Genomic DNA, 144,179 nt, shown 5'->3' with positions numbered 1-144,179 from the left:
ATACAGAAGTCTGAGATCACGTACCAACCGACTCAAGAACAGCTTCTTCCCTGCTGCTGTCAGACTTTTCAATGGACTCACCTTGCATTAAGTTGATCTTTCTCTACACCCTAGCTATGACTGTAACACTACATTCTGCATTCTCTCCTTTCCTCCTCCCCAGTGTGCTCTATGAACGGTATGCTTTGTCTGTATAGCGCGCAAGAAACAATACTTTTCACTGTATACTAATACATGTGACAATAATAAATCAAATCAAATCAATACATGCGGAATATTTAATAAGGGGTTATAGAAAAGGGTCATTCATTTGGCCTCTCAAGCCTGCTCTGCTGTTCAATAAGATCATGGCTGACCCTATCCCCAGTGCCATTTTCCCACATTTCCTGCATCCTTCTGCGGGGTAGAGAAGTCCAAACATTCACCATCCTCTGAGTGAAGAAATTCCTCCTTGTTGTTATTTAAAGGGTTAACAGAGGCAAACGTGACGTAGATGATGATGCACCACTGACATCACCAGTCAGTCGTGTTTTAGCCCAGTGGGTGGGTAACTTGCGGTGTGCGGTGGGAGGGGAGGGGGGAGGGGGGGGCACATGCGGTCCATTTGGGTTCTGAGTGTGGCCCCCATGAGACATTCATGGGGCATGAGCAGGGTTAGCCACATTCCGCTGGTTTCCGTCCACGTAGTTATTTTTCTGCCGGCGTGACTGAAGTGATTCGCACGTAAAGCGAGAGCCAGTGAGGTGAGATGTGTGCTGATTACTCACAACATTGACTGTGAGAGCCGTGCTCTGTCTAATCAAAGCATGAATATTCTGGTTTCCACTGTTAACATATGAATGATTAAGCATTTTCTATAGCTTGATCTGAAATATTCAGCGGGTACTAACTGTATTTAATCTCATTCACGGATCATAGTTAGGGAACAAGCCCGATTTCAACCTTGCGGCCCACTGAGGTGAAGGAGGGCCACTTATGTAGCCCACTCACCAGCCCAGGTTGCCCATCATAGTGTTAGATTCTTGAGCGAGAGAGCTTGGAGTGCTCTGCCTCGGAGTAATCATAGACTCCCACAGTGCAGATGGAGGCCATTCGGCCCATCGAGTCTGCACCGACCACAATCCCACCCAGGCCCTATCCCCGTAACCCCATGCATTTAGCCTGCTGGTCCCCCTGACACTAAGGGACAATTTAGCATGGCCAATCCGCCTAACCCGCACATCTTTGGGCTGTGGGAGGAAACCGGAGCACCCAGAGGAACCCCACACAGACACTGGGAGATCGTGCAAACTCCACACAGACAGTGACCCAAGCCAAGAATCGAACCCAGATCCCTGGTGCTGTGAGGCAACAGTGCTAACCACTGTGCCACCGTGCCACCCTACTCTAACTAGTTCAGGAGTGATACTAGTAAATAAGTGTTTAGCAGATAGAAGAGTATGATTACAGCTTGTCTACTTACTAAGTACCATGCTGAGAGTCTACAGACAAGAAGGAACATCTCAGAACAACTTATCTCAGTCCTAAATGACTTGCCCCCTATTCTGAGACTGTATGCCCTGGATCCAAACACCCCCTCCCCCGCAAGCCAGGGGAAATATCCTTCCCAGATCTACTCTGCCGAACCCTGTAAGAATTTTGTAAGTTTCAATGCGATCACCTCTCATTCTTCGAAACGTTTATTGACAGATGTTGTGCTCTTCCCTACAAGAGGAGGCATTGGGTGGGATTTTATGGCCTCGATCATTCCGAAACCATAAAATCCAGCCCAAGGTCAACGGACCTTCCCATTGTCCGCCCATCGCCCCCGTCTGATTCCCGTGGTGGGTGGGACGGTAAAATTCCAGCCATTATCTCTGTATCCACATCTTTATAAAGACCTCTATTAGGTCACCCACCCCGCCTCCCTCTTCCACTCATTCAATACTCCTCACTGCGCCCATATGAGCATCAGCCGAGGTACTTTAGATTTTGACTCTTCTCCTCCACTTAACCCCCACCCCCCTTTTAATAATCCATTCACGTATTGTCTCAATGCTAAACCCCTACCTCCTCTCACACCAGGTCACCTGGCTGTTCTTAAAATTGTTGCAGTCCCTTGTCTCCAACACATTCCCCGCCTTTCAGTTCTGACAAAACATAGAAACTAGAAGCAGGAGGAGGCCATTCAGCCCTTCGAGCCTGCTCCACCATTCATTTTGATCATGGCTGATCATCAAATGCAATATCCTGATCCCCCTTCCTCCCATATCCCTTGATCCCTTTAGCCCCAGGAAATCACACAACGAAGGGTCTATGACTCAAACGTTTAACTCTGTTTCCCTCCCGATAGGTGCTGAGTTTTCCCAGCATTCTCCGTTCCTGTTTCAGATTCCAGCATCCGCAGTATTTTGCTTATTTTAGCCACAGTTCTGTTGTGTTGTGTCTGTCAACTGGGCTCCAAGAGGAAGATCAAAGTTCCAGGTTCCAGAAACACTGCGAGGCTTTTAATTTCACAGAAGTCTTACTCCGGCTCCTGGCTCAGTTCATTTTTATCACTGACTCCACATATTTGATACCTGTCTCCGAGGTGGAAGCTTTAACAGAGAGCAGAATAATAGTGTGGAGCTATGTTCCACGGTGTAACACACCGCGAGAGAAACCTGTATTTATATAGCACCTTTAGTCCTCTGAAATGTCCCACGGTGCTTTACAGGACTAAAAGCAAAATACTGCGGATGCTGGAAATCTGAAACAAAAGCAGAAAATGCTGGAAAATCTCAGCAGGTCTGACAGCATCTGTGGAGAGAGAATAGAGCCAACGTTTCGAGTCTGGATGACCCTAGTTTATTTATTAGTGTCACAAGTAGGCTTACATTAACACTGCAATGAAGTTACTGTGAAAATCTCCGGCGCCTGTTCGGGTACACTGAGGGAGAATTTAGCATGGCCAATGCACCTAACCAGCACGTCTATCGGGCTGTAGGAGGAAACCGGAGCACCCGGAGGAAACCCACGCAGAGAAGGGGAGGAGGTGCAGACTCCACACAGACAGTGACCCAAACTGGGAATCGAACCTGGGTCCCTGGCGCTGTGAGGCAGCAGTGCTAACCACTGTGCCACCGTGCTGCCCACCTATCTAATAAAAGGCAAAATACTGTGGATGCTAGAATCTGAAACAAAATCAGAAAATGCTGGAAAATTCTCAACTAATTGGGGGCAGCACAGTGGTTAGCACTGCTGCCTCACAACACCAGGGACCTGGGTTCAATTCCAGCCTCGGGTCACTGTCTGTGTGAAGTCTGCACGTTCTCCCCGTGTCTGTGTGGGTTTCCTCTGGGTGAATCATAGAAATCATAGAAACCCTACAGTGCAGAAAGAGGCCATTCGGCCCATCGAGTCTGCACCGACCACAATCCCACCCAGGCCCTACCCCCATATCCCTACATATTTACCCGCTAATCCCTCTAACCTACGCATCTCAGGACACTAAGGGGCAATTTTAGCATGGCCAATCAACCTAACGTGCACATCTTTGGACTGTGGGAGGAAACCGGAGCACCCGGAGGAAACCCATGCAGACACGAGGAGAACGTGCAAACTCCACACAGACAGTGACCCAAGCCGGGAATCGAACCCAGGTCCCTGGTGCTGTGAGGGAGCAGTGCTAACCACTGTGCTTCCGTGCCGCTGCTCTGGTTTCCTCCCACAGTCTGAAAGACATGCTGGTTAGGTGGATTGTCCATACTAAATTCTCCCTCAGTGAGCTGGAACAGGCGCCAGAGTGTGGCAACTAGGGGGATTTTCACAGCAACTTCATCGCAGTGTTAATGTAAGCCGACTTGTGACTAATGAATAAACTTTACTTAATCTCACCTATTTAATAAAGTTTGGCTAATTGGTTAAGTACTTCACTGTGTGGCATCCTTTTATCTTGCTCTGTCAGTGAAAGGTGAGCTGCCCACCTTAATATATAACATTTTCATTCCAGTTGCCATACTCATTGAGCCAGAGGGCCTGGCAGTTTTGTACCGTGATATCCAGGTGAATTATCTGCCATGTAGTTCTTCACTGGACAATGTGGATCTGTAGAGGTTGGAACTTGTCATGTCTACAAGGCGCTGCGTACAACCATTGATATAACACACAAGGCAGCCACATACGGTGCAAGCTTCATTTATTTTTGATGCGAATAAAACTGCCACGTGTACGTTAGCTTTGACGAAAATTGCTGCTCTAAGGGACAAAGCGGCAAAGACTAATCAAGTTGAAGAAATAGATCAGTTTAATGAAGGCACGGGGACAATGACTGAATTTGGCACTAATCAATACGGGGTCATAACAGGGTCACTCTCAGGGTTGAGTAGAGGAGAGTTGCATTATGTAGAACTCTAAGGCGAGAGTATTTAGTTCTCTGGAGGCAATAAGCCCATTACAGCACCTGAAAGCACTGTAGATCAAATGGCGAGTCAGCTGGTATGTGAGAAGTCATTCCGCTGCAAATCGCAGAGCTATAGTTTCAAGTGTTACCTGGAGATGTTCAATAATCAATATCTAATCAAGGCTGATTCTTAAAGGATGCAAGAGAACCTTGGCCAATAATTGAGTGGCCCGAGCCTCTCAAATTGCTCTCTGCTACTCTGCGTTGAATGGGTTGACATTTGAGTGACATCTTCCTTAGCACCAGGAAGACAATTGATTGGGCCCATTGCTATGGCGATGATGGGACAACTCCAAATATCATTATGTTTGGGATATAGGCGCGATCTTGTCGGCCGTTCACAGCGAGGTTGGAGAATTTGGCGCCCAGCCCAATCTCGTGACAGGATGGGAAAATTCCACCAGCGTGAACAGTGGTAAGATTCCGGCCATAGAGTTCTATGTAACTGGAAAGGTTTACACCATAGAGGGCGGCACGTGGCACAGTGGTTAGCACTGCTGCCTCACAGCGCCGGGGACCCGGGTTCAATTCCAGCCTCAGGTCACTGTCTGTGCGGAGTCTGCACGTTCTCCCCGTGTCTGCGTGGGTTTCCTCCGGGTGCTCCGGTTTCCTCCCACAGTCCAAAGATGTGCAGGTTAGGTGGATTAGCCATGCTAAATTGCCGTTTAGTGTCCAAAGATGTGTAGGTTATGGGGATTAACCATGGTAAATGCACGGGAATATGGAAATGTTGGCGAGTTGGTGCAGACGTGATGGGCTGAATGGCCTCCTTCTGCACTGAGGGATTCTATGATTCAGAGGAGTCTAACTTTGCTGGAAGGTGTGGTAACATCAGACAAGAGTTTTAACAACACCAGGTTAAAGTCCAACAGGTTTATTTGGTAGCAAATACCATAAGCTTTCGGAGCGCTGCTCCTTCGTGAGATGGAGTGGAAATGTGCTCTCAAACAGGGCACAGAGACACAAAATCAAGTTACAGAATACTGATTAGAATGCGAATCTCTCCAACCAACCAGGTCCTAAAGATACAGACAATGTGGGTGGAGGGAGCATGAAGCACAGGTTAAAGAGATGTGTATTGTCTCCAGACAGGACAGCCAGTGAGATTCTGCAAGTCCAGGAGGCAAGCTGTGGGGGTTACTGATAGTGTGACATAAATCCAACATCCCGGTTTAGACCGTCCTCATGTGTGCGGAACTTGCATTTCCACTCCATCTGACGAAGGAGCAGCGCTCCGAAAGCTGATGGTATTTGCTACCAAATAAACCTGTTGGACTTTAACCTGGTGTTGTTAAAACTCTTACTGTGTTTACCCCAGTCCAACGCCGGCATCTCCACATCATAACATCAGACAAGGACAGGATTGGACTTGGTGTTGGATCTTCGATAGTTGTTCACGTTTATTGTGTAGACACACACACACGAGGAACAATCTCTTAGACTCAACTGCGCACACGATAAAGCAGCAAGATTCTCACCGTCAGGAGAACAGGGGCTTGTCAGAGGCTGCAAGGGCATTGTCCCTGCACAATAAAGCAGAAACCAGCGCAGTGCTAACATCCAGGGAGCAATTTGAAATAAAGATTTAGGATTTACCAAGAAACTGGAGTGTGAAATGATAACGAGAGGAAATGGTGATAAATGGGGGAACTCGCTGAACTTGCCTTTCATACAGATGTGCTTTTAAAAATATTCTCGATCAATCAGAGACAGGGGTGCGGGAGGGGGATGGGGAGGGGGAGGGGGGTGCAGGAGGGGGATGGAGAGGGGGGTGCAGGAGGGGGATGGGGAGGGGGAGGGGGAGGGGTGTGCGGGAGGGGGGTGCAGGAGGGGTGTGCGGAAGGGGGAGGGGGGTGCGGGAGGGGGATGGGAAGGGGGAGGGGGGTGCGGGAGGGGGATGGGGAGGGGGGTGCGGGAGGGGGATGGGGAGGGGGATGGGGAGGGGGGTGCGGGAGGGGTGTGCGGAAGGGGGAGGGGGGTGCGGGAGGGGGATGGGAAGGGGGAGGGGGGTGCGGGAGGGGGATGGGGAGGGGGAGGGGGGTGCGGGAGGGGGATGGGGAGGGGGGTGCGGGAGGGGGAGGGGGTGTGGGAGGGGGATGGGGAGGGGGATGCGGGAGGGGGAGGGGGGTGCGGGAGGGGGATGAGGAGGAGGGTGCGGGAGGGGGAGGGGGATGGGGAGGGGGAGGGGGGTGCGGGAGGGGGATGGGGAGGGGGATGAGGAGGAGGGTGCGGGAGGGGGATGGGGAGGGGGATGGGGATGGGGAGGGGGAGGGGGGTGCGGGAGGGGGATGGGGAGGGGGATGAGGAGGAGGGTGCGGGAGGGGGATGGGGAGGGGGATGGGGATGGGGAGGGGGGTGCGGGATGGGGATGGGGAGGGGGGTGCGGGAGGGGGATGGGGAGGAGAATCAATGTGCTTTGGCCACTCTGGAATAAGTCCTTTAAAACAATTCTATTAACCCTTTCAGGGACTGAGCAAAGCCATGTCCAGGAATTCCTGTTGCCTGGTGGTTTGGTTTGTATAGGTCAGTTTGTACGAGCAACGGTGTTTCTCTCTTTGTATCTCTCTCCATTTGTCTCCTGTTCTCTCTCTCCCTCTCTATGTCTGTCTCACTCTTGCTCTCTCTCTTTCCCTCTCTATGCCTGTCTCACTCTGTCTTTCTCTCTCTCTCTGTGTCTGTCTCACTCTGTCTTTCTCTCTCTCTCTGTGTCTGTCTCACTCTGTCTTTCTCTCTGTGTGTCTGTCTCACTCTGTGCCTTTCTCTTTCTCTCTCCATTTGCCCCCCTTTTTCCTCACTGTCTTTCTCTCTTTCTCTCTCAATGCCTTTGTCATTCTGTCTTTCTCTATATATCTCTCTCTCCCTGTTTACCTCCTATTCTCTCTCCTCTACACCTGTCTCACCCTTTCTCTCTCTCCCTCTGTGTCTGTCTCTCTCACTCTCTTTCACTCTGTCTTGCTCTCTCTGTCTGCCTCACTTTGTCTTTCTCTCTCTCCCTCCCTCTGTTTCTCTTTCTCTCTCTCTCTCTGTCACTCTCTCTCTGTCACTCTCTGTGACTGTCACTCTCTGTCACTCTCTGTCTCTGTCACTCTCTGTCACTCTCTGTCTCTCTCTGTCTCTCTCTGTCTCTGTCACTCTCTGTCACTCTCTGTCTCTGTCACTCTCTGTCACTCTCTGTCTCTCTCTGTCTCTCTCTGTCTCTGTCACTCTCTGTCACTCTCTGTCTCTGTCACTCTCTGTCACTCTCTGTCTCTCTCTGTCTCTCTCTCTATGCCTGTCTCATTCTCTGGGCGAATCTTTGGTCAGTGATGGAAATCCTAGTAGTCATGGGAAGTAAGATTTGTTGGTTAGCACGGTGGCTCAGTGGTTAGCACTGCTGCCTCACAGCGCCAGGGACCCGCGTTCAATTCCCAGCTTGGGTCACTGTCTGTGTGTCTCTGTCTGTGTGGGTTTCCTCCGGGTGCTCCGATTCCCTCCCACAGTCCGAAGATGTCCTGGTTAGGTTGATTGGCCGTGCTAAATTGCCCCTTAGTGTCAGGGAGATTAGCTGGGGTGAATGAATGGGGTTATGGGAATAGGCCCTGGGTGGGATTGTGGTCAGTGCAGACTCGATGGCCGCCTCCTCCACTGTAGGGATTCTATGGTTCAATGATTTTAAACACCTTATCAATCCCCCTTTTGACCTCCTCTGCTCTAAGGAGAACAAGCCCATCTTCTCTAACCTACCCACGTTAACCAAAAGCTTCTCATTCCTGGAATCATTTGGGTGAATATTTGCCGTGCCCCTTCCAAAGCCTTCACAACCTTCCTTAAAACACAGCCGCCCAGAATTGGGAACACGGTACTCCAGCTTGGACCGGACTAGTGTTTCTGAAAGATTATCACCACAAACCTCCTTCCTCGATCATGGCTGGGATCCTGCGGTGCCAATGAAAGCAAGTGGAGTTTTAGCTGGAATGCCACATTCTCTATTCTCACTTGCAGCGGGGTGGGGGGGGGGGGGGGGGGGGGGGGGCGGCGGGGTGGGGCAGGGGGCGGGGGGCGGGGGGGGTGGAGAGCAGAGAATCCTACCCTTTATATAATCATAGAATCCCTACAGTGCCGAAAGAGGCCATTCGGCCCATCAAGCCTGAACCGACTACAGTCCCACCCAGGCCCTATCCCCATCCTGCGTGATTGAATGTGGACTGAATGTGGACCAGTCCACAAAAAAAAGAAATGGGTTTAAGTGGAAGGCGATTCATTGAGAGCTGCTTAGATCTTCAAGTTTCTGGGTGTTCAGATCACCAACAACCTGTCCTGGTCCCCCCTATGCCGACACTATGGGAAAAGCCCACCAACGCCTCTACTTTCTCAGGAAGCTAAGGAAATTTGCCATGTCAGCTTCAATTCTCTTACAGATGCACCATAGAAAGCATTCTTTCTGGTTGTATCACAGCTTGGTATGGCTCCTGTTCTGACCAAGACCGTAAGAAACTACAAAAAGTCATGAATGTACCCAATCCATCATGCAAACCAGCCTCCCATCCATTGACTCTGTCTATACTTCCCGCCGCGTCAGCAAAGCAGCCAGCCTAATCAAGAACCCCACGCACCCCGGACATTCTCTCTTCCACCTTCCTCTGTTGGGACAAACATACAAAAGTCTGAGGTCACGTACCAACCGACTCAAGAACAGTTTCGTCCCTGCTGCCATCAGACTTTTGAATGGACCTACTGCGCACTAAGTTGATCTTTCTCTACACCCTAGCTGTGACTGTAACACTACATTCCGCACTCTATCCTTTCCTTTTCTATGAACGGTATGCTTTGTCTGTATAGCGCGCAAGAAACAATACTTTATACTGTATACTAATACAGGTGACAATAATAAATCAGATTAAATCAAATCTTGGTGCTGTTGTTCATCAAGGTCTGTTGATCTCCTGCTCACGGCCTGGCAGAAGCAGTAAGGGGAGATAATCGGGCCTACCTCAGCAGGCTTCCCATTAAACACAATTAAGCCAGGCAACTAGCAGGGTATGGAAACCAGAGAAGCGTGCAGGATTACACACACTCTTTAGTCACAAGAAAAACTCTAACCCCAGGTCACTGCTCCCTGGTGTGGGGCCCGCCCCCTTGGTTTTAGTTCTCCGCTCAGGTGAAAGGGTAAAAGGATGAATCAATTATTTGTGTCTCTTCCCCAAGGGTCTATAGATTGCTGATCAATTCCCAAAAGATGCTTCCCTTCCCTCGTTACCATGGCGATGGAAAGTCAGAATAAAGGAGCCCATCTTGTTGTCAAGAACGGTGAGTCTCTCCTTTTTTTTAACCCTAATTGGACCATTAAACTCATCAGCACTCTCTCCAGGGAAGCCATTACTTCTCCTTTAGTGATTCCGAACATTTCTCTCTCATTCTAAAGTCCGCAGCCTCTTTAACATAAGGAAATTTACCTTTGATTCCTGTGTCAGGAGGAGGCTCCCATTTCTTGGTCTAACTGTAGCTCCCGGACACACTGCGGTTCACGGTGTCATCGACCCTGGCCAGTTTTAGTGCCCGGTTAGTGCCCAGTGTCTCACGCCCGTGCTGCGCAGTCACGTACAAGCCCACCCCTGCTAGCTTCCCGATCAATCCTCCCAGATCCATCCCTGCCTTCCCACTGCTGCGTGCTGCTATTCTGTCCCGGCTCCATTGCCATCCCAATGGCCGAACACTCCTGATCCTATCCTCTGCACCACAACAGTGCGCAATCCCTCAACTCTCTCAGCATTTCCCTCCGCAATCACCTCTTGTTTTAAGACATTGAAAATCAATTGCTCGATTCCGCCTCTTCCCTCCTATTTTAATAAAGCTCATTGCTGTCCTGAATTCATCCCTCGCCCCCTCCCTCCAGATCACCCCCACCTCTCAGACCACACCACTGCCTAACCCCCTCCCCCACCCCCTCTCCCCTCAGACCACACCACCCCCTAACCCCATCCCACCACCCCCACCCCTCAGACCACACCACCCTCTAACCCCTTCCCCCCACCCCCGCTCCCCTCAGACCACACCACCCCCTAACCCCATCCCCCCACCCCCTAACTCCACCCCCCACCCCCCCTCCCCTCAGACCACACCACCTCCTAACCCCCTCCTCCCATCCCCTCGACCACACCACCCCCTAACCCCCTCCCCCCACCCCCGCTCCCCTCAGACCAATGAGATAATTGGTCAAACTCTCTATCTCTCACTGTCTCTCACCTGCTCTCTCTCTCTCTCTCTGTCTCTCCCACTCTCTGGATCTCTCCCTCTATATATCTTTGTTTCTCCATTTCTCTCTCTCCTTGTTGCATTTTACTTCTATCATTCCCCCCTCCGCCCCCTCCCCCCCATCCCAGGCTCCCCCCCTTCCCCCCCCGCCCCCCCTCCCCCACCTTCCTGGTTTTTTCACTTTCTTTCGCAGTCTATCTCTCATCCTGTCTCTCACACCCTCGCTTTCGCTCTCCCTCTCTCTCTACCCCATTTCTCAACCCTTCTCTCACTCCCTCCCTCTCACTCTGCTTCTCTGAGTGTGTGTGTGTGTGTGGGGGGGCTATGTGAGTGTCTAAGCATGAGTAAGTGTTTGTGTGAGGGTGTGAGAGTCCGACTATGAGTGAGCATGTGTTCGAATGTCTGAGCATGAGAGTGTGTGTGTGTGTGTGTGCCTATGTGTGTGTGTGTGCGTCTGTGTGTGTCTATGTGTGTGTGTGTGCGTCTGTGTGTGTCTATGTGTGTGTGTGGGTGTCTATGTGGGTCTGTGTGTGAGTGTCCATGTGTATGTGTGTGTGGGTGGGTGAACGTGTTTGGCGACTAAGTGTGAGTCTGTGAGTGTGTTGTCTCAGTGTGTGAGTGTGTTGTCTCAGTGTGTGAGTGTGTGTTGTCTCAGTGTGAGTCTGTGAGTGTGTGTTGTCTCTGTGTTGTCTCAGTCTGTGTTGTCTCTGTGTTGTCTCAGTCTGTGTCTGTGAGTGTTGTCTCAGTGTGTGTTGTCTCAGTGTGTGTTGCCTCAGTGTGTGTTGTCTCTGTGTTGTCTCAGTGTGAGTCTGTGAGTGTTGTCTCAGTGTGAGTCTGTGAGTGTGTGTTGTCTCAGTGTGTGTTGTCTCTGTGTTGTCTCAGTGTGAGTCTGAGAACATAGAACATAGAACAGTACAGCACAGAACAGGCCCTTCGGCCCACGATGTTGTGCCGAGCTTTATCTGAAACCAAGATCAAGCTACCCACTCCCTATCATCCTGGTGTGCTCCATGTGCCTATCCAATAACCGCTTAAATGTTCCTAAAGTGTCTGACTCCACTATCACTGCAGGCAGTCCATTCCACACCCCAACCACTCTCTGCGTAAAGAACCTACCTCTGATATCCTTCCTGTATCTCCCACCATGAACCCTATAGTTATGCCCCCTTGTAATAGCTCCATCCACCCGAGGAAATAGTCTTTGAACATTCACTCTATCTATCCCCTTCATAATTTTATAAACCTCTATTAAGTCTCCCCTCAGCCTCCTCCGCTCCAGAGAGAACAGCCCTAGCTCCCTCAACCTTTCCTCATATGACCTACCCTCCAAACCAGGCAGCATCCTGGTAAATCTCCTCTGCACTCTTTCCAGCGCTTCCACATCCTTCTTATAGTGAGGTAACCAGAACTGCACACAATATTCCAAATGTGGTCTCACCAAGGTCCTGTACAGTTGCAGCATAACCCCACGGCTCTTAAACTCCAACCCCCTGTTGATAAAAGCTAACACACTATAGGCCTTCTTCACAGCTCTATCCACTTGAGTGGCAACCTTTAGAGATCTGTGGATATGGACCCCAAGATCTCTCTGTTCCTCCACAGTCTTCAGAACCCTACCTTTGACCCTGTAATCCACATTTAAATTAGTCCTACCAAAATGAATCACCTCACATTTATCAGGGTTAAACTCCATTTGCCATTTTTCAGCCCAGCTTTGCATCCTATCTATGTCTCTTTGCAGCCTACAACAGCCCTCCACCTCATCCACTACTCCACCAATCTTGGTGTCATCAGCAAATTTACTGATCCACCCTTCAGCCCCCTCCTCTAAGTCATTAATAAAAATCACAAAGAGCAGAGGACCAAGCACTGATCCCTGTGGCACTCCGCTAGCAACCTGCCTCCAATCCGAACATTTTCCATCCACCACCGCCCTCTGTCTTCGATCAGACAGCCAGTTACCTATCCAATCTGCCAACTTTCCCTCTATCCCACACCTCCTCACTTTCATCATAAGCCGACCATGGGGGACCTTATCAAATGCCTTACTAAAATCCATGTATATGACATCAACTGCCCTACCTTCATCAACACACTTAGTTACCTCCTCAAAAAATTCAATCAAATTTGTGAGGCACGACTTGCCCTTCACGAATCCGTGCTGACTATCCCGGATTAATCCGCATCTTTCTAAATGGTCGTAAATCCCATCTCTAAGGACCTTTTCCATCAATTTACCAACCACCGAAGTAAGACTAACCGGTCTATAATTACCAGGGTCATTTCTATTCCCTTTCTAAAACAGAGGAACAACATTCGCCATTCTCCAGTCCTCTGGCACCATCCCCGTGGACAGTGAGGACCCAAAGATCAAAGCCAAAGGCTCTGCAATCTCATCCCTTGCCTCCCAAAGAATCCTAGGATATATTTCATCAGGCCCAGGGGACTTATCGACCTTCAGTTTATGTTGAGAGTTTGTGTTGTCTCAGTGTGTGAGTCTGAGTGTGTGTTGTCTCAGTGTGTGAGTCTGTGAGTGTGTGTTGTCTCAGTGTGTGAGTCTGTGAGTGTGTGTTGTCTCAGTGTGAGTCTGTGAGTGTGTGTTGTCTCAGTGTGAGTGTGTGTTGTCTCAGTGTGTGAGTGTGTGTTGTCTCAGTGTGAGTGTGTGTTGTCTCAGTGTGTGAGTGTGTGTTGTCTCAGTGTGTGAGTCTGTGAGTGTGTGTTGTCTCAGTGTGTGAGTCTGTGAGTGTGTGTTGTCTCAGTGTGAGTCAGTGAGTGTGTGTTGTCTCAGTGTGAGTGTGTGTTGTCTCAGTGTGTGAGTCTGTGAGTGTGTGTTGTCTCAGTGTGTGAGTCTGTGAGTGTGTGTTGTCTCAGTGTGTGAGTGTGTGTTGTCTCAGTGTGTGAGTCTGTGAGTGTGTGTTGTCTCAGTGTGAGTCAGTGAGTGTGTGTTGTCTCAGTGTGAGTGTGTGTTGTCTCAGTGTGTGAGTCTGTGAGTGTGTGTTGTCTCAGTGTGAGTCTGAGTGTGTGTTGTCTCAGTGTGTGAGTGTGTGTTGTCTCAGTGTGAGTCTGTGAGTGTGTGTTGTCTCAGTGTGTGAGTGTGTGTTGTCTCAGTGTGTGAGTCTGTGAGTGTGTGTTGTCTCAGTGTGTGAGTCTGTGAGTGTGTGTTGTCTCAGTGTGAGTCTGAGTGTGTGTTGTCTCAGTGTGAGTCTGTGAGTGTGTGTTGTCTCAGTGTGTGAGTGTGTGTTGTCTCAGTGTGTGAGTGTGTGTTGTCTCAGTGTGTGAGTCTGAGTGTGTGTTGTCTCAGTGTGTGAGTCTGTGAGTGTGTGTTGTCTCAGTGTGAGTCTGTGAGTGTGTGTTGTCTCAGTGTGAGTCTGTGAGTGTGTGTTGTCTCAGTGTGAGTCTGTGAGTGTGTGTTGTCTCAGTGTGAGTCTGAGTGTGTGTTGTCTCAGTGTGTGAGTCTGTGAGTGTGTGTTGTCTCAGTGTGAGTCTGTGAGTGTGTGTTGTCTCAGTGTGTGAGTGTGTGTTGTCTCAGTGTGTGAGTCTGTGAGTGTGTGTTGTCTCAGTGTGAGTCTGTGAGTGTGTGTTGTCTCAGTGTGTGAGTGTGTGTTGTCTCAGTGTGTGGGTCTGTGAGTGTGTGTTGTCTCAGTGTGTGAGTCTGTGAGTGTGTGTTGTCTCAGTGTGAGTCTGTGAGTGTGTGTTGTCTCAGTGTGAGTCTGTGAGTGTGTGTTGTCTCAGTGTGAGTCTGTGAGTGTGTGTTGTCTCAGTGTGAGTCTGAGTGTGTGTTGTCTCAGTGTGAGTCTGTGAGTGTGTGTTGTCTCAGTGTGAGTCAGTGAGTGTGTGTTGTCTCAGTGTGAGTCTGAGTGTGTGTTGTCTCAGTGTGAGTCAGTGAGTGTGTGTTGTCTCAGTGTGAGTCTGAGTGTGTGTTGTCTCAGTGTGAGTCTGTGAGTGTGTGTTGTCTCAGTGTGAGTCTGTGAGTGTGTGTTGTCTCAGTGTGAGTCTGAGTGTGTGTTGTCTCAGTGTGAGTCTGTGAGTGTGTGTTGTCTCAGTGTGAGTCTGTGAGTGCGTGTTGTCTCAGTGTGTGAGTCTGTGAGTGTGTGTTGTCTCAGTGTGAGTCTGTGAGTGTGTGTTGTCTCAGTGTGAGTCTGTCAGTGTGTGTTGTCTCAGTGTGTGAGTCTGTGAGTGTGTGTTGTCTCAGTGTGAGTCTGTGAGTGTGTGTTGTCTCAGTGTGAGTCTGTGAGTGTGTGTTGTCTCAGTGTGAGTGTGTGTTGTCTCAGTGTGTGAGTGTGTGTTGTCTCAGTGTGAGTCTGTGAGTGTGTGTTGTCTCAGTGTGAGTCTGTGAGTGTGTGTTGTCTCAGTGTGAGTCTGTGAGTGTGTGTTGTCCAAGTGTGTGAGTGTGTGTTGTCTCAGTGTGTGTGTGTGTTGTCTCAGTGTGAGTCTGTGAGTGTGTGTTGTCTCAGTGTGTGAGTGTGTGTTGTCTCAGTGTGTGAGTCTGTGAGTGTGTGTTGTCTCAGTGTGTGAGTCTGTGAGTGTGCGTTGTCTCAGTGTGTGAGTCTGTGAGTGTGTGTTGTCTCAGTGTGAGTCTGTGAGTGTGTGTTGTCTGAGTGTGTGTGTGTTGTCTCAGTGTGTGTTGTCTCAGTGTGTGAGTCTGTGAGTGTGCGTTGTCTCAGTGTGTGAGTCTGTGAGTGTGCGTTGTCTCAGTGTGTGAGTCTGTGAGTGTGCGTTGTCTCAGTGTGTGAGTCTGTGAGTGTGCGTTGTCTCAGTGTGTGAGTCTGTGAGTGTGCGTTGTCTCAGTGTGTGAGTCTGTGAGTGTGTGTTGTCTCAGTGTGAGTCTGTGAGTGTGTGTTGTCTCAGTGTGTGAGTGTGTGTTGTCTCAGTGTGAGTGTGTGTTGTCTCAGTGTGAGTCTGTGAGTGTGTGTTGTCTCAGTGTGTGAGTGTGTGTTGTCTCAGTGTGTGAGTTTGTGAGTGTGTGTTGTCTCAGTGTGTGAGTCTGTGAGTGTGTGTTGTCTCAGTGTGAGTCTGTGAGTGTGTGTTGTCTGAGTGTGTGTGTGTTGTCTCAGTGTGTGTTGTCTCAGTGTGTGAGTCTGTGAGTGTGCGTTGTCTCAGTGTGTGAGTCTGTGAGTGTGCGTTGTCTCAGTGTGTGAGTCTGTGAGTGTGCGTTGTCTCAGTGTGTGAGTCTGTGAGTGTGTGTTGTCTCAGTGTGTGAGTCTGTGAGTCTGTGTTGTCTCAGTCTGTGAGTCTGTGAGTCTGTGTTGTCTCTGTGTGTGAGTGTGTGTTGTCTCAGTGTGTGAGTCTGTGAGTCTGTGTTGTCTCTGTGTGTGAGTGTGTGTTGTCTCAGTGTGTGAGTCAGTGAGTGTGTGTTGTCTCAGTGTGTGAGTCTGTGAGTGTGCGTTGTCTCAGTGTGAGTCTGTGAGTGTGCGTTGTCTCAGTGTGTGAGTCTGTGAGTGTGCGTTGTCTCAGTGTGAGTCTGAGTGTGCGTTGTCTCAGTGTGAGTCTGAGTGTGTGTTGTCTCAGTGTGAGTCTGTGAGTCTGTGTTGTCTCAGTGTGTGAGTCTGTGAGTCTGTGTTGTCTCAGTGTGTGAGTCTGTGAGTCTGTGTTGTCTCAGTGTGAGTCTGTGAGTGTGTGTTGTCTGAGTGTGTGTGTGTTGTCTCAGTGTGTGTTGTCTCAGTGTGTGAGTCTGTGAGTGTGCGTTGTCTCAGTGTGAGTCTGTGAGTCTGTGTTGTCTCAGTGTGTGAGTCTGTGAGTCTGTGTTGTCTCAGTGTGTGTTGTCTCAGTGTGTGAGTCTGTGTGTGTGTGTTGTCTCAGTGTGTGAGTCTGTGAGTCTGTGTTGTCTCAGTGTGTGTTGTCTCAGTGTGTGTTGTCTCAGTGTGTGAGTCTGTGAGTCTGTGTTGTCTCAGTGTGTGTTGTCTCAGTGTGTGAGTCTGTGAGTCTGTGTTGTCTCAGTGTGTGTTGTCTGAGTGTGAGTCTGTGAGTGTGTGTTGTCTCAGTGTGTGTGTGTTGTCTGGGTGAGTGTGTGTTGTCTGAGTGTGAGTCTGTGAGTGTGTGTTGTCTCAGTGTGTGTGTGTTGTCTGGGTGAGTGTGTGTTGTCTGAGTGTGAGTCTGTGTGTGTGTGTTGTCTCAGTGTGTGTGTGTTGTCTGGGTGAGTGTGTGTTGTCTGAGTGTGAGTCTGTGAGTGTGTGTTGTCTCAGTGTGTGTGTGTTGTCTGGGTGAGTGTGTGTTGTCTGAGTGTGAGTCTGTGAGTGTGTGTTGTCTCAGTGTGTGTGTGTTGTCTGGGTGAGTGTGTGTTGTCTGAGTGTGAGTCTGTGAGTGTGTGTTGTCTCAGTGTGTGTGTGTTGTCTGGGTGAGTGTGTGTTGTCTGAGTGTGAGTCTGTGAGTGTGTGTTGTCTCAGTGTGTGTGTGTTGTCTGGGTGAGTGTGTGTTGTCTGAGTGTGAGTCTGTGAGTGTGTGTGTGTTGTCTGAGTGTGATTGTCGGTGTGGTTAATACGTGTGGGGCGTGTGTTGGTGAAGATATCTGCCTGTATGTTTCTGCCCTCAATGATGCCAATCTGAAGATGTGGACGGGAGTGGGGGGTGTGGTGGTTACCAGTAGGCGGCTGTGGCACCCCAGGGAGATTATTGCCTCAGGTGAAGTGTGGAGGAAACGAGTGAGAAAATGGAAATACCGTGAATCACACACTTGAAACAAAGACAAAGAAAAGGATGGAGGATTTTCTGATGTTAAGGCACAGTGTGACACTTCCCTGTTGGAGCATTGCTCATCACTGCCATCTGCTGGTCCTTGGGAACATTACGCTGGGTTCTTCCCTGCTGAATGAATGGGGTAAGAAGTTTAACAACACCAGGTTAAAGTCCAACAGGTTTATTTGGTAGCAAAAGCCACACAAGCTTTCGGAGCTCCAAGCCCCTTCTTCAGGTGAGTGGGAATTCTGTTCACAAAGAGGGCATATAAAGACACAGACTCAATTTACATGAATAATGGTTGGAATGCGAATACTTACAGCTAATCAAGTCTTTAAGAAACAAAACAACGTGAGTGGAGAGAGCATCAAGACAGGCTAAAAAGATATGTATTGTCTCCAGACAAGACAGCCAGTGAAACTCTGCAGGTCCAGGCAAACTGTGGGGGTTACAGATAGTGTGACATGAACCCAATATCCCGGTTGAGGGCGTCCTCATGTGTGCGGAACTTGGCTATCAGTCTCTGCTCAGCGACTCTGCGCTGTTGTGTGTCGTGAAGGCCGCCTTGGAGAACGCTTGCCTGAATATCAGAGGCCGAATGCCCGTGACCGCTGAAGTGCTCCCCAACAGGAAGAGAACAGTCTTGCCTGGTGATTGTCGAGCGGTGTTCATTGGGGTCAGCAATCAGGGCGGTGTTCATTGAACACCGCTCAACAATCACCAGGCAAGACTGTTCTCTACCTGTTGGGGAGCACTTCAGCGGTCACGGGCATTCGGCCTCTGATATTCGGGTAAGCGTTCTCCAAGGCGGCCTTCCCGACACACGACGGCGCAGAGTCACTGAGCAGAGACTGATAGCCAAGTTCCGCACACATGAGGACGCCCTCAACCGGGATATTGGGTTCATGTCACACTATTTGTAACCCCCACAGTTGCCTGGACCTGCAGAGTTTCACTGGCTGTCTTGTCTGGAGACAATACACATCTTTTTAGCCTGTCTTGATGCTCTCTCCACTCACGTTGTTTTGTTTCTTAAAGACTTGATTAGCTGTAAGTATTCGCATTCCAACCATTATTCTGTAAATTGAGTCTGTGTCTTTATATGCTCTGTTTGTGAACAGAATTCCCACTCACCTGAAGAAGGGGCTTGGAGCTCCGAAAGCTTGTGTGGTATTTGCTACCAAATAAACCTGTTGGACTTTAACCTGGTGTTGTTAAACTTCTTACTGTGTTTACGCCGGCATTTCCACAGAATGAATGGGGTTCAGAGAGGATATGGAAGCCCTGATTGCTGACCCCAACCTGAAGCTGTTGGTTCCCATGTTTAAAGAGGGACTGGCCCCGTTTAAGTTATTTCTTGCTCCTGACCTTCTTTGTTAATACTTAGCTTTTGCATCCTTTTGTTCAAACATTTTTATTCATAGTCAATATGTTTATTTAAACTATCGGGCGGAGCCAATCGTATTAGGAGGAATCACAGTGGCATAAATTTTAAATTCATTCTGGCCGAGCAGTCTTGCTGCCAAGGCCAGAACTTATTGCCCCCAGGCAGGTGGTGGTGAGCTGCCTTCTTCAGCCACTGCAGTCCCTGCGGTGTATATTCACCCACAGTGCTGTTGGGGAGGGAGTTCCAGGATTTTGACCCAGTGATAGTGACAAAACAGCGATATATTTCCAAGTCCACGATGGTGGGTGGCTTGGAGGGGAACCTCTAGGTGCTGGTGTTCCCTGGTACCCCCTGCCGTTGTCCAAAGTGGTGGCAGTTGTGGGGGTTACTGCTGAAGGAGCCTTGGTGAGTTGCTGCAATGAGTTGTTTTGATTTTGATTTGATTTATTATTGTCATATGTATTAGCACACAGTGAAAAGTATTGTTTCTTGCGCGCTATACAGACAAAGCGTACCGTTCATAGAGAAGGAAAGGAGAGAGTGCAGAATGTAGTGTTACACTCATAGCCAGGGTGTAGAGAAAGATCAAATTAATGCGAGGTCGGTCCATTCAAAAGTCTGACAGCAGCAGGGAAGAAGCTATTCTTGAGTTGGTTGGTACGTGACCTCAGACTTTTGTATCTTTTTCCCAACGGAAGAAGGTGGAAGAGAGAATGTCTGGGGTGCGTGGGGCCCTTAATTATGCTGGCTGCTTTTCCGAGGCAGCGGGAAGTGTAGACAGAGTCAATGGATGGGAGGCTGGTTTGAGTGATGGACTGCGCTTCGTTCACGACCCTTTGTAGTTTCTTGCGGTCTTGGGCAGAGCAGGAGCCATACCAAGCTGTGATACAACCAGAAAGAATACTTTCTATGGTGCATCTGTAAAAGTTGGTGAGAGTCGTAGCGGACATGCCAAATTTCCTTAGTCTTCTGAAAAAGTAGGCTTTTGGTAGGCTTAACTATAGCATCGGCATGGACACTATAGTTGTGTAGATGGTACACATGGCTGCCACTGTGCATTGGTGGTGGAGGGAGTGGATGTTTGTGGATGTGGTGCCAATCAAGCGGGGCTGCTTTGTGTTGTTGGAGTTGCACCCATCCAGGCAAGTGGAGATCGTTCTGCGTGGAGAATGGGGAGGGGTTGCTGAGGCCAGCGATGTGAAGGAGTTGGACTGACAGAACCAGTTCATCAGTACTGACTCACAATCCTTCCACGTTGCTGGCTGCAATAGCCCCTCCTGATATGTCCGGGGTGAGTGAGAAAGTTGTCCTTTACCCAGAAAGAAAAATAAAACCATCTCTGTCGCTATCTTACACATCTCGCATCTCACCTCCTTCCGCTCACTAACCTCGCTTCTTGTGTCCAGTGTACAGGTTCCATGTCATTTCATCATGCCAGCCGGGTACTTTGGGTGGCACGGTGGTTAGCACTGCTGCCTCACAGCGCCAGGGTTCGATTCCAGCCTCGGGTCACTGTCTGTGTGGAGTTTGCAGGTTCTCCCCGTGTCTGCTTGTGCTTCCTCTGGGTGCTCCGGTTTCCTCCCAGTCCAAAGATGTGCAGGTTAGGTGGGTTGGCCATGTTAAATTGCCCCTTAGTGTCAGGGTGAATACATGGGGTTAAGAGGAAAGGGCCTGAATGGGATTGTTGTCGGTGCAGGCTCGATGGGCCCAATGGCCTCCTTCTGCACTGTAGGGATTCTATGAAAGTTGGGCTCCATGTCCTCTGGGCTAATGGTGGGTATCAGACCATGGACTCCCATTCCTGATCGCCGTCAAATACCAACCTCCAGGAACTGAGCGCCTGCTGAAGGCAGGATTGAGCTGGGGCACAAAGCGCCCATCATGGTCGGACAGCTCTGTGACAGACGTGTCACCCATGAAGAATGGGGTCCTAACCTAGCAGGCCTATCCAGTGCCTGTCAAAACCGTACCACCCAGAGAGAGAGAGAGACAAAGAATGGGGTCTAAACTATCTGCCAAAATTCACCTTCGCAAGACAGAGGTAGAAGGTGAAGTTGCCATGGAGATGGATTGGGATTGAACAGCAGAGCGGGAGAGAGAACTAAGAGTTTGTCACGTGGTGGGCCTCGGCCTCGGCCTCATTTGCTGCGAGAAACTCTTCCCAAATCTGTTGCCCCCGACTCCCCCCCCCCCCCCCCCCCCCCCCTCAACCAGCCTCCGACAGCGGAGCCAAGGGATCTAGTGATGGGTGGCGTCATGGCAACCGGGCCAGCTGGTTCAGTGCCGGGTTCAATCAGGCCCGTCTCCCACCCTGGCATTGGTTGGCACGGCGATGGCGACCAAGCTGCCTTTAATTGCCGATTAACATTTGTCAGGTTAATTAGCATAGCGCTAAGACAACGCAAATTGTAATTAACACATTAACTTCGCTCACCAGCCGTTTTGGTTATGGCAATAAACACTAGCTGTTCGCAGGAGGCCTGTCGTGTTGAGTGGCGGTGATTCAGTCTAAACATTAATTAACAGCTGATCTTATTATTAATGATTGTTTTCTGTTCATCGCACTGAGGACATTGACGCTGAGAGATGGAACCCTTTCCTGTACCTGTCCGAGGCACAGAAACCCACTAGGCCGATGGCTCAAGATCAAATTAAAACTATAAGCAGAATACTGGCCCCAACTGGTCTTGTATACTTTAAAATGGGACGCCAGAAAAACGGGGAAATGAGAATGCTGGCCTGAACTGTATTTTCCGATTGGATCATGACTTATTTTAATCAGTTAATAAAAACATAGAAAATAGGAAGAGGAGGCCATTCGGCCCTTCGAGCCTGCTCCGCCATTCATTGTGATCACGGCTGATGATCCAACTCAATAGCCTGATCCCGCCTTCCCCTCATATTGTTTGATCTCCTTCGCCCCAATAGCTGTATCAAACTCTGACAAAGGGTCATCCAGACTCAAAACGTTGGCTCTATTCTCTCTCCACAGGTGCGGTCAGACCTGCTGAGATTTTCCAGCATTTTTCTGTTTTTGCCTCAGTGTGTAGTCCTGGGTTTTGTGTGTGCCGTGTCCCCAGGCAGGCACTATGTCTTCCGGGGAGTGGGGGCGGGGAGAAATCACTATAAAAGTGCAAAAACAAGACTGTAATGACTTCAGTGAGACCCATCAGGTTGGACCCTTGGAGTATGAGCTCCCTGATTGAGGTAATGGTTGCCTTCCCAATCGGGGAGTCTCGCCTGCATTTAAATATGGGAGTGTCAGGTCCACTGACACACCCGATTCTGACTGTGTACCTGAAGCACTCTTAGGAGTGGAATTGAGTGTGTAAATAAAGGGAATCTGGCGAAGGGACACCGGCCTCTGGGATGATGTGGAGATGCCGGCGTTGGACTGGGGTAAACACAGTAAGAGTTTTAACAACACCAGGTTAAAGTCCAACAGGTTTATTTCGTAGCAAATGCCATTAGCTTTCGGAGCGCTGCTCCTTCATCAGATGGAGTGGAAATCTGCTCTCAAACAGGCACAGAGCCACAAAATCAAGTTACAGAATACTGATTAGAATGCGAATCTCTACAGCCAACCAGATCTTAAAGATCTTCAAGATCTGGTTGGCTGTAGAGATTTGCATTCTAATCAGTATTCTGTAACTTGATTTTGTGTCTCTGTGTGCCCTGTTTGAGAGCAGATATCCACTCCATCTGACGAAGGAGCAGGGCTCCGAAAGCTAATAGCATTTGCTACCAAATAAACCTGTTGGACTTTAACCTGGTGTTGTTAAAACTCTTACTGAGTTATTTCGTAGACAGAGTTGCACAATGTACCTCCGCTCAAGTTTTCAGCCAAGGTTTTCGATTTGAGTATGAGACCCCTTTGTCCCACCTTAAAGAAGCCTAACAGCTGTTTTAGGTTGAGTCCTGAACCAAGATGCCTTGGCACCATCACTGGTGGAGGTGGTTGCTGTGTGCAGGGCGCAGGATGACGAATGCTTCCTGTGGGACCGCGGGAGAGATGCCTGTGGGGAGGTGAGCCCTCTCTGGATCTGCTCTGGCCTGCTGCCGTTGCGGTGGGAAAATCCTCTCACCAACTGAAGTGTTATGCTGAAATCTGGGAGCTATTTGAATTCAGACCTCCGTTCAGGGAATAGGGTGAAATCGAGGATGCATTGAAGTATGGCTTGATTTGCAGAAGACACCTTTCAATTTCAATTTACGTCAAGGCTGGAACTGCGATGGGCAATAGTGAATTTTAGAATGGTTAATGTGGCCCCATTATCAGCTTTTTTTATTCTACTTAATATTTGTACTTAACTATATTTGCTTCAGAGTTTATTTATTAGTGTCACAAGTAGGCTTACATTAACACTGCAATGAAGTTACTGTGAAAATCCCCTAGTCACCACACTCCAGTGCCTGTTCAGGTACACTGAGGGAGAATTTAGCACGGCCAATCCACCACAGGTAAAGATTCAACAAGGGTGAAACACTATGGTGTATTCAGGGAGACTTCAGCCAACTGACTAAACACTCAGATTCTGGACCCTGATCCCAATCCTGATCTCGATCCTGGATCCTGATCCCGATCGTTCTCGATCCCGGACTCTGATCTGGACCATTGTCTCTTCCCGACTCTGCTGTCCTCCTGTTCTGCGTACTGACAAATTAGCGTTAATCATTACATGATTACATGGGCGGCCCAGTGGTTAGCACTGCTGCCACACAGCACCAGGGACCCGGGTTCAATTCCCGGCTTGGGTCACTGTCTGTGCGGAGTCTGCGTGTTCTCCCCATGTCTGCATGGGTTTCCTCTGGGTGCTCCGATTTCCTCCCACAGTCCGAAAGACGTGCTGGTTAGGTGCATTGGCTGTGCTAAATTCTCCCTCAGTGTAACCCGAACAGGCGCCAGAGTGTGGCGACCAGGGGATTTTCACAGTAACTTCATTGCAATGTTAATGTAAACCTACTTGTGACACTAATAAACTAAACCAAACCTAACCAGCACATCTTTCGGATTGTGGGAAGAAACCCACGCAGACATGGGGAGAACGTGCAGACTCCACACAGACAGTGACCCAAGCCGGGAATCCAACCCGGATCCCTGGCGCTGAGAGGCAGCAGTGCTAACCACTGTGCCACGGTGGTCCAATTATAGATTCTTACCCATCCCCAATTGTCACTCCACTACCAACGGGCATACCTTCAGCTGCCAAGGCCTGAAGCTCTGGAATTTCCGCCCAGGAACCCTCTTTAACTCCCTTGTTTCCTTCCTCTCTTTAAGATACGCCATTGAAGTTTTCTTTGACAAAACTTTTGCTCATCTGCTCTCATATCTCCTGCTGTGGCTGCGAGAAATGTTGTTTGATCATCAAGTTGTGTGAACATTTGGGGTGTTCTGCTACAGTGGAAACATAGTGCGCGTGCAATGGTGCAAATTGTTGAATGCTTCAAGGTTCTAATAAATACTTTCATTGTATTTACGCCGGGACTCTGTATACCTACCCGAGGCAATGGAAATGGGCAGGGTAGAATGAGATGATGTTTCGGGGTAAAGCCATTCAATGTGGAAACAGCTGCCACTCTTTTGCCAGTCAATGGTTCTAATGGAACTCTTAATTTGTCCATTTATTTATTTATTCTTTCATGGGGTGTTGGGGGCTGGGCCAGCATTTGTTGCCCATCATTAATTGCCCTTGAGCTGAGTGGCTGGCTGGGCCACTGCAGGGGGCATTTAATCACATCTGATCTGGAGTCACATACAGGTCAGACCAGGTAAGGACAGCAGATTGCCTTCCCCTAAAGATATATCTTTCTAAATAACAGTTGACAATTGTTTCATGGCTTTTAATTCCAGCTTTTATGGTTTTCTGCCATGGTGCGATTCGAACCATCTCCTCGTGAACCTGCTCCTGGGCCGAACCACAGGTGCTATAAAGGGGTCCAGGCAGTGGGCGACCGAGGTGGGGGTGGGGGTTGTCTGGGCTGTCAGCCCCTATATTTGTAGCCAGGTGCCCCTGGAGAGGGAACACGCAGTGTTCGAGGGCACCATCGAGGCCTTCCGTGCTTGTTGGGCACCGCAGGGGACTGGGGTGTATTATCCAGCCCCTTAATCACATTTTGGTTTCACTGTTTTAGGTTTCCTTTCCGCATTGCTTTTTCTTTCGGGCTATTTCCCCACTGCCCTTCTTGCTTTGCCCCTTATTTTATTTACTTCAATTGTTTTACCAAAAAGAACGGCGGGATTCGAACCCAGGTACAGAGCCTTGGTCTCTAGGTTACTAGACACAACCACCGTGCCCCTGCCTCCCATTTACTTGTGCGCTTTTATTTTTAGTTCACTCTTCCAAGCTCTCAAAGGGCTTGGTAAGCTTATTGAACCCGGGTCCCTGACACTGTGAGGCAGCAGCACTAACCACTGTGCCACCGTGCCGCCCAACTGAAACCTATGCCTTCTAGTCCCCATTTCCCCAACCCTGGGAAAAAGACTGAGTGCATTCATCCTATCCATGCCTCTCTTGATCTTATACACCTCTATATGATCATCCCTCAGTCTCCTACGCTTCAAAGCAAGAACCTAGCCTGTCCAATCTCTCCCTATAAACTCTGTCCCTTGAATGTAAACTTCCAGTGGTCCAAACAGGCAGAATGTTATGGGGGAGGGGCGGCGGGGTTGGAATCAATTATTGAGAACAGCGTTTTATCATCATCTTGTAATAACTGTTATATTAATCAGCAGAACCTCTCTGAGTAGATTAGGATTTAAATCTGACTGCAAGGCAGATGAAACCATAATTAAGTCAGTGTTTATTGGATGGGAGTAATTAATTTTACACATGTACGTGACATTATCGTCAATGGAAGAGGCCATAATTTATAACTGGAGACAAATGCTATTTTTCAAGGATCATTACAGGCTCACCTCTCAATCCACTGTAACCAGATGTCCATCTTACCGCACGAGCTCCTCGCCTCACTCTCATGCGTGTTTTTACATATTTGTGAAATGTAAAAGAATTGTAAAAACTGCTGGAGGGGAAAGAAAACATTGCGTGGTCCATTTAAAAGCTGGTTTTGTGTTCATTGCTTGAATGTTTAAAATACAGGGTACACGGATTGCAACAATTGTAATTCAGACCAAGCATCAGGGTTGCTTTGGTAACAGGCTTTGCAGGCAGTTGCGTTTTGGTAGCCTATGAGTTTAAAGGAAACACTCAGCTAACAGCCTATCAGTTTAAAGATGACACTCAGTGAACAGGACTCTGTCAAATTTGAATTTGCTGTTGTTGACACCATCAGACCAATCACAGTGTAGGAAAATGCATAGGTCATCAGTGTTAGAATGTAACCGGTGACAACTTTGTATTGGATGTAATGTGACCAATGGTAACAAGATGTAAGGGTCAGCTGACCCAGTAAACCATGGAACCAATTACAGAATGATGTGATAGTCAGCTGACTCACTATAAATAGGAACCTGTGTAGAATTGTAGGGAGCTTGGATTGGCCCAGGGTGAGGCCCCAAAGTTTGGAGTAATGATGTTTCTTTATTAAACCCTTTCTTTGATTTATAAGTTGGAGTAAATTTAGTTCTATTTTTACTGTCTGCATTTGAAGAGTTAATTCTGACGAAACAATCAGGAATATAAAAAGAGGAACTCAACTACCTGCCCTGAGTTCAGTTCGCGAGTTCAGTTTAGCTGCCTCGAGTTCAGTTAGCTAGTTCAGTGAAGATGAACCGTAAAGCTGCCACCTCTCAAGACTTGGAGAGGGCAAGAGCGGTTTTCTACCAGACAAAGAAACACCTGTCAGGAGAACTCTATCTACCAGAAGGTACCAAATCAGAAAGAATTTACCAATATCAACTTCGACAAAAGAACTCCGAAAGGGTTAGCACTGCTGCCTCACAGCGCCAGGGACCCAGGTTCGATTCCCAGCTTGGGTCCGTGATTGCGTTGGTTTCCTCCGGGTGCTCCGGTTTCCTCCCACAATTTGAAAGACGTGCTGGTTCGGTGCATTGACGCGAACAGGTGCTGGATGTGGCGACTAGGGGGATTTCACAGTAATTTCATTGCAGTGTTAATGTAAGCCTTACTTGTGACTAATAAATAAACTTTTAAAAAAACTTTAAAGGGTTTTTCAAAGCCACAAAACCTGTGTACATCTTTTTTGAGTGACTAAGTTGGTGTTGGTATTTTTTTGGTAATGAATGATCCTTGTATTTATTTGAACAGCATTCCAATCAAACCTTACTTTAATTGATATGTTCCTTGTTTAGTTGAAGTTCCTGGTTGATTAAATAAATGACTTGTTAATTATTTACTTAAAGTTGAGTGTCAGGTCTTTCTGTTAATGACCCTCTAAATGTTACTGAAGAACAGTTAATACCTTCCCAAACACTTTAACAGATTACGAAGCGAGGTACAGATTAACCTCTGTGTTTTAACAATATACTGTGACCACTGACCATGTTCCCTGAACAACTCTGTTCGAACACTCAGCTGGTGCGTTTGAACTCTGATGCACCAGATTAAGACTTCACGTGGGCACTTACACTTGGAATGTTCTTACTCGTTCAGATTTAACCAGTGCAAGCGATAGAAAAGGACAATAATGGTTGCGTTCTCTGACATCGTTCATTCTCCACTCTTGCCTCAGCCTATCTGCTGCTGAAATCCTCAGCCATGATATTATTCCTTCCAGGCGTGACGATTCCAATGCTCTCCTGGATGACGCCACCACCCCTCTCCCCCTCCTCTCTCCAACCCTACCACCCCTCTCCCCAACTGCCCCTCCCCCCACTCCTCTTCCCCACCATCAACCATCTTTGATTTATTGTCACATGTATTAACATACAGTGAAAAGTAGTTTCTTGCACGCTATACAGGCAAAGCATACCATTCATAGAGAAGGAAGAATGCAGTGTTACAGTCATAGCTAAGGTGTAGAGAAAGCTCAACTTAGTGCGAGGTAGGTCCATTCAAAAGTCTGATGGCAGCAGGGAAGAAGCTGTTCTTGAGTCGGTTGGTACGTGATCTCAGACTTTTGGGGGGCTGGTTTGTTGATAGATTGGGCTACGTTCACGACCTTTTGAAGTTTCTTCCTTCTCCCCTCAGCATTAGCTCATCCAAAACTACTGCCCACATCCCAACTCGGACCGAGCCTTGCCCACCCACCGCCCCGGTGCCCTCTGACCCGTGTTGGCTCCCGCTTCACCAACACCTTTTCTTACAGTTCTTGTCCTCCTGCTCGAATCTCTGTGGACTTTCCCCTCGTACAATATACAGAGACCACTCCATCTGACGAAGGAGCAGCGCTCCGAAAGCTTATGGTATTTGCTACCAAATAAACCTGTTGGACTTTAACCTGGTGTTGTGAGACTTCTTACTGTGCTTACCCCAGTCCAATGCCGGCATCTCCACATCATGACTTTCCCCTCCCCAGTCTTAATCCCCCTCAACCCAACATAGGCTCTGCATTCCTCCAATTAGGCATTTGACATTCCGCCTGCACAAACATTGATGACAAACTGGTCGAGGATTGGATGGTCAATCTCTGGAATTCTCTCCTTGAATTCCTCCACTTTTCTCTCCTTCAAACCTACCTCTTTGAACAAGCCTTCGATCAATCCTAATGGCTCCTCATGGGGTTCAGTTTAAATGACGATCCTCCTCTGAAGCATGGTTTAAGGATGTCAGAGGCACTATGTCAATGCAGGACGCTGTATCCTTTCCTCTCCCGTTCCCTCTTTGATTGCCCACATTGCCCCCATTTCAACATTTATCAGACTGGGGCGTGGAGGTCATGCACCAGATCTCTGATAGAAGTTCGGAAGCCTTAACCTGTCAACACGGTGGCACAGTGGTTAGCACGACTGCCTCGCAGCGCCAGGGACCCGGGTTCGATTCCCGGCTCGGGTCACTGTCTGTGTGGAGTTTGCACATTCTCCCCGTGTCTGCGTGGGTTTCCTCCGGGTGCTCCGGTTTCCTCCCACAGTCCAAAGGTGTGTAGGTTAGGTGGATTGGCCGTGCTAAGCTCTCCCTCAGTGTACCCAGACAGGCGCCGGAGTGTGGCAACCAGGGGATTTTCAGTAACTTCATTGCGGTGTTAATGTAAGCCTACTTGTGACACTAATACTTAAACAACTAAATGTGTTCCAGAATCGGTTCCGCCCTCTTGTCTGAAACAGGGGGCTGGGGGGGAACTCCTGTTTCAACCTGTCCAAAGTCTCCCTCGGCTCTCGTCTCCTGAGGCCGTTTCCTTCCTTTCAGGTTGCTTTCTCCTGACTGTGGCAACACTCTTGTCTCTGAGCCAGAAGGCCACAGGTTCAAGTCTCTAGTCTGAGGCTTGAGCACAGAATGACGGCCCAACGCTCCGATGCAGTATTGAGGAGGTGCTGACTTGAAGAGGAGGAGTTGCAGGGAGATCTTGTCTGCACTGTCAGGTGGATGTTCCTAAAAAAGGAAGAGCAGGAAAGCTGTTCCCACTGTCCTGGACAATATTCATAGAATTATAGAATCCCTACAGTGCAGAAGGAGGCCATTCAGCCCATCGAGTCTGCACTGACCCACACAGGCCCTAACCCCATGTAATTACCCTGATAATCCCCTTAATAAAGAGGCAATTTATCATGGCCAATGTGAGTAGCATGTTCGGTAAATGTTTGCTGTCCCCTTCTCATGCTCCCTCTTGCCAGCTACCCGGGCACTGGGGTGTCCTCACATTGGGGGAGGGTAGGAAAAGGGGATATTCTAACAATCAACAGGCCCACAGACAAAAGCCATTGCACAATACAAATTTAATTACGAGACACAATATAATCTATTCAGGTCACAATCCATTGTCAGTACACCATAAACAGTTTTATGTACACACAGTCCACAGAAACATTGCCGTACTTGCACATTAATCGCCAGTAAAAGCTTTCTCTCTGTGTTTAAAAGCCAGGTTTATTTACTACTTATTGGAAATTTTAAACCATTTGATTGTATATATAACTTGGCAGGTAGATCTTTTCAATGCCCTGTGGCTGCTCTGAAACCCTTCCAGATCTACAGTAAAGTCTGGTTCCAGACCCAATATCAGGAGAGAGCTCTCTGATGCACCATTCAGGCATTTCCCCATGTCAGTCATCCTGTGCCACGCTGGCTTTGTGCCCACTGGCTGGAGGAATGCCCCCGGCCAGAGGAATGTCCCCTGGCCGGAGGAATGCCCGCTGGCCGGAGGAATGCCCGCTGGCCGGAGGAATGCCCGCTGGCCGGAGGAATGCCCTTTACCAGCTAGCGAAGGAGGCTCTAATTTGGCCTGAAAGGGCCACGCGCTAACTCGCCCACTGGGCCACGTGGCCTTGATTGCATGGTCACGAGAGTTCGTCTTACCCCCCCTCTGTAAGGGGGAGTATCACAGAGATTTACCGGTTCAGGTGATTTGCTGGAGTGGTTTACATGATTGTAGAATACTGCTGTAATATTTCAAGGAGCAATGTCATCCTTAGATGAGCGTTGGGCGAGCTTCCATTTCCATGGACATAAATAATGGGGATTTGGTGAGAATGAGAGCTGAGGAACTGTCCTCTGTAAATAGGTTGTCGACACTATTTGAAGAGAGCTCCTTTAACCTTTTTTTCAAAAAACACAAAATCCTTTCAATGTTAAAAGGATCTTGAATAACCATCTGCCATTAAATACAGGCTCACTACTTCCTGTAGGCGAAGGGCCTGGATTGAACTTTTCCAAACTCCAAGGCCTTCGTTGCAGTCAAGGTGACTATCTTGGTTCATTTCTGTGGGACATCATCCCCAAATGTGCAAAGTGCCAACAGTGTTCTCAAAGGGCTTTCTTTCAGCAGCTAATCTAACAGTTAAGGTGTAGTTAAGCACAGCCAAAATGGGTTGAGGTGGTTGACTCGGCTTAGGTGGTCAACATCAGTGCTACAGAACGCAAAGTATGCGAATATATACAGGGAGACACTTGCTGCATTTAGAGGTGGAGAGGTGGCTATCTCAGCGTGAGCCTTTGAATTTTCTATGACAGATTGGGAAGGGGAGGGTGGGGGTGCGTTTCCCAGTTAGTTACTGTTCCTATTAGGGTAAACTTGAAGGGCATCAACTGTGGCATCCATGGATAGAACTTCCCAGTATTTCCTCCTATTAATTCTCAGTCACGTATTTCAAGTTCATTTGTCCAGGTGAGTTGTGACAGATCTTCCCTTCCCACAGAAAGAGAGTACTGCTGTGGGCCCATCCCTCTCTCTTTTGTTTGAGCAGACTCAGGGATGGGTGTGCTGTGTGGGGAGGGGGTGTTTTTGCACCCTGTAGATAAGTCAAGCGACCCAAAATTTAAAAAAAAGCACCGTCTGAAACAATATTGAGGGACTGCGATATCCAAAAATGTAGCACAGGATACCGGGTGTTATCCCGGGTACAAAATTCCTTTTGTTTCTGTAGCAGCGTGGAAAGGTGAGAGCTGGGGGGATGGGGTAAGGTTGGGAAAGAGAGAGAGAGAGAGAGAGAAGCAGCAGGAGAAAGACTGGTTGCAAAAGAGAGGAAAGGGAGGGAGTAAGAGAGGGATTCAGAGTGGAGATAAAGAATCCAGCTTGCAGCCGCAAGTAGCTCTTGGAAGGGATATTTGAAGAGAGAGGGACACAAGGTAGAGGACCCGCGGGGGGGGGGGGGGGGGGGTAGGGAAGGATATATGTGTCGGAGGGGATTGACGATACTTCCTCCTCGGGGATTAGATCTGGCATATGACCCACGTGTATCGAGAATATAGCCACCTTGTGTGTAAAGCTCCTGTACTGTCCAATCGCGCCCTTGTGATGCACCTTGGGATGTTCTACATTACAGGTGCTATACGAATGCAAGCTGTTTTACTCTAATTCACCATCGTTTCATGCTAACGGGGTTAAAACGCAGCGACAGGGAGACAGACCCAAGATGGCTGCCAGCGTCCACTTGGCCTCAGAAGCCAGACTCGACGCTCAGACTCCGCCTGTTGACGTGCTCGATCTTGCCGGTGATGTAGTTGTCAAAGTGAGTCTGGTACTTGGCTAACATCTTCAGCAGGGGCCTTACTCTCAGCCACCACTGCTCCTTGGGCATCCGATGCCTGTCACACACCGAGAGAATTAAAAGCGTTAAACCTCGGCGGTAACATCACACAGGACAAACTCCAGCCCCAATGAGTTGAATGAAATATTTCAAAAGATTCACACCCTGATCTCCACCAATCTCCCTAACTCCCACCTCCATCCATCAGCACCGTTCTACAATAATCCTTTTATCTTTTTAAAATTCATTCGTGGGACATGGGCGTCGCTGGCTGGGTCAGCATTTATTCCCATCCCTAGTTGCTCTTGGAGGGCAGTTGAGAGTCAACCACATTGCTGTGGCTCTGGAGTCTCATGTAGGCCAGACCAGGTAAGGACGGCAGATTTCCTTCCCTGAAGGACATTAGTGAACCAGATGGGTTTTTCCAACAATCAATGATGGTTTCACGGTCATCAGTAGATTCTTAATTCCAGATATTTTTTTATTCCCATACTTACTCAAAGTCGGTTTCTGCCTTCAGATCAGTAACAGGTCGGAAAACCAGTGCCTTCCGGTTCATTCCCAGGACACAGGCCGTCTCAGGAGAGTTGGCAAAGACTTGCCCTGTCCAAGAAAAGGCAACTCGGTTACACAGAAAGGCCGATTACGGTGGGCACCCTGATGAAAGCACTGCAACCCCAGGCTTCTGCCGTAATGAATGTAGCTGGTAATGCCCCCCTCCTCTTTTCTTTATTGGGACCAGAGATCAATGCACTGCTCAGAGAGTCTGAAAGGAACACTTTCCAAATTGAGTGGGCTAGTCAAAGCTAACACTACTCCCAGCGTCAACACGATCAGGGACTTCTCACAACTCCCTCAACGCTTCGGGGGGGGCTTTCCTTGCTTGGTGCCCCCGCTCTCTCAATTCTTCAGTTTGATCCCTCCCTGTTTGCGAAGGCAGTCTTCCTCCTTCCCCACTGGCCCAGTGACTCCCACTCCTCAATGGCATTGCGACAGGTTTGGATTCAGATCCACTCGGGACAACTCTCCCTTGCTTTGCTGACCACCCCGTTTGAGGTTCCCGGTTCCGCTCTCAGCTCCTACAGCGTACCTTTCCTGTAGGATTCCAGAAGCTTCTCCGTCAGCCACTGAACGGCCTTCACGCCCAGCTTGGTCCCAAAGTTCCTGTCGAATGGTGTTGGCGCACCGCCCTGGAGACAGAGTGGGAAGGAAGTGAACGGAGTGGTTTGTGAATGAGGAGATTCGAAAGGGATGAACCGCCAACCTGAGGAGACACCTCGATTGTAACTCCTCCCCAGACCACTCCCACAAGCACTGCAACTCTGAGAATAACCCAAGCCCATCTCTATTCACCCGCTTGTGCAGAATAAGGGGTCCTGGGCAGGGCCACTATTTGATGCCCACCCCTCACTGCCCTTGAACCGAGAGAACTTGCTCAGCCATTTCAATCGCAGTGGATCTAGCCCAGTGGTGGGTAACCTGTGGCCCCTCTGTGGGTTTTGAATGTTGCCCACGAGACATTTTGTTGCCCATGCACAGGGTTAGCCAAATTCTGCTGGTTTCCGTCCCTGTTGTTTCTTTCCTATCAGTGTGACTGAAGTGATTCGCCCGTAAAGCGAGGGGAAGTGAAGTGAGGTGCGTACTGATTGCTCAGAACATTGACTGTGAGAGCCGCGCGCTCCCTCTGTGTCCAAAGCGTCAATATTTCTTTTGTTTTTACCATTTGAAGTTGATCAGAGTTCCATTAATATATCAATGATTAAGCATTGTTTATAACTCATTATTTGGCAAGTATTAGCATTGCTGACTCACAGCGCCAGGAACCCGGGTTCGATTCCCGGCTCGGGTCACTGTCTGTGTGGAGTTTGCACGTTCTCCCCGTGTCTGCGTGGGTTTCCTCCGGGTTCTCCGGTTTCCTCCCACAGTCCGAAGATGTGCATTAGGTGCTCCGGCTATGCTAAATTGTCCCTTAGTGTCCCAAAGAAGTGTAGGTTCGGGGGATAAGCCATGGTAAATGTGCAGGCGTTACAGGGATAGGGTGTGGTTGGTTAAGATGTTGGGAAGTCGGTGCAGATTTGCTAGGCCTCCTTCTGCACTGTCAGGGATTGTATGATTACAGAGACATTAATCACAGATTTTATTAATTGAATTTAAATTCCCCCAGCTGCCGTTGTGGGGTTTGAACCCATGTTCCCCGAGCATTAGCCTGGGCCTCTGGATTACCATTCCAGTGGCATTACCACCACCTTCCCCAACCTGCAGCATTCCCAGCCACCGTAACATTACTGCTTCAGACAGTGGAGGAAGATCCCGATAGAAGCAGGCAGGGGTCTATTGAAGGCAGTGACACTGGCACTGTGACGTGATGTTAACCTGCTGCCCTGCAGAGAGTCACAGTGACCGGAGCGGACCAGGCAGAAGGAACCAGCTCAGTTAAAGAATCTGTCACAATTCCTGGTGCACTGGCATTGCACCGTTCCAGCAGCGTCCAATGCAGTCAGCGGGCTCTCTGGAATTTGCTGGAAAATCCCATAAAGCACCCCCATTGCCCTCAGACACCCTCACCACCCTCTCCCAGGACAGCTGCCTGTCAACAACTTCCTGCTCCCAATGGACAGGTATTGTACCTGGACACCACTCTGGGAATTCTGAAGATCAGCCAGGCCTCTACAACCAGGGGCGGTCCAGTAATGCCGCTCGGTAACAGGCCTGTGAGCTCCCTTCCGGGATCGAGAACAACCAGGATCGGGATCCGGGATCGAGGACAATCGGGATCGGGAACGATCAGGATCAGGAACAAATCGGGAATGATCAGGATCGGGAACAATTGGGATCGGGAACGATCGGGATTGAGATCGATCAGGATCAGGAACAATCGGGAATGATCAGGATCGGGAACACTTGGGATCGGGAACAGGATCGGGAATGATCAGGATCAGGAACAGGAACGATCGGGATCTGAGTGTTTAGTCAGGTGACTGAAGTCTCCCAGAATGCACCTTTGTGTTGCACCCTGGTTGAACCTTTACCTGTGGCCCCCAAGTCTGGGCCCTGAGCGTCTCTCACCTGCTGCATATGGCCTAGCACATTGGTTCGACAGTCAAACACACCCTTCCCCTCAGCAGAGTACAGGTTGTACAGGAACTCAGTGGTGTAATACTGGTGGCATTTCTCATTTCTAGAGGAAAGGGGGGGAAAAAAAGAAATAAACTTTACCTCAAATTTTATGGAAATATGCCGACTAACAGTCTCCCAAATCTCATCTATTCCTCCCAAAGCAGTCCTCTGGTGAGGGAACTCCCTCCTCCTTCTCTCCCCTCTCTGCCTAATTCATCCCCCTCTCCTCACCCCCAAAACTAAGATTGGCAATTCACTGGGAGGCAATTAACTGAGTAATCCCCGGGCCCAGTGCACTGGAGCACTGGCTGGAGAATCCCTGGGCCCAGTGCACTGCAGCACTGGCTGGGGAATCCCCGGGCCCAGAGCACTGGAGCACTGGCTGGGGAAATCCTGGGCCCAGTGCACTGGAGCACTGGCTGGAGAATCCCTGGGCCCAGTGCACTGGAGCACTGACTGGAGAATCCCTGGGCCCAGTGCACTGGAGCACTAGCTGGAGAATCCCTGGGGCCAGTGTGCTGGAGCACTGGCTCTGGAAATCCTGGGCCCAGTGCGCTGGCTGGATAATCCCTGGGCCCAGCTCCCAGTTGACTGTCCAGCCTCCAGTTGACTGTCCAGCCTCTTCATGTTGATGAATGGAACTGTCTTCCATCTCTGCTGCCAGTAAATGTGATGTGGAAATGCCGGCGTTGGACTGGGATAAGCACAGAAAGAAGTCTCACAAGTCTCACAGTGCCAGTAAATGTCCAAGGATCTTGGGTGTGTGAGACTCGAGTTGGGAAGCTGTGCTGAAGCATTTAGACAGGACGCCTGGTCGAATTGCTGGTCGGTGCTGAATTAATTGATCTCAATTTGGGAAGGGGAGGGGTGTGTGGCGGGCCGCAAGCGTGACAAGAAAACTGGGTCCACTTCAGCCAATGGGAGAAGCTTCTGAAGCCCAGGAGAGCTTGTTGACGAAGACAGGAGTGCGGACGGGTGAATGAAGACAGGAGGCTGGACATCTCTTGCCTGAACCGGAATACTGCCGGTGACAAGGTCTCCTGGTGGAAAACAGCTTCGAGAGAAGACCTGTAACTGTGTCTTAGGGAGCAGTCTATGGGAATGACTAGAGCAGCCCAGTCCCTGGGAACTCTGTCCTTCCATCTCAAGGGCTAAAAACAGAAAGCGCCCATCACTAAATAGGAAGAGAGAGATGCAGCACGATCCTATTTAAGAGAAAATAAAAGGCCCACGTTGAAACCCCCCCGTGGTGAGTCACTCCCGAGGTGGAACAGACACTGTGGGCGGGAATTTATGGCCTCGCTTGAGCAAGACCAGAAATTCCTGCCCGAGGTGGTAGAATTCCAGCGAAAGACTTCATTAACCAGAGGGGAGCACCCAACTCCTTGGCAGCTCACAAGCACCTTCTAGTGGCTAGCTGGAGAACGGCGCCACTGGAGCCTGAGGTGCAGCCACACCATTACTGATTCTAATGTGGAAATCAGGCTTAGCAGCAAGACTGGGATCTTTCTCATCCACCTAAGAAGGCAGACAGGACCTCGGTTCAAAATAGGATCATAATCAGAGAATCCCTACAGAAGGAGGCCATTTGACCCCATCGTGCCTGCACCGGCCATAATCCCACCCAGGCCCTATCCCTGTAATGCCACATATTTATCCTGCTAATCCCCCTGACTCTAAAGGGCAATTTAGCATGGCCAATCCACCTAACCTGCACAACTCTGGACTGTGGGAGGAAACCGGAGCACCCGGAGGAAACCCACGCAGACACGGTGAGAACGTGCAAACTCCACACAGACAGTGACCCAAGCTGGGAGTCGAACCCGGGTCCCTGGCGCTGTGAGGCAGAGTGTTAACCACTGCGCCATTTGCTGCTCAAAAGAAATACAAGCTTTCAGCCCACCAAGCTGGTTCCAACATTCGATACGATCACAGCTGATCTGACTGTGGTCTTACCTCCACTCCAGATCCCGCGTGATCAAAAATCTATCTAACTCAGCCCTGAATGTGTTCAACGATCCAGCTTCCACTGCTCCGAGGAAGAGAACTCCTGACACTGACAATCCCGAGAAGGAATTCCTCCCCGTCAACACCTTCAATGGGAGACCTCCAGTTTTTAAACCGTGCCCAATTCTACACCCCCCTCAGAATCTTACATGTTTCAATAAGATCGCCCCTCATGTTTCTAAACTCCAGCGGATACAAGCCCAACCTGCTCAGCCTTTTCTCCTAAGAAAACCCCTTCATCCCAGGATTCAGACTAACGATCCTTTGTCAAACGGTTTCCAATGCAAGTACATCCTTCCTTAAGGAGAACAAGTCTGTACACACAACTCCAGATGTGGTATCACCTGTACAGCTGTTGCAAGACTTCCCTACTTTTTTACTCCACAAAGACCAACATTCCCTTTTTCTCCCAAATTACTCGCTGCATCCGTGCGTTACCCTTTTGTGATTCATGCACGAGGACACCCGGATCTCTCTACTGCAGGGTTCGGCAATCCCGCTCTCCATTTAAGTAATACCCTGCCTTAATATTTTTCCCGCCAAAGTGGACAATCTCATATTTTTCCACATTATACTCCATCTGCCAATTACTTGCCCACTCGCCTGTACCACTTACCTGTATCCTCCTCACAACTTGCTTTCCTACTGATCTTTGTAACATCAGCAAATTTGGTCAGAGTTGTCGGTTCCTACAGGCAAATCGTTATAAATAGCTGAGGCAGCAGCACGGATCCCTGTGAGGCACTCCCACTATTTACAACCTGAAATTTGACCCATTTATCCTGACTCCTGTTAGTTAGCCAATCCTCTCTCCATGCTAATATATCATCATCAGCTTTTATCCTACACAGTAACCTTTTATGCGGCATTTTTCGAATGTTTTTTAGAAATCCAAATACATTACATCTACCGGTTCTCCTTTATCCACCCTGCTTGTTACATCCTCAAAGAACTCTAATAAATTAGACAAACAAAATTCACAAAACCATGTTGACTCTGCTCAATTCTATTATGATCTTCTTGGTACGACTTCCTTAATCATTTTCCCAATGACAGACATCTAAGTGACCTATACTTTCCTGCTTTCTGTCTTCCCTCCCCCGCTTTCTTGAAATAGTTTTGTTACATTTGCGGTTTCCAATTTGTTGAGTCCTCATAGAATCTGGGAAATCTTGGAAGATTATAACCAATGCCTTCACTATCTCTACAGCCACTTCCTTTAAGATCTTAAGATGCAGGCCATCTGGTCCAGGGAACCTGTCAGCCTTTAGCCTCATTAGTTCTCCTAGCATATCTTCTCTTGTGATTGAGATTGTTTCAAGTTCCGCCCCTCCTTTTGCCTCCCCTACTATTCCTGGGACGCTTTATGGGCCTTCTGCTTTGAATACAGATGTAAAATACTTGTTCAGAATTTCTGCCATTTCCTTGGGTCCCATTATTAATTCCCCAGTTCATCCTCTAAGAACCAACATTTACTTTAGCTACTCTCTTCCTTTTTATATACTTGCAAAGCTTTTACTGTCTGCTTTGCTTCTCATACTCCAATTTCTCCCTCATTATTTTTTAGTCGTTGTTCATTGGTTTCTAAAATGTTCCTGAGCTACGACTTATCTTTGCATCATTATACATCACTTTATTCAATTTGATATCATTCTTAACTTCTTTAGTTAGCCACAGATGGTGAATCCTTCTTGTGGTGTCTTTCTTTCTCAATGGAATAGATCTTTGTTGAAAGTTCTGAAATATCTCCTCAAATGTTCCTCACTGGTTTCAGACCCACACTTCTCACCTTGAAACTGAATTGAAATTCTACTAAGGTACGATCGCTCTTATTTAAAGGATGCTTTACTGTGGGGCCATTAATTAATTCTGTCTCATTACTAGGTTTAAAAATAAGCTGTTCCTTGGTTGGTCCCAAAGTGTTTTGTTCCAAGAAACTGTCCCAAAAACAGCTGATGAACTTTCCTTCAAGCTACTTTTACCAATTCGATTCGTCCGATCTATATAAAGATTAAAATCTCCTCTTATCTGAATGACCTCGGAGAGTGCAACACTCTCTCAGCCTAGATATTGTGACCAAGTCGCTGGAGTGGGATTTGAACCCGCGACTCCCTTGACTCAGAGGTGACAGCTACCAACTGAGCGTCAATGGCAGCAGAGAAGCATCATCCCGTATCTTATGGAAATCATAGAATCCCTACAGTGCAGAAGAAGGCCATTCGGCCCATCAAGTCTGTACTGACCACAGTCCCACCCAGGCCCTATTCTCATAACCCCACATATTTACCCTGCTGGTCCCCCTGACACTAAGGTCAATTTATCATGGCCAATCCACTTAACCCGCACATCTTTGGACTGTGGGAGGAAACCGGAGCATCCGGAGGAAACCCACGCGGACACGGGGAGAACGTGCGGACACGGGGAGAACGTGCAGACTCCGCACAGACAGCCACCCAAGGCCGGAATTGAACCCGGGTCCCTGGCGCTGTGAGGCAGCAGTGCTAACCACTGTGCCACCATGTCGCGGTTTTACCAACGAGATCCTACCTCAACACGAGCCCCCTCTGGATTGTCGTCTTCATCTTCCCGGTCAGATGCTCCACGTTGGCCTGCGGTACAAAAGCGTCAGAGAGTGAGGAGGCGGGAATGCGAGCTGTTCCAACAGATCCTCCTCCCTGAAGGCACGGCCCGGAGGGGAGAACAACAGGAGACTGACGGGGTTTTAACAGACTAGCTCGGGACCAACTCTTTCCGCTAGCAGGAGGGTTCGTAACAGAGGGCACGGACTTACAGGCTTAATATCGTTGGTGGATTAGGCAGAGGGCGGAGCAACGAGTTGTTTGGATCTGGAATGTGCTGCCTGAAGGGTTGGATGGAAACAGATTCGACAGCAACTTTCATAAGGAATGGAATGTATAGACAAAAAGGGAACAATTTCCAATGTGATGAGGAAAGACCACGGTGAGTGGGATTAACCGGGTCGCTCTTTCAAAGGGCCACTACAGGCATGACATTGGAAGGTAACTACAATTTGCCACTGGGGCTGGATAGAAGAGGAAACCACCCCGTGGGGTTTTGCCTCATTCGCAATCCACTGACTGCCTGATGAAAAGACCCAAGTGCTGATGTTGGGTGGGATGTGATGCCCCGTGCAGTTGAATAGCATTCCAGTCACACACTGCCACTCGGTTTGTGTCGAGGGCGGGAGAACTGTAGCCCTGGGTCTGTAATCATCCTCAGGAGCGGCGGCACAGTGGTTAGCACTGCTGCCTCACAGCGCCAGGGACCCGGGTTCGATTCCGGCCTCGGGTCACTGTCTGTCTGGAGTCTGCACGTTCTCCCCGTGTCTGCGTGGGTTTCCTCCGGGTGCTCCGGTTTCCTCCCACAGTGCAAAGATGTGTGGGTTAGGTTGATTGGCCATGCTAAAATTGCCCCTTAGTGTCAGGGAATTAGCAGGGTAGATATGAGGGAATACAGGAATAGGGCCCGAGTGGGATTGTAGTCGATGCAGACTCGATGGGCCGAATGGCTTCCTTCTGCACAGTAGAATCTATGATTCTATGTCACAGAGTAATTGTAGCAGGAGGACGAAAGGAATGATTTTACCCCATCACCGACCCACCCCCACCATCCCACCTCCCCACCCATACAAGTCAGGCTTTGCACCTCACTCACATACCGTCAAGTCATGAATGTTAATGGGGTCTTCGTAGATGTAGGCGGCGTCAGCCCCGACAGCCAGTGCTGTGGCAGAGGCCAGGTAGCCACAGTAACCCCCCATGGTCTCCACAATGAAGACTCGCCGCTTGGTTCCTGATGCAGACTGCTTGATGCGGTCACAGGTCTGCAGAGACACAGAGAGACATCGGAAACACTCAGAGAGATCAGCCTGGGGGCCCAGACATCCCGCCCAGCGAGAATGGATTCAGCTCTTACCCCTCCCCGATTAACACTGCGCCAAATCTTCACCTTCTCTTCCATTGAAGGGTACAATGGGATTTCATTGAGTGAAAAGGAAGGAGCACGGTGGCACAGTGGGTTAGCACTGCTGCTTCACAGCGCCAGGGACCTGGGTTCGATTCCCGGCTCGGGTCACTGTCTGTGTGGAGTTTGCACGTTCTCCCCGTGTCTGCGTGGGTTTCCTCCGGGTGCTCCAGTTTCCTCCCACAGTCTAGAGATATGCAGGTTAGGTGGATTGGCCATGCTAAATTGTGCTTTAGCGCCCCAAGATGTGTAGGTTAGGGGGATTAACAGGGGTAAATACATGGGGTTATGAGAATAGGGTTGGAGTAGGATGCTCTGTCGGAGAGTTGGTGCAGACTTGTTGGGCCGAATGGCCTCTTTCTGCATTGTAGGGATCCTATGATAGGTTTTCTAAGACAAGTCAATCCTCCTTAGAGGATATTATTAGGGAATCTGATGGATGGATCTCCCCCTACTGCACAGGGCAGGTAGTTAAATGTGGTGCAGACCGTACCCACTATGTACTTTATCTCATTAATGATCCTCATTCCCCATCAATCTAATCCCGGCCCTCGTTCCCAGTCGCTCTAATCCTGGGAAGGTTCCCCATCACTGCTCCGCATTTCCCCATCACTCTAATCCCAGGCCTCATTCGCCATCACTCTAATCCCAGGCCTCACCCCATCATCACTCTAATCCCAGGCCTCACCCCTACCATCACTCTAATCCCAGGCCTCACCCCACCATCACTCTAATCCCAGGCCTCACCCCACCATCACTCTAATCCCAGGCCTCACCCCGCCATCACTCTAATCCCAGGCCTCACTCCGCCATCACTCTAATCCCAGGCCTCACTCCGCCATCACTCTAATCCCAGGCCTCACTCCGCCATCACTCTAATCCCAGGCCTCACCCCACCATCACTCTAATCCCAGGCCTCACTCCACCATCACTCTAATCCCAGGCCTCATTCGCCATCACTCTAATCCCAGGCCTCACCCCACCATCACTCTAATCCCAGGCCTCACCCCCACCATCACTCCAATCCCAAACCTCATTCGCCATCACTCTAATCCCAGGCCTCACCCCCACCATCACTCCAATCCCAAACCTTATTCGCCATCACTCTAATCCCAGGCCTCACCCCACCATCACTCTAATCCCAGGCCTCATTCACCATCACTCCAATCCCAGGTTATAAATGATGGCAGTACAGGCCTCCTGCTGTTCCCATGCACCGGGCAGGACGGGTTGAATGTCCTCCTCCCGTTCCCACGTTCCATTCCCCACCTCCGCTTACCTCCATGGCAGCGTTGACCGCAGTGTCGCAGCCGAGGCTGAAGTCGGTGCCCGGCACGTTGTTGCTGATGGTTGCCGGGATGACGCACATGGGGATGCAGAGCTCCTCGAATCGTTCTCTCCCCTCCGTCAGCTGCAGGGCTGCCACGAAGGCCTGCCGAGGAAGGAGAAGCACAGGCTGGTGAACGGCGCCTGCCCAGGTCACTGCGGCCCCATTGTCACCTCAGAAACCACCACACGGATCTCCGCCAGAAGACAAACCAAGATGGCGGCGGCGGCGGCTCTGGGCCTTGTGCTGGAGGATGCAGCCGAGGTTCACAAAGGATGGGTGGAGATGACACCAAGGTTTGAATTTGAACGGTCCAGAGATTGTGGACAGGTTGGTAGGTTTGACAGTTCCTTGAGAATGAAGCAGTCAGGTTAGGAAAACCTGATGGTCTTAATTCCAGCGGAATGTCGAGTTGGAGAGGATTTTAAAGAATAAAAAGCCCCTAATCTGCGGGTTAATTGGTTGATGTTATAGACACCAACCTCAGTGCTGCACTGGGCAGCCCAGATTACACACCCTGCTCCCTGGATTGGGGATCCGAGCCATCTCCACCCACACAGCGAGTATCAACAGTGTAAAATCCATGGTCAAACAGGCTGCTCTACCTCAGGGTCCAGGCAGACGCCACCAGCTGCACACGCTGCCAGTTTATCTGGAATTTCTATATACAAAACAAATCTAACATTTCTTGTCTGTGCGGCTGCAGTACCGGTGTGGGTCAGCAGGTGGCAAAGCCGAGCGATGCTCACTGCGAGCTCAGCAGCACCCCCTGTCGGCAGCTCAATGGCTGTGCCAGAGTGAGGGACGGCTAAAACCTATAGTGACGGTGGGTAAATGCCCGCCAAAACGCCGGCAGGGCACGGCCAGAGCCACAAGGCAGAGTGCCGGGGGGGGGGGGGGGTCCTCCCGACTCGGACGAACACATGCAGCATCTCACCTCGAACCCACCGACGATGAGGATGGCGTGAATGCGATGACTGCGGATCTGTCTCACGAGCGGTTCCATGCACTTCTCAGGGAGCGTCCTGCAAACAGAAGAAGGAAGGTAAGTTTGGGCGAAGGACGCGTAAGTGAAGCCGATACAAGAGGCGCTGAGAAATAGCTGCTTCGGACTGTTGGGACCAGGGAAGAGGGACATGAATTGAAACACAGCACACAAGCGTTTATGTTCCACACCAGCCCCCGTTCCCCTCGCACCCACCAGGGCGGCACGGTGGCACGGTGGTTAGCACTGCTGCCTCACAGCGCCAGGGACCCAGGTTCAATTCCCGGCCTGGGTCACTGCCTGAGCGGAGTCTGCACGTTCTCCCCGTGTCTGCGTGGGTTTCCTCCAGGTGCTCTGGTTTCCTCCCACACTCCAAAGACGTGCTGGTTAGGGTGCATTGGCCGTGCTAAATTGTCCCTCAGTGTACCCGAACAGGCGACTAAGGGATTTTCATAGTAACTTCATTGCAGTGTTAACATAAGCCTACTTGTGACACTAATAAATAAACCATCATCCACCACTTTCACCTTACCCGCTATTCCTTAGCTGGACAAGATTCACCGCCCTCTGTGTAAAGAGATCTCTCCTTATCTCGGTCCCAAGTGGTTTCCCTCTTATTCTGAAATTTGTGCCCCCTGGTTCTAGACTGTCTCTTCAATTCATTGCTGGATTTGTTAGTGATTATCTTACATCCCTGGCCTCCAAAATGTGGAAACATCTACCCAATGCATCCCTTCATACTTGTTAAGGAGTGTGTGTGTGTGAGTGTGAGGGTAAGTGTGAATGTGTGTGTGTAGGGTCTGAGACACTGCGTACCGTTTTGTGCCTAGCAGCGAGCCACCTTGACCCGTCCAGCCTCCAACGTCACGCCAGCTCACTTCCTTAATCTGCAGAAAAAAGACAAGGAGGACACGTTGCTAAAATACCTTACAATCCTGCTGGATGCTTCATGCATGTGTCTCATTTACACCCTGTAACAGTCCCCATTACACTGTATTGGTGACACCCTCACTCAGAGCAATGCCACAGGAGAGCTGCACATCGCATCTCCGTTGCTGTGCGCAATGCCATAGGGGAGATGGGCTACCAATGCACTACATCTGGGCTCACTACATCTGGGCTCACTACATCTGCTCCAACTGTGAGCAATGCCACAGGAGGGCTGCACCACCTACGCAGACTGAACAGCGTCTCCTCCATCACGGTGAGCAATGCCACAGGAGGGCTGCACCACCTACGCAGACTGAACAGCGTCTCCTCCATCACGGTGAGCAATGCCACAGGAGGGCTGCACCACCTACGCAGACTGAACAGCGTCTCCTCCATCCCTGTGAGCAATGCCACAGGAGGGCTGCACCATCTACGCAGACTGAACAGCGTCTCCTCCATCACGGTGAGCAATGCCACAGGAGGGCTGCACCACCTACTCAGACTGAACAGCGTCTCCTCCATCACGGTGAGCAATGCCACAGGAGGGCTGCACCATCTACTCAGACTGAACAGCGTCTCCTCCATCACGGTGAGCAATGCCACAGGAGGGCTGCACCACCTACTCAGACTGAACAGCGTCTCCTCCATCACGGTGAGCAATGCCACAGGAGGGCTGCACCATCTACGCAGACTGAACAGCGTCTCCTCCATCACGGTGAGCAATGCCACAGGAGGGCTGCACCACCTACTCAGACTGAACAGCGTCTCCTCCATCACGGTGAGCAATGCCACAGGAGGGCTGCACCACCTACTCAGACTGAACAGCGTCTCCTCCATCACGGTGAGCAATGCCACAGGAGGGCTGCACCATCTACGCAGACTGAACAGCGTCTCCTTCATCACGGTGAGCAATGCCACAGGAGGGCTGCACCACCTACTCAGACTGAACAGCGTCTCCTCCATCACGGTGAGCAATGCCACAGGAGGGCTGCACCATCTACGCAGACTGAACAGCGTCTCCTCCATCACGGTGAGCAATGCCACAGGAGGGCTGCACCACCTACTCAGACTGAACAGCGTCTCCTCCATCACGGTGAGCAATGCCACAGGAGGGCTGCACCATCTACGCAGACTGAACAGCGTCTCCTCCATCACGGTGAGCAATGCCACAGGAGGGCTGCACCATCTACGCAGACTGAACAGCGTCTCCTCCATCCCGGTGAGCAATGCCACAGGAGGGCTGCACCACCTACTCAGACTGAACAGCGTCTCCTCCATCACGGTGAGCAATGCCACAGGAGGGCTGCACCACCTACTCAGACTGAACAGCGTCTCCTCCATCACAGTGAGCAATGCCACAGGAGGGCTGCACCACCTACTCAGACTGAACAGCGTCTCCTCCATCACAGTGAGCAATGCCACGGGGGATCTGCTAACGCCCACCTAGATAGAGTTAGTTAATCCTCTGCCATTTGTTGCTGCCAATCCCTCCCGGCGTTCACACAGACCAGACGGTGGGGGTGGCGTCTCCCGGGAACAACACAGCCACGTACCTGTCCCGCAGCAAACCCCTCCAGCCCATCGCTCACGGTGTAGACGGTGTGACCCGCTGACAGCCCGACTCGGACCGCCGAACGCACGGCGGCGTTCATCCCCGCGGCGGGCGCTCCAATATTCACGATGGCGAGGTTGAAGTTACTCTGTGAGGCGGGCAAAAGGCAGAGGCGTATCAACACGGGCATTGCAGTGCACCTTCTCACTAGCTCACTGCTCGGAGGGAGGATAGCAGGGGGCGCACCTACAATGTGAGATGTCAGTGTGGGTCATTCTCAATTACAGGCCAATCCCCTACCAGCTTCCTGTATCGCAGCTCGGATAACCATCACAGCACCAGCTTGTCGCCTTTAACTGGACAGCTCGATGTGACAGAGCTTGTGTGTCCAATAACCGAGCAGCTAGTCTGATCAGGGCTCTCCGGCTTCACCTCCAGCCCCACATACTCCCAGGTTGGCCACTCAATCCCAGGTGATTGCCAAAAGAATGTTTAAATTAAGTTTATTTATTACTGTCACAAGTAGGCTTACGTTAACACTGCAATGAAGTTAGTGTGAAAATCCCCTAGTCGCCACACTCCGGTGCCTGTTCGGGTACACAGAGGGAGAATTTAGCATGGCCAATGCACCTAACCAGCACGTCTTTCGGACCGTGGGAGGAAACAGGAGCACCCGGAGGAAACCCATGCAGACACGGGGAGAATGTGCAAACTCCACACAGACAGTGACCCAAGCTGGGAATCAAACCCGGGTCCCTGGCGCTGTGAGGCAGCAGTGCTAACCACTGTGCCACCGTGTCGCCCCACAGGCAACTTAAGGGCATAAAACATAGGAGCAGAAGTAGGCCATTCGGCCCATCGAGTCTGCTCCATGAGATCATGACTCCACTTTCCCGCCTTATCCCCATAACCCACAATTCCCTGACTGATTATAAATCTGTCTATCTTGGGCTTTGAACATACTCAACCCAGCCTCTCCAGCCCTCTGCAGGACAGACTCACTACCTTCAGAGAGGGAATTCCTCAACACTCTGTCTTAAATGGGCGACCCCCTTACTCTGAGATAATTCCCTGAGGAAGGTTTTTTGTCAAATGCAGAGTGTGTTTAGGATCTGGGGGTGCAGTGGCTGGAATTTTACCGACATGCCTGCCCAGATTCCGGCAGTGGGCAAGACTCGGGGAACGGCATTCTCCGTTGGCCTCGGGTGGGATTGTACGAACCTCGGGCGGATGTGTCGGTAAAATTCCACCCTGAGTGTGCGGTGGATGCAGAGTCAATGGCGGCTTTAAACTGGATAAAATGGAACCAAAGTGACAGAACTCTGGGGAAAGGGCAGGGTAGTGGGGCTAATTAAATTGCCCTTGCAGAGAGCTGGCATGTATTCGAGGGGCTGAATGGCCTCCTTCTTAACATTAATGGCAGCATGGTGGTACAGTGGTTAGCACTGCTGCCTCACAGCACCTGGGTTCGATTCCTGGTTTAGGTCACTGTCTGTGTGGATTTTGCAAGTTCACCCCGTGTTTGCGTGGGTTTCCTCCGGGTGCTCCGGTTTCCTCCCACAGTCCAAAGATATGCGGGTTAGATGCATTGGACATGCTAAATTGCCCCTTAGTGTCCCAGTTAGAGGGATTACCGGGGTAAATATGTGGGGATTACAGGGATAGGGCCTGGGTGGGATTGTAGTCGGTGCAGACTCGATGGGCTGAATGGCCTCCTTCTGCACTGTAGGGATTCTATAATCCATCTTATGTAACCCACGGCCAATCCACCTAACCCGCACATCTTTCGGATTGTGGGAGAAAACCGGAGCACCCGGAGGAAACCCACGCAGACACGGGGAGAATGTGCAAACTCCACACAGACAGTGACCCAAGCCGGGAATCGAACCCTGGTCCCTGGCGCTGTGAGGCAGCAGTGCTAGCCACTGTGCTACCCATGCACCATGGAAGTGTGCACCCTCAGCTCCGGTTAGCTTCGGATCATCGGAATAAGAAAAAGCTGCTTCGAGCCTGCTGTACCCCAATTTAAATCATGACTGATCTGTATCTTGGCTCCATTTCCCTGTCCTGGTTCCCTTGGCACCATTGCCTAACATAAATCCATCGTTCTTGGTTCTGAAATGTTCAGTGGACCCCTCTCCTCCAGCCTCAATTGCTTTTTGGAGAGAGTTCCAGATTTCCACTACCTTGAGTGTGAAGAAATGCTCCCTGAAATATTGAGGGCAGTCTCGCTCCAATGTTAAGGTTATGTCCCCGTGTTTTCTCACCAGAGAAAATAGTTTCTATCTATCCTATCAAGCTCTTAAATCTTCTTAAACAACTCAATTACAGCACTCCTCCATCTTCTACACTGAAAGCTATACAAGTTCAGTCTATGCAACCTGTTGTCATAATTTAAATGATGTGGAGATGCCGGCGTTGGACTGGGGTGAACGCAGTAAGAAGTTTAACAAAACCAGGTTAAAGTCCAACAGGTTTATTTGGTAGCAAAAGCCACACAAGCTTTCGGAGCTCCAAGCCCCTTCTTCAGGTGAGTGGGAATTCTGTTCACAAACAGGGCATATAAAGACACAGACTCAATTTACATGAATAATGGTTGGAATGCGAATACTTCTGCCCTAAATTGCCCCTTGGTGTTGGGGGATTAGCAGGGTCAATACTTGGGGCTACGGGGATGGGGCCTGGGCGGGATTGTTGTTGGTGCAGGCTTCATAGAATCAAAAGATCCCTACAGTGTTCGCATTCCAACCATTATTCATGTAAATTGAGTCTGTGTCTTTATATGACCTGTTTGTGAACAGAATTCCCACTTACCTGAAGAAGGGGCTTGGAGCTCCGAAAGCTTGTGTGGCTTTTGCTACCGAATAAACCTGTTGGACTTTAACCTGGTGTTGTTAAACTTCTTACTGTCATAATTTAACCCATTAGTCCCAGTATAATTCTGGTGAATATGCTCCACGCGCACTCCAGGGCTGCTTTGTACTAGGCGGTGCCCAGAACTGAATGCGGAACTCCAGATGGGGTCTAACCAGAACTCAATCCAACTGTAAAAAAGCTGCACTCCTTTGCAAAACTCCCAGAAATTCTGGTATGCAGTTTGGTAACCTCTGACACCAGGTGTAGATCACTTAGTGAGGTGTGCTGGAGCAGTGTCCACCTATCCCCCTGTACCCAGCACTTTATACCCTCCCTGCACCTGCCATCGCACCTCACATGGGGGATTCCCTCAATGTAGAACGCAAATAGCAACCGAGAGTGGGGAGCGCCAGGGGTTTCCGTAGTCGGGAGGCCCAATGTGGCAGCAGCATTAACGCTTTGAGCTTACCTTGGTCAGAGCAGGTTTCTGGTGGGCCAACAGCTTGTAGATGTTCCAGTTATTCTCAAAGCTCCTGTAGCAAAGGGAACAATAGAGTCCTCCATTAGGATCTCATGTCTACTCGGTTGGCGTCACAAAGCATCCGGGGTGACCGCAGTGCTGCAAATTTATGTTGTTAAATTCACTGGGTAAAAATCAGATACAGTAATGGAGAACTCCATATACATCACCCCAGCAAGCAGTCTCCAGGTCAGGAACAGTCAGGGGAAAACTCCTTACACACAAAGATGTGCGAGTGAGGTTGATTGGCCATGCTAAATTAACCCTAGTGTCAGGAGGATTAGCAGGGTAAATATGTGGGGTTACGGGAATAGGGCGTGGGTGGGATTGTGGTCGGTGTAGACTCGATGGGACAGTCCTTCTGCACTGTAGGGATTCTATAATACATGTCCCCTTGTATGGGAGAGTGGATGTTGTTCTTTAAGTGTGTTGGGTTTGGTTACCAGCATGCATGAAGCCAATGGCTACACTATTGATCCAAAAACTGAGCTAATGTTCTGGGGACCGGGGGTTCGAATCCCACCACGGCAGATGGGATTAATGGAATTAATGATCTACTGATGACCGTGAAACTATTGTCGGAGAAGCCCATCTAGTTCACCAATGTTCTTTAGCGAAGGAAATCTGCTGTCCTTACCTGGTCTGGCCTACATGTGACTCGAGAGCCGCAGCAATGTGGTTGACTCCCAACTACCCTCCAAGGGCAACTCGGGATGGACAATAAATGCTGGCCAGCCAGCGACGCCCATGTCCCACAAATAAATATTTAAAAAAAACAGTGCGTCAGAGTTTTCACTTCTATCAACAAGCTCCTGTTGGTTTTGTTGATGGGTTATTGTAATTTGTGTGTGTGTGTTTTCTGGGTAATCATTAGGTTCACTCGCAGGAGGTTCTTGTCTTTAGCCCAGCAATATGGAGGGAGATGTATCCCGTGTCTGGGGATAAAGAGTGCATCTCCCCCTCCGCCATATTGTTGCATTAGCAGAGCTGTAATGTGGAAAATACGGTGGCCAGTTTGTGCACAAACCCCCATACATTGCAACGTGATAACGTCCAGATAATGTTTTTGTGGTTCGGTGATAAATATTGGCACAGCACAGACCTCCTGTTCAAACAATCCCATGTAATATTTTGTGCCCACCTCGGAGAAGTGGAGAAACTGCCTCAGTCTTGCAGTTTCCTTTATGTGAAAGGTAGCACCTCTGATAGGACAGCACTCCCTCAGCACTGGGAGTTATGGCTTGGGCTTTTGCTCAAACGCTCCAAAGATGTGTAGGTTAGGTTGGCCATGCTAAATTGCCCCTTGGTGTTGGGGGATTAGCAGGGTAAATACTTGGGGCTACGGGGATGGGGCCTGGGTGGGATTGTTGTTGGTGCAGGCTTCATAGAATCAAAAGATCCCTACAGTGCAGAAAGAGGCCATTCGGACCATCAAGTCCGCACCGACCACACAATCCCACCCAGGCCCTATCCCCTTGACCCCACTAGTTCTCCTGACACTATGGGGCATTTACCTGGCCAATCAACCTAACCCGCACATCTTTGGACTGTGGGAGGAAACTGGAGCACCCGGAGGAAACCCACGCAGACACGGGGAGAACGTGCAAACTCCACACAGACAGTAACCGGAGGCCGGAATTGAACCTGGGTCCCTGGCGCTGTGAGGCAGCAGTGCTAACCACTGTGCCACCATGTCGCTCATGGCACAGTGGTTAGCACTTCTGCCTCATAGAACCCTTACAGCACAGAAGGAGGCCATTCAGCTTGATGGGCCGAATGCTCTCCTTCTGCGCTGTAGGGATTCTATGATTCTTTTGGACTGGGATTTGAACCCCCAACTTTGAGTTGCAAGGAAAGGTGCTGTCCATGGAACCATGTTGAGATATGGAGTAAAGCTCTCTAATACTGCCTCAGTGAGTCGTGTTCGCCATCTACCGGTCCCTGAGGTGTTCATTACACAGCATGTGTTGGTGACAATTGCTTAAAAAGGTATCACAATCTTCATTAATCACTGGCTCTGTAAATATCCTGTCACTGGGGAAGGAATTATTGAGCTCAATGCGTTGAAAGAATGTTGTGTCAATTCAACTTGTTCACAGAAGTCAACTCAGAATCTCTCCTGGCAAACCATAGAATCCCTACAGTGCAGGAGGCCATTTGGCCCATCAAGCCTGCACCGACCACAATCCCACCCAGCCCCTATACCCGCAGCCCCACACACTTACCCTGCTAGTCCCCCTGACTCTTAAGTGGTGATTTAGCATAACGAATCAACCTAACCCGCACATCTTTGGACTGTGGGAGGAAACCGGAGCACCCGGAGGAAACCCACACAGACACGGGGAGAAGGTGCCGACTCCGCACAGACGGTGACCCGAGCCGGGAATCGAACCCAGGCCCCTGGCGCTTTGAGGCAGCAGTGCCGACCACTGTGCCAGAGTGCCGCCTCAAGCAAGCTCTGTTTCCTCACCCAGGATACAAAATATTTAAACTTGAAAACGATAAAAGCTGCTCAATATTGTTTCAAACCATGTAAAAGATGCCGGATAGAATTCTCCGGCCGCGCTGGTCTAAAACCCGGAAATTCCTGCCTGACCATCAACGGTGTTTCACATTCTCCGCACCCCGCCCGCTAAAATTCCAGTGGCGGACAGGATAGGAGAATTCCCACCGCCATTTCTGAAGGTCACAAAAGAAGTTGCAAACCAAGCGACAGTGAAGACTTCGCTGACTGAACTCCAGGGACTTCAGACTGAGGGAGAAGGGAACTTCTGTGTTCCCGATGAGAAAATAACTTGAGCCTTCACCTTGTCCTCCCACGTGGATGCACAAGATGCTCTGACACTATTTTGAAGTACTGTCGAGGACTTCGCCAAGGGCACAGGGCCAACATTTATCCTTCGATCCACATTATCACAAAGGATTATCACATCGCTATTTGTGGGATCTTGCTGTGAACAAACTGACCGGCACATCTCCTATGTCACGAATAGGCTTTTAATGTGTTTCACCGGTCGTGAAGGACATTGGGAGGTGCGGAGTAACGCTACAGAACTGCAAATCCTTTCCTCTTCTGTTGGTTTGACGATATCCGGGACATGGATTAAAAAAAAGGAACAGGAACTCTTACCGGCCACGCAGAGTGATGGCTTCATCAAACCTCTTCTCGTTCATCGCTTTCTGAACGTCCTTGGTCTTCAAACAAAACAAAAAATGTAGAAATTAAGAAATCACCATTTTTTTAGCCAAAGCGTCAAAAATTAAACCCTCTGCCTCAGTTCTCCCCTCCTTCCACCTTCTCTGCTGAAGGTGGCTCTTAGAAATCCACAGATCCCTGTCGTCCTTCAATAGGTATTTGAGAAAAGAGCCGGGGGATCATGTCATCCCTCTGATTGCGCAGCGACACAGGGAACACTTCCTCAGTGAACTGGATAGAACAAAATCAAACCATATCTATAAAGAATAGGTTCACCATTTTGCTCCCTGGTGTGTCCATTGGCTGTCTTCATCACAGTGCAGAGGTCAGTGATGCACGGACAAGAACAAGACTATATTCCACTCTCCCTCACTGATTTCCCCCCTCACTCACTCAGGAGAGGCAAGGTTGCCAGAAATCGGCCAGGAATCGAGCAGGAATCTAGCCTGGGGCCTCGGCCTGTGGCTTATTACTACGCCATGAAGTGTTTTAATCGCCTCCATTTTGATATTGTGCTCTGTGGTTCCACTTGCCCCTCTCCATTCTCTGCAATCACCAGCCCTCTGGATTCTTGGCGCTCCTCCACTTCTGGTCTTTTGCACAATCCCGATTTATTTTCAATTCCCTGTCAGCCGCCAGCTCCCTAGAGGCTCAGCTGCTGGAATTCCCTATCTCAACTTTCCTGTCTCTCCGCCTCTCTCCTCCTACAAGACACTGCTTCAAGCCTACCTGCTTGACTAGGTTTTTGGCCACTCGTCCTCCTATCTTCTTATGTGGCTCCATGTCCAAACTTTACCTGGCAATTCTCCTCTGAAGCACCTTGGGAGATGTTTTACTGTGCTGAAGGTGCTATACAAATGCAAGTTGTTAATTGATGGGATATAATGGGAGCTCTGCTTAGTTTGTTTGTATATGACTAACATCATCTTAAAAATAACTTTTTTAAAGCAGTAATTCAATCACTTGGGGATTAGGGTTAAATTCCTCTTATTTAAGTAATGCTAAAAGTCAGCTTTTGACCTTGGGGACAGCATGGTTTGGCACAGGAGGCTAAACTGCCTTCTCATAAGAGACACTCATCATGTAACTTAATATGCAGAAAGCATTTTATACAGCAGCACTGTGAGGATACAGAGGAAGTGTGTGGAATGGAGATATACAGAATCAGCACTGCAGGCCCCAGTGTCTATGAAGAAAATACATTAAACGTTAGGCCATTCAGCCTCTTGCAACTGCTCTGCCATTGAGTTACATCATTATGGGCGGCACGGTAGCACAGTGGTTAGCACTGCTGCCTCATAGCGCCAGGGATCTGGGTTCAATTCCCGGCTTGGGTCACTGTCTGTGCGGAGTCTGCATGTTCTCCCCGTGCCTGCGTGGGTTTCCTCCGGGTGCTCCGGTTTCCCCTCAGTCCAAAGATGTGCAGTTTAAGTGAATTGGCCATTCTAAATTCTCCCTCAGTGTACCCGAACAGGCACCGCGGTGTGGCGACTGGGGGATTTTCACAGTAACTTCATTACAGTGTGAATGTAAACCTACATGTGACTAATAAATAAATTTTATTTTTACTTTACTTTATCATGACTGATCTGTACATCAACTCCAATTATCTGCCTTAAAGTTCATTTATTAGTGTCACAAGTAGGTTTACATTAACACTGCGATGAAGATACTGTGAAAATCCCCCAGTCGTCACACTCCGGCGCCTGTTCGGGTTACACTGAGGGAGAATTTAGCATGGCCAATGCACCTGACTAGCATGTCTTTCGGATTGTGGGAGGAAACCGGAGCACCCGGAGGAAACCCGCGCAGACACGGGGAGAATGTGCAATCTCCGCACAGACAGTGACCCGAGGCTGGAATCGAACCTGGCTCCCTGGCGCTGTGAGGCAGCGGTGCTAACCACCGTGCCACCCCATATTCCTTCCTATCCCTACCCAATAAGAAAACTAACAATTTCAGTTTTATTACTGAAAAGAGAGAGGTATTGCTAAAGCTTTTCAACCAGGACAAACAGAAGAATGCCAAATTTCGAAGGACCACAACAATTACTGTCCTGGTTGTTTGAAATTTGGCATTCCTGCCTTTGTCCTAATGAATGCTAGAAGAAAATCCTCAGCAACATGTTTTCAGCAATATTCAAGTTTTGTACCACCAAGTGACAATGTTTAGTTCAGGAATCTACAATCACCGCAGCCTCGATGGCAATTTGGACAGGAGAGTTTCCCAGATTTCCACTATTCTTTGTTTGGAGAAGTGCTTCCTGACATCACCACCTAGAATCATAGAATCCCTACAGTGCAGAAGGAGGCCATTCAGCCCATCAAGTCTGCACTGACCATAACCCCACTCAGGCCCTATACCGTCACGTTTACCTCGCTAATCCCTCTAAGCTATGCATCCTGGGACACCTAGGGGCAATTTAGCATGGCCAATGTACCTAACCCACACATATTTGGACTGTGGGAGGAAAGCGGAGCATCCGGAGGAAACCCACGCTGACACGGGGAGAGCGTGCAAACTCCGCACAGACAGTGACCCAAGCCAGGAATCGAACCCGGGTCCCTGGCACTGTGACGCAGCAGTGTTAACCACTGCGCCGCCCTCAATGAGATCTCAATGACCTTGGTCTCATTTTAAGATTATTATTTAAGATTGTTCTGGATTTCCCTGTCAGAGAAAATAATCTCTCTCTCGACCTACCTTATCAAAGCATCTATGAGATCAGTTAGATTTTTCATAATTAAGGGAATACAAGCCCAGTCTATGTGACCGGTCTTCATAATGAGCATTTTAAACTCCGGTATCATTTGGGTGAATCTTCATCACACCTCCTCCAAGGCCAATAAATCCTTCCTGAGATATGGCGCCCGGAACTGAATACAAAGTTTATTTATTAGTGTCACAAGTAGGCTTACATTAACTCTGCAATGAAGTTACTGTGAAAATCCCCCAGTCGCCACACTCCGGTGCCTGTTTGGGTACATTGAGGGAAAATTTAGCACGGCCAATGCACCTAACCAGCACGTCTTTCGGACTGTGGGAGGAAACCTGAGCACCCGGAGGAAACCCACGCAGACACATGCAAACTCCACACAGTCACACAAGCTGGGAATCGAACCTGGGGCCCTGGCACCATGAGGCAGCAGTGCTAACCACTGTGCCACCCTATGTACTCCAGAGGCAGTCTAACCAGAGTTCTGTAGCAGTGTAACATCATCTCCACCCCTTTTGTATTCCAGCTCCCTTGTAATCAAGGCTGACATTCCATTATACCTGTCCACTGGCTACTGGAGATCTCTGTGCACGGAATCCTAAATCCCTCTGTCGCTACACAGTTCCTAGCTTCTCGTCATTCAGAAAACATTCCGATCTACTGTCCTTCGGTCCGAACATTGGAGGTTGGTGTTGAGTGAATGGGATCGCAAGTTAATCAAGGTGATGAATGGAGGGAGGAGGAGGAACCCAATCAAAATAACAGGTTTCAACGGGCGGGATGGCATGCCTGTTCTCAGCAAGAAACCTCGACAGGGAGAGGATCCGATACTCACCAGCTGCACACACTCCATCAGCGGCAGCCGCAGAGCCTGGTTACCGGACAGGCTGACCACACAGGATGAAGTCTCTGGCGAAGCGTCCAGGAGGGTGAGTACAGCCTCCATGCCCATCTTGCTGCTCTGAGAATGAAATGAAACAAGATCATCAAACAGGAGACAAGCAAAGAGAGGAAGGAATATAGATGGGGATAGGTTGATTTGATTTATTATTGTCACATGTATTGGTATATAGTGAAAAGTATTGTTTCTTGCGCGCTATATAGACAAAGCATACCGTTCATAGAGGAGGAAAGAGAGGGTGCAGAGTGTAGTGTTACAGTCATACCTAGGGTGTAGAGAAAGATCAACTTAATGCAAGGTAAGTCTGACAGCAGCAGGGAAGAAGCTGTTCTTGAGTTGGTTGGTACGTGACCTCAGACTTGTACATCTTTTTCCCATTGGCAGAGAGAAAGATAATAGAGGGAACACTGGCTGGGTTGAATGGCCCCGTTTCTGTGCTGCAAATGCTATACAAAAGATGCAGAGATGCTGAGGGTAATCCCGCTCTGCAAAACTGATAGATTATGAAACATCGCGGGTGAGATTCTCCAACCTCCCAGCCGTGTGTTTCCTGCCGGCGAGAGGTGGTGCGTTGTTTGCTAGCGGCGGGATTCCCCAGTCCTGCCGCTGTCAATGGTCACCCCACCCGCGGAACCGAAGAGTTGCGTCAGCGTGAATGACCAGAGAATTCCTGTCGACATGAAACATACCTGAAGAACCTTGGCAATGGTGACTATGCTACTAAATAGAAACACTGGACACGTCGCACATCATGGTTGCAATTTAATACATATTCTACATTAAATTCTAGCGCTGTTTCATATTTCAGCCAAATTCTAAATATATACTTCACAAATATTTGTGTATGATGATGCTATAGGGGCGGGGGTTAAAGAGGAGTTGGGTGTTGCTGCTTCAAGCCGGCCTGGAGGTTCCGAGGGAAATATCCAGATCTCAGCCCGTGTCCTGAAGAAGGAGCAGAAGTGGTTGCTTCTGCTGAAAATATGTCAGGAGAACAGCCCCCGCCCGACCCCCGTCTCAGAGTATTCTACCCCCCAACACTTTCCAAATCACCGTAAATTTCTTTTGCCATTCAGATAACAGCACTGTTTGTTTTTTTTTATTCGCGGGACACGGGCGTCGCTGGCTAGGCCAGCATTTATTGCCCATCCCTAGTTGCCCCTTGAGAAGATGGGGGTGAGTTGCCTTCTTGAATCGCTGCAGTCCATTTGCTGTGGGTTGACCCACAATGCCATGAGGGAGGGAATTCCAGGATTTTGACCCAGCGACTGCGAAGGAACGGTGATATATTTCCAAGTCAGGATGGTGAGTGGCTTGGAGGGGAACTTGCAGGTGGTGGTGTTCCCAGGTATCTGCTGCCCTTGTCCTTCTAGATGGAAGTGGTCGTGGGTTTGGAAGGTTCTGTCTGAGGATCTTTGGTGAATTGCTGCAGTGCATCTGATTCTGGTAACTTCTGACTATACGGTAGCTCATTATATTAGGCAAGTTTTATACTGCAGCTTAGAGATGTTCAAAATAAAGAAGGATTGTTCTTAAATTTATCCTGGCTTACAGGGTTATAATGTTCCTCTTTATTTGTGCTAAACAAGTGTGAAAAAACAGTCACAAATAAAAGATTTTTTTAAAGAAAAGTCTTGCTTATCTATAACTCACCAAGGTTCCTTAGGCAGCACCTTCCAAACCCACAACCACTACCGTCTAGAAGGACAAGGGCAGCAGATACATGGGAACACCACCACCTGGAGGTTCCCCTCCAAGCTGCTCATCATCCTGACTTGGAAATATATCGCCGTTCTTTCACTGTCGCTGGTGTGAATTCCTGGAACCCCCTCCCTAACAGCACTGTGGGTGTACCTACACCACATGGACTGCGTGGTTCAAGAACTGTTCAAGGCTGCTCAGCATCACTTTCTCGAGGACAATCAAAAATGGACAATAAAGGCTAGACTAGCCAGCGAAGCTCAGCTGGAGAAACAGAATCAAAATCACTATCTAATTTGCCATGCATTTTAGTTCCTTTCCTGCTGGCCTGTCAGCTGTGGCTCAGTGGGGAGTTCACCTGTCCCGTGGTCAGAAGGTGGAGGATTCAAATCCAACTCTGGGCTACAATTGGGAGCACAGTAAGAAGTCTCACAACACCAAAGTCCAACAGGTTTATTTGGAAGCACGAGCTTTCGGAGCACTGCTCAGGTGAATCCTTGCACCTTTGTAGAAACTGGACATCTGTGTCGATATGCATCATCTTCTTGGAGATCCTCTGCACTTTGAGCCGGCGATTTGCGGTGTCCATGGTGTGGAGATGCTGGCGTTGGACAGAGTGGGTACAATAAGAAGATCTGATAAAGGAGCAGCGCTCCGAAAGCTTGTGATTCCAAATAAACCTGTTGGACTTTAACCTGGTGTTGTGAAACTTCTTACTGTGCTTACCCCAGTCCAACGCTGACATCTCCACAGAATGGCCACAATTTTGAAGAACTGGTTGTGTATTCTGGCCAGTTTTTAACAATCAGCCAACGTCACTACAACTGGTCATCTGGTTGTTAACACACTGGCGTTTGTGGGAGCTTGCTGCATTTCCTACATTCCCGCAATGATTACACTTCAACAGTACTCCATTGGCTGGAACGCACTTGAGACATACCGTAGTTTTCTCAATTATGTTACTCCTATGGTCAAAGAGACAAAAAACGTGGGTACTTACATAGCACCTGTCACGTTCGAGATGCCCCAGAGCACATTACAGTCAATGGAATTTTACACACTGTCACTGTTGCTGGGTTGGCAAACAGGGCAACTGATTAATAGCAGCATAAGGATAAATGATTTGTTCTGGATCGGGCCTATCAAGGGAACTCCCCTGCTCTTCTTCAGAATAGCATCAAGGAAGACGGCAGACATGGCATCGGTTCAATATCTTATCTTGAGATTAGCATGTTCAACAGTGCAGCACTCCCACAATACTGCAGGCTTTGATTATATCCTGAAGTGACTTTCACCCATGGTCTTGTCTTGAGACAGGAGAGTGTTACTGACTGAGTGCAGCCGACAAGACACAGATAAACTGTCTTCAGATATGCCATACCACCCGGTCACGCTCCAAAGCAGCAGTGCCGTAAACAAGGCTGGCGTCAATGCCATCCTTTCTCCTCTTGTCACCCGTTTTCTCTTGCCCCCCCCGGGGTGGTGTACAGGTGCAGTTCCTTGGCTATCTCCCACAAACACCCATTTCTAATGTGTGAGCCTCAATGGTAAGAGTCAACAACCACTGGGGGCAGCTCTGCCAAACCTGCCCCCCCAGCCACCGCCCTCACTTACCAGAGTCCCTGGCTGTTTACCCCCCCGTTCTAATCAATGGATCCCAAGGCCAGTTGTGGCATCTCCTATTACTGCTTCCTGCCTGCAATGACCTAACGCAGCATACACTGGGTTCGGAGCTTGCAACCTCCTGATTGGTGCGGGCTGACTACTCAGCGAGTGGTGAGGGGGGGGTCCACGGTTAGCTGCCATTCACAAAGGCCCAGAGTAAACACGTGCACTTACCAGAATCCGATCGAAGGCAGAGGGCGTCCCTCCTCGCTGGACATGCCCCAAGACAGTGACCCGGGTGTCAAATCCAAGGCGCTTAGAAACAAGCTAGGAGGGAAACAACAAATCAGTGACGGAAGGAAGGAACCAGAGAGACAAGAATCAAGGTAAGAGAGAGGGACGTTTCGTAAACCTTGCAACTCTGACTCATTGAAATACAGTTAACACACAGGGCAAGGGAAGAGGGAGAGATCTCCTTTGCATGTCATAGAAACCCTACAGTGTAGAAGGAGGCCATTCGGCCCATCGAGTCTGCACTGACAACAATCCCACCCCAGGCCCTTACCCCGCAATCTACCCCGCTGATCCCTCTAATCTACACATCCCAGGACACTAAGGGTCAATTTAGCATGGCCAATCAATCTAACCCACGCATCTTTGAACTGTGGGAGGAAACTGGAGCCCCCAGAGGAAACCAACACGGACGTGGGGAGAATGTGCTGACTCCGCACAGACAGTGACCCAAGCTGGGAATCGAACCCGGGTCCCTAGTGCTATGAGGCAGTAGTGCTGACCGATCTTGAGAACAAGTTTACAATTTTGTTAGACACAACCTATCCCCAATGAAAACATTCTCAATATGAACTAAATACAAAGTCACCAGCCACCCACCTCCTGAATAAGGATTAAAAATGCACGTCAGTGCAGGTTAGTTCCACATGCTTGTGAGCAAGCTTCCAGTGCAAAGTGTAAATCTCAGACCCAATGTGTGAATGGGATGAGATTCTAAACACTGTCTTATTGTTCAGTTCAGAATCAGGAATTGTCTTCTGTAAACTCCAGTATATAAAATATCCTTGAACTGGGATTTAAATAGAAAATTGCCAGAGATGGAAACCAACATATTAAATAATCATGAATTTGAAACTAAATAGCCAGAGACTTTATGCTGAACTTCACTGAATTAATAATTCGATTAACACCTGAACCCAGGCCCAGAATCAATTTGTCCGATTTACACCAGGAGTCACTTGCCTCGTGCCTGAAACAGCTTGCAGTCCCGTCACGGAAACGACAATTGCACACAGGAACACACCTGGGCACGAGATATTCCTCATGCCACATCAGTGCGGCTCTCACTGTCAGGCTTGCACGCTGATAATGTTGTGCTTACCTCTTTTACGTAGTTGGAGCTGATGGGATTCCCTTGCCAGTCAATTGCTCCCTCTGCCAGGATGATGATGTTCAGCCTGGAGCCTCTGCTGCGACTCTGGGGGAAGGACATGCCAGGTCAGGTCAGTTAGTGCGGTGTTAATATTTATTTATTAGCGTCACAAGCAAGCCTTACATTAACACTGCAATGAAGTTACTGTGAAATTCCCCTAGTCGCCACACTCTGGCGCCTGTTCAGGTACACTGGGAGAATTTAGCACGGCCAATGCACCTAACCTGGAATTTTTAATTCCATTTGCATAAAAGTCACATAAAACTCAGTTCCTTAGAAGACTAAAAATTGCTGCAACTGAGTCGGTCCATTTCCAGGACAGAAAATGCACATTGATTGATATGTGGCCTCCTGCTGTTAAAGTTTATTTATTAGTCACAAGTAAGGCTTACATTAACACTGCAATGAAGTTACTGCGAAATTCCCCTAGTTGCCACAGTCCGGCGCCTGTTCGGATCAATGCACCTAACCAGCACGTCTTTCGGACTGTGGGAGGAAACTGGAGCACCCGGAGGAAACCCACGCTGACGTGGAGAGAACCTGCAGACTCCACAGAGAGTGAGCCAAGCTGGGAATCGAACCCGGGTCCCTGGTGCTGTGAAGCAGCAGTGCTAACCACTGTACCCCGGCTCAGCATGCTGTACTTTCACCTCCTGACGCACAGGGACGTGGGGTTCACAGTCCCAGCCTAGGAACTGGAACACGAAAGCCACATTGGCACTCCAGTACAATTATTGGAGTAGGGCTGCACTGTCGGGGGTGAGGTCGTTCAACCCCTTCTGCCCTCTCAAATGGACGGAGAAGATCCCACTGAACTATTTCGAAGCAGAGTAAAGGAGTGTGCCCCTGGCAAACATTTATCTCTCCAGCAATATAACTAACACCAATTATCTGGTCATTACCACATCGTTATTGAACAAAGAACAATACAGCACAGGAACAGGCCCTTCGGCCCTCCAAGCCCGCGCCGCTCCCCGGTCCAGGATTGAATCCTGAATCCAGGATCCCCGCCCAATTTTCCAGCCTATCTACATACCAATATCCTATCCACCGAGCTGTCCCTCACAGCTACGATGTTTTGTTCATTACAACCTATTAACTCACCCCCACCCCCCCATTCCAGACCATGTGATCTCCAGGGAGAGGCGAAAACCCAGAGTGAAAAACACCAGGGCCAATATGGGGAAAAAAAATCTGGGAAATTCCTCTCCGACCCCCTGAGGCGATCGAAACGAGTCCAGGAGATCACAATGGCCCCGATCGGAAAATGCTTCCCAACCCTAGTCATTTCCACTTCCACGAACACCATATGAATTCCCTGCCCCCGAGACAGGTTCCCAACTATCCGCAGTCTCACTCTGTACTGGCACCAGCAAGATGATCATAGAATGAAGCCTTGAAACGAGAAACCAGGAACAATTAGCCCGCGCCGCTCCCTGGTCCAAACTAGACCACTCTTTTGTATCCCTCCATTCCCACTCCGTTCATATAGCTGTCTAGATAAGTCTTAAACGTTCCCAGTGTGTCCGCCTCCACCACCTTGCCCGGCAACACATTCCAGGCCCCCACGACCCTCTGTGTGAAATATGTCCTTCTGATATCTGTGTTAAACCTCCCCCCCTTCACCTTGAACCTATGACCCCTCGTGAACGTCACCACCGACCCGGGGAAAAGCTTCCCACCGTTCACCCTATCTATGCCTTTCATAATTTTATACACCTCTATTAAGTCTCCCCTCATCCTCCGTCTTTCCAAGGAGAACAACCCCAGTTTCCCCAATCTCTCCTCATAACCAAGCCCCTCCATACCAGGCAACATCCTGGTAAACCTCCTCTGTACTCTCTCCAAAGCCTCCACGTCCTTCTGGTAGTGTGGCGACCAGAACTGGACGCAGTATTCCAAATGCGGCCGAACCAACGTTCTATACATCTGCAACATCAGACCCCAACTTTTATACTCTATGCCCCGTCCTATAAAGGCAAGCATGCCATATGCCTTCTTCACCACCTTCTCCACCTGTGACGTCACCTTCAAAGATCTGTGGACTTGCACACCCAGGTCCCTCTGCGTCTCTACACCCTTTATGGTTCTTCCATTTATCGTGTAGCTCCTCCCTACATTATTCCCACCAAAATGCATCACTTCGCATTTATCAGGATTGAACTCCATCTGCCATTTCCTTGCCCAAATTTCCAGCCTATCTATATCCTTCTGTAGCCTCTGACAATGTTCCTCACTATCTGCAAGTCCTGCCAGTTTTGTGTCGTCCGCAAACTTACTGATCACCCCAGTTACTCCTTCTTCCAGATCATTTATATAAATCACAAACAGCAGAGGTCCCAATACAGAGTCCTGCGGTACACCACTAGTCACAGGCCTCCAGCCGGAAAAAGACCCTTCCACTACCACCCTCTGTCTTCTATGACCAAGCCAGTTCTCCACCCATCTAGCCACCTCCCCCTTTATCCCATGGGATCCAACCTTTTTCACTAGCCTACCATGAGGGACTTTGTCAAATGCTTTACTAAAGTCCATATAGACAACATCCACGGCCCTTCCTTCGTCAACCATTTTGGTCACTTCTTCAAAAAACACCACCAGGTTCGTGAGGCATGACCTCCCTCTCACAAAACCATGTTGACTATCGTTAATGAGTTTATTCCTTTCTAAATGCGCATACATCCTATCTTTAAGAATCTTCTCCAACAACTTCCCCACCACGGACGTCAAGCTCACCGGCCTATAATTACCCGGGTTATCCTTCCTACCCTTCTTAAATAACGGGACCACATTGGCTATCCTCCAATCCTCTGGGACCTCACCTGTTTCCAGTGACGAGACAAAGATTTGCGTCAGAGGCCCAACGATTTCACCTCTCGTCTCCCTGAGCAGCCTTGGATAGATTCCATCAGGCCCTGGGGATTTGTCAGTCTTTATATTCTCTAACAAACCTAACACTTCCTCCTTTGTAATGGAGATTTTCTCCAACGGTTCAACACTCCCCTCCGAGACACTCCCAGTCAACACATCCCTCTCCTTAGTGAATACCGACGCAAAGTATTCATTTAGGATCTCCCCTACCTCTTTGGGCTCCAAGCATAAGTCCCCACTTTTGTCCCTGAGAGGTCCGATTTTTTCCCTAACAACCCTTTTGTTCCTAACGTATGAATAAAATGCCTTGGGATTCTCCTTAATCCTGTCTGCCAAGAACATTTCGTGACCCCTTTTTGCTCTTCTAATTCCCCGTTTGAGTATTTTCCTACTTTCATTATACTCCTCCAGAGCTCCCTCCGTTTTTAGCTGCTTGGACCTAACATACGCCTCTCTTTTCCTTTTGACCAGTCCCTCAATTTCCCTGGTTATCCACGGTTCTCTAATCCTACCCTTCCTATCCTTCTTTTTTACAGGCACATGCTTGTCCTGTAGCCCTAACAACCGTTCCTTAAAAGACTGCCACATACCAGATGTGGATTTACCCTCAAACAGCCTCTCCCAATCAAGAGCTGCCAATTTCTGCCTGATCCCAATAAAGTTAGCCTTCCCCCAATCCAACACCTTACCCTTGGGACACCACTCATCCTTTTCCATCACTATCCTAAAGCTAACAGAATTGTGGTCACTATTTGCCACATGTTCCCCAACCAAAACTTTGAAGACCTGACCGGGCTCATTCCCCAGCACCAGGTCCAGTATAGCCCCCTCTCTAGTTGGGCTGTCCACATATTGTTCCAACGAACCCTCCTGTACACATTTTACAAATGCCTCACCATCCAGAGTCCCTGCCCTCAGCGATTTCCAGTCTATACCAGGGAAATTGAAGTCTCCCACTACAACAACCCTATATTTCCTGCACCTATCCAGTATCTCCTGACATATCCATTCTTCCACTTCCCTTGGGCTGTTGGGGGGCCTGTAGTATTGGGTTTGACCTTGCTGTGTGCAAATGGGTTCCTGTTTTCCTACATACCAACAGTCACTGCACTTCAAAGATTCGCTGTAAAGTTTGTTTTGGGATATCCCAAGGTCGCGAAAGGCACTACATTAATGCAAGTCTTTCTTTGTTGGTTTACACTGGACCCAACTGTAGGACCATTGTGGGTAATTATATCCTTGTAAGAGTGTCAGTACAGTACAAGACACAGGACGCAGCATCTAATGGAATATCAAATGTCTCCAAAATTTGACCAATGTCGCAGAATAGAATAATCCCGGCCTACTGACGTTACTGCCAGTAGCTGAATACAAGTCGGTTCACAAGGTTCCCCCGAACCCCCTCCCACCAAATTACTGATAATCTCATATAAACAGCGGAAGCTGATGTCAGGGTATCTTTCCACCTATATTGCAATCCATGCTTGTCACAGCACAATCAAATGTCTCGCTAATTCCTCAGGGTTTGGGGTTTACATTTGTTCTGGGACTTCTCAAACAGTAGGTCGAGGCAACACAATCAGGATTGGAAGGTTCCTCTGTATCCTCCTCTGGCCCTACATCCCAGGGCGCACCCTCCCCTCTCCTGACTCTGGTTGACCGAGGATCTCCCAACCCTCGGCTCCATTAGCGACTGAGCCTTCGGTCTGCATTTCCCCTTCCAACAACAACTTGCATTTACATAGCACCTTCATTGTGGCAAAACGCCCCAAGGTGCATTACAGGAGCAGAGAAAACCTGGCACCAAGCCACATAAGGGAACATTAAGAGAGGTGATCAACATTTTGAGTAAAGAGGTGGTGTGGGAACCTCTGAATGATTTGCTCTGGTTAAAAGGCTTCAAGGTATTTCTGCCTATGTAACTAATTATGCCATGCTTTAAAGCTAACTTAAGCTAACCTGACCACATTTTAAAACTCAGCTTGGAATTCTGGGTTGAGCCTAGAAATTGACTACATTTGAAAGTGCAATGTTAACAGAAACGGTTTTTGTCATAAAGACGCTTTCATGGTCACAGCTGCGAATTGTTTTTGAAAGTTGGAGACTGTGTACGCCTGGTCGTTTCACAACACAAGATAACTGAAAAGTCATAATGCTCTATACAGCTATCAGTTGTTGTGTTGAATCTTGTACAAGTTCAAGTCTGTAATCGGGACCAGTTTTCTGGAGCACCCCCCCTCTCTTTTTTCCCTCCCCGTTTTCTGTAATTTTTTTATTTCAAATTATATTCAATGATGAAAATCATTTTTAAAAGTGTATCAAGTGCTGTCCCCACGGTCTATTCGGAGGAATGAATGGATCCTGCAGGGGGGTTCTGAGGAGCTTCTTAAAAGGAAAATGGGTTGGAGAGATTTCCAAAGCTTAAGGCCTGGATGGCAACTCTTCATTACAACGTCCAGGAAAGTAACCAACGAGAGACCTGTTACTTTCTCACAGACGGATGTATATAATTAAAAGAAATAAAGACTTGCATTTATATTTAGTAGGTGGTATTCTCTTCCCCGGAAAGCAGTGGAAGCTGGGTCATTTAATTTATTTTCAATTGGATCCATCATAATCTTGTAAACTGGCAGAGCAGGCTCGAAGGAGCTATTCTTGTTCCTAAGGCTGTTATCCCGATAGTCAGTACTCTGGGGAGATCTCCCGTGGTCTGTGGGTACTTTCATGGAATCCTTTAAACCCATCTGAGAAGGCAGGCAAGGCCTTGATTTAATCTCTCATGTGAATGACAGTGCTTCTGGGGGTGCAGCACTCCCTCAGTCCTGCAGTGGAGTATCAGTCTCGTTTCTGTGCTAGTGTAAGGCACTGTCTTCTGGTTACAGGGATCTGCAATGTAACGGGACAGGTGGAATGGGAGTAAGGATTTGTGGGCGGCACAGTGGTTAGCACTGCTGCCTCACAGCACCAGGGACCCGGGTTCGATTCCACCCTCAGGTCACTGTCTATGTGGAGTCTGTGCGTTCTCCCCATGTCTGCGTGGGTTTCCCCGGGTTCTCCGGTTTCATCCCACAGTCCAAATATGTGCTGGTTAGGTGGATTGGCCATGCTAAATTGTCCCTTAGTGTCGGGGGCATTAGCAGGATAAATAAGTGGGGTTACGGGGATAGGGCCTGGGTGGGATTTTTGTCAGTGCAGACTCGCTGGGCCGAATGGCCTCCTTCTGCACTGTAGGGATTCTATGAACCTCAGAGCAAATAAGGTGTTGAAGCGCATTGGTTATGGTCCTGGGTTAGTGATCTAGAGGCCCGAACAATTACTCCTCAAGACATAAATTCAAACCCCACCACAGCACCCCAAGAATCTGGAATTAATATCTGTGAAGAAGCTGTGAATGCCAATTAATTCACGGATGTCCTTTGGGGAAGAAAAGCTGCCAGGCGAGCTGAGCCTTCTCTCACCAAAGTGGTGACTTTTAACTTCCCTCTGCAACAACCTAACGAGTGGCAATTAGAGATAAATGCCTGCATTGCCAGTGCTACCCACACCCCAAGAATAGTTACTTTAACCAAATCACTACAATGGATCTGGAGCTGTTATGCACAGACTGTAAATTGATCGGGACATGTTGTTGGCCCTCTTATTTAGCCAACTGATGGTCATAGCTGGGGATTGAAGAGATGGCCTGCCATGTTCAGAGACTTCCCAATGATTAAGTGGCGCCCGCAATCCTTACTTCTCCAAGCCTCTTGCACATGAAATCCTCCCAGCCGTCCTCTGGAGGGGCCTCTGGAATGAAGAGCCAGTCTGCGCCAGAAGCCAATGCAGACACCAGAGCCAGGTACCTGCACAAAACAACACCACCAGACGGGTTACATGGCCAGCCAGTAACAGGGAAACCACTGTTGTGATGGAGCTAGCTGCGATTGTAGAGAATTACAGCACAATCAGCCCAACGGGTCTATCACACTGCTTATACTCCATACACGCTTCCCCATGAATGCATCTCTGCTGTTTGTCTCAACTCTCCCACCTGTTAGCAAGTTCCACATTGGAGCGGCACGGTAGCACAGTGGTTAGCACTGCTGCCTCACAGTGCCAGGAACCCGGGTTCGATTCCCGGCTTGGGTCGCTGTCTGTGTGGAGTTTGCACATTCTCCCCGTGCCTGCGTGGGTTTCCTCCGGGTGCTCCGGTTTCCTCCCACAGTCCAAAGATGTGCGGGTTAGGTGGATTGGCCATGCTATAATTGCCTCTTAGTGTCAGGGGGACTAGCTAGGGTAAATGCATGGCATTGTGGGGGTGTGGCCTGGGTGGCATTGTGGTCAGTGCAGACTCGATGGGCTGAATGGCCTCCTTCTGCACTGTAGGATTCTATGATTGTAACCACTCTTCAGGTAAAAGAAGTTTCTCCGGAGTCTCTTATTGGGTGTATTAGTGACTATCTTCAGAGTTGTGGCCCCTAGTTTTAGACTCGAGCAGAAGGAGGCCATTCAGCCCATCAAGTCTGCATCAGATCTCCAAATAAGCATTATGGCTTAGTGCCATTCCCCTGTACTCTTCTTGCTCAAATAATCTTCTAATGCCCTCTTGAATGCCTCGATTGAATCTGCCTCCATCACATTTCCAGGCAGTGCATTCCAGACCCCAATCACTCACTGTGTGTGGTGACTGCACTGCGTGAAAGGTTTTTCTCACATCACATATAATTCTTTTACAAATCACTTTAAATCTGTGCCCTCTCGTTCTCGATCCTTTCACAGCAGTAAGTTTCTATCTACTCTGTCCAGCATGCCCCTCCATTTGTGTTTTTTGAATAATTAGCTTTACGAGGCTAAGAGCTTGACTGTCACATGAATCTGCAACTTACCCACAATGCCTGCCCATGACTTCAAGCACAAAGGTTCTCTGGTGGCTGCAGAGTGAAAAAGAGAGGCAGATTAATACAACTCAAAACGTTAATTAGCCAGCTTAGACCCCGACTCGTAGTGCCAGGAACCCGGTTCAGCCCAAGGCAACAAAACTGCTTGTGCTCTCAGACCCAAGAGTCCAAAGTGAAATGGCCGTTTCCAGTCCCACAGTGATTCAGTGACACACCGTCGCAGCTTACCCTCTGATTTCAGCTTCTCTGCCGTTTGGCCATTCACACCTTCTATTCTCTCTATGGACTGTCAAAAGCAGACTTTCCCCGGGTTTCTGTGGCTATGACTCATCTTTCATTCCCTCCCCCTGTAGTATCAATATCTGATGTGGAGATGCCGGCGTTGGACTGGGGTAAACACAGTAAGGAGTCTAACAACATCGGGCTAAAGTCCAACAGGTTTATTTGGTAGCAAACGCCACTAGCTTTCGGAGCACTGCTTCTTCGTCAGGTGAGTGGGAGTTCCGCACACATGAGGACGGCCTCAACCGGGATCTTGGGTTCATGCCACACATCCCGGTTGAGGCCGTCCTCATGTGTGCGGAACTCCCACTCACCTGACGAAGAAGCAGCGCTCCGAAAGCTAGTGGCGTTTGCTACCAAATAAACCTGTTGGTCTTTAACCTGGTGTTGTTAGACTCATTACTGTATAAATATCTCCCACTTTCTATGCCCTTTAGCTTTGACAAAGGGTCATCTGGACTCGAAACGTCAGCTCTTTTCTCTCCTTACAGATGCTGCCAGACCTGCTGAGATTTTCCAGTATTTTCTCTTTTGGTTTCAGATTCCAGCATCCGCACTAATTTACTTTTATTTTTGCCCACAGTGATTTGTTGACTCTTAACTAAACTGCAGGAGTGGCTCAGCAAGCCAATAAACTACTGGATGGACAATAAGTTGGACGGGATCAAAGGTTATGGGGAGAAAGCAGGATTAGGCTATTGAGTTGGACGATCAGCCATGATGGTGATGAATGGCGGAGCAGGCTCGAAGGGCCGAATGGCCTCCTCCTGCTCCTATCTTCTATGTTTCTATGTAAGTGCAGGCTATCTCTGCAATGCCTCCAACCAACCGACTTCATTACGTTGATCACGTACCATCCGACTCAAGAACAGCTTCTTCCCTGCTGCCGTCAGAATTTTGAATGGACTTACCTTCCATTTAGTTGATCTTTCTCTACACCCTAGCTAAGACTGTAACACTACATTCTGCACTCTCCCCTTTCCATCTCTATGAACGGTATGCTTTGTCTGTATAGTGCGCAAAAAACAATACTTTTCACTGTATGCCAGTACATGTGACAATAATAAATCAAATCAAAACTTAAGAATGAATTTGTAAAATGAACACTTTCATTTCGAGGCTATGAGAGATCTGGAAGTGCCCAATGTTGTAACATAATTTTATCCTGATCTTGATGGATTATAAGGTGCATTCGGATTAAAAAACATCTCGGACTAAACTGAAGTCCCCTGTTCACACCATTGGCCTGATTCCCAAATGATTCCAGCATTCGGTTTTCACTGACTGACTCAGAACTAACAGCGTTCTGGATTTACTTTCACTATGCATTGCCGCTGAGCTGCAGAGAGGACATTCATAGGCTGACAGTGATCGTTAACATGTCCAACTGTTCACCCATACACAGGCCGAAGCAAACAGAATACGAGAGTGAAACGTCAAATTGGATTAGGCCTCGACGCCCGTTGAAGGGAACATGTGTTTCCCATTATGTCCGAAAGAAAGATTAAAAGCCAGTTTTTTGTCCTGATGAAATCTCTAAATTCCTGCCCTCACTCAGCTTTGTCTGCTGTCCTTGTGCATTCTATACAGAGACACACTAAAAACGTCCCAGAGATTGTGACTGGTGAAGCTGCCACATTGCAACTGCTACTTGTCTATTTGTAAATGATTAAATATTAGGAAGAGGAGCAGGCTGCTGGCGAGGATAGTGGCCTGAAATCCAATTACCAGATGCCTAAATCTGTGCAATAGGTGCTGAAAGATCTCCCACATAATATTAGGTTGGGCTTGGGACTCCTGGGGCGGAATTCTCCCAAAAGAAACTCTATAAGTGTTGAATTTGTGTGAAAACTGGAGTAAATCACGCTGTGTTTTTCAGTGGGAGTTCAGGCTCGAGTCTCCCACACTCTGTGCAATGTAGAGGGCACCAGCGTGAATATCATTAGATTTCAGGGGACGGGGCTTATTTCCGTCCAGGAAGCTGAAACCAGCGGCCTCTGCGTATGTCAGCCTCCCGTTTGCTGGCCAGCTCGATCGCGAGCCAGCCCGGGAGCGAGCCAGCCCGGGAGCCCCGCAACACCGGTCACACTGTCTCTGACCATTCCCGGGCCAGCCTCGATGCCCCGCCGTTCCTGACCGCCCCAATTTCCAGCAACTCCCTCCCCCCCACCACAGTGTCAACCCCCCCACAGTGCAGACACCCCCGCAGTGCAGACACCCCCGCAGGCAGACCACCCCCTCCCCCCGCTCCAGCCCACCCCAATCGCTGGCCTCCATCCTGCCCCCATTGATCTCAATGGCAGAGTGGCAGCGGTACCCCCCACACCCATCGATTGCCAGCTATCTCACTCCTGTGGTTATCTCGTTTCTCTTCACCTTTACTTTCCATCCTTCGAGTGCCTCAGCTCTTAGCGTGCGGCACAAGACCTGGAAGGTATATTGAGAGGGGAGCAACATTTTCTCTTTGAATATCTGGTTCAATCCCTGGCTGTGGTTCATTCCACTTATCCAATAATATCTCCCTTCCCTTGAGCAACTGTTGTGAGGAGGGGGGGGGGTGAGGAAAATATTATCTTGGTAGTTTAGTTTGAAGTATAAAAATAATTGAGAAGCCTCGGCAGTTTAAATAATTGGTTAAATAAAAATTCATAGGGCTTTCTTTGAGGTAACCTTTTCTCTGACCCCAGTCACCAATTCAAGTGTCTTTTTAGATTGGGGCTTTTGTGTGTAGCCTTCAATTAGATGATCAGATTTCAGACACAGTCAGGGGAACCCAGGCTGCAAAACCACAACAGGCCAACAAAAACCAATCCAGTTAATCTCAACCCGCCAGCTAGATGGCGGCTCCTTGAACTGCTAGAGATTGCTTGCACCCAGAATTGTCACCCAGATTTTAATTTTTATGTTGCACACGTGGACTTGGCTCGAATGTCTTGGCCATGATAACACCTCGTTAACAAACTATGGCCACGACTCGCTCAAATTGCGCATGCCAGCAGGAAAACAGCTGTGCCTGTATGTGTGTGTGTGTGTGTGTGGGGGGGGAATGGTGGGGAAGGGGAGTGGAGAATGCCTCTCATTGATGAGGGGTTGGTGGTGGTTCCTCGACCCTTGGGGTCCAGCACGCCAGGTCCCCGCCTGGGAGGGCCTGTACGAAAGCCAGCCTGCTGCAAATCCTGCTGGGGAAGTGGGTGAAAAGTGAGAGCCATTTGAACCAGGCTTCAAGCCTGCTAGTTACATTTAAAGCAGTGAATTTGAATATATATCAGGTTGCCGCCCGCTATTGGCAGGAACGTAATGGGGGTGGAGCGTGGCAGGCCACAAGCATCGTGACGGGTTTGACTCCCGACAAACCCACTTTTTGCCCGACACCCAATTCACCAGGAGCTAGCAGGCCTGGATAATCCCGCCCCTCCCCCACCTCCCACAATACCTCATCTCTCGAGTCAGAAAATTATGGACCAACTCCAGAGGCGTGAGCACAAAATCTTTGCTGAATCCTCAGTGCGGTATTGAGGGAGGGGCTGCACCGTTCGAGAAACCTGCCCTGATTTTGTGCCCACTTTTGCTGCAAGCCCAAAGGGCCACGGGAGCGTAAAATATCGCCAGAGTAAAAAAAAACCGAGAATCTTTCCAGCTGCCGGCCTTCCCTGCTGGCCTGTCGGTGCGGGCCTGCAGATTCTTTCTGCACAGAGTGACGCACAATGTGGCGGTAAAGTCCGGCTGTGCAGTCGGCAAGCTGTGAAGAGAATGGAAAATTCATCCACCGCCTGCCCTCGAGCAGTCATAGAAGATACTGTGCTGAAGAGAAGCAAGAGAATTAGCCCCAGTGTCCTGGCCAATATTATCCCCCAACCAACACTGATTAAACAGATTAAACTCGTTACTTAACACACTGATGTGTGTGAGAACTTGCTGTGTGCAAAGAATATCGGCACTTTCTACTTTACAACCGTGGCTACACTTTAGAAGGTACTTTACTGGCTGCAAAGCTACTTTGGAATGTCCTGAGGATGTGGAAAGAACTCTGAAAATACAAATCTGTCATTACTCTCCACAATAACAAAGATGGAACACTTCATAGTTTTAAAAATTCATTCATGGGACATGGGTGTCGCTGACTGGCCAGCATTTATTGCCTGAGGGCAGTTGAGAGTCAACCACGTTGCTGTGGCACTGGAGTCACTTGTAGGCCAGACCAGGTAAGGATGGCAGATTCCCTTCCCTAAAGGACATGAGTGAACCAGATGGGTTTTTCCGACAATCGACAATGGTTTCACGGTCATCAGTAGATTCTTAATTCCAGTTTTATTTATTTTTTATTGAATTCAAATTCCACCATCTGCCGTGGCAGGATTTGAACCCGGGTCCTCAGAACATTAGCTGATTAATAGTCTAGCGATAATACCACCAGGCCATCACCTCCCCTATGAGATGGGCGAAAAAACAGAGGAAGTAGCTGTAACAAACAGCTCAAACAGGCAAATATCCTGGGCAGCAGCAGGATCAATCAATCTAGTAATGCACAAGTTACATATCCATGGTTGAACTAACAAGGCTTTATAGTTTGGGTGTAAAGGTTGGATGAACACCAAAGGTCAAAACGTCCTTCAAACCGACTGGAAATGCTACAACTCTTCACTTGCAGTCTCGGCAGTCTGAGCTAAAAGGAACTCAGTTTATTATCTTGATAATAGCTGATGACTGGCTGGACTCAATTTATTTTCCCCTGAGAGAGAGAGCAATGTTACAAAGTGAATGGTGAAACAATGTCCAGGAGTACTGCTGATAAGCTGTTTGATCATCTTTATCTGAAATGCCATTACTGGGTGTGTTCTGTTCAGGGTGTAATAAATTGAGTTAATCTTTGATGGAGTGAACACTTTCACAGCACATAGACAAACGTGTTGCCCTGAAGGTACAGGGTCCATTAACAAATCGGAGACTTCACGCACGCAAAAGCCTGAATCTAAAACAAATCTGAAATGGCGAATGAAGAGGAAGAGATTAAATAGGCCCCATGATTAATCTGTGTACGCTCCCACACTGCCTGTGAATACAGTTCTCGAGACTTACAGCAACAACTTGACTTTAAAAGTGGCCTGCACATAGTAAAAGCGCCTCACGAGCGTGTTTTACCCCAATCCCCGAGGAGATATTAGGACAGGGTCCAAAAGCTTGGCCAAAGTGGTAGGTGTTAAGGAGGGTGTTGAGGGAGGGAAAGGTAGAGAGGTTTAGGGAGGGGATCCCAGAGCTCGGGGCTAAGGCAGTTTAAGGCATGGCCGCCAATCGCGAAGAGATGAAAATCAGCGGAGCTCAAAAGGTTGGAATTGGAGGGCTGCAGGGATATTGGGCAGTTGTAGGGATAAAGGAGATTCCGGCAATAGAGAGGGGCAAGAGATTTGAACACAAGGATGAGAGTTTCAGTTTGGAGGTGTTGGGTGGAGTCAGAGAATTGGCACCTATTTATTGGTAGATGGCTACAAGAGTGGGTGCACCAAGGACAGGGCGTCTGGAAGGTAAAAGCAATAGGAACAGGCTGTGACTGGAGTCACTTGCTTTCATTTCCAATTGGACTTGCTGTTAGCAATCGAGCAGCGTGTGTGTGGTGTGTGTGAGTGTGCATGTGAGTGTGTGTGAGTGTGTGGTGTGAGTGTGTGTGAGTGTGTGTGAGTGTGTGGTGTGAGTGTGTGTGAGTGTGCATGTGTGTGTGTGCCAAACCTGGTAATCACTCTGACATCGTGTTTGGTAATATTGGACTCACTTTCACCTTTGGAATGTTATTTTGGTGGAGTTTGCTGTCTGAAGGAAATAGAGCGTGGGATACTGTGCAGCACCACAGCTGAATCAGAGGCACCATTCATCTCACTTCAAGTGCTGGCACTTTACCATGGTTATGAGTTCAATGGCTTCTAACTCATTAAAACTGGGTCCAGATCCAACGAGTTCATGGTCTGTTTAACGTTCTTAATGGGCTGGTGAAGGTGTCCCAAGAACGCTCTCCCGAGGGGGCTTTGATCACCTGGTAATGTTACCAGGGCAGCTCACCTTGAAAGGAACACGTTTGCCATTAAAAATTGCCTTGTGGCCCTTTCACCTTTTTGGCAATTCTCACAATCGCTTGAAATTAAGGCACCTTGTTCAGGACATTCAAGAAAATCGGGCAAACGTAGCGAGTAAAGGTGCTGCCCAAGCTAGTACTGGGCCATACTCACCAGAACTACCTCAGATCAACTCTCGGCCTGTGCTTGGAGACAAAAACCTCTGCACTCAGGAAGTATTCAATGGACGCGCACAAAGCTTGGTCGCATTTGTGCCTCTGAGTCTGAAGATTTTGGGTTCAAGCTTCACTGTCAAATGCTAGTGTGTAGTTTGGGCTGACACTTCAGTGCAGTATTGAGGGAATGCAGCCTTACCCGATGAGTTGTCAAACCCCTGTTCAGACGGAAGTTTAAGATCCTTCAGCACTACCCACAGAGAAGAAGAGAGTTCTCCCCTAATCCTAACCAACACCCATTCTATCGTTGGTCATCGTGAGGCTTTGCTCCAAGCAATATGCTTGCACGAGTAACGTTCTATGGTCTCTGCCTGCTGTCTACGATCAAGTCTATTCACACTTAGACGTACCTCTGTGCTGTGGTGGTTATGGCATCAATAACTTCCATAATCCTGTGCAAGGCGGAGTCTGTCCCAATAGTCATGTCGGTCCCACAGAAGTCATTGTCAATCGATCCCACCATCCCAACAATGTTGAGGTGGGAAAACTGCTGGGAAACTTCTTCTGTGATTTGACCTGAAGGACAAACAGGAAATAAGCCCGGGTTCTTTTTAAAAAATGTTTAGCCAATGACATGTGGTCACATAACCATTTGCAGTTACTGTTTATTCAGCAGAGCTAACAGTTACTAACTCGGTAACTCTGTGGAGTTCCTGGTTATTCCACAAGGTAAGGATTACTCACGGTGTAAATGGGGCTCCTGGTTATGCAACACAGTACATATCTTTAGTCAACAGGGCAAAACCCCCAGTTTTTAGCCAGAAAATGGAAGGATAAATAATATCCTTCCTGCAACCCTGGCTGAAATGTGTGTGTGTTGGAGGGAGGTCGATACAGGATTGGGCTCAGTTAGGATGTCCCCTGTGGGCGAATTGCCCCTCAAGAGACTCATTCATCCTTATGGAGTTTGGATGTTCTCCCCGTGTCTGCGTGGGTTTCCTCCGGGTGCTCCGGTTTCCTCCCACAGTCCAAAGATGTGCGGGTTATGATAAATTGCCCCTTAGTCTCCCAGGATGTGTAGGTTAGATGGATTAGCCATGGGAAATGTGTGAGGTTATGAGTTAAGATGTGGGAGAGAGGACCCTGGGTAAGATACTCTTGGCAGGGAGTCGGTGCTGACCCGTGGGCCAAATGGCCTCTTCTGCACTGTAGGGATTCTATGATCACTTGAAGGGGATAGCCAAGGGAAGACTGTAGCCCAGCAAGGAATCAATACCTTCAGGAAAATAAGTCAAGGAATTGATGGAAACGCCAAACAATAGTTGAATAACTAGGAACTCCTACACAGTGAGTAATGCTTACCCTGCTGAATATCGGTATATGGTGCTCACAGATATTAACAGGACTTCACTTGCACAATATCCTTTCGTTAACATCTTGGAAAGGAGTGTTCCTCTCAGTAATTCTGCTCTCACTTGCAGTAGGCTTCCCACCACGCAGCTGTTCCCAGACAGCTGTCCTTTGGCTATGCCCTTCCAAACAAGGCTGCTCATTCCAGGTTTTGGGTTTCCTCACTGCTGCTGCGATCAGGCAGCATTTAGGATATATCGTCTCGCACTGGCACAACCCAGAAAGGTAAGAGATGAGAGGGGGACTGTACAAGTGCTGATGTTTCATTTGTGAACACCAACAGGCCATTGGACTGCAGAGTCCTTCAGCCCCCCACCCCCAAACCAATCCGGTCCTCATCCAACACAGAATCCCTACAGTGCAGAAGGAGGCCATTCAGCCCATTGAGTCTGCACCGACCACAATCCCCCCCAGGCCCTATCCCCACAACCCCATGCATTTACCCTATCTAGTCCCTCTGACACTAAGGGGCAATTTAGCACGGCCAATCCACCTAACCCGCACATCTTTGGACTGTGGGAGGAAACCGGAGCACCCGGAGGAAACCCACGCAGACACGGGGAGAACGTGCAGACTCTACACAGACAGTGACCCAAACCGGGAATCGAACCCAGGTCCCAGTGCTAACCACTGTGCCACATGCGATATTCTCCGCCACAAACCCGAGTGCAAGCAAGAGTCTTCAAGTGATTAGAAAATAAACTGAAAACACTTGCATGAGAAAGGGGAATATCTATGGTGCATGAGAAGCATCCAGGAAAAGTGGGAATTAGATTAGTATATAGCTGATGAGGAAAATGGTCGGCTTCTGTGCAGTCACTGAATAATGATCAGGAGCAGGAATTCAGGCCCCAAGACCCTGAGAGTAACTGCTTCAGAGTAACAACCTCAGCGCAGATCCTGTGCACTTTGTGGGTTACGAGGTTCATTCCTACCAACTCGCCAAGAGGACTACATTGACGGGACGTTCAAGACGTACTTTTATAGACATGTTTTTGTATCTTTTTATCCAATCTTTCAGAGTGGTGAGAATGTGGAAATTGCGACCAGTTGGGACAGGGCAGTACAGGAGGGTGAGAGTAATAGGTGAGGATGTTAAGAGTGAAATGGTGTGGGTTAGGAGGAGGCTTGTGTGAAGCGTAAGCACTAGAATGGCCTGTTTGAGTAAAGTGTTTCAGAGATTCGGAATTTCCTGGGCTCCCCTATAGAGCTACATTGACGGTTACATTACTCACCAGGAATTGGTGCAAATTTGACTCCCTAAAATTGCCAAGAATGTCTGATAAAATATTAACCGTGTGTCGTTATTGCACCCTTATTCCAATATATGGACTTTGAGTTATAAGGAGAGGCTGGATAGGCTGGGATTTCTTCCCTGGAGCATAGGAGGCTTAGGGGTGACCTTATAGAGGTCTATAAAATAATGAGGGGCATAGATAAGTCAATGTCTTTTCCCATAGGTAGGGGAGTCTAAAACTGGAGGGCATAGGTTTAAGGTGAGAGCTACAAAAGGGTCCAGAGGGGCAATTCTTTCCACACAGAGGGTGGTGAGTGGAATGAGCTGCCAGAGGCAGCAGTAGAAGTGGGTACAATTCTGTCTTTTAAAAAGTATTTAGACGGTTATATGGGTAAGATGGGTACAGAGGGATATGGGCCAAACGCGGGCAGTTGGGACTAGCTTAGTGGTAAAAAAAAAAGGGCGCCATGGCCAAGTTGGGCCGAAGGGCCTGTTTCCATGCTATATGATTCTATATATTCTGTAGGTGCTTGTGGGAGGAGTAGGTTGACCCATTAAGGCACTTACCCTCTTCGACAAGACTGGCCAGCAGGTCGCTCCACTCGGTCCGGAAGATGTTGGCGCCGGTTAGACTGCCATCTCCCCCGATCACGCACAGGTTGTTGATGCCATGCTTCACCAGGTTGTACGCTGCTGCCTGGCGACCTTCACGAGTGCGGAAACTCTTGCATCGGGCACTGCCAATGATCGTTCCACCCTGCTCAGCAGATGGAGAGAAAGGTTCCCATGACAACAGTGGGCCACAGCTGCCGTATTAAAAGTCTCAAACACTTGCAGAAGGTGCATCGGAAGCTGATCAGATTCATGCAAAATGAAAAAAGGAGGTGCAACAAGATGCTCTGGTTCCAGACGATGGTTCTCCATGACCTGAAATTACCGTGGGTCATTCCAGATTTCTGCATTTCCAACTTCGGCAGCTTAAGCAGCTGATATGGGATCCTCATGGATCGAGGGGAAAGTTTGTTCGGGATACTCCCTAACTTCTAATTTCCTCAACCTATATTAGAGCATCTCTGCATCTACCTGCTCATTCTTATTCACCTTCTTCTCTTTAACAAACAGCAATCTTAAATACACTTGAAATACTTTTAATTTTTACATTAAATATTTAAGGATGTATCTTCCTAGATGACCTTCCATTTCATACTCTCAAACTCTGTCCTTTTTACAAAGGAACTTAGGGGATTAGGAGCGGGATTAGGCCATTCGGCTCTTCGCGCCTGCTCCGCCGTTCAATCAGATCATGGCTGATCTCTCCCTGGTCTCAAATCCACCTCCCCACCTGTTCCCCGTTTCTCTTTAACCTGTTTTGTAAATCTGAAATATATCTATCTCCTTCTTGAAACCATTCAGTGATTCAGACTCCACTGTGCTATGGGGCAGCAAGTTCTGCCCTCTCAATGTCAACAAAATGAAGGAGATAGTCATCGACTTCAGGAAGCGTAGTGGAGGACATGGCCCTGCCTACATCAATGGGGACGAAGTAGAAATGGTCGAGAGCTTCAGGTTTTTAAGTGTCCAGATCACCAACAACCTGTCCTGGTCCCTCCATGCGGACGCTATAATTAAGAAAGCCCACCAACGCCTCTACTTTCTCCCAGAAGACTAAAGAAATTTGGCATGTCCGCTACGACTCTCACCAGCTTTTACAGATGCACCATAGAAAGCATTCTTTGCGGATGTATCACAGCTTGGTATGGCTCCTGCTCTGCCCAACTCCGCATGAAACTACAAAGGGTCGTGAACGAAGCCCAGTCCATCATTCAAACCAGCCTCCCATCCATTGACTCTGTCTACACTTCCCGCTGCCTCGGCAAAGCAGCCAGCATAATTAAGGACCCCACGTACCCCGGACATTCTCTCTTCCATCTTCTTCCGTTGGGAAAAAGATATGTACCAACCGACTCAAGAGCAGCTTCTTCTCTGCTGCTGCCAGACTTTTGAATGGACTTACCTTGCATTAAGTTGATCTTTCTCTACACCCTAGCTATGACTGTAACACTATATTCTGCACTCTCTCGTTTCCTTCTCTATGTACGGTATGCTGTCTGTACAGCACGCAAGAAACAATACTTTTCACCGTATACTAATACAATGTGAGAATAATAAATCAAATCAAAGGAGTAGTTCCTCCTCATCTCAGTTTTAAGTCTACCGCCTCTCAACCTGTGACCTCTTGTTCTAGATTGCCCCATAAGAGGAAACATTTGGTCGACATTTACTTTAACAATCCCTTTTAGTATTTTATATACCTCGATCAGATCCTCTCTCATCCTTCTAAACCCCAGCGATTATAAGCCCAAACTGCTCAATCTCTCCTCATACGACAACGCCTTCATCCCCGGAATCAATCTGGTGACCCTCCTCTGAACTGCCTCCAATGCCACCGCATCCATCCTCAAATAAGGAGACCAAAACTGGACACAGAACTCCAGATGTGGTCTCACCAACACCCTATACAACTGCAACAACACTTCTCTACTTTTATACTCCAGTCCTTTAGCGATAAATGCCAACATCCCATTTGCCTTCTTTCCCCCTTCTCTCTCTATCCATCGCGCCTTCTCGCTCTAAATTCCTTCCTTTTTCATTTCCTGTGTCTGTCCTTTCTCTCTCCTCTTCCTTTGCTGCCTGGCTGGCTATGACAATTGCAGTGTTGGGTCAGACTAATAATAACCACTGCATTCCGCCCCCCACTATTCGATTAATTAACCAAAGCCTCAGAAGTTCACTCTTATTTTCACCAATGGTCACATCAGGACAATACTTTTGCGCTCTTAAATGAAGGGGAGAGAAGGCGAAGGCAGGTTTTTCGCTAACAGGCTGGTTATTTTTGACAGAGAGCAGCAGATTTTATTCACTCTCCATGAAGTGCCATATTTTGCAGGCACCATCCAAGCTGGTTCAAACTGGACACTACATGCCGTGCAGTCCATATGGCTCCTTTAAATGGATACAGGCAAAGACTTCAAAGCTTTTCAGATACGCCAACCCCGAACCAGCATTCCCACAGAGACAACTCATCAGCATGGAGCGAGGATCAGATGTCCATCCACAATCCACTTCAGAACACAAACACAGCGTCAGCCAGGTCCTGGAGATGCCCACGGATCGAGCTCTCAGCTGTTCAATCAGAAACTATTTCAAACACTCTGCAGCAAAAGCAATTCCGTTCACCATCCCGTCTGCTGCAATGGGTTTCTCCAGCTAAATCGCTGAATTAGTACGCGGCAATGACTCCTTACTGAAATTAAGGTCACGGAGTGATCCGTAGCTATGGAAAGTGCCTGAATTATTTTAGCTTCTTATTTGGAATGTTTTTGCGAAAGGACATTGGATGCCATTCTGTGGTGGACAGAGCTACCGCATTATGAATTGTACAGCGATTTGCACTCAGTTAACAGAAGCATGCAATCAAAAACCCAGCCTCGGTCTTACGGCTTCTCCAGCAAGAGTGGGGCTGGATTGCAGCCACATTTAAGACATGTCATACAAGCAGCGTCAGCCCTGCCCCAACCAACCCTGCAATGGCACAAAGCAACCAATGCCTGAAAACGGAACAACCTTACCCCACAAACCGAACTCCCTCACTACAAGGGAGAATGACCCAATTTCATTAAGGCAACCTAAGGCAGAGATGGATTACAAGATGTACAGAAAGAAGGTGAGATACATAAGAGGGCAAACACACACACACACACTCGTGTGCGCAAACACACTCGCGCATGTGCACACACACACATACACAAAGCACACACACACAAACAAGAGCACTCAATTCCAGCTTTGGGTGGCACAGTGGTTAGCACTGCTGCCTCACAGCGCCAGGGATTCTGGCCTTCGGTGACTGTCTGTGTGGAATTTGCATGTTCTCCCCGTGTCTGCGTGGGTTTTCTCCGGGTGCTCCGGTTTCCTCCCACACTCCAAAGATGTGCGGGTTAGGTGGATTGGCCAAACTAAATTGCCCCTTCGTGTCCCAAGATGTGTAGGGTAGATGGGTTGGCTATGGGAAATGTGCAGGGTTACGGGGATAGGACCTCGATAAGTTACTCTGTCAGAGGATTGGTGCAGACTCAGTGGGCCGAATGGCAGGGATTCTATGAGTACTCAAAGGGAGATCCAACCACTCAAACCATCTAACTCCTGAATTGAGGTTCAGTGTCAACCCTTGACCAGATGTTTCTCCAACTCCCCTCACCATTTGTTGCGGGAAATTCACCAACTGGCAAGTAGAGATACACCACGTTAATCGTGAATACTCCAACGTCTATCGCTAGTCGTGCCACCCAACGGCCACCGTGCCCATCACGGGCTGTGCCACACAATAACACTTCATTTCAGTGGAAGGATTAGATTACTGGAGAATGTTGTACAGATTGTTCTAGTGACATCATCCCTAAACATGGCTAGGACATAGGCCCACAAGGCCTACAGCAGCTTGATTATGTTTCTTCCCCCACATTTTCCTTCGAGGCGCAAGCTGCCATTGCAAAGATCTAATATTAGAGTATTGTGGTCATACAATTCTCCAACATGGTGAGCTCCTGGTCTCAGTTGGCTGGCTGGCTAGGGGAAGGCAGTGGCGTAGTGATATTGTCGCTGGACTAGTGATCCAGAGACCCAGCGTCATGCTCTGGGGACCCAGATTCAAATCCCACCAAGGCGGATGGTGAAATTTGAATTCACAAAAAAAATAATCTGGAATTTAAAGTCTAACAGTGACCATGAAACCATTGTCGATTGTCGTAAAAACCCATCTGGTTCACTCATGTCCTTTAGGGAAGGGAATCTGCTGTCTTTACCCGGTCTGGCCTACATGTGGCTCCAGAGCCACAGCGATGTAATTGACTTTTAATTGCCCTCAGGGATAGGCAATAAATTCTGGTCCAGCCAGGGATGCCCACATCCCATGGGTGAGTAAAACAAAGTGGAGATAGATAACTTACCGGGGAGATTGCAGTTGACATGCGGGAATGGAGCCCAGCAGGGCATCCGTGCTCATACCTCTTTAATGCCTGGTTCAAACTTGACACTGATACAGGCTAAATTTTATGCTTTACCACTCACGGTGAAGAAGAGTCCTCAGAGGGCCTTCCTGCCAAGACTGGTGGACATGCCCTGAGGGGCAAAACACGACTTGATTTTGAATCTGGGTTTCAAATATCATGGGCCAAGTGTTGCGGATACGGTGCTGCTTTCCATTGCAGAGGTTAAAAGTGACCGATGAATAAATACCCAAAACGTCTTCTAAATCAGGGCGCAAAGCTTGAAGAGGAATAGAACAAAGAGAAGCCTACAACTTACCAGTTGGATGATATTTGAGACACTGTCCCAGTCTGCCAACTTCAAGAATTCTGAGCCACCGACCAGCCCTTCGTAACCCTGCAAAAGGAAAGACAAGCCCGTCACAACTTGGACCATCTGTCATCTCGGTTCAGCTTCAACTGGAGAATTGTGTCCAATTCTCAATACCGCACCTTAGAAAGAATGCAAAAGCTTTAGAGTGGGCGCAAGAAAGGTTTACGAGAATGTTTCCAGGGATGAGGGGCTTCAGTTATGTGGAGAGACCGGATAAACCTTTGCTGCCTCAGAGCTCACAACTCCAGAATCTCATCTCAGACCCACTGTGAGTTGCATCCCGAAGTCTGGGAAGCCCTGGGCTAGACAGTCGGGAATTTAAGAGCGTTTGTTTGCACCAAGAGCTGACCCAAGAGAATGAGTTAAGGGAGTAAGGATCAAAAGTGGGAGGTGCGTCAGAGAAGGAGATCTGGGAATTATAATGGATAGCTGGTCAAAACCATCAACCCAAAGCTTAGCTGCAACTAAAAGCAACGGCAAATAACATCATGGGTGACATTCGCAGAGGAATTGCTGGCAAATATGAGGGGCTTACACTTATTGTATTAGACACTGGCTAAACTCACATGGAGTGCTTAGTGGCCTCATCATTAGGAAGGGTTAAAACAGTGATCTAGAGGGGACAAAGATTTAAAAAAGCCAAGATGATTCCAGAGATCAGGAATTTGTTGTCAGGGAGGTGTCAAGCTGACTGAATGAAGTTTTCAAATCTATGGAGGCATTAGAATATTGACCTATCAAAGTTCAAATGTCAGGGAGTGCAAGCTAAATAAAAAACGTGGAAATCAGGAATAAGGAAGAACATGCTTGTCGATGGCACCTTTCAAGCCCTCAGCACCTCCTAATGCATTTAACAGCGACGAGTTTGTTTAAGTGTAGTCACTATGATACAGGTAAATTTGGGATACTGTTCTTGATGGCTATCTTGGAAAAGCCTGAGTGTCTTTGCTTAATGATGGAATCAAGCTTGGTTGCTTATGATCTTCACAGAGACATGTTGGTACTTGCGATCCAGGTTCGGAATGAAAGACAGTCATTTGGTCAGGATGGTGGAGGGTGACTGACAACCCAGGAAACTCCACCCTCACGATGAAGAATAGCAACCAAGAGAGAGTGGTCAGGATCAGAAAATCTGCTCCAACTGCGTGTTTAACCTTTAGTCGAGAGGGATCTGGAAGTGACTCTCCTATCCGATTTAAATAGCCCTGTAATCACCTTCTACAGGTAAAATACCTCAAGACAGCTCACCCATACTCTGCACCGCAAACAAAGACAGTCAGATAGGCATTAGATAGCAAAAAGGCACTAACCTCGCACACAAAATAAACATCAGCTCCAACATAGATCCCCATCCGCACCACTGCTCGCACTGCAGCATTCATACCTGTTGATTACAATATCCACAATTAGAGCAAAAAGGTGAAGAGATTTATTCAATTTATTGTCACATCTATTGGGATACTGTGAAAAGTATTGTTTCTTGCGCGCTATACAGACAAAGCATACCGTTCATAGAGAAGGAGAGGGTGCAGAATGTAGTGTTACAGTCATAGCTAGGGTGTAGAGAAAGATCAACTTAGTGCGCGGTAGGTCCATTCAAAAGTCTGATGGCAGCAGGGAAGAAGCTGTTCTTGAGTCGGTTGGTACGTGACCTCAGACTTTTGTATCTTTTTCCCGACGGAAGAAGGTGGAAGAGAGAATGTCCGGGGTGCGTGGGGTCCTTGATTATGCTGGCTGCTTTCCTGAGGCAGCGGGAAGTGTAGACAGAGTCAATGGATGGGAGATTAAGCTTCGTTCACGACCCTTCATAGTTTCTTGCGCTCTTGGACAGAGCAGGAGCCTTACCATTTAATGGAAGTGTTGAAATTGAGAGGGATTGAGATACAGTAGAAACTATTTTCACTGGCAGGAGGGTTGGTAACCAGAGGACGCAGTTTTATGAAAGTTGGTATAAGGAGCGTGGGGAGAATTTTTCTTTTGTGTAACCAATTATTATTGAATGGAATGCACTGCCTGAAAGGCTAGTGACAGCGGGATCAATAACATTCAAAACAGAATTGGAGAAATACTTAAAAGGGGGAAAAACTTCCAGGTTGCGGGAAAAAGGGCAGGAATTAGGTTAAAGTAGCTCTTTCACAGAGCCAGACTAGGCAAGAGGGGCTGAATGGTTTGCTTCTGTGCTATACAGGCATTGACTATTATGCTCAGTGTCAGTACAATATCACAAAACACATTTCAGCCAATGGGCGATATTTTCCTAAAATTGCACAGAAGGCTGGATCAGGCAAGAAAAGCTGTGTGAAACTCGCTGGCTTCACAGACATTTGATCAAACAGCACTCTGACTTTTAAATTCCTGGCGAGGATCACACAGCCAGCTGGGGGGGTGGGGCCTAAACTCACCAGCAAAGCTGGGATTCAGAGATCAGGGCGCCGTTTTTAAAGGGCACCCCAATCTCCAAGTAAAGCACCTCCACCCCCCACGAACATCGGGACCCCAGCAAACATAGGAACACCCCCAACCCTGCATGCAAGGGGTAAACCACCACCAAAGGGTCAGGGTACCGCCCTTCCCCTTCACAGCAGGCAAGCATCACAGTGCCCCGATCTCTGTTGGCATCAAGGCACCCCTGCCAACCTCAATGCAGGCATACACACACACACACACATTGGGGAACCTCTGCCCCCCAATGGGGCTACAGAGGGCCTGCCCCTCAGTGCCAGGGTGCCAAGGGGCAGTGCATGTCCCTCACCACCTGGGGGCCATATTCACCACTCCTCCCTTGGGGTGATCATCACAATTGGTTTTTGTTTGCGAGGAAGGGAAGGATTGAACGCAGCCAAAATAAACAGCGTTAAGCTGAATACTGATATTAAACTTAATTCAAATTCATGGAAAACAGGTTCACGTTCTGGATGCGAACCAGATTGCGTTGCCGACAGGAGTCGGGGAAGATCTCAAATCAAGATCCCACCACTGCAAATCCGGTTAGGACCCTCCCGCAAGATTTAGTGACCATAATGGGATTTGCACCTGCAGTGAATGGGCTCTGAGAATCGCACCCACTGTTATTAATTCATGGTGTCAGATTGTAAGACCAGACTCGACCCTGTTAGTATTTCACCTGATCTTACACAACTCAAACTGCTCTCTCCAGACAGCTTCAGTACACTGTTAACAATTGTGAAAAGCATACTGCAGTGAGGAGGGAAAGGAAGGTTCACATTTAGACAGCGCTTTAAGGCAGTGTTCCCAACATACAAGCACTGCAGACAAGCAAAATGACGGTTAAGGAGGGAAACACTGCAATTTCTGCCCACAGCAAAATCCCACAAACCGCAATCCAATGTTCTGGTTTTGTTGGCTGAGGGAAGAATGTCAGTCACGGTGCAGGGGCAACAGGATGCAGGGGCAACACCCTACTCATCTTCCAATAGTACCACGGGATCTTCAATATTCACATGACTGTCAGTAAGCAAGCTTCAGTTTGACATTGCATCCCAAGGGCAACTCTTCCAATATCACAGTACTTCAAAACAGACTGCCAACCCAGATTATGTGTGGTTATATAAAACAGGGGGTAATAAGATAGTGTGCGGTAAATGTCTGGTCATGATCTGTGGAGACCAACAGAGCAGGGACTGGATTGATTATTCTGGGCTTGACATTTGATTTCACAGGTCACAAGGACACTGTCCAAGAATTTGACATTTATCATTGTTAATGAAATCTTGTGACAACTCTACAGGTGCAAACCATCAGTGCTTTGCTTTGTCAGTGTTTGCAGTCAAAAAGCATTGTAACTATCCAACCCTCACCCAACCCAAAGTCCTGCACACATTCTTGGTGACACAGTGGTCAGCGGTGCTGCCTCAGTGCCAGGGAACCGGGTTCAATTCCAACCTCGGGTCACCGAGTTTGCACATCCTCCCCGTGTCTGCGTGGGTTTCCTCCAGGTGCTCTGGTTTCCTCCCACACTCCAAAAGATGTGCGGGTTAGGTTGACTGGCCATGCTAAATTGCCCCGTCGTGTCAGGGGGATTAGCAGGGTAATTATGTGGGGTTGCAGGGATAGGGCTTGGGTGGGATTGTTGTCGGTGCAGGCTCGATGGGCTGAATGGCCTCCTTCTGCACTGTAGAGATTCCATGGATTCCATGATAAACAGGAGGTGATAATTCTTCCATTAGCGCTGGGAGTGGCACAGAAAGAAGACTCATTTCAGTGTAGTAGTCACCATATGGTAACCAGTCCTTCAGTAAGAATGCATTTAATTAGAAGGAAGCCATCAATGAAAGTTCAAGAGATGCAAAGAAAAGGGTCAGTTGCGATGGGACAATTTCCAGAAATTGGCCAGATTTCACCTCCCAGCATTCCACAGGGCCTCGGACCTGGATTTAAAAAGAAAACTTTGAACAAGACGGACACAATGAAGTGTCTTCCTGAATATACTAGCCACGAGATAGCAGAAACCCTCAGACCACACAATGATATACACTGATCCAAAATTTAAATGATTTGTTGCTACCATTGAACTCCTGTGGCCAAACTGCAGAACTGGAAGTTGTACTTAGAAGCTATTCTGGGTTCCAGGATATGCACCCACATTCCTTAGAAATGCTAATCCCCAACACTGTTTCATTGGAGCAGAACTCATTCACCAATCTGGCGATGCTGATAAACCACAATCTTCCTCATCAACATGCTTCATATGTTAATGGACTGATCACGAAACTGGGATGTGAGATTGTTGCAAGATGGTACAATTAAAAATGAGAGGAGCTTGTGGCAATTATTGTGCACTATAGGAAAGGTGCATTAAGGGACAGAGACTTGTAAGAAGGAGGCCATTCAGCCCATCGAGTCTGCACTGACCACAATCCCAACCAGGCCCTATCCCCACAGCCCCATGCATTTTACCCTAGCTAGTCCCCCTGACACTAAGGGGCAATTTAGCATGGCCAATCAACCTAACCCGCACATCTTTGGAGTGTGGGAGGAAACCGGAGCATCCAGAGGAAACCCATGCAGACACGGGGAGAACGTGCAAACCCCACACAGACAGTCACCCAAGGCCGGAATTGAACCCGGGTCCCTGGCGCTGTGAGGCAGCAGTGTTAACCACTGTGCTGCCCCAATCATCGCACACATGGGAACGCATTCCTCTGAAGGATCAACAGGGTGGGTGTAGTTTGGAAGTTAAGGGAATAGTGCTTGTAAGTAGTGATTTAACTTGGAAGGAAGCTGGGTACAGAAGTTTGTAGGTTTTCAGATGGTGCCGATATTTGTAAGTTACTTCAGTACAATAAACTGTTAACAGTGATGTAAACCGACCTGGATGGGTTCAGGTTGGTCTTCAAAGGTGCAAGAGGGAGAATCATAGAATCCCTACAATGCAGAAGGAGGCCATTCCACCCATCAAGTCTACACCAACCACAATCCCATCCAGACCCTATACCCACGATCCTACATATTTACCCTGCCACTAGGGTCAATTTACCATGGCCAATCAACCTAATCTGCACATCCTTGGAGTGTGGGCGGAAACCGGAGCACCCGGAGGAAACCCACGCAGACACGGGGAGAACATGCAAACCTCCCACACACAGTGACCCAAGCGGGAATCGAGCCCAGGTCCCTGGCGCTGTGAGGCAGCAGTGCTAACCACTGTGCCACCTTGAGTTCACCACTCAGATAAGAGTAGTTGCAGTTGTGCTGTAGTTTTCTATGTTTCTATATTTAATAGAATGGAGGGTTATAGGTAGGCCTAAAAGGTAGGGATATGTTCGGCACAACTTGTGGGGCCGAAGGGCCTGTTTTGTGCTGTAGTTTTCTATGTTTCTAAGATGTAATGGGAGAATGCATGGCAGTGATAGGGAAATAAACTGAATGGAATAATAGGAAGGGAAATGGATGGCAACAGAAGGGAGAATCGATGGTATTGACGGTTATGGGAAGAGGATAAAAGTGCCCTGAAAGAGGTGAGGAGCTCTGGAGCGAGAAAGTGCCAAGTTCAAATTAGTAAGTGAACGAAGGGATGAAACAGTGTGAGTGTGTGTGTGAGTGTGTTGTGTGAGTGTGTGTCAGTGTGTGTGTGTGTGTGAGAGAGAGTCAGTGTGTGTGTGTGTGAGAGAGTGTGTCAGTGTGTGTGTGTGTGAGAGAGTGTGTCAGTGTGTGTGTGTGAGTGTGTGAGAGAGTGTGTCAGTGTGTGTGAGTGTGTGTGTGAGAGAGTGTGTGAGTGTATAGAGTATCATCTAGTGTATTATTTTTTATTTCTTTACTTGTCCCATTACTGCTCCCTTTATTCACTTAGTCAGACCAGCACCCAAACCCGCAATCGTTTATTCATCCCCACTGTTACGATGCCAGGGAAATTCAGCCCATTAGAGAGTCATAGACGCATACAGCACATTATTTATTTACTTATTTTATTTAATTAATCAATCAATCATTAACTCTCATTTCTCTCCCCACAGACCCTGCCTGATCTGCTAAGTATTTCCAGCATGTTCTCTTCTATTTTTCTCACAAGTTTCTAGCATCCGCAGTATTTCATTTTTGGAGGAGAGCGCGTACTGTGAGTCGATTGAAGAGAGCAGATGGAGGATGTCAGAACTGGGAGGATTAGAGAAGTGTGACCCTAACAGGATGTCGTGCTGGATTTCTGTGAACTGGGTTCACAGTGAATAAAGTGGCTTCGTGGCCATGATGGGATATGAGACTGGGTCTGCTGAGATAACGTTTGGGCAAGAGACAACTTAGTTGGCCTGTTTTCAATCCAAATGCTACATTTTAAACCATTAATCACATCAGGCAGGATGCACCATATGAATCTAAAATGTCCCTGGACACTTCTCACATGATTCCACTAAACTTGTGCCTTAAAAACAGATTTTCATATAATTCAAAGTTAAAGCCATTACATCACAGAAGAAGGCCATTTGGCCCACTGAGTCATGCTGGCTCTCCATAGAGCACTCCACTCAGTCCCACTCCTCCACTTATGCCTGTATGTGATTTTGAATATAATTTTAAAATGGGAACCGAGGTCAAGCTGGTGAAGGAGAAACAAGAACACAATAAGACTACTTGGGCCTTGTGACAGATGTGGATGGCTGATTTTATTAGGATTGGATACCTCAGATATATGATTCACTATTAAAAATCTCATACCTTGATACTTTTCAATTATTATTGTCTGGTTATTATCTGAATATTATCTGCTGCATAAAAGACTGATCCAGAAGGTGAGATCACAGGGGATTGGGGGTAGAGTACTAGATTGGACTGAGGATTGGCTGACTGACGGGAAACAGAGGGTCGGGATAAATGGGTCTTTCTCTGGCTGGCAAAATGTAACCAGCGAGGTGAGATTTCTAGCGAGGTGACGCAGGGCTCTGTCCTTGGACCTAACTATCCACATAAATTGTCTGCAAGCAGGGGCAGAGTGTAACACAACACAATTTGCGGATGACACTAAAATAGGCGGGAAAGCAGGGAGTGAAGAGGATATAGAGATTTTACAGACAGATATCTCAGCTCGGAGAATGAGCCAAAATTTGGCAGATGGAGTTTAATGTGGATAAGCGTGAGGTTATCCATTTTGGAAGAAAAAATAGGAAGGCAAATTATTACCCAAATGGAAGGCAGATTCAAAATGCATCATGGCAGAGGGATCTGGGTGTCCGTGTTCATGAATCACAGAAAGTCGGTGTGCAGGGGCAGCACGTAATAAAAAAGGCAAATGGGATGTTGCTATTTATTGCAGAGGAACTGGAGTATAAAAGTAGTGAAGTGTTGTTAAATTTGTATTGTTGGTGGGACCACATCTGGAGTTCTGTGTCCAGTTTTGGTCTCCTTATTTGAGGAAGGATGTGGTGGCATTGGAGGCAGTTCCGAGGAGGTTCACTAGATTGATTCTGGGGATGAAGGGGTTGACGTATGAGGAGAGATTAGACAGTTTGGGTTTATGCTCGCTGGAGTTTAGAAGGATGAGAGGGGATCTGATCGAGGGATATAAAATACTAAAAGGGACTGATAAAATAAATATAGACCAAATGTTTCCTCTTGTGGGGCAATCTCGAACAAGAGGTCACAGGTATGGGTTGAGAGGCGGTAGATTTAAAACTGAGATGAGGAGGAACTACTACTCACAGAGGGCGGTGAATTTGTGGAACTCGCTGCCCCATAGCGCGGTGGAGTTTGAATAATTGGATGGTTTCAAGAAGGAAATAGATAAATTTCTGATTTTAAAAAAGGGATAAGGGGATATGGGGAACGGGTGGATTTGAGACCAGGGAGAGATCAGCCATGATCTGATTGAATGGCGGAGCAGGCTCGAAGGGCTGAATTTACCTACTCCTGCTCCTAATTCCAATGTTCCTATGAACCCATTAAGACATTTCCCACCTGGCCATACACTTTGGCACTGTACTGCTTAGATGACAGCCATATATGTAATATTTTAAGGAGGTCATGAAGAAATGTTTTGTAGGGGAATTTATATAAAAGGATGAGTGCTTTTTGAATGGCTAAGGCTCTGTTAGGATTGAAAAAAGGGTCAAGGCTTTGGTCCTCCAGATCGTAATAGCATGTCCAATGGATTCTCCAACAAGGGTTAAACACTAACTCGACTGTCACTGGCAGTGCTGGCATTGATGAGAACTATTTGAACAGATTAAATAAAAGGTGGAAGACATGGAAGTCCCTGGGTGATATTTTCTATATTCCAAATCCTCTCCTATACGTTATGCTGTTATATATGGTGTTAAACTTACTGATTAGATGACACCAAAGGCTGGATTTTGCAGCATGTCTGAAGGCAGGAAGGTTTGTAAAATGCAGCACATGGCCTGCTCACTGCCTTCCTGTCCACTCCTGACCTGTCCCCAGTTTGCAGGGAGACGATGGAGGTCTCAGATGGCCAGCCTGCCTGCCCGTCCTTGGGCATATTGAGGACCTTAAGTGGCCAATTAATGAGCCACAAGCTCATTAACGAGCTGGTGCAGGGCAAAGATAGCACACAAGAAACAATACCTTTCACTGTATACTAATACACGTGACAACAGTAAATCAAAGCAAATCAAAGGAATCCCCTGTGACCATTGGAGGCAGTTAGAAGTCTCACAACACCAGGTTAAAGTCCAACAGGTTTATTTGGTAGCAAAAGCCACTAGCTTTCGGAGCGCTGCCCCTTCGTCAGGTGAGTGGGAGTTCTGTTCACAAACAGGGCATATAGAGACACAAACTCAATTTACAGAATAATGGTTGCAATGTGAGTCTTGACTCACATCATGACTATCATTGGAGGCAACACCCTCCACCAGTGTCATATCCTATCTTGAATGCTCCTCTTCCCTGGCCTCTCAAACTGCGCCCCCCCCACTAAACCCCTCACTGGGTCTGCCAGCCAGTCTTGTACAAAACCCCAGACCTCCCTGAAGTCTGGCCTCCATATCCGCCTGCTTATCGGAGAGGGACTGTAATCTCAGCGGTGGCCACCACTCGAACCTGCTGCAGCTGGGATGACAGAGCTGGCAGCCAATTATAGTGGGGACTCAGGTTTTTCTTTTAGAATCATAGAATTCCTACAGTGCAGAAGGAGGCCATTCGGTCCATCGCGTCTGCACCGACCACGATCCCAACCAACCCCTATCTCCGTAACCCCACATATTTACTCTGCTAATCCCCTGACACGAGGGTCATTTTACCATGGCCAATCAACCTAACCCGCACCATCTTTGGAGTGCGGGAGGAAACCGGAGCACCCGGAGGAAACCCATGCAGACACGGGGAGAACGTGCAAACTCCACAGAGACAGTGACCCGAAGCCGCAACTGAACCCAGGTCCCTGGCTGTGAGGCAGCTGTGCTAAACACTGTGTCACCCTGCTGCCCCACTTTTTATTTTATTTTTTAAATGTGTTACTTAAAGTTACAAAGCCAGTGCGCAGACTGGACTGGGCAAACCCAAATCCACCTCCTTGTTTGATCCAAAATCCAGATTCAAACTGAATCCAATTCACGGTGCCCACAAGAGAGACAAACAAGATCCAAGCTGACAAGATAAGGCATTGCATCCCATTCTGGGCTTGATCTTAGCCAAACCCAGTCTCGCCCTGAGCTAGTCAAGTGCACAATAGCTGTGGGACAGCCAGCTTTTTGGTGGACAGGTGCCCGACCAGTTTCAGTCGGAGTGGGAGGCAGTGGAAAGGGATGGTTGGGAACAGGGAGTATGGCAACCTGTAAATTCTAGCCCCAACGTTTTAAAACTTATTGACCCAGGAGGTAGATTTCCAAATTATGTTCCACACAACCCTTTCTCCAACTTTTCATGCAAATCTCCTTTAAAGTTAAAGTTTATTTACTCGTCACAAGTAGGCTTACATTAACACTGCAATGAAGTTACTGTGAAAATCCCCTAGTCGTCACATTCCGGCACCTGTTCGGGTACACTGAGGGAGAATTTAGCACGGCCAATCCACCTAACCAGCACATTTTTTGGATCGTGGGAGGAAACTGGAGCACCCGGAGGAAACCCACGCAGACACGGGGAGAATGTGCATACTCCACACAGACAGTGACCCGAGCCGGGAATCGAACCCGGGTCCCTGGCGCTGTGAGGCAGCAGTGCTAACCACTAACCTATCCATTCCTATCCAAACTGCTTCCCTCTTGGGGTTGTGTCAAGAATTATGTGACAGCAGATTACCATGACAACTGCTAAACTTATAGCACTAATTGCCGCTGCCTAATGTATCACTGCAAAACACTCGCTTTTACCCAAACTAACATTTGAAAAATTACTGAAACACAAAAACCGTTTCCGTGGCCTCATCCAGTGACACGGTGGAGAAAAAAAATGATCCGAATGAAAGTAATGAACCACAGCAGTGTGAAAGTAGGGCATGAATAACTGAATTTAATGCTTCATTTGCATCACATTGTAGCCCAGGCCACGGATTTAGTTTTGCCTGGGGGGTAAATCAACCTCTCATGTTGCTCACAAGAGCCTTTTTACCATTAACTGAAACATAAAAATTTGTCAAAAGACAGAGAAGGTCGTGACCAATTTGCACAATTTCAAATGACCTGGATTTAAAATTGAATACACTGGGGCACAGGGAGTAACTGTGGTGTTATCTGCAGCTTAGATAAAAGCCCCCATGTCCCAGAGACAAAAGGTCATGCGTTAAAGTTCCACTCTCGTGTTCTGCACACAAAATCCAGGCTGACACTCCCACTGCAGCACCGAGGGAGCACTGCAATGGCGGACGTGCCACCCTTTTTACTCAGATGTTAAAGCAAGGCTCCTTCTCATGTAGATGTAAAAAAAACCCCCACTGCACCCCATATTCAGAGAGCAGCAGGGGAATTCACCCTGGTGCTCTGGCTTCTTACATGCACCTCTAAATAACCTCTAAAAAAGCTGATTCCTCTGTCACAATCTCATTACTGCTTGTGGCAGCATTTTGCAAATTGTATGCTGTGCTCCTAACGTGTTAAAAGTGTTTAATTGACTCGACAGTGCTTTGGAACGTCTTGAGGTTGTGAAGGGTGCTTTGCCTCGGAACATCAAAGATAGGAGCAGGAGGAGGCCATTCGGCCCTTCGAGCCTGCTCTGTCATTCATTATGATCATGCCTAAACATCCAACTCAATAGCCTAATCCTGCTTTCATCCCATAACCTTTGATCCCATTCACCCCATTAGAAACAAAGATGCAGGTCTTTTTCATTCTTTAGGGTGGAATCTAATGAGGACAGCGAAGGGCCCTATGCCTGGCAGCATTCCTAGCAAACTGATCACCAGGAGCCCCAAGGGAAATACTTCCCAAATTGGCAACAATGATAAGGGAAAGGGTGAGGATATGAAGATGTTTAGAAGGTAGGTCACCTCTATCTAGTTCAGTGAATCTTTTGAGCAGGTCACAGATGTAATGGATAAGAGGTGTCTATCATAGAATCCCTACAGTGCAGGAGGCCACTTGGCCCATCGAGACCGCGCCAACAACAATCTCACCCAGGCCCTATTCCCACAACCCCACATATTTACCCTGCTAATCCCCCTGACACTAGGGTCAACTTAGCATACCCAATCAACCTAACCCACACATCTTTGGAGTGTGGGAGGAAACCGGAGCACCCGGAGGAAACCCACGTGCAAACTCCACATAGACAGTGACCCAAGCCGGGAATCGAACCCAGGTCCCTGGTGCTGTGAGACAGCAGTGCTAACCACTGTGCCATCGTGTTGCCCCTATCAAGGTTATCTGTATGGACTTTGCAAAATGACAAGGGGTGTTTAGAACTCTCCAAAATTTTCCAAAAAGGATATGGATGTCGGGACAATCGACCATAGGTGAGCTTTCTACGTTGGAACAGTGACTACTCCACAAAATGTATTGCATTGCTTTGCCCCAAGGTTATGAAAAGCGCTATATATATTTTTTCCTTCTGCAGCAAGTGTGAAATAAGTGCGACACGTGATTTACCACATTAGCAGACTCATCAATAACCACTCTCAGAATGTCGACATCTTAGAAGTTTCTGGAAAGCTTGCTCAAAAGACGTACAGGTCAACCCAAGGTTAAACTCAGAATTTATGCCACAATGCTCGCACACTTGCCAGCTCATTTCACAGCAGGTTTAGCTGGGAAAAGTTTAAAGGAGGGTCAGATATGCAACAGACTGAACGGTGATCAGTGGTTATGAGGAATTAATAATCGTGTTATCTCTTGCTTGCAACACCCAGGCTGAAAAACGAGAGAGGAACTGATGCAGGGATGAGTTGAGATTACAGTTCGAGTCCTGATTAGTGCGGTCAACCTCCAAGAAGCATTAGAAATCTGATATCAGATCAGTTGTGCTTTAAATGAGCCTTGCAAAAATTAGTTAAAAAACGCTTTGGACATTTGGGCAACACACTGGTTAGCACTGCTGCCTCACAGCGCCAGGTACCCGGATTTGATTCAGGCCTTCACTGTGAAGTTTGCACGTTCTCCCCGTGTCTGTGTGGATTTCCTCCAGGCGCTCCGGTTTCCTCCCAGAGTCCAGAGACCCACAAGTTAGATGGATGGACCATGCTTAAATTGCACCTTAGTGTCCAAAGATGTGTAGGATAGGTGGATTAGCCATGGAAAATGCGCAGGGTTATGGAGAATAGGGCGGAGGGGAGGGCCTGGGTGGGATGCTCTTTCAGAGGGTCGGTGCAGACTTGATGGGCCGAATGGCCACTTTCTGCACTGCAGGGATTCTATTGGTTCCTAAATTTCAGAAATTTTCCAATCCATCACTCAAGAAAATCCAGAGAGAGCTTTAACAGAGAGGAATCAGAGTACATGCTAATGCAGATTGGAACTGCATTCTGAACACTTCAAATTTGGGACTGAAAAAAACGTGCTGAGTGTTTTCCTTCTGAACATAACTCATCCATACATGGCATGTCTGGACAGGGAGCAGCTCTGAGTAAAATCTGGGGAGACCAGTGCTGAAGTGGGTGCCCGAATGATTTACAACCTCTCACTTTCTCTCTCTACTAATCAAGTCTCTCTCGCTCTCTCTTCCCCTTCACAACAACAACTCTGAGAGACAGCGTGTCCCCTCTTACTTCAAAGCCCCAGATAATATAAATGCATTATTAACACAATTATATTACAATTGAGGGGCATAGATGAGGTGAATAGCCAAGGTCTTTTTCCCAAAGTAGGGGAGTCCAAAACTAGAGGGCATAGGTTTAAGTTGAGAGAGGGAAGATTTCAAAGGGACCCGAGTGGCAACTTCTTCACACAGAGGGTGCTGGTATATGGAATGAGCTGCCAGAGGAGGTGGTAGAGACAGGTACAATTCCAACATTTAAAAGACATTTGGACAGGTACATGGATGGGAAGGTTGAGGGGGATCTGGGCCAAACACAGGCAAATGAGACTAATTCAGTTGAGGGAACTGATTGGCATGGACAAATTGGGCTGAAGGGCCTGTTTCCATGCTGTAAATCTCTATGACTATATAAATTAAATTCCCGGCTTAGGTGACTGTCTGTGTGTTGTTTGCACGTTCTCCCCATGTCTGCGTGGGTTTCCTCCGGGTGCTCCAGTTTCCTCCCACAGTCCGAAAGACATGCTGGTTAGGTGCATTGGCTATGCTAAAATTCTCTCCCGGTGTATCATGCGCCGGAATATGGCGAATAGGGGTTTTTCACAGTAACTTAATTGCAGCGTTAATGTAAGCCTACTTGTGACACTAATCAATAATAAACTTATTTCCATGAACATCAGCTGTGAATGGCAATATCAACAACACTGAGGGTGGCATGGTGGCACAGTGGTTAGCACTGCTGCCTCACAGCGCCAGGGACCCAGGTTCAATTCCAGCCTTGTGTTACTGTCTGTGTGGCATTTGCACATTCTCCCCATATCTGCGTGGGTTTCCTCCAGGTGCTCCGGTTTCCTCTCACATGCCAAACATGTGCAGATTAGGTGATTTGGCTATGCTAAATTGCCCCTTGTCAGGGGAACTAGCAGGGTAAATACGTGGAGTTACGGGGATAGAACCTGGGTGGGACTGTTGTCAGTGTGGGCTTGATGGGCCGAATGGCCTTCCTCTGCACTGAGGAATTCTATGATTCTGAGTGACTGAGTGTCCCCTCTTACTTTAACCCCCCCCCCCCCCCAATATGGGCAGCACGGTGGCATAGTGGATGGCACTGCTGCCTCACAGCGCCAGGGACCCGGGTTAGATTTCCAGCTTGGGTCACAGTCTGTGTGGAGTTCCGCCGGGTGCTCGGGTTTCCTCCCACCGTCCGAAAGATGTGCTGGTTAGGTGCATTGGCTATGCTAAAATTCTCCCTCAGTTTTTCACAGTAACTTCATTGCAGTGTTAATGTGCCTACTTGTGAAGTTAATAAATAAACTTGAAAATTTTATATAATGTATATATATTAACAATTATATAAATACACAGCTTAACTATATACATGAACATTAACTGTGAATAGCAATATCACCAACTCTGAGAGTCTGAGTGCCCCCTTTTACTGCAACCTCCCCCCCCCCAATCTAACATATATACATTATTAACACAATTATATTACAATTGAGGGGCATAGATAAGGTGAATAGCCTAGATCTTTTCTCGCAGAGACGGGGAGTCCAAAACTAGAGGGCATTTCTATGAGGGGAAAGATTTAAAAGGGCTGAATGGCCTACTCCTGCTTCGAGTTTCTATAGGATCTGAGGAGCAACTTTTTTTTTACGCAGAGCATGGTGTATATATGCAATGAATTGCCAGAGAAGGTGGTAGAGGTGGGTACAATAGCAACACTTAAAAGACAGGTACATGGATGGGAAAGGTTTAGAGGGATATGGGCCAAATGCAGGCAAATGGGACTAGTTCAGTTTCTTAACTAAGGCAGCATGGTGGCACAGTGGTTAGCACTGCTGCCTCACAGCTCCAGGGAACTGGGTTCAATTGCCAGCTTGGGTCAGTGTGTGTGTGGAGTTTGCACGTTCTCCCCGTGTCTGCATGGGTTTCCTCCGAGCGCTCCGGTTTCCTCCCACAGTCCAAAGATGGGCGGGTTAAGTGAATTGGCTATGCTAAATTGCTCCTTAGTGTCCCGGGATGTGCAGGTTAGAGGGATTAGCGAGGTAAATACATGGGATTATGGGCACAATAAGAAGTCTCACAACATCAGGTTCAAGTCCAACAGGTTCATTTGGAATCACGAGCTTTCGGAGCGCTGCTCCTTCATCAGGTAAACATTATGGGGTTACGGGGATAGGGCTTGGGTAGAACTGTCGTCGGTGCAGACCCGATGGGCCGAATGGCCTCCTTCTGTACTGTAGGATTTCTATGGTCAGCGTGGACAGGTTGGGCCTGTTTCCGTGCTGTATATCTCTATGACTCTATATCATAGAAAATCATAGAAACCCTACAGTGCAGGAGGCCATTTGGCCCATCGAGTCTGCACCGACCACAATCCCACCCAGGCCCTACCCCCACATATATTTACCTGCTAATCCCTCTAACCTACGCATTTTAGGATTCAAAGGGGCAATTTTTAACCTGACCAATCAACCTAACCCGCACATCTTTGGACTGTGGGAGGAAACCGGAGCACCCGGAGGAAACCCACGCAGACACGAGGAGAATGTGCAAACTCCACACAGACAGTGACCCGAGCATCGAACCCGGGACCCTGGAGCTGTGAAGCAGCAGTGCTAACCACTGCGCTACCGTGCCTGCACCAATATAAATACACAATTCAACTATATACATGAACATTAACTGTGAAGGGTGACATCAACAACTCTGAGGGGCTGAGTGTCCCCTCTTATTTCAACCCCATCCCTCATATAACATATGCATTATTAACAATTATATAAGCACACAGTTCAACTATATACATGAACATTAACCGTGAATGGCAATATCAGTGTCCATTGCATTACAAGGTAGATATCGTCAGTCCATGTGGAGGGACAACCTCAGTAAGAAGTCTCCCAACACCAGGTTAAAGTCAAACAGGTTTATTTGGCTGCCGCAAGCCTTCGGGGCACTGATCCTTCATCAGGTGAGCGAGGACTTGTGTTCACAAACAGGGCATATAAAGACACAAACTCAATTTACAAGATAATGGTTGGAATGTGAGTCTTTACAGGTAATCACGTCTTAAAGGTACAATGTGAGTGGAGAGAGGGGTTAAGCACAGGTTAAAGACGTGTGTATTGTCTCCAGCCAGGACAGTGAGATTTTGCAAGCCCAGGCAAGTTGTGGGGGTTACAGATAGTGTGACATGAACCCAAGATCCCGGTTGAGGCCGTCCTCATGTGTGCGGAACTTGGCTATCAGTCTCTGCTCAGCAACTCTGCGTTGTCCTGTGTCACGAAGGCCGCCTTGGAGCAGGGCTCCTAAAGCTTCTGCTGCCAAGTAAACCTGTTGGACTTTAACCTGGTGTTGTGAGACTTCTTACTGCACCCACCCCAGTCCAACGCCGGCATCTCCACATCAGGAGGGACAACCTGCCAGGCGGCACGTCCTCCGCCACGTGACCCGCGGCCGCCATCATTGAGACTGGCAAACCAGGAGCCGAAGGAGAAAAATAAATCGGCAGCATTCACAAAACCCGCATCACCCGCTCACAATTGTATCTTGGGCGAGAAATGATCGAAAAATTAGAAACGTTTGCGGAAAAGAAAGGACCTTGGGCTGGCTGAAGAGGTGGCCGCTGCCCGTCTCAATGATGGCGGCGGCGGCGGCAGCGCGAGGAGGGGTGGGTTCGTTAACGGAGCGAGATGACCGTTGGGCTCGAGCGCTTTCCGTTAGAGAGGAGAGAAGGAGAGCCCGGGTTAGTCACTCAATCACTGACTGAAAGACCAAATGAGAGCTTAAAAATAACCAAATTCTCACATGTAACGTCCAATTAAAAAAACCGGGGAGAGGGGGGTGTGGATGATGAGGTAAAATAAAAACTCTGACGAGGTAAAATAAAAACTCAACACCCCCCCCAAAACAAACATCCCGACCCCATGAGGAGGTAAACAAACATCGAATTAATCTCTAAATCAAAAGAAAATGCCTCCCTTTTCCATTGAGAGCACCGAAAGCTGCTGGTGCTGATTCTCCCACCCCCCCCCATCCCACTCAATTCGATGTATTTTTAAAATCATTTTTGTCACCAAATAAATCCCCACTTCTTTTCATCTCTCATTTGGTCACCACCCTGTCGCTTTTATTTAGTTTTAAGAATAATAATCCTCTTATGCTGTTTTGCACTCGGGGGTGGGGGATTTAGGGGTGAAATGCTGCAATTTTTGCTCTTCGTTTCATGGATGGCTTGTTTATTTCTCTCTCTATATATATATATACTTTTTTTTAAATTGTCAAAAAAAAGGAGATTGAGAAATGTTACCTTGTGCATCTCCCCCGCTGGTCAACACGGCGATGGATTTTCCAGCGCCTCTGCTCCTCAGTTGCTCCATGTCTACTTGTGCCATGATGTCCTCTCCTCTCTCTGTAATGCACCTGATTCTCCCTTCACTGCTTTATTTTGCGGGGTGTTGTTAGGTGTGGGAGAGATTGTCCCTTTGCCCCCAGAATCACTGTGTCTGACCACACCAGCCCCCTTTCCAGCAACTGAATGCAAATGTCCACCCCCCTCACAACCCAGGAAGACATGCCCACTTGCAGTCTGTGCTTCAATAACTCCTCCCTCAGATCCCTTCAGCTTATTTTTTATTATGTATTTCTTGACGGTCACAAATCACTCCAGTAAAGGAAACCCAGTCAGCCCCCAACTCTTGCCTCACCATTGTGCTGCCAGATTTTTGAATGGACTTACCTTGCATTAAGTTAATCTTTCTCTACACCCTAGCTATGACTAGCACTATATTCTGCACTCCTTTCCTTCTCTATGAACGGAATGCTTGTCTATAGCGCGCAAGAAACAATACCTTTCACTGTATGCTAATACATGTGACAATAATAAATCAAATCAAAAATTTGATTTGATTTCATAAAATCCCTACAGTGCAGAAGGAGGCCATTCGGCCCATCGAGTATGCACCGACCACAATCCCACCCAGGTCTTATTCCCATAACTTCTCATATTTACCCTGCTAATCGCCCTTAATTTAGCATGGCCAATCAACCTAACCCACATATCTTTGGACTGTGGGAGGAAACCGGAGCACCCAGAGGAAACCCACGCAGACACAAGGAGAACATGCAAATTCCTCACAGACAGTGGCCCGAGGGCAGAATTGGACCCGGGTCCCTGGTGCTGTAAGACAGCAATGCTAACCGCTGTGCCACCATGCCGCCTCCAAGTGATTTGATTTATTATTTTCACATTTTGATTTATTATTGTCACATGTGTTAACATACAGTGAAAAGTATTGTTTCTTGCATGCTATACAGACAAAACATACTGTTCATAGAGAAGGAAATGAGAGAGTGCAGAATATAGTGTTACAGTCATAGCTAGGGTGTAGAGAGAGATCAACTTAATGCGAGGTACGTCCATTCAAAAGTCTGACAGCAGCCGGGAAGAAGCTGTTCTTGAGTCGGTTGGTACGTGACCTCAGACTTTTGTATCTTTTTCCCGAAGGTGGAAGAGAGAATGTCCGGGGTACATGGGGTCCTTAATTATGCTGGCTGCTTTTCCGAGGCAGCGGGAAGTGTAGACAGAGTCAATGGATGGGAGGCTGGTTTATGTATTAGCATACTGTGAAAAGTATTGTTTCTTGCGCGCTATACAGACAAAGCATACTGTTCATAGAGAAGGAAAGGAAAGAGTGCAGAACGGAGTGTTAGAGACATAGCTAGAGTGTCGAGAAAGATCAATTTCATGCGAGGTAGATTCATTCAAAAGCCTGATAGCAGCACGGAAGAAGCTGTTCTTGAGTCGATTGGTACGTGACCTCAGAGTTTTGCATCTTGTTTTGTATCATGTTTTCTTTCTGGGTGAAGTTGCAGGTTCATTTATTTTGGGGCAGGATTGGAGCTGATTTTTCTCCTTTTGTACTTTCCTTGCACAAACCAGAAACAATTGCGATGTCAAACACAGATTCAAAGTGCAAGAGAACCTGAGACGCAACATTACCTCACCCACCCCACCACACCTTAGTGGTTTTTGCCCTTCAACGGATTGGGTGGATCCTCAACTCTTTGATTTTATTTAGGGGATAAGATATAAGTACCCTGCTAGATATAGATAACAATTCAATTCTCAGTGCATATTAGTAAGAAATAACTTAGGTCGACATAGTGCCACCTTTCTTAAAACATTGGCGACACAGCGATTAGCACTGCTGCCTCACAGCGCCAGGAACCCGGTTCAATTCCGGCCTTGGGTCACTGTGTGGAGTTTGCACATTCTCCCCGTGTCTGCGTGGGTTTCCTCTGGGTGCTCCGGTTTCCTCCCACAGTCCAAAGATGTGAGGGTTAGGTTGATTGACCATGCTAAATTGCCCCCTAGTGTCAGGGGGACCGTCAGGGTAAATATGTGGGGTTACAGGGTTAGGGCCTGTGTGGGATTGTTGTCGGTGCAGGTTCGATGGGCCGCATGGCCTCTTTCTGCACTGTAGGGATTCAATGATTCCAAATGAATTACTCTGAAGCATTTTCATCACTGTTTTGTTGGTGAACATGGCAGCCATTTGGTGCTCAGTATTATCCCACAAACAGCAAATCTTTTGATGTTGGTTAGAGTGAGTAATGTTGATTCAGGGAATAATAGGGAACGAGATGGTATGAATCCTGAAGAGCAATATATGAAGGAAGGGGCGGGGTTGGGAAATGAGAGAGGTGGTGAGGAGAAGGGAAAAGGAGGAGAAAAGGGCAGGGCAATAAAGGGGAGAAAGTAAGGAGTGAGTCGACACACTCGGGAGTGGCTGTCTGAATCTTTCAAACATACATTGGAAAATCTTGGCATTTCCACTTTTTCTAAAGAGACCTTTGGGTTTTCATTCTGCTGCTAGTTTGGGGGGTGGGGGTGGGGGTGGGTGGGGGTGGGTGGGGGGGGGGGGCGGGCGGGGAGGTACGCACAGGCTGGTATAGTGGTAATGTTGCTGGACTAATGATCCAGAGGTCCAGTCTAATTATCTGATGACATGAGCTCAAATCCCACCATGGCAGTTAATAAATCTGGAGTATAAAGCTGGTGTCAGTATTGCTGACTGAGAAACTATCATCAATTGTCATAAAAACCCAACTGCTTCTTGAATGTCTTTTGTAGAGGGGAAATCTGCCATCCTTACCTGGTCTGGCCTATACATGACTCCAGATCTACAGCATTGAATCCTTACAGTGCAGAAGGAGGCCATTTGGCCCATTGAGTCTGCACTGACTCTGTTACTGAGCCCCCCCCCCCCCTTTGCAATAACCCCACACATTTAACTCGCTAACCCACCCCATCCCCCCCCAACCTACACCTCATGGGGCAATTTAGCACGGCCAATCCTTCTAACCTGCGCATCTTTGGACTGTGGAAGGAAATCGGAGCACCCAAAGGGAACCCATGCAGACACGTGGAGAATGTGCAAACTCCACACTGACAATCACCCAAGGCTGGAATCGAGCCTGGTTCCTGGCGCTGTGAGGCAGCAGTGCTAACTGCTGTGCCACCTACTGTGCCATCGTTGCCATGCAGCAACTCTTAATTGGCCTCTGAAATGGCCCAGCAAGCCACTCCATTCAAGGACAACAGGGATGGGTATCAAATGCTGGCCGCGCCCACATCCCATGAAAAAAATAATAAAATAGGGAAAAGTTTGGAGAGTTTGCATATAGAAGCATTACCTAGAATTCATGCTGTTGTTTTGATTGCTTGGAGGGGGCAGGAAGGGCACAGTGGCCCACATCATATCGTAGGAGGTGTACCATTTCCATTAATTGGTCACATAAATGTACTTATTTACAGGGTTATCTACAGGCACAATGCCCTTAGAATGTTGTGGCCACCCTGTGTATATATCGATAAGGGGAGAAAGAGAGCTGATTAGCTTTATACATATACTGCTTTTATCTAATTGTCACTTATTGAGGAATATTTTTGTCACAATATATGATACTTTGACTTTTTTGCTGCTGTTGGATAATGGCACAGAATTTTTGAGCATTCATAGAAATCATAGAAACCCTACAGTACGGAAAGAGGCCATTTGGCCCATCGAGTCTGCACTGACCACAATCCCACCCAGGCCCTACCCCCATATCCCTACATATTTTACCCGCTAATCCCTCTAATCTACGCATCCCAGGACACTAAGGGGCAATTTTTTAGCATGGCCAATCAACCTAACCCACACATCTTTGGACTGTGGGAGGAAACCGGAGCACCCGGAGGAAACCCACGCAGACACGAGGAGAATGTGCAAACTCTGCACAGACAGTGACCCAAGCCAGGAATCGAACCCAGGTCCCTGGAGCTGTGAAGCAGCAGTGCTAACCACTGTGCTACTATGCCGCCTCAAGAAATAGCAAGAAATTCAGAGGTTGATCCAGGAATTTGGAGTTGACAGTAAAGAAAAGGCGCTCACTGTTGATCTCGAAGAAAGTTACCCATGAATATATAATAGTTTATGTGGCATGATTTTCCTTTATTCCAATGACAGTTTAAGTCTGGTGACAAGTGGAGAACATGTCTAGGCATGCAGCAGTAATAATAACAGCAAGTAGGTAGCCAATTGTATCCACATAGAGCAAACCAGGAAATTAAAAACACCAAATCTCTTCATTGTTAATTTTTAAGTGATCCTGATTGGATTAAGATGGAAGCTAAAACAAAGTTAAACAAACTTTCAAGAAAAGGACAAATAGACATATTTTTAATTCTGCCTTTTTTATCATTATGGATACATTTGATATTCAACAAATATAAAAAATAGCTTACCAGGGCAAATGGGGGTGTTAGCAGTCATTAGGAATGGGCAAAAATGCTGGCCTCTCCAGCGACACCCTCTTCCTATTGGAAGAATTTTTAAAAATTCAGAGGTTAGTATGCTATTAAAACCCAGTTACACCTCATTCAACAAGGTGTAATGGTTAGAAAGGTTTGTACAGAAGGAATGACAGCACTGAAATGGAATTTCTCATCAATTCATGATTGCGGGGAAGATTGCAGTCTGTAAAGGCTCGAGGAGCATAGATTTCTGCATTTCCGTGTACTCTGAGCAAATGCGGACTCCCAAAAATGTTGTCAGCTTCATTTAAAGCAATGGCTGTGAATCTTTCGCCTTCATTACCACAGCAAAATCTGGGCCATTGACTTGCTGATACAAATAACTTATTTATTGAATGCGAATCCCTGAAGCCAAGCTGAATTTAAGGTGATTAGTCCGCCACTTATTCTGTACAGGAGACATGATGTGGTAACGTGCAGCCATTATTTGTGTCTCTCCACAAGTGCAGAAGGGATTTGTACTGATGTCCCAGCACTGGAGGTTGGCTGCATAGGGGCCCTGACCTGTTCCTGAACCTGTTCAGCAAGGACCACCAAGCAAGTTCTAAGTTTGCCATTTGACAGATGGGATTTATTTATGACTTCTTGTGTTTCCCATTCCTAACATTCCGAGTCTGGATGACAGCACTTCAAAGAGGTCTGGCAACACCTGCAGCGTCTGAAATCAACCAAAGGTAATGCCTACTGTAGAATGAAGTGCTGCTGTGATTTCAGCTTCCAGGTGTTCAGGGGCATGGATCTGAATGAGACCTGGCCACTTCAAATGTTTTACAGGACCCAGACAATAATAAGGATTTTAAGCAGAAAGATGCCTGAAATGTAGATAATGACCTATTACTGGAACACCTTTGTATTTAACTTTTTATCATCTCAAAAATTGATCGTTATTTTCATCCCATGATCTAAGAGTGATCTCCATGTTTTCCAGGACAACGAAGAGAAGTCCAGCCACTAGAGCCCCATCGTGAGAAAGACACCTGAGGTCAAATCACCTCCCTAGCCCGAGGCCCCCTCCCTAATCGCATGGCCTTTGAGGAGCCCCTGGGTACAGTTGGAGGCAGTATTTACCTCCTTGTCCCCCTCAGAGGACACTATGCCTGGTCCCCGCTTGTGAGGACCTTGAGAGATTGGCACCTGAGGGACTTCCAGTGGGTGGGTCGGTAGGAGCCTACCAGGAGGCTAGAGCATCAGGCCTCAAACCCAGTAATTACATTTAGGTCATTTAAATTAGTTCTGATCAGATTCTCACTCTCTATGGGTTAGAAGCTGATCTCGTCAGACACAGTGGGCCTGGAGACTCACAACGGACTTGATGCCCAGCGACAATCCTGATTGGGCCCTCTTGCACAATTCAGCAGGCCATCAGGAATCACGGCAGGGGCTAATGGCCCTGGGAAACCCCCGCCCCCCAGTCTAGTGACAATACCACTATGCTTCTGCCTATGGTAAACCTGTAAACTTTTTGGATAAGCAAGAGTTCAATCATTAATACAGATGTTCCTTTATTTCTGCAATTAGACTGCAGCTCAGTTATTGTGATTGGCTTTGAAAATTCCCAACACTTTGCCAATAGAGCAGAGAAGGCCAAGTGGAAAGTTAGTAGATTGTGAAGTGTTTTGACAGAGTAGATAGAGTGAAACTGTTTCCACTGGATTGATAATCAGAGGGCATAGGTTGAATACAATTGGCCAAGGAGCCCATGCTGGTGGTGGGGGAGGTATGGGGGAGATGAGAACTTTTTTTTTCACACAGCAAGTTGTTATGATTTGGAATGCACAGCCTGAAAGGTTGGTGGAAGAGATTCAGTAGTTACTTTTAAAATGGTATTGGTTGAATGCTTGAAAAGGAAAGATGCAAGGTGTAGGGAAGATAAGGGAAGTGGGATTAATTGGATTTTCTTTTAAAGAGTGGGCACAACTAGAACATAAGAAACAGGAGTAGGAATATACCGTATGGCCCATCGAATCTGCTCTGTTTTCGGTATAATCATGACTGATCTTCAGCTTCAACTCCATTTTCCTGTCCGCCCCTCATACTCCTTAAGGTAGGATAGGTCTCCTCCTGGGCTCTATGAATCTACAGGTGATCAGGTCCTATGATGTAAACATATGTTTAAATGTGCCTACACTGAAAGATATTGCAATTCAGCATTTGAAGCCAAAAATAGTTTATTCTTGACTGTCAGAAGGTAGTACTCAGTGAGTAATACATAACAGTCCTACATTTTTGCAGGTGTCATAACTGAATAAGAGTATGTAAGTAATAATTAAAACATTACAAAGTTTTTGAAGCATCCAAATTATAGAAGAATTTAAACTCAAAAAGTGTGCTTGTCATCAGGAATGTTGCTTCTCAAGTATAAAATGACAAAAGTAAATCAAAGACTGAGAACACAGATTTTTTTAAAGATGCGGGGAGAGGGGGGGGGATGAAGCGATTCTCCCCAAAAAATTCTGAGTGTTGAATTCACGTAAAAACTGGAGTAAATTCCGCTGGTCTTTTCAGCGGAAGTTTCAAAATGAATTTCCCACACTCTGTGCACTGCAGAATGCCTCAGCGTGAATCGTGCTGAAATTCAGTGGTCAGGGCCTATTCCCACTGGAGAGGCCAGCAGCATAGCACTGAGTGGGCCACTGCGCATGCGCCGATCTGTCAGCACCGAGATCTGTGTCTGCACAATGGCCCTGCACTACTGGCCTCCTGATCACTGGCCAGCCCCGTCACCCTGTGGAGTTTGCACATTCTCCCCGTGTCTGCGTGGGTTTCCTCCGGGTGCTCCGGTTTCCTCCCACAGTCCAAAGATGTGCGGGTTAGGTTGATTGGCCGTGCTAAAATTGCCCCTTAGTGTCTTGAGATGGGTAAATATGTGGGGATATGGGGGTAGGGCCTGGGTGGGATTGTGGTCGGTGTAGACTCGATGGGCCGAATGGCCTCTTTCTACACTGTAGGGTTTCTATGATTTCTATGATTTCTAAAAACTTGAAGCCCTTCACAATTGCAGTTTCGCTGGTGAGCAGGCCCACACTTGGATGATGGCCGCCTTGTGAGTAAAGGTGTGGACAATGATCTCAGCTCCCTGGCACTGATTATTAGTGCTCAGGTTAGTTGATGAATTGCGAGATATCATAAAGAGAATAGATGAAGCAGAGAAGGGAATCCTGTCAATTGAGGGGGCAGTTTCCTAAGTGAGGGCTCACTTTCAGTCCTTGGAAATCCTGCCACATGGTATGTCAAACATCCTGGTTGATTCGGGGAGATGGGGCCAGCGAAGGAATATCCATGCACTGAGTCTCCCAGAAAGTGCTGTGAATGATTTCCCGGCTGAATTTGAGAACTGGCTGCCATGCATTCACAATCTCGATCTGAAGGCTGGGCATTTCAAGTTCGCTGAAGCACATTAGCACATTATGCACAGTTTTCGAGGCAGGGATCGTTCGAAAGCTCCGACCACTGGTCTCACGTTGTCTTGTCCTCGGTGTTTGTCAAGAGGGGTTTGAGGCGGTCAGATGCGACGGGCCTTCACCATCTGCCAGGGCCTGGGTGTCTCTTTGCCAAGGCTTCGGGACAATGGCACAGTGGAGGTATCCTGGAAAATACTTTTTTTTCCTGTCGTTGGCACCTCTGGTGTGTTTGGAGTAGGGGGAAATATGTATTGGTGACTCCCAGGTGTGGTTGGTTAATCCTTCGGTATCTAGCCTTGCTCTGGTTGGTCATTTATATTTGGCTGCATGGGTAGTGGCAGTGGTTACCTGAATCTTGTTAATGGTAGGGCCTAAGTTGTAAGAACATAAGAACATAAGAAATAGGAGCAGGAGTAGGCCATCTAGCCCCTCGAGCCTGCCCCGCCATTCAATAAGATCATGGCTGATCTGAAGTGGATCAGTTCCACTTACCCGCCTGATCCCTATAACCCCTGATTCCCATACCGATCAGGAATCCATCTATCCGTGATTTAAACACATTCAACGAGGTAGCCTCCACCACTTCAGTGGGCAGAGAATTCCAGAGATTCACCACCCTCTGAGAGAAGAAGTTCCTCCTCAACTCTGTCCTAAACTGACCCCCCTTTATTTTGAGGCTGTGCCCTCTAGTTCTAGTTTCCTTCCTAAGTGGAAAGAATCTCTCCATCTCTACCCTATCCAGCCCCTTCGTTATCTTATAGGTCTCTATAAGATCCCCCCTCAGCCTTCTAAATTCCAACGAGTACAAACCCAATCTGCTCAGTCTCTCCTCATAATCAACACCCCTCATCTCTGATATCAACCTGGTGAACCTTCTCTGCACTCCCTCCAAGGCCAATATATCCTTCTGCAAATAAGGGGACCAATACTGCACACAGTATTCCAGCTGCGGCCTCACCAATGCCCTGTACAGATGCAGCAAGACTTCTCTGCTTTTATATTCTATCCCCCTTGCGATATAAGCCTCTGGGGCGCCTTGATATATGGGTAGTTTGCTTTGCTCAATATAGATGAGTGGTGTAGGTCAGGGCAGTTGGGACTGTGGTTATTCTGGCCAGGTGGAAAGTATGTCAATTGGGGAAGTAGGTCGCCTTCCCCCGAGATATCCCCTTTTGGAGGTTTCTGGACTTCTCTTTGTCTTGAGACTTGGTTCCCCAGGGATGTAGCGTCCTGTTGGATTCAGGGCCCTAGTCCGAATCTGAGTGCCTTGGTTTGGTGTTGGAGTCTTTCTTCGGCTGGAGGGTGGGCTGGATGGAGTAGTAAAAGTTTAAAATTTATTTACTAGTGTCACAAGTAGACTTCCATTCGCACTGCAATTAAGTTACTGTGAAAATCTCCTAGTCGCCACACACAGGTGCCTGTTCGGGTACTCTGAGGGAGAATTTAGCATGGCCAATGCACCTAACCAGCATGTCTTTCAGACTCTGGGAGGAAACCTGAGCACCCGAAGGAAACCCACGCAGACATGGGAAGAATGTGCAGACTCTTTACAGACAGTGACCCAGGCCAGGAATTGAACCCACGTCCCTGGCACTGTGAGGCGAACCACTGTGCTGCAGGTGGTCTCATATGGGGACTTCCAGACTATTATTTTTCTAGAGGCTTGGCTTTCCCTGGAGAGGGAGGGGGTGCCGTATCCTGTTTCTTATAAGGCTACACTGCTCTGTTCCTGCCATCTTTTTTCTGGAAGTGTACATTGCTAGACTATGTCTTGTGTCTGTTGGCTAATCCTGGTCTTCCTCTCTCTCTGGGGGTTTCTTTCTTTATCTGGGTAATTGAGGAGCCAATTCATGCTCTGATTTGTTATGTTTAATTCCAGAGGGTTCCCTTGTCTTGTCGGGAGGAAAGTTGTATTTATCCCAAGACATTCCATTGATGGGTGTCTTGACAATTCTACTTCTCCTTGTCAGTGGGGTTCCTCGGTGAAAGTGGCTTAAGTTGGGGTCTGAGCAATGCTTCTGATGTGGCCGGAGGGTTTGTTCTACTATAGGTTTTGGTGTGGAATAGGAACCCTTGGTCTATTAGCTCCTGCATATGAAAGTGTGCACTGCTGTACCATGTCTTGTATTGATGGACGTATCCTGATATTCCCCTTTTTCTGGGGTATCCCTTTATTGCATGGAAATTCCAGGATATCAAATTAGATCTTGATTGGGATCAAACCCCGCCCGCCCCGTTGCGGATTCCTTATATTGTGTAGCTCTGTCTTTGTTATTCTGTGGAGGAGGGAGTGTGCCATGGCGCCATGTGCTCATGGCTTTATCCTATTTCCTGTTATCCTGAGTACCCCAACTTTTTTTGGATCCTTTCATTATCTGTACAAAGGGAGAAACCGACGACAATGATTAGGATGATTGATAATCTAAATATTCACAAGTATTTGCTGTATGTATATGTGGAATAATGATCATCCTGTACTTGCTAGATTTTGGGGATTTGTTACATCTTGTGATTAAATGGAAAATGGAAAACCTTCAATAAAAATATTTTTTTTAAAAAACAATGTGTGTTCATTGCCTTTTGTTCTCTCTCCCGCTTGGCGAAGGGGCCATAACATCCTTCACTGGATGCATGTTTAGAAAAATTCTATTAATTCACGTCTACTGCACTTATTGTTTCAGAACAGCTAATTGCATTTTGATGTCCCACCACAGAAGCATTTGAAAAATCTCAGGATGGTGTGAATCAAAGGGGATGCGACCTTTCATGCTCCCCAGGGAGCTGAGTGTCTGTCTTCATTCCACTTGGTAGAATGCAAAATTGTGTGAGTTGCAGCAGTCAGTCAGTTTTCCCATTGTCTGTATTGTTGGGGATTTTTTTAAAAACCGAGAAAGAAAAATTAGAAATTGTATCTTTTAAAAGCACATCCTCATAACAAAAGTCAGTCAGGTGTGGAATTCTCTGCCCTCACCATTGAAGGTCATATCTTCCATCCTTTACACCATTGAGATGCTCCGTAAAACCTACTTCTTTGACTAGTCTTATGATTAGTCGTTATGAAATTTTGTTTGATTATATTCCTGTGAAGTGCTTTAGGACATTTTACGATGATGAATGCATCATATAAATGCATATTGTGTGTGTGTGTATTATCCCAAAACCTAATTCATTTACACCTCTCAAACAAGAGTGTCACTTTTAAGCTGTCATTCCTGTCTTTGATTGCTTCCCAGAATGAGGATGTTGCTGAACAGATTAGCATTTATTATTCATCCCGAGTTCCCCAATGAAGACATTGGTTCTCCTTTTGATTTGATACAACAAATTGGCTAGCGGAGCCATTTCAGAGCGCAGTTTGGTATAGGACTGTCCTATTCAGGCCAGACATACAGTCTCCATATCTGAAACGGCAAAGTATCTCAAAGATTTGAGCCAGGTGCCATGTAGTAGCAGCACGAGTGGTGTTCATCATTAACAAGATGCCGCCATCAAGCCAGAAAGATGTTTTGCCTATCACACAAATGAGTAACGTTGTATGTGAATTTCAGTGCCAATGTGATGCTAGGCATGTAGGTTGTATGTCCCAAAGACTGACAGAATGCATCAAACAGTATGTCCCAGTCTCTGTTCGCAATATACAAGATACAGACCTTACCCAACCAGCCCATGCTTGCAAAACTCAAAACACAGTGTCCAACATTAGATGTGATTCTGCGATTGGACAACATTTGCTACATTATCCTCAGTATGCTAAGAATTGTGCTGACAACCAATTTAAGATTGTCAGTTGGGTTCTCAGTGTGGTGCGTTTGTGTGTACTGGAAACTACATATATTAGTACACAGGGCCCTGTTCTTTACAGACAGAAATAATATTATGCCTGTTTCAGCTAAACAAGATAAGAAACATAGAAAAACATAGAAAAACAACAGCACAAAACAGGCCCTTTGGCCCCACAAGTTGCGCCGAACATATCTCTACCTTTTAGGCCTACCTATAACCCTCCATCCTATTAAGTCCCATGTACTCATCCAGGAGTCTCTTAAAAGACCCTATTGAGTTTGCCTCCACCACCACTGACGGCAGCCATTCGCAGATTCTATTTGCCAACCAATCAGCACTTTCTTCTCACATAGTATGAATTGTTGTTTTCCTCTTATATCAGTATTCTGCAAAGTGTCCTGATGAGGCAAGTCAGAAAGCTTCAACATGTCTTTTATTTTAAGTTCTGTCCTACCAAATGACTTTTATTTTAGTGTTTAATTCCATGTCACTGCTCTTCTAGGAATGCCTACTTTGCTCTTCTCTCTGATGGGATTTCCAGTTGTCCCATCTTGTTCGCCTTCATTACTTTCCATTTCCCTCCTGGTATTTGATAAGGTGTTTACCAAAGTTAATTTTCCCAGCCACATCTTCTTCAGTGACTGTTTCCACTTTACCCTATGTGGATTCCAACTGAAATTCCATCCTTCATGTTTCAAATCCACCCAGGATTACAAGTATCTCCGAGACATACAATGTTCTTTGGACTACTGCTCTCACTGTATCCTGAGATCTACACTCAGTACCACATGCTGCCATATATACATACTTGACCTCTCTCCACCAGCACCAACTCATCCTGTCCCAAAGCTGTCCTCGTCCCCAGTTTCATTTCATCCTTCATCTCATCAACACCTTTCTTCCTTTTAGCTGTTACGAAACACAATCCCCTAAAATTTATGGGTACCGAGGCCCCTCCGAATATCTCCTCCCCTTCCCTCTGATCCCATCTCTCCTAATTCTACCTCTTGTATTTACTATACCCTCCAACTTTCCCTCTGATGCCGAATGATCTATGCTCAGCAAAGGACTCAATTTATCTTCTAACCCCACCTGTTAAATTTAAGGATTGTTACAACGTTGAACTCTTCTCCTGTCGCCTTCACCTTCACTTCTTTGGGCTTGAGTCCTACCCTGCTTCACCGACCGTTTCGCTGATTTCCAATACTTTTCGTCCATCTGGACCCCTCCCTCTGCCCTCTTGCCTGTGCTTGATCTTTTCATTACGAACTGTCAGTGTGAAGTTTGTTAGAATGTAACCGGTGACAACTTTGTATTGGATGTAATGTGAACAATAGTAACAAGATGTAAGGGTCAGCTGACCCAGTAAAGCATGGAACCAATTACAGAATGATGTAATAGTCAGTTGACTCACTATAAATAGGAACCTGTGTAGAATTGTGGGAAGCTTGGATTGGCCCAGGGTGAGGCCCCAAGTTTGGAGTAATGATGTTTCTTTATTAAACCCTTTCTTTGATTTATAAGTTGGAGTAAGTTTTGTTCTATTTTTATTGTCTGCATTTGAAGAGTTACTTTTGATGAGACATTGATAGCAGAGGAAAACCCATCGTAATTTCGTGTTTGTTTTTGAAGAAGTGTTACAACCATGGCAGAAGGTAGAAATAAATTGGTGGGATTGGATTGTCCCCCTGTCTTTGCAGATGCCGAACCATATCGGCAATGGAAGACAGAAGTGGAAATGTGGACCCTTGTCACCACAATACCGAAAAAAAAGCAAGGTATGGCATTACCTTTGTTGCTTCCATTTAGGAGCAAGATAAGAAGCAAAGTATTTTCCGATTGGACAGCAGATGCGCTGAATAGGGAAGAAAGGCTACAGCTCCTGATACAATACTTAGATAAGTTTTACCAAAAAGATGTGTTCTTGGAGAATTATGAAGGATGGGTGATGTTTGACAGGATTAGGAGACAAGAGACCCAGTCCATGGAAGAGTATATCATGGATTTTGATAGGGGCCGTAACAGGCTAATGAGATTTAATTTGGAGATTCCAGATGCAGTATTGGCCTTTAGGTTGTTGGATTGTGCATGTCTGTTGCACATGGATACTCTTTTAGTAATGACTGGAATACAATTAAGGGGAACAGAGCCCCTCTTTGATCAAATGGCAGCATCATTAAAAAAGTTTTTTGGGAAACAATCCTTGCCCGCCACCTTGTTCAATACAGACCGGAATGCCATAGCGCCCAGAATGGAGGAGTCAATGGTGACTCAGCCGCGTGCCAGACTGAATGGTACATGAAGGCCCTTAAGCAGAGACAGTTATGTTAGTTACAGACTTAGTGTTGAAAACGGTTATAACCGATTTGAAAATGGGGAAAGAAGACGCACATGGGAAACTGATAAAAGATGTTTAAATTGAAGGAATGCTAGAGGGATTGTGAATTGCTGCTTCCAATACAGTTCCCCATACCACTACATTGTAAACTGTCCGAAAAGAAGAAATTAGGTCTTTGAAATCACATGTGACACAGAATATGTGGAAACCGATAGTGAAGAGGATGAGGACCAGGACTGCATTGTTTTGGTGGCAGAAAATTTGAGTTCCATAATGAGCATCCTGATGATAGACTCTTTTAACTGTGCTGTTTTAAATAGTGGATGTACATCCACTGTCTGTGGCCAAGATTGGCTAAATTGTTATTTAGGGTGTCTTGATCATAAAGACCGAAAGAAAGTAAAAGAACAAGATAGTTCCACCTGCTTTAGGTTTGGTGATGACAACACACTAACGTGCTCCAAAAGGGTGATACTTCCCTGTGGGATTGTGAGAATCAGTTTATTTATAAGTACAGATGTAGTTTCCAGTGATATACCTTTGTCGTTAAGCAGGTCTGCCACGAAGAAAGCTCAGATGACCATCGATTTGAAACAGGATAAAGCTGTGGTATTTGGGAAAACCATGGACCTACATTTTACAAGATCTGGCCATCATTATCTTCCTTTAAGTGAACCGAAATTATCAGATCAAACGATTCATGACGCAATAGTGTCGCTAACAGACAACAGCACGATGGACAAAAAGAAGATTATTCTGAAACTCCATAAGCAGTTTGGTCATCCAGTACCACAGAGACTGAGAGCACTGATGTGAGATGCAGGTGTGCTGGACAAAGGATAGAATGATCTCATAGAACAAATATCAGCCCAGTGTGAAATTTGCATAAAATATAGAAGGACACCCCTGCGTGCAGTCAAGAGTCTACCATTGGCACGAGATTTCAATGATGTAGTGGCGATGGACCTAAAGATATGGGACAAGGACAAAGGACAAATTGCACTTTGTGGACATGGCCACCCGGTTTAGCATATCCACGGTGACTTGCAGCAAAGATAAAAAGCCCATTATAGATAAAATTATGACCCACTGGATCTGAACAGGATTGGGGGCACCATCTAAATTTTTAATGGACAATGGGGACGAATTCGCAAAGGATGAGTTTCAAGATATGTGTGAAAATTTAAGTATTGTAATAATGCACACTGCAGCGGAGAGTCCATTCAGCAATGGCCCCTGTGAAAGGAATCACGCAGTTATAGATGACATGTTGCATAAAATTTTGGCGGATCAACCGGGCTGTAAATTTCAGGTTGCATTAGCATGGGCAGTGCATGCAAAATATTTGTTACAAATGGTGGGGGGCTATAGTCCATACCAATTGGTATACCAGAGGAATCCAAAGTTGCCGTCAATATTAACAGATGCTCCCCCGGCGCTAAAAGGGACAAGCATTAGCTTAAACACTATGCATGCAGGGAGAAAGACCTTCATTAAGGCTGAGGTTTCAAAATGGATAAGAAGGGCCCTAAGACATCGCATAAGACTATCAGGAGTATACTTTGAGAAAGGGGATAGGGTCTACTATAAAAGAGAGGGCAAAAAAGAAAGGGCCTGGGAAAGTGATAGGAACAGGCACCAAGGTAGTTATAGTACAACACGGTAACCAGACAGTGCGAGCCCACTCTTCGAGAGAAGTGGGACTTGGCTATGAATTTGGAGCATCTGAGCAAGATGCAGAAGTGCTGGAAGCACCTTGTACCTCACATATACATACCTTGAGCTATTATGAGGATCAGTCAACAATAGATGAGAGGGAATCTGATGATCAACAAAGAACCAATGAAGCAGGGGATGAAGCTGCTACTTCAGAGGTTCAGCTACCCAAAGTAGGCACAGTGGTATCATACATACCTGAAGGGTCAAGCGAGTGGAGGGAGGCCACTATAATCAGGAAAGCAGGAAAGGCACAAGAGCTCAACATTCAAGAGCGAGGGCAAGAAGCCAAAGCTATAGATTGGGAAAATGGGGTGGATGGAAACAAAAAAAGCAAGATCTAAGTCCTGAGGATGAGACAGTAAGCATCCGTGAACCCAGGGAAAAGTCACAAATCTGTGACCGAAGGTGTGTCAACAGAGAACAGCAGTCTGAGAGTAGCAGCCCTGACAGAAACAGACATGGCAGTAGAGGCCAGAGTTTAACGAGGGAGGCTCGGAATCAAACTAATGATCGGAATAGGAGTAGAAGCCTCCATGATCAGGAAGTATTGATAGCTGCAAACAAAATGGAGCTCGCGGAAGTAAGAGAGGCCAAACAAAGAGACCTGGGCAGTTGGAAGGAGTTTGGGGTGTACACCGAGGTACCAGACGAAGGGCAGCCTGCTTTGTCCCATAGGTGGGTTTGCACAGAGAAAGTTTTGCAAGATGGGACGTATAAAGCTAAAGCCAGATTATTAGCCCGTGGGTATGAGGGACATTTGGATGGGAGAGACATTAGGGTGGTGATTCACCCACAGCAGGGAAAGTGACACTAACATTTTTTTTCGCTGTTCTAGCATCTAATAATTGGATGTGTAAATCAATTGATATTAAAGCAGCATTTCTGCAGGCGAAACATTTCAGAAAAAAGATTTTTTGAGGCCACCCAAAGAAGCAGGTAATACACAGGGACATTTGTGGAAATTGAACAAATGCGTGTATGGGTTCAGTGATGCATCAAGGGTTTGGTGTTTCTCTGTACAATCTGTATTGCGGAAGGCTGGCTGTGTCCAGTTAAAAGCAGATCCATCAATATTTTACTGGAAGGCTAAAAGAAAATGAGCTGGAATTTTTGTGATGCATGTGGATGATTTCCTGTGGCGTGGCACAGAAGAATTTGAGAAAAAGGTAATTGAGAAGCTGAAAACAGAATTTAAAGTAGAGAGTCAAGCAGCTGGTGCTTTTCGATATCCGACAAAGTACATCTGGTGTAACAGTGAGTCAAGAGGGATATCGAAACAGTATTGATCCCATTCCCATCACCAGAGAAAGGTCAATGTAAAGAAAGGAACTGGCCAACGAAAAAGAAACAGAATTTTTGAGGAATATGATAGGACACCTAAATTGACTATGCATTCAGACAAGACCGGATGGGAGCTATAATGTCGTAGAGCTCAATAATATGTTGAGGCGAGCCACGGTCAGAGAGATCTTGCAGGCTAATAAAACATTAAAAAAGCTAAATTAAAGGAATGTGTGATTAAATTCCCAGCACTAGGAGAACCAAAAGATATGAAATTGGTTGTGTTTAGTGATGCTTCACATGACAATCTACCAGATGGACATTCAAGCAGCGCTGGATTCATAATATTCCTGGTAGATAAGGAAGGAAAATGTTGCCTCTTGGCCTGGGAAGCAAAGAAAATAAAAAGGGTAGTCAAAAGCACATTGACGGCTGAAACACTAGCGATCGTGGAGGCGTTGGATATGGAGATATATTTGTCTGACACATTAACAGAATTATTTTTTATGGGCACATCAGGTAAGAAAGTACCAATTGAGTGTTACGGGGACAATCGGTCTTTATGGGACAATGTTCACTCAACAAAAAGTGTGACAGAAGAACGACTAAGAATTGATTTGGCCAGCATTAAACAAGTGCTGAAAACAAGGAAGTTTCCAAACTTAACTGGATTGTTGCAAATTTACAGGTATCCGACTGTTTTACAGAAAGGGATGCAGGTACTGGAAAGTTATTAAGAACACTGGAGGATGGTTGTCTCAAATTATTTTAAAATTAAAAATAAAGGGAATCTGTTAGAATGTAACCGGTGACAACTTTGTATTGGATATAATGTGACCAATGGTAACAAGATGTAAGGGTCAGCTGACCCAGTAAACCATGGAACCAATTACAGAATGATGTAATAGTCAGCTGACTCACTATAAATAAGAATCTGTGTAGAATTGTGGGAAGCTTGGATTGGCCCAGGGCGAGGCCCCAAGTTTGGAGTCACGATGTTTCTTTATTAAACCCTTTCTTTGATTTATAAGTTGGAGTAAGTTTTGTTCTATTTTTATTGTCTGCATTTGAAGAGTCACTTCTGATGAAACAAAGTTGGCCATCTTAATTTCTCTGCTCCCCTGACCCACTCTAACCTGTCTCCCTCTGAACCTGCTGCATAATTCCAAAGAAAAGTTATATTGGACTTGAAACATTAACTCTGTTTCTCTCTCTACAGATGCTGCCAGACCTGCTGAGTCTTTCTTAGCACTTCTGTCTCCAGCTTCCGCAGTATTCTGTTTTTATTTTGATTTCCCAAGAATAATTTGTTTTCTGATTCTGTGCATGAATTCTGGTCAAGCCATTATTTCTTGTCAGAACACTTTCAAAATCTTAGCGGTGTCTTATTTTTCTGTGTCTCCTCTTTTCCATGCTATGCTTGATCTTGTTTCAGCCTCATCTCAAAAACCCTTTGCTTAAATCTGGAAGTAGCATTGTTTGAAAATGCTTTCTCTAGCCCATATTAAAACATACTGGTGAGAAATTAGGTTCATTAATATGTGCACATTTTGGAGTGAATCAAGCCTGCCACAACCACCTTGAGGGAAAATCTCATCTGGACTCCTTTAATTGGCCTCAATAGCTCCTGTCACTCTGCAAAAATATCCCAGAGGCAAGGTGGAACCGGGGAACTGGCACGTCAGCTAGCAGTGCTATATTTTAGCTCCCACCTTCCTCCATGGTGCCAGGGGCCATTAACTGCATTCATATCGCTTTGTAAGTGCCAGATGTCAACTCTGCTGGGTATTTTTTAATTTATTAATTCTACGGTTGTGGGCATCTCTGGCTGAGCCAGCATTTATTGCCCATTCCTAACTGACCTCCATTTCAGAGGGCATTTAAGAGTCAACCACATTGATGTAGATCTGGAGTCACTTGTACGCCAGACCAGGTAAGGACGGCAGATTTCCTTCCCTAAAGAACATTAGTGAACCAGATGGATTTTTCTGACAATGCACAAAGGTTTCATGGTCATCAGTGGATTCTGAATTCCAGATTTTTTTTTATTGAATTCAAATTCCACCATCTGCCATGGCAGGATTTGAACCCGATCACCAGAACATTAGCTGAGTTTCTGGATTAATAATCTATCGATGATACTACTAAGCCATCGCTCCTCACCAGAGGAACTTACAGAACTAAAAGGGATTCCACTTGCTTAACATCTGGCGACATGGCTTGAGACTTCGCTGTGCAACCCACCTGCATTTATGCAGCATAACATAAGAACAAAACGTAAGAACTAGGAGTAGGAATTGGCCATTGAGCCCATCGAGCTTGCTCTGGCTGATCTGATCCCATTCTCCTCTCCACCTTCCTGCCCACTCTCCATAACCCTTCATCCCACTACTAGTTAAAAACCTATCTCCTCAAGTTTGTTTAGTGTTCCAGTGTCCACTGCACTCAGGGGTAGGGAATTTCAGATTCACGGCCCTTTGAGTGAAGTAATTCCTCCTCATTTCTATTTTAAATCTGCCACTCCTTGGCCTAAAACTATGACCTCTTGTTCTACAATGTGCAACAAGGGGAAACATTCCTCCACATCTACCCTGTCAATTCCCTTTAGCATTTTATATACCTTAATTAGATCTCCTCTCATTCTTCTAAACACCAGTGAGTATAGGCCTAAACTGCTCAAACTCTCTTCATAAGACAACACTTCATTCCAGGAATCAATCTAGTGAACCTTCTCTGAACCACCTCTAATGCATTTACGTGGGATGCCAGAGCTCCAGGAGAATCAGGGGGCACAGGTGAGTGAAGTGGTCATCACTAAGGAGAAAGTTCTGGGGAAACTGAAAGGTCTGAAGGTGGATAAATTACCTGGGCCGGATGGACTACACCCCAGGATTCTAAAAGAGATAGCTGAGGAAATTGTGGAGGCATTAGTGGTGATCTTTCAGGAATCATTGGAGGCAGGGAGGGTCCCAGAGGACTGGAAAGCAGCTAATGTAACACCATTGTTTAAGAAGGGAGGGAGGCAGCAGATGGGAAATTATAGGCCGGTTAGACTGACTTTGGTCATTGGCAAAAATTTAGGGACCATTATTAAAGATGAGATCACGGAGTACTTGTAAGTGCATGATAAAATAGGACTGAGACAGCATAGCTTTGTCAAGGGGAGGTCATGTCTGACAAATCTGATAGAGTTCTTTGAGGAGGTAGCAAGGAAGTTAGATAAAGGAGAACCAGTGGACGTGATTTATTTAGATTTCCAGAAGGCCTTTGGCAAGGTGCCGCAAAGGAGACTGTGAAATAAATTAAGAGCCCATGGTGTTAAGAGTATGATCTTGGCATAGATAGAGGATTGGCTGACTGGCAGAAGGCAGAGAGTGGGGATTGAAAGGTCTTTTTCAGGATGGCAGCCGGTGACTAGTGGTGTGCCTCAGGGGTCAGTGCTGGGACCACAACTTTTCACAATATACATTAACGATTTGGAGGAAGGAACTGAAGGCACTGTTGCTAAGTTTGCAGATGATACAAAGATATGTAGAGGGGCAGGTAGTATTGACGAAGCAGGGAGGCTGCAGAAGGACTTGGACAGTTAGGAAAGTGGGCAAAGTGGCAGATGGAATACAATGTGGAAAAGTGTGAGGTTATGCACTTTGGAAGGAGGAATGGAGGCATAGACTATTTTCTAAATGGGGAATTGCTTAGGAAATCAGAAGCAGAGAGGGACTTGGGAGTCCTTGTTCAAGATTCTCTTAAGGTTAACATGCAGATTCAGTACTTCTGAGGCTGTATAAGGCCCTGGTTAGACTCCATTTGGAGTATTGTGAGAAGTTTTGGGCCCCTTATCTAAGGAAGGGTGTGCTGGCCTTGGAAAGAGTCCAACACACCGGGGCAGCACAGTGACACAATGGTTAGCACTGCTGCCTCACAACGCCAGGGACCTGGGTTCAATTTCCGGCTTGAGTCATTGTCTGTGTGGAGTTTGCACATTCTCCCCGTGTCTGCCTGGGTTTCCTCCGGGTGCTCCAGTTTCCTCCCACAGTCTGAAAGATGTGCTGGTTAGGTGCATTGACCCGAACAGGCGCTGGAGTGTGGCTACTAGGGGATTTTCACAGTAACTTAATTGCAGTGTTAATGGAAGCCTTACTTGTAGCTAATAAATAAATATAACCAGAATGATCTCTGGAATGAAGAGCTTGTCGTATGAGGAACGGTTGAGGACTCTGGGTCTGTACTCATTGTAGTTTAGAAGGATGAAGGGGGATCTTATTAAAACCTCCAGGATACTGCGAGGCCTGGATAGAGTGGACATGGAGAGAATGTTTCCACGAGTAGGAGAAACTAGAACCAGAGGGCACAATCTCAGACTAAAGGGATGATCCTTTGAAACTGAGATGAGGAGCAATTTCTTCAGCCAGAGATTCATGCTGCACAGAGCCACTGCCGCTGCTCTGAGGTGATCCTCAGCAATCCTAGCCATTTACAGAGGATGTATTGCAGGACAAGCTGCTTTGCACACTGTAATCCACAGCCATGATAGAATCAAGCTGACTGCGCATGACGGAAGTCTGAGCTTCCACTGCAGCATTCTGCCTGCCGCATGTGCTGTAATGGAAGCTGAAACAGTCACATCAAACCCTGCATTATGGTTGGATCCACCAGTGTGCAGCCAGAGTTGGCCACTACTTCCATGGCCAGGATGGGCTCTAAGTCCTGTTCAAAGTTCTGTGCCAAGTTGATTGCTTCTTGACATTGAGTGCAGCCTTTTTTTTTAAACAGCTATTGTAAATTTTGGAATAATTCAACATCATCCTCAAATTTATTTCTACATCATCTGTCATTAAGATATTGTTATAACTTGTGTAAGTAACCATCATTACGACATACTGTAATACTTTAATGACAGAAATCAGATTCTATTAGGATGCAGCTTGGTGGCTCAGTTTGTAAATGTGCCAAACCTGGCCACACACATAAGGGGGTCCCTGAGTTTGAAAATAAATTTATGTTGAGTTAGCTGACCTCAAACTGGAAAGCAGTGAGTAAGCTACAATATGTTTTAGTAATGCCTCCAGATTAAAAAGGAGAACTTTAACACAGGATTCCAAAAACTAATATTAATCTGGTATAGGCTGCTGAAAATTGTGCATGTCTAGATAGTACCGTTTTCCACTCTGATGCTATCATATCAGATTTTTAAAAATTTGTTCATGGGATGTGGGCATCGCTGGCTGGGCCAGCATTTATTGCCCATCCCTGAGGGCAATTAAGAGTCAACCACGTTGCTGTGGGTCTGGTGTCACATGTAGGCCAGACCAGGTAAGGACGGCAGATTTCCTTCCCTAAAGGGCATTAGTGAACCAGATGGATTTTTACGACAATGGTTTCACGGTTGTCATTATAGCTTTTGTTTCCAGATTTTCTGTCATGGTGGGTTTTGAACCCGGATCCCCAGGGCATTATCCTGGATCTCTGCATTAGTAGTCCAGTGATAATATCACTGCAACTGCCTCCCCATAGATTGCCAGTATTGCTCATGAAAAATCCACTTGGTACGTTGGACAGCGGTTATGGCACTATACCAGGGCTACTGGGTGGCCTGCCTGTGTGAAAACTGATGCTCTCAAATGTCTGGCTGCGCAGATTTGACATGACATGGATCAACACACATCTACTATGTGCCCCAAGGGATGGTTAGGGCTTTGAACTCAGTAATCTTTATGCCAGCGATTAAAGTAAACCAGAGCAGTCAGGAATGCTCATCTGGGTCTTAACTGATTAATTACAGTACAGCACAGCATCATTTATTGTAAATTCACTCCATAGGCTCTGATTCTAGCACCATTTCCTGTCATTAATCACATAACATCACAAAGTCATATGTTTCTATGTTTGAAAACACTTGTACTTATATAGCGCCTTTTATACGCTCAGAGCATCGCATAACATATACAGCCAATTTGGAAGTCGAGTTATTGTTGGAATGATGGAAACATAACAGCCAGTTTACAGAAACCAAGGTCCCACAAACAGCTCCATGATATGGCCAGATGATCTGTTTTAGTGATGTTGGTTGAGAGATAAATATTTGTCAGGAGACTAATTTTTCTTCTCTTTGAAAGATCTTGGAGGTGATCCTCCCAAAAAAATTCTAAATGTCAAATTTGCATAAAAGCTAGTTTCAAAATGGATCTCCCACACTCTGTGCACTACAGAGTGCATTAGCGTGAATCACGACAAAAGTCAGGGGGTGGGCCTTATTCCCGCTTGAGAGGCCAGCAGCATAACACTGAGTAGGCCACTGCATATGAGCTGATCTGTCAGCGCTGAGATCGGCGCATGTGCAGTGGCTCCGCACTGCCGGCCTCCCGATTGCTGGCCAGCTCCGTGACCCCGCAACGCTGCCCCTCCGATCCCCCCACAGCCCGATCGCTGGCTCCCGAACATGTCCAGGCCAACCTCAACCCGAACCCGGCCCACCTTGATCTCCACCCCACCCCCCCCCCCCAGCCCCGATCTCCGATTTCCCCCTCCCCCAGCAGCCCCAAACCCCCCCACAGTCCTGACAAACCAAGGTCCGACCTGCCCCTTCAGATGGACATAAAAGATCCAATGGCATCATTTCAAAGAGAAGGGGATAGATTATCCCAGCCCGCTGCTTTAGTAGTGCAGCGGGCTGGGAGACTCAAGCGGAGGCTGTTTAGCGGGCTCCCCGCTGAGTGCTACAGCCACCGCGCGTCTCTGGCAGGTGGACTTCCGGCGTGCCAGCTCCACGCCGATTTCTGGCGCAGAGCCGCATAAATTATGTAAATCTTCATTTAAATTTGTTTTAAATATCATTAGCGGGCCCGGGACTGAAATCTCCGGGCTCACCAGCGTCTTCCCCCCTCACCCTGATGCCCAGCCCCGATCACTGGCCACCCTCCCTCTATTCGCGATCTGTATGCAGAATGGCAGCAGGACACCCCCACCCACACAGATGCTCCCCCCCCCCCCCCCCCCCCCCCCCAAGTCCTCGATTGCCCCCCCTGCAGTCCAGCGAGGTTGGGCCAGCAGCCCCCCGCAAGCGGGGAGCTATTGTAAACCCTGCTGGAGTGAAACACTCCTGGCTGGGGGAAGACGCTGGTGAGCCCGGAGATTTCAGTCCCGGGCCCCCTAATGATATTTAAAACAGATTTAAATGGAGATTTACATAATTTATGCGGCTCTGCGCCAGAAATCGGCGTGGAGCTGGCACGCCGGAAATCCACCTGCCAGAGACGCGCGGTGGCTGTAGCACTCAGCGGGGAGCCCGCTAAACAGCCTCCGCTTGAGTCTCCCAGCCCGCTGCTTTAGTAGTGCAGCGGGCTGGGATATCTATCCCCTTCTCTTTGAAATGATGCCATTGGATCTTTTATGTCCATCTGAAGGGGCAGGTCGGACCTTGGTTTCAACTCATCTGAAAGATGGCCTTTCAAAAGTACAGCATTCCTTCAGGACTGTTCCGCTCAAATTTTGTGCTATCACTAAAAGATCTCAGTCACTGTTGTGGGTTGGATTTTGCATCATTTCAGTTTCATTGCTAACCAAATCATTGTGATTGGGGATCTATAAATTGGTCTAAAACCATCTGCATGTTTCTGACAGTCATTGAGATAAATCACAGCTTTTGGTTGTGGAGCAGTAAAGGTCACTTGTTGCTTGGCTAGCAAATTTTCCTTTGTCATTTTTCACGATTCATCTTGCCTCAGTAACAGATTACCATATCCGCAGGCAAAACAAACAGTGAGTGCACTCAATAATTTTAACATGCTTTTAAAAATCAACAAAGGACAAGGCTCGACTAAACATTTAAAGTATTGATTGTGGGTACTTTAATTAATGAGTAAATCCACTGTCTGACATTTGTGTCTGGGCTTAATGTATTTCATGCTGACCTTCTACAAAGGTCATTGCAGAATTCCACAGCTTGGCAATGGAATTCTAGCTGCTGTATATTATTGTTGTGTATTACTGGGATATTTATTCATAGTTAATATAAAGGAGAAGGAGAAATCTGAGGAGGATTGCAATTCGGATTCAATACTGATGCAGCAGAGTAATAAGAAAAAATAACTTCATAATAACATTACTGAGCGCAGTGTTTTAATATTAATAAAAGAAACTCTAAATAGCAGGTTTTAAGCAAATGAAAGGAAGAAGAATATCAAAGGAATGGACCGTGGTGGCGTAGAAGGCAAGCGAGATTAAATGACAAAAGATTTCATAGCAATGGATAAAGTAAAGAAGCAAAAAATGTCTGCAGATGAGGTGCGAATGGCCAGACAGCAGCTGTCCAAATGTCACATGAATGAATAAAGAAACAATAAAAACTGAACCAGCAAAATGAAAAGATGATAAAACGTTTGTCTCTTTGAAGTGAACACACCAATCACACATAAGAATTGGTGAAACAGTAATGTGGGTTCTTCATTTGAAGATAAGACTATACGCAGGTACAGTAAGAATTCTCACAACACCAGGTTAAAGTCCAACAGGTTTATTTGGTAGCACAAGCTTTTGGAGCATTGCTCTTCTTCAGCTGAGTGAAGAGTTGTGTTCACAAACTGGGCATACATAGACACAGACTCAATTTACAAGATAATGGTTGGAATGCAAGTCTTTACAGGTACAGACAATGCGAGTGGAGAGAGGGTTAAGCACAGGTTAAAGAGGTGTGTATTGTCTCAAGCCAGGACAGTTAGTGAGATTTTGCAAGCCCAGGCAAGTCGTGGGGGTTACAGATAGTGTGACAGGAACCCAAGGTCCCGGTTGAGGCCGTCCTCATGTGCGCAGAACTTGGCTTTCAGTTTTTGCTCGGCGATTCTGCATTGTGTGTCGTGAAGGCCGCCTTGGAGAACGCTTACCCGAAGATCAGAGGCTGGATGCCCTTGACTGCTGAAGTGTTCTCCGACAGGAAGAGAACACTCTTGCCTGGTGATTGTCAAGCGGTGTCCATTCATCCGTTGTCGTAGCGTCTGCATGGTTTCCCCAATGTACCATACCCCGGCTCATCCTTTCCTGCAGCGTATCAGGTAGACAATGTTGGCTGAATCGCAAGAGTATGTACCATATATCTGGTGGATGGTGTTCTCACGTGAGATGATGGCATCCATGTCGATGATCCGGCACGTCTTGCAGAGGTTGCTGTGGCAGGGTTGTATGGTGTCGTGGTCATTGTTCTCCTGAAGGTTGGGTAGTTTGCTGCGGACAATGGTCTGTTTGAGGTTGTGCGGTTGTTTGAAGGCAACAAGTGGGGGTGTGGGGATGGCCTTGGCGAAATGTTCGTCTTCATCGATGACATGTTGACGGCTCCGGAGAAGATGTCATAGCTTCTCCGCTTCGGGGAAGTACTGGAAGACGAAGGGTACTCTGTCCGCCGGGTTTGTCTTCTGAGGAGGTCGGTGCGGTTTTTCGTCTTGGCGCGTCGGAACTATCGATCAATGAGTCGAGCGCCATATCCTGTTCTTATGCGGGCGTCTTTCAGTGTCTGTTGCGATCCTCCTCATCTGAGCAGATCCTGTGTATACGGAGGGCTTGTCCGTAGGGGATGGCTTCTTTAACGTGTTTAGAGTGGAAGCTGGAGAAGTGGAGCATCGTGAGGTTATCCATGGGCTTGCAGTACAGTGAAGTGCTGAGGTGACCGTCCTTAATGGAGATGCGTGTGTCCAAGAATGCAACCGATTCCGGAGAGTAGTCCATGGTGAGTCTGATGGTGGGATGGAACATGTTGATGTCATCATATAGTTGTTTCAGTGATTGTTCGCCGTGAGTCCGAAGGAAGAAAATGTCATCGATGTATCTAGTGTATAGCGTCGGATGAAGTTCCTGCGTGGTGAAGAAGTCTTGTTCAAACCTGTGCATGAAGTTGTTGGCATATTGAGGTGTGAATTTGGTCCCCATGGCTGTTCCGTGTGTCTGGATGAAGAACTGGGTTGTTGAAGGTGAAAACGTTGTGGTCCAGGATGAAGCGAATGAGTTGTAGAATTGCATCTGGAGATTGGCAGTTGTCGGCGTTGAGTACTGAGGCAGTTGCAGCAATGCCGTCGTCGTGGGGGATGCTGGTGTAGAGTGCCGAGACATCCATTGTGACGAGGAGTGCTCCTGGTTCAACTGCTCCATGTGTGCTGAGTTTCTGTAGGAATTCCTGCAGGTATATGCAGATAGAGTGAACTTGGAGGCTATTGCATACACATCTGACCTTGATCACTGCTGCTTGCAGACTGATAGTCATGGAACAATGAGTGAAGGCGTGTAATGATTGACAGCAGTTTAAGATGCACTTTCTGAAAGGTATATGCACATCATATCACAACAAAGTGGAGACAGAGGTTATGATCTAAAATTGTGAGATTCAGTGTTGAGCCCACTGCACCTTGAATCTCTTTAGCCTGTTTAGCCTGAAGAAAGCCACATGTGACTAAAGTTCCTCCTTTTATTTTGAGTGCTGGACTTCAGCACAAAAATCAAAGCAAAATTGGTGCTGTACTGAGGGATTAAAAACAAACCAGAAGTGCAGTCATTAAGATGAAGCTTTTGACTGCCCTCTCTGATGGACCCAAAAGATCCCATAACATAAGTAAAAGATCCCATTACATAATTTCGAAGAAGAGCAGAGAAGTTATCTCTTGTACCTTGATCAAGATTTATCTCAGAAACAGATGATCTGATCATTATCACCTTGCTCTTTGTGGGAATTTGCTGTGCTCAAATTGGCTGCCATGATTCCCACAATACACCAATGGCTACACGACAAAGAACAATACAGCACAGGAACAGGCCCTTCGGCCCTCCAAGCCCGTGCCGCTCCCTGGTCCAAACTAGACCATTCTTTTGTATCCCTCCATTCCCACTCCGTTCATATGGCTATCTAGATAAGTCTTAAACGTTCCCAGTGTCCCCGCCTCCACCACCTTGCCTGGCAGCGCATTCCAGGCCCCCACCACCCTCTGTGTAAAATATGCCTTTCTGATATCTGTGTTAAACCTCCCCCACTTCACCTTGAACCTATGACCCCTCGTGAACGTCACCACCGACCTGGGGAAAAGCTTCCCACCGTTCACCCTATCTATGCCTTTCATAATTTTATACACCTCTATTAAGTCTCCCCTCATCCTCCGTCTTTCCAGGGAGAACAACCCCAGTTTACCCAATCTCTCCTCATAACTAAGCCCCTCCATACCAGGCAACATCCTGGTAAACCTCTTCTGTGCTCTCTCCAAAGCCTCCACGTCCTTCTGGTAGTGTGGCGACCAGAACTGGACGCAATATTCCAAATGCGACTGAACCAACGTTCTGTACATCTGCAACATCAGACCCCAACTTTTATACTCTATGCCCCGTCCTATAAAGGCAAGCATGCCATATGCCTTCTTCACCACCTTCTCCACCTGTGACGTCACCTTCAAGGATCTGTGGACTTGCACACCCAGGTCCCTCTGCGTACCTACACCCTTTATGGTTCTGCCATTTATCGTATAGCTCCTCCCTACATTATTTCTACCAAAATGCATCACTTCGCATTGATCAGGATTGAACTCCATCTGCCATTTCTTTGCCCAAATTTCCAGCCTATCTATATTCTTCTGTAGCTTCTGCTCCTCACTATCTGCAAGTCCTGCCAATTTTGTGTCGTCCGCAAACTTACTGATCACCCCAGTTACATCTTCTTCCAGATCGTTTATATAAATCACAAACAGCAGAGGTCCCAATACAGAGCCCTGTGGAACACCACTAGTCACAGGCCTCCAGCAGGAAAAAGACCCTTCCACTACCACCCTCTGTCTTCTGTGACCAAGCCAGTTCTCCACCCATTACAAAAATACTTCACTGGCTGTAAAGCACCTTAAGACATCTGTCAGTCATGAAAGGTGCTATAGGAATCCAAGTCTTTCTTCACATTACTGCGCCCACTTCTCTCACAGTTTATTTTCTCACCTAATTTTGTACCATTAGAAAACTGGGATGCCATCATACTTCGGCTGGGATTTTGTGGCCCACCTTGGTGGAACACACCACGGGGGATGCGGCAGTCCAGCCAAAAGTCCATTATCTTTCAGCGGCCGGACTGGACGATTCCAGTGGTGAGCGGGGCCAGAAAATCCCACCCACAGCTTCCTCATCTAAGTAATTAAAATGGATTGTATATAGCTGAGACCCAAGCACTGATCCTGAATAAAATACATTCGAGTATTTCCCCTATTACTGATGACAAATTGATGGGCCCATAACTCCATGTATTCTATATCGCTTATTTTTTGAATGGTGGGGTTATGTTTTCTCCCGTCCAATCCATGAGGACTATCCTAAAATCTAGGGAATTCTGAAACGTCAGAATCAACGCATCTACTAGTTTTTGCAGCTACCTCTTAAAATGCTATAATGAGGGTCATCAGGCACAGGGATTTGATGATTATTTATTTACTAATACTAATAAAATTAGTTTCCTCATTCTCACTAAATCTTTAATTCCTCACTATTTATGGAATGAATTTTGTGTCTTCAACCTAGCAGACAAATAGAAAGTATTTGTTTAATGCCTGCCACTTCCTTATTCCAGATTATAATTTCTCCTGTCTTTGCACCTACAGGATCCATGTTAACTTTCACTAACCTCTTTTTATTATTTATTTATTAGTGTCACAAGTAGACTTACATCAACACTGCAATGAGGTTACTGTGAAAATCCCCTCGTCGCCACACTCCGGCACCTGTTCGGGTACACTGAGGGAGAATTTTAGCAAGTCCAATGCACCTAACCAGCATGACTTTCATACTGTGGGAGGAAACCGGAGCACCCAGAGTAAACCCACGCAGACACAGGGAGAACATGCAAACTCCACACAGATAGTGACCCAAGCCGGGAATCAAACCCAGGTCCCTGGCATTGCGAAGTATGAAGTGGAGATGTTAGCATTGGACTAAGCACAGTAAGAAGTCTCACAACACCAGGTTAAAGTACAACAGGTTTATTTGGCAGCACTAGCTTTCGGAGCCTCAAGCTCATTCTTTGAAGAAGGAGCTTGAGGCTCCGAAAGCTAGTGTTGTGAGGCAGCAGTGCTAACCACTGTGCCGCCCATGCATACATATCTATTTGCATACCTATTGAAGCTTTTATATCTGTTTTTATCTCTCTTGCCAATTTACTCTTATACCCTATGTTTTCTATCAATTTCTTGATTATCCTTTTCCGAATTCTAAGATCTCCCCAGTCCTCAGGGTTGTTACTTATTTTGTCAACATTATAAGCCTCTTCATTTATACTAATGTTATCCTGAATCCTTCCTGTAGTCATCGTTGGGCAACTTTTCCTGTGGGGTTTTTAATTCCTTAAGGAAATGTATATTCATCTCAAATTCTGAATGAACCTTAGAAATGTTTGTCATTGCCTACTCTAATTTCCCAATCTATCTTTGCCGATTCATATCTATGTAGTTTGCTTTGTTAGGATTTAAGACATGATTTGTGGATTTAGCTAAATAACACTGAATCTTAACATAAATTCGATCATGTTATGATCATTTTTTCCCAGGGACTCCTTTGCTAGAAGGTTATTAATTAACTCTTTCTCAATGCACTTCTAGATCAAAAATAACCTAATTATTGGTTAGCTCCTCAGCATATTAATCAAGAAGACTATCTTGAATGCACTCCACCCTTTACAGTATTGCTGGTCTTCCCAGTCTATATAAGGATTAAAATCTCCCATGTTTACAGTATTATTCTTGTTCCTTGCACCTCAAATTTCTTGATTGGTGCACTGCCTAGCACTACAGCTACTTTGAGGGTGGACAGAGGGGTGGCGAGAGGCTTATAAGATAATCCCCCCAGTATTTTCTGCCTCTTGCTCTTCCTTGGTTCCAGCCAAACTGGTTTTGCAACTTGATTTTACGAGCTAAGATCCTTTCTGCCAGCTTGTTCTTATCCTTTATTATCAGGGTTATACCTCCATTGCATTTTCCATTTTGCCTATCTCCTCTAAAGTATTCCAAAATATTTAATCCCCAACCTTTGTCACGCTGCAGCCATGTCCCTGTAATTGCTATTTGATCAAATCAATATATTTCTATCTCTGCTATTAATTAATGAAATGTGTGTTGCAAATGCTTCACACAATCAGATATAGTGCCTTTAGCTTTAATTTCTTTCTGTATGTCCCTGATATCACCTTAGTCATTAATGCCCTATTACCTTTGTTAAGCTTTCTGACCCTTCTTGACCTACGTAGCTTAGCTTTAACCAAATCACTACTTTGCTTTTCAGCGAGATACTTGCCTTCCTGCTATTGAATTTCCCCTTTCCTCAATCCTCGCATTCTCATTATTCAATTATTACATTAGTTATTTGTTTCACCAGGACATTAGTCCTAGGCTGGTTTAAATGGAGCCTGGCCCAATGGTACAGGCTGTTCTTTCCCCCGTATTGGTGTCAGTGCTCCGTGAATTGAAAGCTCTGCTTCCAACACACTCCTTCAGCCAGGCACTTGTGTATTTTGAAGAGTGGGGAGATTTCCCCTCCCCCCAACACTCGATGTCCTAGCCAACATTTATCCTTCAACTAACATTAGTAACATAGATTATCTGGTTCTGTATCTGGTTGCTGTTTTGTGGGAGCTTACTATGTGCAAACTGCTGCCGTGCTTTTTTATACAGCAACAGTGCTCAGTTGGCTGTCAGACACTTTGAGATATTTTCCAAGATGCTCCATAAATGCAAGTTCTTTCTTTTCTCAGTGAACTCGTTTCCACTGATTGGAGGGTCAGTGACTTCGGGACGCAGTTAAGATCTGGCAAAAGAAACAGAGATTTGGAAAATTTCTGTTATGCAGCGAGTTACAATGTTCTGGAATTCGCTGCCTGAAAGACTGGTGGAAGCAGATTCAATAGTAACCTTTCAAAGAGAAACCAGGTATGCACCTGCACGGCGTGTGGGGAAAGAGCATGGCAATGGGAGTAATTGGTTGATTCATCCAGAGACAGCACGGGCACGATGGGTGAATGGCCTTCTTCTGTGTTGTACAATGCTATGTTTCAATGAAAAATGAGGCAAATATCTCTTGATATCCCTGTTACTTCGGAATAATCTCCTGTGAGTTTATCTTGTTAATCCTGTTTTAAATCTCCTTCTGCTACTTACACACCTCTTTCTTTTCATATTGTTTAATATTCATTCTCGAGGGCTCACAGCTCAGGAATGAACTCTGGTGTGGTATCAGAAAACTGCTGGCAATGCTGGATCCAGTAAGAGCCAATGATTTCACAAGAGGGGAAAAGACAGGCAGGAAAGCAGCAGAACTGGTTTGGGTTCTATTCTGTGTTTGCCTGGAAACATACAAAAACACTGCATAAGGCTGACTATTGCACCACATAGTGGTTCCACTGGTATTACAGCAGAGTTTATTATACAAGCTTTTCCATTTAAATTGTATAAATAATCTATGTTTATTTATAGGTAAATATACACATATGATCATGTGATGCTTGCAAGAGGAGTTCGTTGGTTATGTTTGAGATGAAGGGGGAGGGCAAAAGGTTTAAAGAGTTGAAACAATTGGTTGCGTTGATTTTGGTTGGGAACATGGGGATTGATGTCCTATTGGTTTGAGGTCACTAAGGCTGGGATTTTCTGCTCCCATTCACATCGGGCAGATTCAGCAATCGGTGCAGGAAATATCGCAAGAACAGCCAAGTTATTATGAGAAACACATAACGTGATTGTCTTCTTTTCCTGTCAGTGATGGGGGCATGTTTCAGCATTGGGGCAACATCAATTAGTACTCATCAAGACCCTACTTCTGAATCATCCCCCTCACCCCCGTCAGAAAATCCATTCAAGTTGGTGTGACGGCAGAACAATGTGAAGCCCGACTGGTCTCCCAAGACTGGCATCTGGCGAACAGACCGCCCAGGGGAGTTCAGATGAGTGCCACACTCTAGGGGGAGAGGCTCATGCCTGGGCACTGCCCCCTGCCACTGCCTCCGAGCATTGCAGCTGGTGATTCCCCATGGAACTCATGGGGGTTATCTCACCCCTCCCCCTCTCCCGTCCGAGGGTTGCCCCTTGCTCCTATGGTGATGGGCTGTCTTTGTCGTTTGGCCCGTGGCCTCTTTTCTGTTGTTTGCACGATGTGGTCGGGAGGCGTATACCAAGTGGGCAAATGTCTCTTCCTTGTGGAACGTTGAATAGCCATGGCAGGGGGCTCGTCCTCGGGAGCGATCTCTGACTGCGACTTACCGCTTCAGTCTCCATTTCTGAGGCTGAGTCTGCATAGACCTCTCCTGGGCTTTTTGTGGATGGAGTTTTCTGTCCGCAGCCCAGTGTAAATGGTGCCAATGGTGACGTGTCCGGTGAAACAGCCACCCCTGTGGATGGTTCCCGAGGGCAGGGGTAATTGACATGCTTTTGTATAGTCTTCCCCCCTAGTCTTTACCATGTATGACACCAGTCCTGTTCTTGAGACAATAACTCCACAAGAAAACATCTCCACCATACGTGGACTGTGTCTCTCAGTTTGAAGGCCCACCAAGATTATGTCCGTCGTTGCCCCTTTTCTCGGCTTCTTATTTTTCTTCGGTTTTGCCATCCAGAGTTGGAAAAGTCAGGCTAAGCCTGGTCCGAAGACATCGGCCCATCAATAACTCCGCTGGGGATACTCCCATCATCGTGTGCGGTGTTGTCCTTTAATTGAAAAGGAAATGTGCAAGCTTTGTTTCCATGGAGCCCACTGTTTTTCTTTTCATATTGTTTTTGAATACCTGGACTGCTCTCTCAGCCAAACCATTTGAAGACGGGTGATAGGGTGCCGTGCAGATGCACCTCACTGCATTTGTACTCATGAAAGTCTGAAACACCCCGCTGGTAAATGGGATCCCATTTTCCATCACAAGGACTTTAGGTATACCCTGCATGCAAAAAGATTGCCAGAGTTTATCTATGGTGTTGTAAGAGGCCATTTGGTGCACGATGATCCACTTTGAATGGCCATCAATAAGAATTAAGAACATAGATCCCATGAATGCCCTGCAGACTCTTCATGTACCTGCACCCAGGGTCTCCCTGGCCAATCCCAGGGAATGCAGCTGCTGGTGGGACCTTCTGGTTTTCCTGGCAGGTTTTTCACCACTTGACCATGTTTTCAATGTCCTTGTCTCTGCCAGGCCACCAGACATAGCTTCTTGCAAGCATTTTCATTTTAGAACATCCTAGGTTATTCATTGGTTACTGGTCTGGACGTGGGACTAGGCTCATCTTCAATGCTCAGCTCTTGATATTTGGAGACATTAAATTTTAGATCCTCCATAGGATGACCTTGTGGTCCACCGCTTAGGACGACATGACATAGCTTTGCCAACATGGGGTCCTTTTGGGTCCAAGCCTGAATTTAGTTGGCGGATACTGGCAGAGTGTCCATGAATTTCAAAGTCATGATGACTTCATCCAGATAGGCTGGTGGGTAGCGTCAGACGGCTCCAAGGCATCCGCGTTGGTGATCTGTCTTCCTGGACAATGTTTTAGTGTATATTAATAGGCACCTAACAGCAGTGCCCACGTTGGATCCTAGCTGATAGGATGGGAGAAATTGCCTTGTGTTCTGCGAAGATGCCCAACAGAAGTTTGTGATCCGTCATTATGGTAAAATGCCCACTACAGACTTATTGGTGGAATTATTTTACTGCTACTACCATGGCTAACCTTCTTCCTCCATCTGGGCGTACTTCCTTTCTGTATCCACCAGGGTTCGTGAAGCATAGGCAATTGGTCATTCTGTCCCATCGTCCCAATGGTGTGACAATATTGTGGCAGGTAGGTCGTGCCTTACTAACCTTATTGAGTTTTTTGAGAAAGTGACCAAGGAGGTGGATGGGGGCAAGGCAGTGGACGTGGTATATATGGATTTTAGTAAGGCGTTTGATAAGGTTCACCATGGTAGGCTTCTGCAGAAAATGCAGATGTATGGGATTGGGGGTGATCTAGGAAATTGGATCAGGAATTGGCTAGCGGATAGGAAACAGAGGGTGGTGGTTGATAGTAAATATTCATCATGGAGTGCGGTTACAAGTGGTGTACCTCAGGGATCTGTTTTGGGGCCACTGCTGTTTGTAATATTTATTAATGATCTGGATGAGGGTATAGTTGGGTGGATTAGCAAATTTGCTGATGACACCAAAGTCGGTGGTGTGGTAGACAGTGAGGAAGGGTGTCGTAGTTTGCAGGAAGACTTAGACAGGTTGCAAAGTTGGGCCGAGAGGTGGCGGATGGAGTTTAATGCGGAGAAGTGTGAGGTAATTCACTTTGGTAGGAATAACAGATGTGTTGAGTATAGGGCTAACGGGAGGACTTTGAATAGTGTGGAGGAGCAGAGGGATCTAGGTGTATGTGTGCATAGATCCCTGAAAGTTGGGAATCAAGTAGATAAGGTTGTTAAGAAGGCATATGGTGTCTTGGCGTTTATTGGTAGGGGGATTGAATTTAGGAGTCGTAGCGTTATGTTGCAACTGTACACAACTCTGGTGCGGCCGCACTTGGAGTACTGTGTGCAGTTCTGGTCCCCACATTACAGGAAGGATGTGGAGGCTTTGGAGAGGGTGCAGAGGAGGTTTACCAGGATGTTGCCTGGTATGGAGGGGAGATCCTATGAGGAGAGGCTGAGGGATTTGGGATTGTTTTCGCTGGAAAGGCGGCGGCTAAGAGGGGATCTTATTGAAACATATAAGATGATTAGAGGTTTAGATAGGGTGGATAGTGATAGCCTTTTTCCTCTGATGGAGAAATCCAGCACGAGGGGGCATGGCTTTAAATTGAGGGGGGGTAGTTATAGAACCGATGTCAGGGGTAGGTTCTTTACCCAGAGGGTGGTGAGGGATTGGAATGCCCTGCCAGCATCAGTAGTAAATGCGCCTAGTTTGGGGGCGTTTAAGAGATCCGTAGATAGGTTCATGGACGAAAAGAAATTGGTTTAGGTTGGAGGGTCACAGTTTTTTTTTTTAACTGGTCGGTGCAACATCGTGGGCCGAAGGGCCTGTTCTGCGCTGTAATGTTCTATGTTCTATGTTCTATATTGCTCCTATCCCATAGTGGGAGGTGGCGCAGGTTACCATGAGTGGTCTCAGGGGGTTCTAATAGGTTAGTATATTTGTCAACAGCAACTGACACGTGTAAAGACTTTCTCTTGTGGCATTTGCCACAACCATTTCTGATTTTTTTTTTGCAGGACATGGAGGGGTGCCAACAGGGTCACAAGGTTCGGTATGAATTTTCCATCGTAATTTATGAGACCCAGGAAAGACTGTGGTGTTCCTTGAAGTTGGAGCTCCTTTTATGGCCTTCATCTTCTCTTCGACAGAGTGTAGCCCGTCCTTGTCGACATGATACTCAAGATACTTTATTTCATTTACCTGGAACACACATTTTCCCATTTTTAACCTGACACCAGCCTCAGAGAAAAGCCATAAGACCTCTACCAAATTCTCCAAATGTTCCTTTACTGTAACTCCTGAGATTAAAATGTCATCCGGATAGACTGCAACTCTGAGCACCCCTTGAAGGATGTTCTCCGTCAGCCTTTGAGAAATGGTGCAAGCCAAAGACACCCAAAAAGGCAGTGAGTATACACATACAGTCCTTTGTGAGTATTTATGGTGACATAGTTCTTGGATGACACCTCAAACTCCGGTTGAAGGTAAGTGTGGCTTATATCCAATTTGGAAAATATTTAACCCACAGCTAGTTTTGCAAACAAGTTTTCTATGCGTGGCATAGGGTATATGTCTAAGTGGGAAGCACTGTTAACCGTCAACATGCAATCCCCACAGAGACGGACCCAGTTGTCGGGCTTTAAAACTGACACTACTGGCCCATTCAGCAAATTGTACAGGGCGTATAATGCCAAGTTCCTCTAGACGTTCCAATTCGGCCTCTACAGTGTTCCGCCAATTTCCACAGTCTCATCAAAAAATCAGTGACTGGTTCCCCAGAAAGTCTATTTGCCATGTAGCGCTGAAATATAACAGATTAATTGATGTCGTAGTGGTTCGCCACCATACCTATCAGTTCATTAAAGGTTTATAGCTGAAATGGAATCTGCAACTGATCCATCTTAGAACTCAGATGAGATGTTGAACGCTTCAGTCTCTTGGCATGTAAAATCACCGGCTCCAACGCACTCCTCCCTGATGAGCTCAATGCATACCACGCCCATTTTGAGCAAGAGGTCAGCGAGAGCATGCCCTCCACTGTGGAAGTCCTGGATGAACCTGTATCTGGGGTCACCATTGCAGATGTCAGAGCAGCTTTCTTGAAGGTCAACCCACGGAAAGCGACTGGCCCGGATGGGGTACCCGGACAAGCACTCAGATCCTGCACGGATCAGCTGGCGGGGGTATTCACAGACATCTTCAACCTCTCTTTACAACAATCTGAGGTCCCTGTCTGCTTCAAGGAGACAACCATCATCCCGGTACCTATGAAAAACCAAGCAGTGTGCCTTCATGACTATCGGCCGGTGGCTCTGACATCCATCATTATGAAGTGCTTCGAAAGGTTAGTCATGGCACGAATCAATTCCAGCCTCCCGGACTACCTGTATCTACTACAGTTTGCCTACCACCGCAACAGGTCCACAGCAGATGCCATTTCCCTGGCCCTGCAATCCTGGAACCCTAGATAACAAGGACACCTCTGTCAGACTCCTATTTATTGACTATAGCCCAGCCTTCAACACCATTATTCCCACGAAACTCATCTCCAAACTCCGTGGCCTGGGCCTCGGCACCTCCCTCTGTGACTGGATCCTGAACTTCCTAACTCACAGACCACAATCAGTAAGGATAGACGACAACACCTCCTCCATGATCATCCTCAACACTGGTGCCCCACAAGGCTGTGTTCTCAGCCCCCTACTATACCCCTTATACACCTATGACTGTGTGGCCAAATTCCCCTCCAATTTGATTTTCAAGTTTGCTGATGACACCACCGTAGTGGGTCGGATCTCAAACAATGACAAGACAGAGTACAGGAATGAGATAGAAAATCTGGTGAACTGGTGCGGCAACAATAATCTCTCCCTCAATGTCAGTGATGCGCGATTAATCCACTCGGGAGGCTGGATCGTACCCGGGAAATAAAGGCTTTTATTCGCAACAAGAATAGAGCATACTGCTTAACAATACAATCCCAGACTAAAGGGTCACTAGGAAGTGCAGTGACCTTTATACTCCTATAGGAAGGCGGAGCCAACCGGAGTGTACCACAGAACAATGCCAACAGGTGGAACACCCCAACCCTAACCCCAACAGTAACAAGAGTAACATATGTACAAGTACCCATAGTGATAACCATCTATGGTTCACCACAGTCAGCAAAATGAAGGAGATTTTCATCAACTTCAGGAAGTGTAAAGGGGAACATGCCCCTGTCTACATCAACAGGGACAAAGTAGAAAGGGTCGAGAGCTTCAGGTTTTTAGGTGTCCAGATCACCAACAGCCTGTCCTGGTCCCCCCATGCCGACACTATAGTTAAGAAAGCCCACCAATGCCTCTACTTTCTCAGAAGACTAAGGAAATTTGGCATGCCAGCTACGACTCTCACCAACTTTTACAGATGCACCATAGAAAGCATTCTCTCTGGTTGTATCACAGCTTGGTATGGCTCCTGCTCTGCCCAAGACAGCGAGAAACTACAAAAGGTCGTGAATGTAGCCCAATCCATCACGCAAACCAGCCTCCCATCCATTGACTCTGTCTACACTTCCCACTGCTTCGGCAAAGCAGCCAGCATAATTAAGGACTCCACGCACCCCGGACATTCTCTCTTCCACATTCTTCCTTCGGGAAAAAGATTAAAAAGTCTGACGTCATGTACCAACCGACTCAAGAACAGCTTCTTCCCTGCTGCTGCCAGACTTTTGAATGGACCTACCTTGCATTAAGTTGATCTTCCTCTAGCTATGACTGTAACACTACATTCTGCACTCTCTCCTTTCCTTCTCTATGAACGGTATGCTCTGTCTGTATAGCGTGCAAGAAACAATACTTTTCGCTGTATGTTAATACATGTGACAATAATAAATCAAATCAAATCAAATCAATAAGACTCCTAGTCCACATTCACAGCGGTCCACTTCCTTTGATCCTGGGCTTAGAGGGAGCACCACATTCAGCAATGAAGAGCCATGCAGGAATGCCTGAAGGAAGTCTGGGGCGGGAGGGGCGATTCTCCCATCCCAAAGAATTAGTGCAGTGGGCTGGGACAATCACATGTCGGTCGATTCGCTGGATTCCAGCGAGCGTTTGCGCTACATTTCGTCTCCCAGGACCGGATTTCCAACGGCATCTGCGCGGCACCAGAATTTGGCTGGGAGGTGGAGCTAACATTTAAATAGCATTTAACCTACTATTTAAATGCTATTAGTGGGCCTGGGACTGAATTCTCTGGGCCTGCTAGCATCTCCCACCCCACCAGAGTGTTTCACCCCAGCGGAGTTCAACAAACTCTCCACTTCTGAGAAACTAGGGGGATGGCCCTGCTGGAGTGAAGGGAGGGGGTAATCAGGGCCCCCGAGCTGGTTGGGTGGCGGAGGTGGTGCCCACTTGGCAAGAGCACCCTGGCAGTGCCAGCCTATGCCCCCTGGCACTACCCAAGGGGCAAAGTGCCCATGCCCAGAGCACCTTGACACTGCCCATCATGCATGGGGCAGTGCCAAGGGGGGTGGGGCCCATTGGGGGCGGGCCTGCTGGGGGGAGTGGCCGAGGGGGCAATTGGTGAGGGTGGGGGTCCCGCTGCCACTCTGCATTGGGATCCGGTCGGGACAGGAGGAAGGCCAGTGATCGGGACGGGCTGGGGGTCGGGGGGGTTGTGATGGCCAGCCTGGGGGTTCTGCTGGGGGAGGGGTGTCTGCCGGAGGGATGGGGGGGGGGGTCTGCCATGGGGTGTGGCAGTGATCGTCACTGCTGGGGGGGGGTGGTGCTGGAGATCGGGAAGGTGGGGAGGGGTTCGGGGCTGGCCTGGAAATGGTTGTGGGGCCGCGCTCGGGTGGGTTCAGGGGCAGCACTGTGGGGGTCCCGGGCTGACCAGTGATCAAGCTGGCCAGCAAAATGGGAGGCTGACAATTCAGGGCCACTGCTCATGCGCAGAGGCTGCTGGTTTCAGCCTCCCTGGTGGGAATAGGCCCCGTCCCCTGAAATCTAATGATATTCACGCTCTGGCCTCTGCATTGCACAGAGTGTGGAAGACTGGAGTCTGAACTCCCACTGAAAAACACAGCGTGATTTACTCCAGTTCTTATGCAAATGCGACACGTGGAACTTTTTTGAGAATCGTGGTGTTTGCAAATGGTAGACACAGAAACTGCTGACAAAGCTTCATTATGGCAGATGGTATGCAAAGAAGGCCTTGTGTCCTCGTCTAATGGGGTGAATGTAGAATGAAGTGACCTCTCTGATTTGGAGAGAAACAACCTCTGATTGTTTTTCCCCAAGAGCTGTGATGATTGGGACAGTTTCTCGATAAGGAAGGGAAAAGTACAGACATCAAAGTTGGCAGCAAATTGATGTTATTGCATGTATCTAACTATTGTTCACAAATGAGATTACTGGCTCTTTGAATTTCTGAATGGCCTCTTCCTGTTCTTATGTTCCAAGACTTGATTCTGGAATTCTCTGGCATTCGGGATGGGGACAATATTGTCCTGGGGCACTGCAGAATCAGCCTCAGAATGCAGAAGTAGTGGGAAAGTTTTATACTGCAGCTTCACTGTGTAAACACCAACGTTTCCTCAAGAGCCTGTTCGGCCTGGCGAATATAAGGTGATGTGGAGATGCCGGCGTTGGACTGGGGTATAACCTGGTGTCGTTAAAACTCTTACTGTATATAAGGTGCACAGTTCCACTCTTTTATGCAGACTAATCATGTCACATGTCATGGTTCCCAATATACATGATATGACCGGTTTCCTCAACTAGATTTGACTGCATTGCCCACCATTCTACGTGCCAGGGCAATAACTGTGATTGTTTCTGGTTTAGAATTAATCTTTTATTTTGGCTGAAGTTCACTCTTTAATGAAGCAGTATGAATTTCTTTCAACAACCTTCTCACTTTATCACACACTCCTAGCACAGATCAGCCTTACATTATATGGTCACAGTACAGACATCAGCCACATGATGGCTCTCACATTCTTCCTTACTCTGCTTACTTACCCCTATCGAAAATCAGGATTGGCGTTAGGGGGCAGCACAATGATTCTGAAAATGGCTATCAGGTATTGATGTTTCCAGCAACCCTCAATTGTAGAATCATAGAATACCTACAGTGCAGAAGAAGGCCATTCGGCCCATTGAGTCTGCACCGGCTACAATCCCAGCCAGGCCCTATTCCCGTAACCCCACATATTTACCCTGCTAATCCCCTGACACTAGGGTCAATTTAGCATGGCCAATCAACCTAACCTGCACATCTTTAGACACTAAGGGGCAATTTAGCATGGCCAATCCACCTATCCCGCACGTCTTTGGACTGTGGGAGGAAAGCGGAGCACCCGGAGAAAACCCACGCAGACACGGGGAGAACGTGCAAACTCCACACAGACAGTGACCTGAGGCCGGAATTGAACCTGGGTCCCCAGCGCTGTGAGGCAGCAGTGCTTGCCACTGTGCCGCCCAAATTTGCATATGAATTTAAAAATACTTCAAAATCCTTTTCCCTCATTATTCAACAAAAATATATGGCATGCAGAGATCTTGTGTTTTTTTTCCTTCTCGAGGACACAAATTGTTGGGGCATAGGTGCATGGGTGACAGCAGCTCTTCAATCATTTGCCAAAGGGGTAATCCTTTGGGCAGAATTTTAACCGTGGCATGTCGTTTCCTGATGGTGGAACAGGAAGTCGGTGCCACTCCTACTCTTCTTGCCTATTGTCATTTCCCACACATGGAAGTGATGCGAGGAGAAGATCTTTTCACCCAGGGGGTGGTTGCAGTTTGGAACAAACAGGTGGAGGCAGGCTCAACCGGGGTATACAAAAGGAAATTGGATCGCTGTCTGAAAATAAATAACGTGCAAGGTTACAGGGATAACTGGGACTCGGTAGAATGCTCTTTCACTGAGCCAGTGCAGACTCGATGGCCTAAATGGTCTCCTTTTGCGCTGTAAAGATTCCGTGATTCACATTAAAATTTAAAGCGCTGGCGGCATGCGTGGGGGACATGTGCAATCACATGATGGGGAGATGTTTTTCGGTGGTGAATCCGCAGTCAACTGACAATGCAGCAGTTGTGGGTGGGCTATGGAAGCCTCCTGGACAGACAGCGAGGCTCAGCATCCCGGCCACTACTTTCCTGCTTAACTCCATTGCCATTAACATTACACTTATTGAGAGCACAGAGGTGGCACGGGTGCTTTTCAAATTCAAATTTCACTTGCAAACATTTCACATTCCATTGGTTTCACTTTATTCATTTGTTACTTAGTTTAGGCAGCAAGTTACTGACATGCCTTATGGCTGACACACATTGATGGTTACAGTGGAGCTAGGGACAGTTTCTTCATGTGTTTTTGTGTTTTTCTCATGTTTAAGAATAGCTGTGCATCTTCAGTGCTTTATTGTTGTAAGTCTTCATTGAACTGAATTCAAGATGGCAGCCTCCAGACAGACTACCTCATGCATACTCACATGACTACAGCAAGCCAAGTATGCCATATGGAACTAATTGCGATTCAATCCAAAGCTTTTGGCTTCAGGAAATGAGGGGGATTAGGCCTGGGGTGGGGGATGTGCTTTGGGCCTCGATTGTGTGTGTGTGTGTGTGAGGACTGTGTGTGTGTGAGGGTGAGTATGTGTGTGTGTGTGAGGGAGGGGTGAATGTGTCTGAGAAAAGAGTAAGTATGTCTGTGAGAAAGGGATGAGTGTGTGAGAGGGAGGCTGTGCTAAAATTGGCAGGACTGTCCCACGGACTAGTCAAGCAACAGCCTGATATTGTCATAGATCATCATAGAAACCCTACAGCACAGAAAGAGGCCATTCGGCCCATCGAGTCTGCACCGACCACAATCCCACCCAGGCCCTACCCCCATATCCCTACATATTTTACCCGCTAATCCCTCTAATCTATGCATCCCAGGACACTAAGGGGCAATCTTTAGCATGGCCAATCAACCTAACCCGCACATCTTTGGACTGTGGGAGGAAACCGGAGCACCTGGAGGAAACCCACGCAGACACGAGGAGAATGTGCAAACTCCACACAGACAGTGACCCAAGCCGGGAATCGAACCCAGGTCCCTGGA

At 47.4% G+C, this 144,179-nt stretch overlaps 1 protein-coding gene across 1 annotated transcript; it reads right to left on the bottom strand.

The window, feature by feature from the left end:
- Positions 1-29,483: 29,483 nt before the first annotated feature.
- On the bottom strand, positions 29,484-101,075 carry LOC144503879 (ATP-dependent 6-phosphofructokinase, liver type-like). Its single transcript, XM_078228906.1, has 22 exons — positions 100,808-101,075; positions 84,216-84,289; positions 82,852-82,929; positions 78,055-78,244; positions 75,251-75,416; positions 68,330-68,374; positions 67,198-67,306; positions 60,543-60,638; positions 59,384-59,476; positions 55,778-55,903; positions 52,161-52,225; positions 48,980-49,043; positions 45,656-45,802; positions 43,989-44,059; positions 43,125-43,212; positions 42,140-42,292; positions 40,556-40,720; positions 39,424-39,485; positions 34,819-34,930; positions 32,843-32,942; positions 32,250-32,355; positions 29,484-31,810 (listed from the first exon to the last, which is right to left on the bottom strand). The coding sequence occupies exons 1-22, from the start codon at positions 100,890-100,892 to the stop codon at positions 31,663-31,665; spliced, it is 2,343 nt and encodes a 780-aa protein (XP_078085032.1). The 5' UTR covers positions 100,893-101,075; the 3' UTR covers positions 29,484-31,662.
- Positions 101,076-144,179: the final 43,104 nt, after the last annotated feature.

Source organism: Mustelus asterias, chromosome 14 (genome assembly GCF_964213995.1).
Source record: "Mustelus asterias chromosome 14, sMusAst1.hap1.1, whole genome shotgun sequence".
Lineage (NCBI taxonomy): Eukaryota > Metazoa > Chordata > Chondrichthyes > Carcharhiniformes > Triakidae > Mustelus > Mustelus asterias.
This window is presented reverse-complemented; position numbering and strand designations above follow the sequence as displayed.

Excerpts from the sequence above, each read along its gene's own strand:
- LOC144503879 (XM_078228906.1), bottom strand. The coding sequence starts at position 100,892 with ATGGCACAAGTAGACATGGAGCAACTGAGGAGCAGAGGCGCTGGAAAA. Across the intron at positions 82,930-84,215 it reads ATGTTTATTTTGTGTGCGAG|GGTTACGAAGGGCTGGTCGG; the intron begins GTTAGTGCCTTT and ends TTCCTTTTGCAG. Across the intron at positions 32,943-34,818 it reads TGCTAGGCCATATGCAGCAG|GGCGGTGCGCCAACACCATT; the intron begins GTGAGAGACGCT and ends CTCTGTCTCCAG.